The sequence below is a fragment of the Heptranchias perlo genome, chromosome 6 (assembly GCF_035084215.1).
Source record: "Heptranchias perlo isolate sHepPer1 chromosome 6, sHepPer1.hap1, whole genome shotgun sequence".
In the NCBI taxonomy this organism is placed as follows: Eukaryota; Metazoa; Chordata; class Chondrichthyes; order Hexanchiformes; family Hexanchidae; genus Heptranchias; species Heptranchias perlo.
The window spans coordinates 83,671,585-83,815,763 of NC_090330.1; the positions used below are offsets into that span (position 1 = coordinate 83,671,585).

The 144,179-nt window shown below is 45.5% G+C and overlaps 1 pseudogene; it reads left to right on the forward strand.

The window, feature by feature from the left end:
- Positions 1-2,144: 2,144 nt before the first annotated feature.
- LOC137323212 (transcriptional activator protein Pur-alpha-like) lies at positions 2,145-60,015 on the forward strand (annotated as a pseudogene).
- The last annotated feature ends 84,164 nt before the right edge of the window (positions 60,016-144,179 follow it).

Consider the following 144,179-nt stretch of genomic DNA (forward strand, 5'->3'; position numbering starts at 1 on the left):
GGACAAAGCAGTCTGCTTGATTGTCACCCCATCCACAACCCTAAACATTCACACCCTTCACCACCGGCGCACAGTGGCTGCAGTGTGTACCATCCACAGGATGCGCTGCAGCAACTCGCCAAGGCTTCTTCAACAGCACCTCCCAAACCCACCAAGAAGGTTAAGAGCAGCAGGGACATGGGAACAACAGCACCTGCATGTTCCCCTCCATGTCACACACCATCCCGACTTGGAAATATATCACCATTCCTTCATTGTTGCTGGGTCAAAATCCTGGAACTCCCTTCCTAACAGCACTGTGGACTACAGCGGTTCAAGAAGGCAGCTCATCACCACCTTCTCAAGGGCATTTAGGGGTGGGCAATAAATGCTGGCCTTGCTAGCGACGCCCACATCCCATGAACGAATAAAAAACAAATATGCTGTCATACAAGTAACACAGAATGTATTAAATGAAACAACTAATGAATTCCAAACCTTAAATATGATTTGCAAAACATTTTTCAATTGTGGAGCCCGGAAGTTGTGGGCTGTCAAATCAAAGCAGAGGTAAGTGGGTGTGCCTACCTCCCTTGTTATCCAACCAAAGCCGGAGCACCCTGAATGACGAAAGAGATAGAGAGTAAGAATTATGAATTATTTCTTTAAATGTTTGCCATTGCTTATCAATCGTTCTATCTTTTAATTTAATTTCCCAATCTACCTTAGCCAACTCGCCCCTCATACCTACATAATTGGCTTTGTTTAAATTTAAGACCCTAGCTTCAGACTTAACTACATCACTCTCAAACTCAATGTAAAATTCTATCATATTATGTTCACTCTTCACCAGAGGATCTTTATGTATAAGATTACTAATTAACCCTGTCTCATTACACAATACTAGATCTAAAATAGCCTGTTCCCCAGTTGGTTCCTCGACATGTTGTTCTAGAAAACTGTCGCGAATGCATTCCATTAAGATTAAAGTCCCACACCATTATTTTGTTACCCTTGTTAGATGCTCCGCAATTTCCTGAATTATACTCTCTCCAACACTATGACTAGGGGGCGTATAAACCACTCCCACCAGTGTTTTCTGCATTTTGTTATTTCTTAGGTCCACCCATTCTGATTCTACATTCTGATTTTCTGAACTAAGTTCCTTTCTCACTACTGTCTTTATCTTATCCTTTATTATTAGGGTTTGCCCACCTCCACCATCCCCCCCCCACCCCGTTCCATTTTGCCTATCTTTTCTAAAAGTTAAGTACCCTGGAATATTTAGTCCCCAATTTTGGCCACCCTGCAACCACGCCTCAGTAATGGCTACGAGATCAAACCCATTTATCTTTATTTATGCCATTAATTCATCTAAAATAACATAAACACTTAAGGTTCAGATAAAATATAGGAAATAATCACAAAATAACTTATAAAAATACAACAGGAATGATGACAAACAAGGAATGTGATAAGTTAAAAAGTATGAGAAAAACAGCATCAAGACAAATGGGCTGGGTAGGATTCGTTGCCCAAATAAGAATTCTATACACAAATGAACATAGCATACGGAATAAAACAAGTGAATTAGAAGCGCAAATCCAACTTAAATGGTATGATGTAGAGGCCACCACTGAGTCCTGGCTACAAACTGGGCAAGACTAGGAGAAAAATATTCTAAGTTAGAAAGTCTTCAGAAAGGATAAGGAAAATGAAAAAGGAGAAGGTGCAGCAATATCGACAAGGGACACCATTACAGCATTGGAAAGAAGGGATATCAGTAAGGATGAGCAGGAAGTAGAAACTCTTTGGGTAGAATTGAGGAATAGCAAAAAATGTAAGACTTTGGTGGGAGATGTCTATAGACCTCCTGACAGTAGTGATAAAATAGCAGGATGCATAAATACAGAGATCAGAGAAGCTTGTTGCAAAAGCAGAGTGATTATAATGGGTGACTTTAATTTTCACATAGACTGGGAGAAGCAGAACTGCTCAGGGCCCAAAGGCAGCAAATTCTTGAGTGTATCCAAGAGAGTTTTCTGGAACAATATGTTCTTGAACTGACAAGAGAACAGGCCATCTTAAATTTAGTGATGAGTAATCAGCCAGAATTAGTCAACAATCTAATGGTAAGGGAACACCTAGCTAATAGTAACCATAACATGATTGAATTTGATATTAAGTTTGAGAAGGTGAAGGTTGAGTCACGAACCAAGGTTTTAAATTTAGGTAAGGTGATGTGCAGCCAAATATAGAGAAAAAAACAAGTCAGCTTGGAAGACAGGGCAAATATGTGAGGGCAAGGCTGGATGGCATCTGTTTTAATGCAAGGAGTCTTGCGAATAAGGTGGATGAACTGAAGGTGTTGATAAACACATGGGAGTATGATATTGTTGCTGTCACAGAGACATGGTTGAGGGAGGGGCAAGACTGGCAGCTCAATATTCCGGGGTACAGAATCTTCAGGCGAGACAGAGGGGGAGGTATAAGAGGAGGGGGGGTCGCAATATTAATTAAAGAATCAATTACTGCCATAAGGAGGGATGATATATTAGCAGGTTCCTCAAATGAGGCCATATGGGTGGAGCTTAAAAACAAAAAGGGGGCAAGCACTTTGATGGGAGTGTACTATAGGCCCCCAAACAATCAGGGGGAGATAGAGGAACAGATATGTAGGCAAATCTCAGAAAATTGTGCAAATAATAGGGTAATAATAGTGGGGGATTTCAACTTCCCCAATATTAACTGGGATACTCAGAGTGTAAAAGGCTTAGAGGGTACAAAATTCTTAACGTGCATCCAGGAGAGCTTTTTGAGCCAGCATGTAGAAAGTCCTACAAGAGAGGGGGCGGTACTGGACCTAATTCTAGGGAATGTGGCCGGCCAAGTGGAAGAAGTGCTAGTAGGTGAGCACTTTGGTGACAGTGACCATAATTTGGTGAGATTTAAGGTGGTCATGGAAAAGGACAGGGAGGGGCGGGAAATAAAGGTTCTAAATTGGGGGAAGGCCGATTTTAATAGGATAAGGCAGGATCTGGCCAAAATGGACTGGGATCAGCTGCTTGTAGGAAAATCCGCATCGGAGCAATGGGAGTCTTTCAGAAGGGAGATTGAGACCATACAATGGCAACATGTTCCCGTAAAGGTCAAGGGTGGTTCCAAGAACTCCAGGGAACCTTGGATGTCAGGGGATATACGAGAATGGATTAGGAAAAAAAGGAGGGCTTTTGGCAGATACAAAAGGCTAAAGACGGAGGAAGCCCTAGAGGAATACAAAAAGTGCAGGGGGATACTTAAAAAAGAAATTAGGAGATCAAGGAGGGGCCATGAAATAACACTGGCGAGCAAAATAAAGGAAAATCCTAAGATGTTTTATAAGTATATTAAGGGTAAGAGGATGACTAGGGAAAAAATAGGGCCCATTTGGGGACAAAAATGGCAATCTGTGTGTGGAGCCGGCAGATGTAGGAGGGGTTCTAAATGAATTTTTTGCATCTGTTTTCACTATGGAGAAGGACGATGTAGACATAGAAATACGGCAGGGGGACTGTGATATACTCGAACATATTAACATCGAGCGGGAGGAGGTATTGGCGGTTTTAGCAGGCCTAAAAATGGATAAATCCCCAGGCCGGGACGAAATGTATCCCAGGCTACTGTGTGAGGCAAAGGAGGAGATTGCGGGGGCTCTGACACATATATTCAGAACCTCTCTGGCCACAGGGGATGTGCCAGAGGACTGGAGAACCGCTAATGTAATACCATTATTCAAGAAGGGGAGTAGGGAAAAACCGGGGAACTACAGGCCAGTGAGCCTAACATCAGTGGTAGGAAAATTATTGGAAAAAATTCTGAAGGACAAAATTAGTCTCCACTTGGAGAAGCAAGGATTAATCAGGGATAGTCAACATGGCTTTGTCAAGGGAAGATCATGTCTGACTAATTTGATTGAATTTTTTGAGGGGGTGACTAGGCGTGTGGATGAGGGTAACGCAGTGGATGTGGTATACATGGATTTCAGTAAGGCCTTTGATAAAGTCCCCCACAGGAGACTGGTGAAGAAGGTACGAGCCCATGGAATCCAGGGTGCCTTGGCACTTTGGATACAAAACTGGCTTAGTGGCAGAAGGCAGAGGGTGATGGTCGAAGGTTGTTTTTGTGACTGGAAGCCTGTGGCCAGTGGGGTACCACAGGGATCGGTGCTGGGTCCCTTGCTGTTTGTGGTCTACATTAATGACTTGGATATGAATGTAAAAGGTATGATCAGTAAGTTCGCTGATGATACAAAAATTGGTAGGGTGGTAAATAGCGAGGAGGATAGCCTCAGTCTGCAGGACGATATAGATGGGTTGGTCAGATGGGCGGAACAGTGGCAAATGGAATTTAACCCGGAAAAGTGCGAGGTGATGCACTTTGGAGGGACTAACAAGGCAAGCGAATACACAATGAATGGGAGGACCCTAGGCAAGACAGAGGGTCAGAGGGATCTTGGTGTGCAAGTTCACAGATCCCTGAAGGCGGCGGAACAGGTAGATAAGGTGGTAAAGAAGGCATATGGGATACTTGCCTTTATTAGCCGAGGCATAGAATATAAGAGCAAGGAGGTTATGATGGAGCTGTATAAAACACTGGTTAGGCCACAGCTGGAGTACTGTGTGCAGTTCTGGTCGCCACACTACAGGAAGGATGTGATCGCTTTGGAGAGGGTGCAGAGGAGATTCACCAGGATGTTACCAGGGCTGGAGCGCTTCAGCTATGAAGAGAGACTGGGAAGATTGGGTTTGTTTTCCTTGGAGCAGAGGAGGCTGAGGGGGGACATGATTGAGGTGTACAAAATTATGAGGGGCACAGATAGGATGGATACTAAGGAGCTTTTTCCCTTCGTTGAGGGTTCTATAACAAGGGGACATAGATTCAAGGTAAAAGGCGGGAGGTTTAGAGGGGATTTGAGAAAGAACTTTTTCACCCAGAGGGTGGTTGGAGTCTGGAACTCACTGCCTGAAAGGGTTGTGGAGGCAGGAACCCTCACAACATTCAAGAAGCATTTGGATGAGCACTTGAAATGCCATAGCATACAAGGCTACAGACCAAATGCTGGAATATGGGATTAGAGTAGACAGGGCTGATGGCCGGCGTGGACACGATGGGCCGAAGGGCCTCTATCCTTGCTGTATAACTCTATGACTCTATGACTTTGAAGGGATGAGGCAGAAATTGACCACAGTGGACTGGGCAGAACTGTTAATGGGTAAAAATACAGATGAACAGTGGGAGGTGTTCAAGAGCATCTGCGACCAGTTCGAACTGGCCTCGGGGGCCAGGGTAAATCGTACCAGGAGCGAGGCCATGTTCTTTGGGAACTGGACTGACCAATCCTTTGTCCCCTTCACCATCAGGTCGGATTACCTGAAGGTGCTAGGGATCTGGTTCGGGGGGGCAGGGGCGTGCACCAAAAACTGGGAGGAGTGGATTGCTAAGGTGAAGCAGAAACTGGGACTGTGGGATTGACGATCCCTATCGATCATGGGCAAGAACCTGGTCATCAGGTGCGAGGTGCTCTCAGTGTTGCTGTACGTGGCGCAGGTCTGGCCCATACCTCGCTCCTGCGCCGCGACAGTCACCCGAGCCATTTTCCACTTTATCTGGAGATCAAAAATGGACCGTGTCCGCAGGGACACGATGTACAAATCTCCAGAGAAAGGGGGGAAAGGCGTGCCCAACGTGGCCCTCATCCTGATGGCCACCTTTGTGTGCGGCTGCAACAAGCTGTGCATAGACCCTCAGTACGCAAACACAAAGTGCCACTACGTGTTGAGATTCTACCTGTCCCCGGTGTTGAGAAGGATGGGCCTGGCCACGCTGCCACGGAACACTCCATCCAGTTGGACCGTTCCACCCCACCTGTCCTTCGTGGAAAAGTTTGTGCAGACAAACACCTTTGACCACAAGGCGATCAGCAAGTGGTCCGCATGTAACGTCCTCGAGACCCTGTGGGAAAAGGAGATGGTGGATCCAGTTGGTTGGTACCCTGAGCAGACTGTCAATGTCATTTGGCAGAATGCCTCATCACCAGAGCTGTCAAACAAGCACCAAGACCTAGCTTGGCTGGTGGTGAGAAGGGCCCTTCCCGTCAGATCCTTCATGCATTCCCGGAGTCTCAGGGCCCGATTTTAGCACCCGCTATCGGATGCGTTCTCGGCGGGGGGGCCCCGAAAATCCCGAAATCCAGGTGCGGGACCGGATCGCGCCTCGATCCCGCCCACTTCTGGGTTCCACGCCGACGTGCTGTCGTGTGCGCGCAGACCCCGCAGGTGGGTATCCCACAGGCAATTAAAGCCAGTGGGGTTCCACTTGAGAGTATTTATGTAGCTATATCAGGTCATTAAATGACCTGATTGAGCTATTTTTTTAACAAGTGTGGGATTTTACGGTGAAATGAGACTGTTTCCCATACTGGGGGAAACACTCTCACTTCCAACGGACGTGTTGCAGCCAGCAGCCCATGGCAGCTGCCAAGGTGCATTCCACAGGTGGGGGGGGGGAGAGCCTTCACCAACGCAGGAGGACACTCCGTAACATTGGGCAACGCCTGCCCTCCACCACCCTCCTCCAAGCAAGAAGATTCACCGGCGTGGAACTGCAACCCCTGTGCGAGGACACACTTTTCTACCGTGCACAACCCCACAGACCTACACCTGCCAGATGGGTGCTGCGTTGACATCCTCGGAGGACGAACAGCATGACCAGCCTCAGCAGCCTCGCAGTCCACGCCGTCCGCCTCAGAGACGTGCATCCCCACAACACGGTGCTGTGGCACATCCACCTGCACAGGAGCAGGATGGAAGTCAACCGCAGAGAGAGATGCGTCGCAGGAGGCACTACCCTCCCCACAGGGTCTACAGACCGAGGCTCAGCTTCATGGACCTCTCTGAGCAGCAGTGCATACGTAGGCTCAGAGTCACTCGCCAGGTCGTCACCGACATCTGCAGCCTCCTTAATGACGAGCTGCTCCTGGATGGACCAAGCAGCATCTCCTTACCCGTCGCCGTCAAAGTCACCACTGCCCTCAACTTCTTCGCCTCCGGATCCTTCCAGGGTGCCACGGGGAACATCACCGGGGTCTCTCAGTCGTCTGCACACAAGTGCATAAGGCAGGTCACCGATGGGTTGTTCCGCAGGGCCTCGACCTACATCAACTTCGCCATGGATGAGCGCAACCAGACGGAGAGGGCGTTTGGATTCCATGATGTGGCTGGCTTCCCACGGGTGCAGGGTGTAATCGATTGCACCCACATAGCAATACGGGCACCTCCACATGAGCCAGGGCTGTTCATCAACAGGAAAGGGTATCACTCCATGAACGCCCAGCTCATTTGTGACCACCGCCAGAGATTCCTACACGTGTGCGCCAGATACCCTGGCAGCTGCCACGATGCCTTCGTCCTCAGGGAGTCCACCGTCCCGCCCCTCTTCCACGCACCCAACACCAGAAATGGCTGGCTCCTCGGCGACAAGGGATATCCCCTGCACACGTGGCTTATGACACCTCTGAGGAACCCCAATACCGAGCCGCAGCGTCGATATAATGACAGCCACATTGCTACCAGGTCTACAATTGAGCAGGCTATAGGGCTGCTCAAGATGCGCTTCAGGTGCCTTGATCGTTCCGGGGGAGTGCTCCAATACACGCCACTCCGAGTGGGACGAATTATAGTTGTCTGCTGTGCCCTGCAGAACATGGCACTACAGAGAGGGGTGCCGCTGGAGGAGGCCCCATGCACACCCGCCACCCACATTGAGGACGACAATGAGGAGGAGGAGGAGGAAGAGGAGGAGTACGAGCGAGAGGAGGAGGAACGACCCATGGCCCGAACACCGGCTCACTTGCGTGCTCGTCAGGCCAGGGAGGCACTCATATGCCAACGGTTCTCCTAACATCACACTGTGTGAGGCGTTCACATGTCATGACGTGCACAGACGAGGGTCCATACAGGCTCCCTCCACAGAAGAGTGGTGCCTGTACACCTGCACCCACTGTATTATGCCCAATGGGTGGGACGGGGTGGTCGTCGTCATGATGAGGCGCACGGAAGGGACATATTGCACAAGCCGCAGAATTATGGACAAGAGGTGGCAGCATTGGTGAGAAAAAGTGAGTTTATTTTGTGTTGCCATTCAAAGACTGGAAATAAAAAGATAACAAATAGACAAACACCCTGGTGCAATCCCTGTGTGCTCACGGAACTTTGGGTTTTCGTTTCCTGGTACCCCTACGTGGTGCTACCCCTGTGGCTCCAGCAGAGGTGGTGGCAGGTTGCTCCTGTTCGTTCCCTGACCTGGTAGATGCTTTGGGCCGACGCCTCCTGGGTTTCGGTGCCCGTGAGGGCACCTCCACAGACTGCTCCTCCTGCACCTGTGCAGGGGCAGACTCGGCCACCTGGAGTGGATGGACTATTGCGGGCACTGGTTGAGAGGGGGGCAATGGGTGAGACGTGGGGGCGCCTTGAGTAGCGTCCACACTTCCATTTCCCCGTTCACCATCTTCCCTCTCATGGCCAAGGCCCACATCACCCCTTCCACCCTGCTGGACGGCAGTTTGGATGACGTGGGTGAGACCTTGCAAGGCCACCTCCAATGTATCTGTCAACGTGTTGATGGCGGCAGAATGTTGCTCACCCTGAATCCGAACAGCCGTTGTGAGGGCCTGGATGGACTCATTGGTGAGCTGTGCGTGACGCTCGAGGGAGGCTAGCCTGTCCTCCACCGCAGATGTTCCCACACCTACCCGCGACACTATCTCAGAGATGCCTTCACGTCCCTGCGACACTATCTCGGCGATACCCTCCTGCACCTGTGCCACCATTCCCCTCATGCAGGAGTTGGACTCCTCCATCCTCCGTGCGATTGTGGAGAATGCGCGTGGCACCTCTCCCAGTACCTCGGCAATGTGCTGGTGCCCCTTGACGACTCTCCTTTTGACTGGTGGCCCCCTGGGTTCAGCATCTGGGTCCGGCTGAGCAGAGCCTGGAGAAGAGTGCTCCCACCGACGTGGACCCTCCGCGGCTGACCCTGCCACCAGGGTCTGCTCATGCTCACGTGTGCGCGGTGACTCACCATGTGCAATCCCAACTAACTGAGGGGGGGGACCCACCGAGGTGTGTGTATCTGCGCTGGCGGATGCAAGGCTCATGTGTGACGATGCACCCTCAGAGATGGGCATGTCCTCTGAGGAATCGCCCTCAACGGAAACGTCGATCGCAGACGGCCCTGCAAGACAACAGAGGGCAATATCAGGCATGTGACCAAATGTGGCGGTGCGGCATATGCCATGTGATGCTAACATCATTCGCGCTCATGAGTGCTGAGTGCCAGCTTTCCCTTACCGGCCGTTTCGCCAGAACCAGCCTCGCCATCCGCCACGGACAGGCAATTTAGCATGTGGCTGATCTCCAAAGCCTCGACCTCGGCGTCTGTCAGAGCCACCTCGTGTGGCGGGCCCCCTCCGGTGCTTGCCCTTTCACGTGCGTTCTTGCACCTCTTCTCCTGTGAGGGCAAAACACAAAAACGTTATTGAGTGATGATTGCAATGTGAGACGCTTCAAGCATTGGTGTGAGTGGGTTGAGCGTGTGGCAGATGGATGGGAGGATGCGTGTGCCACATGGCCATCCCATTGTATGGGCATTGGGGTGTGTGGTAGTGGGCGAGTGGGGACAGGGACGGTGGGTACGTGCACGCACTGTGAGGATGATAGTTGGGTGGCTGTGTGGATTGGTGCGGGAGTGCTGTGCTGTCAGTGGAGATGGGGTTGTGAGGTGTTTGAGGTGATGTGGAAGACGGAGTGACGCAGAGTGCGTTAGTGTACTCACTTTCCCGGACCTGGTGAGGTCATTGAATCTCTTCCGGCACTGAATCCAAGTCCGGGTGGTGTTGCCCCTGCTTGTGACCTCCGACGCCACCTCCTCCCGTGACCTCCGACGCCACCTCCTCCCATGCCCTCTTGGTGGCGCTGCCAGGGCACCTCCTTCCATTGGTGGGGAACAGCGTCTCCCTCCTCATACGGACCTGGAGGGCGTGGTCCGTGAATCGGGGAGCAGCCTTACCCCTGCGCTCCTCCATCCTGCATGGACTCTAGGTTGTGGCTGGAAGGGCTTTGGTGGACTGCCCCTTTAAATAGAGCTCCACCATCGCTCAGACGTCAATGCGCATGCGCAGGCCGCCGGCACGCAGCTGAGAAGCGGGGAACCCGTACCTGCCGGCTAATTGCCTCAATTATGCCGCGATCGCGCGCGCAACGCACTCAATTCGGACGGCGCGTTTTTCACAAGCCCGACTGACCACCCGCTGAGAACCCGCACCCCTGGTAAAATCGGGCCCTCAGTGTCACCGCGCGCTGTCCCCAAGGAGGCCGCATTGGAGACGAGACCGTCACCCATCTCCTTCTGGAATGTGCCTTTGCAAAGAAGGCCTGGAGAGAGATGCAGTGGTATCTGCCCAGGTTCATCCCGAGCAGTTCCGTAATACAGGACTCTGTGCTCTACAGGCTGTTCCCGGGGACGCACACTGAGACGGACAACAACTGCTGCTGGAAGACCATCAACTCGGTGAAAGACGCCCTTTGGTCTGCCTGAAACTTGCTGGTCTTCCAGTGCAAAGAGCTGTCCTCGACCGAGTGTTGCAGACTGGCACATCCAAGGTCCAGGACTACGTGCTCAGGGACGCAAAGGCTCTGGGGAAAGACAACCGTTTAGAGCCTTCCCACCATTGTATACCGAGGGGCTGCAATCAGGGAAAAAAAACCCTCGGGCAGAATGTAAAATGCAAATTGATGTAATGTACCTGTAATGAATTTGTAACGTACCTGTAATCAATAATCTGTATTGAGTGTAATGCAATGAGGCACCCTAGAGTGTCATGAACTGTAATTATGTACAGTGTGTAACTGTATTGTTGGAATCATTTGAACTGTACTTGATGTAACCTGCAAATTGTATAATCTGTATTGTGTACGTTTGGAATGTGATACAACAACTGTATTGTATGTATTGTTGCAAATTTTATGAATTAAGTATATTTTTTGAAAAAAAAATAAGTAGTTCGATTCAAGACTGGTACATACTCCTAAAGGGCAACAGCTCTATTTGCGTAATTAAACAACCCTGGTCAACAAAAGAAGTGAGAGATAGTATAACAGAAAGGGCATATACAAATGAAAAGAACAGTGGAGATCCCACTGACTGGGAGAGATATCAAAAACAGCAAAGGGATACAAAGAAACTAGTTAGAACTGCAAAAAAGAAAGGCGAAAAATAAACTTGCGAGGGATATCAAGGACAACACTAAAGATTTTTGCCAGTATAGTAAGAGAAAGAGGATGACTAAAAGTAATATGGGTCCCTTAATAGGGTTTTAAATTAATGAGAGTGGGGCGGGTTCGGGTAAGGGTAAATTTGTAAGACCAAAGAGAAAAGTCAAGGCTGTGGATCAGAGTAGTGATTTGGGTAAAAACAAGCAGAGTGTGTCAGGAAGGAACAGAGAGTTTAACAAAGAATATAGGGCATTAATGATTAAGGTCACATCAGGGAAAAATAGCAAAAAGTTAAAATTATGGGCGCTATATCTGAATGCACAAAACACTCATAACAAGATAGATGAATTAATAGCACAAATAAAAATAAATGGGTTTGATCTAATAGCCATTACTGAGACGTGGTTGCAGGGTGACCAAGGTTTGTAACTAAATATTCCAGGGTACTTGATTCTTAGGAAAGAAGGACAAAATGGAAAAGCCGGTAGGGGTGCGGGGTGCGGGGGGGGGGATAGTCCTGATAATAAAGAATGAGACAAAGGCAGTAGAGAAAAAGGATCTTAGCTCAGAAAATCAGGATGTAGAATCAGTATGGGTGGAGTTAAGAAATAACAAGGGGCAGGAAAAACTGGTGGGAGTAGTTTATAGGCCCCCTAACAGTAGTTATAGTGTTGGACAGAGTATAAATCAGGAAATTAGAGGAGTATGTAACAAGGGTAACGCAATACTTGTGGGGAGGCTTTAATCTTCATATAGACTGTGCAAACAAAATTGGCAAAAGTAGTTTGGAGGACGAGTTCATGGAATGCATTCAAGACAGTTTCCCAGAACAATATATTGAGGAACCAACTAGGGAACAGGCTATTATAGATCTAGTACTGTGTAATGAGATAGGGTTAATTAGTAATCTTATAGGTAAGAATCGTCTGTGGATGCGTGATCATAATATCCTATCACTCTCATCCTACGCACTCTCATCCCACGTACTCCCCGCGTGGGAGACTTCTACTGCCTCCCAAAGATACACAAAGCCAACACACCCGGACGTCCTATCGTATCAGGCAACGGAACCCTGTGTGAGAACCTCTCTGGATACATCGAGGGCATCCTGAAACCCATCGTACAGGGAACCCCCAGCTTCTGTCGCGACACTACAGACTTCCTACAAAAACTCAGTACCCACGGACCAGTTGAACCAGGAACACTTCTCACCACGATGGACGTCTCGGCACTATACACCAGTATCCCCCACGATGACGGCATCGCTGCGACAGCATCAATACTCAACACCAACAACAGCCAATCTCCGGAAGCCATCCTACAACTCATCCACTTCATCCTGGATCACAATGTCTTCACCTTCGATAACCAGTTCTTTACCCAAACACACGGAACAGCCATGGGGACCAAATTCGCACCCCAATACGCCAACATTTTCATGCACAAGTTCGAGCAGGACTTCTTCACTGCACAAGACCTCCAACCAACACTATACACCAGATACATCGACGACATTTTCTTTCTATGGACCCACGGCAAGGAATCACTAAAGAGACTACACGATAACATCAACAAGTTCCATCCCACCATCAAGCTCACCATGGACTACTCCTCAGAATCAGTTTCTTTCTTGGACACACGAATCTCCATCAAAGACGGGCACCTCAGCACCTCACTCTACCGCAAGCCCACGGACAACCTCACGATGCTCCACTTTTCCAGCTTCCACCCTAACCACGTCAAAGAGGCCATCCCCTATGGACAGGCCCTGCGAATACACAGGGTCTGCTCAGACGAGGAGGAACGCGATGGACACCTACAGACGCTGAAAGACGCCCTAGTAAGAACGGGATATGACGCTCGACTCATCGATCGACAGTTCCGACGGGCCACAGCAAAAAATCGCATAGACCTCCTCAGGAGACTAACACGGGACGCAACCAACAGAGTACCCTTTGTCGTCCAGTACTTCCCCGGAGCGGAGAAACTACGCCATGTTCTCCGCAGCCTTCAACATGTCATCAATGAGGACAAACACCTCGCTATGGCCATCCCCACACCTCCACTACTCGCCTTTAAACAGCCACCCAACCTCAAACAGACCATCGTTCGCAGCAAATTACCTAGCTTTCAAGAGAACAGCGTCCACGACACCACACAACCCTGCCACGGTAACCTCTGCAAGACATGCCAGATCATCGACACAGATACCACCATCACACGAGAGGACACCACCCACCAGGTGCATGGTTCATACTCCTGTGACTCGGCCAACGTTGTCTACCTCATACGTTGCAGGAAAGGATGCCCCAGAGCATGGTACATTGGCGAGACCATGCAGATGCTGCGACAACGGATGAACGGACACCGCGCAACAATCGCCAAACAGGAGGGTTCCCTCCCAGTCGGGGAACACTTCAGCAGTCATGGACATTCATCCACCGACCTTCGGGTAAGCGGACTCCAAGGCGGCCTTCGAGACACACGACAACGCAAAATCGTCGAGCAGAAATTGATAGCCAAGTTCCGCACCCATGAGGATGGCCTCAACCGGGATCTTGGGTTCATGTCACGCTACACGTTACCCCACCAGCGAACAAATGTTATCTGTTTTTAATATAACGGGTCAGTTGCTGTCTTTTCTATGTTTCTACTTCTCTATCTCTGTTTTTTTTTGTTTGTTGTTTTTTTTGGTGATTTGTATATTCTGTGAGACCTGGCAGGTAACACCTGTCTGTCTGCACACTGATTGCCTTGGCAACGGGCAGTTGAAAAAACTGTCTGTACTCACCAAGCATTGTTCTGTGAATTATAAATGCGATTTCATTTCGAGGATTTCATTTTCACATCGTTCACCTGACGAAGGAGGAAGCCTCCGAAAGCTTGTGAATTTAAAATAAAATTGCTGGACTATAACTTGGTGTTGTAAAATTGTATACAATTGTCAACCCCAGTCCATCACCGGCATCTCCACATCATGATCATAATATGATAGAGTTACATATTGAGTTTGAGAGTGATGTAGTTAAGTCCAAAACTAGGGTCTTACATTTAAACAAAGACAATTACGTAGATATGTGGGGCAAGTTGGCTAAGGTAGATTGGGAAATGAAATTAAAAGATATGATGTTAGATAAGTAATGGTGAACATTTAAAGAAATAATTCATAATTACATTCCCTTGAGGAATAAAAACACCACGGAAAAATGATCCAACCGTGGCTAACTAGAAAAGTTAAGGATTGTATTAGATTAAAAGAAGAGACTTATAATGTTGTCAAAAAGAGTAGTAAGCCTGAGGATTGGGAGGATTTTAGAAATCAGCAAAGGATGACCAAGAAATTGATAAAGAGGGAGAAAATTGAATATGAGTGTAAACTTGCAAGAAATATAAAAACAGATGATAACAGCTTCTACAAGTATTTAAAAAGGAAGAGATTAATGAAAGTAAACATGGATCCCTCAGAGGCAGAGACAGAACAAAAATGCTAGAATCTATTATTAAAATGCTAGGCTCTATTATTAAGGATATAGTATCATGGCACTTAGAAAATCATAATATGATTAGGCAGAGTCAACACGGTCTTATGAAAGGGAAATCATGTTTGACAAATCTATTAAAGTTTTTCTGAGGGTGTAACTAGCAGAGTAGGTAAGGGGGAACCAGTGGATGTAGGAGAATGAGTCAGTATACTCACTTTGGCTGACCTAATTAGGTCATTGAAGTGCTTCCTACACTGGATCCAGGTGCGGGAGATGTTACTGCTGCTGGTGACCTCCTCTGCCACCTCGAGCCAGGCCTTCTTGGTGGTAGAGGCAGGACACTTCCTCCCGTCCGCCGGGTAAAAGACATCCCTCTGCCTCCTCACCCCTTCCAGCAGCACCTGGAGTGAGGCATCACCGAATCCAGGAGCAGCCTTTCCACTGGGCTGCTCCATTGTGTTGTTTGGGTGTTTGCTCTGGGAGCAGCAATTGGAGGACTGCCCCTTTAAATAGGGCTCCTCCAGCTGACAGCCTGTGACGCGGGGGCGCAGTCCGCCCACTGCGTAGGTTTCCGACGGGAAACCCGGACGCCACGTTACGTTGCTCCCATTCACCCGCGATTGCGTGGGGAACAAACGGATTTTACTGAGCGGGTTACCCACGCGCCCAATCGCCCCCCGCTGCCATCCCGCCTCCCTGCTAATATTGGGGCCCATGAGTGGCTAGCACCACTTAAAGGTAGCCTGCGCCTCTTAAACGGGAGTTGCATTGTGGCTGTAGGAAGTGGTGGAAATCAATTGTGAAGCGAATCTGTGTTGCAATATAGTGCAGCATGGTGATGATGGGACCTCTGGAATTTTTAATGAGCAACAAGTTTTTTTTTTATTCGTTCATGGGATGTGGGTGTCGCTGGTGAGGCCGGCATTTATTGTCCATCCCTAATTGCCCTCGAGAAGGTGGTGGTGAGCCGCCTTCTTGAACCGCTGCAGTCCATGTGGTGAAGGTTCTCCCACAGTGCTGTTAGGGAGGGAGTTCCAGGATTTTGACCCAGCGACGATGAAGGAACGGCGATATATTTCCAAGTCGGGATGGTGTGTGACTTGGAGGGGAATGTGCAGGTGGTGTTGTTCCCATGTACCAGCTGCTCTTATCCTTCTAGGTGATAGAGGTCGTGGGTTTGGGAGGTGCTTTTGAAGAAGCCTTGGCGAGTTGCTGCAGTGCATCCTGTGGATGGTACACACTGCAGCCACTGTGCGCCGGTGGTGAAGGGAGTGAATGTTTAGGGTTGTGGATGGGGTGCCAATCAAGCTGGCTGCTTTGTCCTGGATGGTGTCAAGCTTCTTGAGTGTTGTTGGAGCTGCAGTCATCCAGGCAAGTGGAGAGTATTCCATCACAGTCCTGACTTGTGCCTTGTGGATGGTGGAAAGGCTTTGGGGAGTCAGGAGGTGAGTCACTCGCCACAGAATACCCAGCCTCTGTCCTGCTCTTGTAGCCACAGTATTTATATGGCTGGTCCAGTTAAGTTTCTGGTCAATGGTGACCCCCAGGATGTTGATGGTGGGGGATGCGGCGATGGTAATGCCGTTGAATGTCAAGGGGAGGTGGTTAGACTCTCTCTTAGGAACATAGGAACAGGAGTAGTCCATTCAGCCCCTCGTGCCTGCTCCGCCATTTGATAAGATCATGGCTGATCTGTGATCTAACTCCATATACCTGCCTTTGACCCATATCCCTTAATACCTTTGTTTGCCAAAAAGCTATCTATCTCAGATTTAAATTTAGCAATTGAGCTAGTATCAATTGCCGTTTGCGAAAGAGAGTTCCAAACTTCGACAACCCTTTGTGTGTAGAAATGTTTTCTAATCTTGCTCCTGAAAGGTCTGGCTCTAATTTTTAGACTGTGCCCCCTACGCCTAGAATCCCCAAACAGCGGAAATAGTTTCTCTCTATCCAACCTATCTGTTCCCCTGAATATCTTATAAACTTCGATCAGATCACCCCTTAACCTTCGAAACTCGAGAGAATACAACCCCAATTTCTGTAATCTCTACTCGTAACTTAACCCTTGAAGTCAGGGTATCATTCTAGTAAACCTACGCTGCACTCCCTCCAAGGCCAATATGTCCTTCCAAAGGTGCGGTGCCCAGAACTGCTCACAGTACTCCAGGTGCGGCCTAACCAGGGTTTTGTATAGCGGCAGCATAACTTCTGCCCCCTTGTACTCTAGTCCTCTAGATACAAAGGCCAACATTTCATTCGCCTTATTGATTATTTTCTGCACCTGTTCATGACATTTCAATGATCTACGTACCTGAACCCCTAAGTCCCTTTGGACATCCACTGTTTTTAACTTTTTACCATTTAGAAAGTACACTGTTCTATCCTTTTTTGATCCAAAGTGGATGACCTCACATTTGTCTGCATTGAATTCCATTTGCCACAGTTTTGCCCATTCACCGAATCTATCAATATCGCTTTGTAATTTTATGTTTTCATCTACACTGCTTACAATGCCACCAATCTTTGTGTCATCGGCAAACTTAGATATGAGACTTTCTATGCCTTCATCCAAGTCATTAATAAATATTGTGAATAATTGAGGCCCCAAGACAGATCCCTGCGGGACTCCACTAGTCACATCCTGCCAATGTGAGTACCTTCCCATTATCCCTACTCTCTGTCGCCTTTTGCTCAGCCAACTTCCTAACCAAGTCCGTACTTTTCCCTCGATTCCATGGGCTTCTATCGTAGCTAACAGTCTCTTATGTGGGACCTTACCAAATGCCTTCTGGAAGTCCGTATAAATAACATCCATTGACATTCCCCCGTCCACTACTTTACTCACCTCTTCAAAAAATTCAATCAGGTTTGTCAGGCACGACCTACCTTTCACAAATCCATGCTGGCTCTCTCTGATTAACTGAAAATTCTCCAGGTGTTCAGTCACCCTATCCTTAATTATAGACTCCAGCATTTTCCCCACAACAGATGTTAGGCTAACTGGTCTATAATTCCCAGTTTTCCTCTCTCCCCTTTCTTAAAAAGCAGAGTGATATGTGCAATTTTCCAATCTAGAGGGACAGTTCCTGAATCTAGAGAACTTTGAAAGATTATAGTTAGGGCATCCGCAATGTGCTCACCTACTTCCTTTAAAACCCTGGGATGGAAACCATCTGGTCCTGGGAATTTGTCACTCTTTAGTGCTATTATTTTCTTCATTACTGTTGCTTTACTTATTTAATTTTATCGAGTCCCTGTCCCCTGTTCAATATAAGTTTTCTTGGGATATCCGGCATGCTATCCTCTTTTTCGACTGTAAATACTGACGCAAAGTAATTGTTCAACATGTCCGCCATTTCCCCATTGTCAATGACAAAATCACCACTTTCAGTTTTTAAGGGGCCAACACTGTACCTGACCACCCTCTTTTTCCTAATATAACTATAAAAGTTCTTCGTATTGGTTTTGATATCCCTTGCGAGTTTCTTTTCATACTCTCTTTTTGTAGCCCTTACTATCTGTTTTGTGACCCTCTGTTGATCTTTGTATCTTTCCCATTTGCCAGGATCTGTGCCATTTTTTGCCTTTTTGTATGCCCTTTCCTTATGTCTTATACTGTCCCTTACCTCTTTAGTTGTCCATGGCTGTTTTTTTTGGCATGTAGAGTTCTTGCCTCTCAGGGGTATAAACCGATTCTGTATCACGTTAAATGTTTCTTTAAACATTTCCCACTGATCATCAGTTGTTTTACCCATTAACAGATTTGCCCAGTTTACTGTAGACAGTCTCTGTCTCATCCCATTGTAGTCGGCCTTGCCCAAGTCTAGAATCTTAGCAGCTGATTCACTTTTTTCCCTTTCAAACACTACATTGAACTCGATCATGTTATGATCACTATTGGATAGATGTTCACGCACAGTTAAGCCGTTAATTAAATCTGGTTCATTACTCATTACTAAATCTGGTATGGCTTGCCCCCTTTTTGCCTCTGGGACATACTGCTGTAGAAAACTATCCCGGACACACTCAAGAAATTCACTACCTTTCTGACAGTTGCTAGTCTGCTTTTCCCAATCTATGTGAAGGTTAAAGTCCCCCATTAAGACCACTATGCCTTTCTTACATGCTTGTCTAATCTCTGCATTTATACAATCTAGCTCTTCAGAGCTGCTGCCAGGGCTCCTATATACAACTCCCACTATAGTCTTAGATCCTTTCCTATTTCTCAATTCAACCCATAAGGTCTCTGTTGGCTGCTTACCTCTCGTTATATCCCCCTTTATCATTGAAGTGATTTCATCTCTAATCATTAAGGCTACTCCTCCTCCTCTTCCATTTTCCCTATCTCTCCTGTAGACCTTATAACCTGGTTATAATTAGTTCCCAATCCTGACCATCTTGCAGCCAAATCTCAGTAATAGCTATCATGTCATACCCTCCAATTTGAATTTGAACCTGTAGTTCATTTAATTTATTCCTTATACTCCGTGCATTTGTATATAGAACTCTTAGTTGGGCCACACACCCTAGCCTGACCTTCAGCTTTGATGCTGGGTTAATCGCCTTACACCTTCTAGTTTTTATTTCATCTGTCGTGCCTAAAGTACACTTTCTTTCCGCTGCTCTACGCTTTTCCCTTTCACTTGTTCTTGAACAACTGTTTGCACTATTTGTATTGTAAATTTCCCCTGGGTCTTCCCCTCTCTTGCTGCTCTCAACTTTATTCCCTTCTGACTCCCCGCTCAGGTTCCCATCCCCCTGCCACTCTAGTTTAAACCTTCACCAACAGCACTAGCAAACACCCCCGCGAGGACATTGGTCCCGGTCCTGCTCGGGTGTAACCCGTCCCGCATGTACAGGTCCCACCTTCCCCAGAACCGATCCCAATGTCCCAGGAATCTAAATCCCTCCCTTCTACACCATCCCTGCAGCCACGCATTCATCCTGTCTATTCTCCTGTTCCTATACTCACTCGCACGTGGCACCGGTAGTGATCCTGAGATCACTACCTTTGAAGTCCTGCTTTTTAATTTATCTCCTAACTCCTTAAATTCACCTTGCAGGACCTCATCCCTTTTTTCACCTATGTCGTTGGTACCAATATGGACCACGACTCCTGGCTGATCACCCTCCCCCTCCAGAATGCCCTGCAGCCGCTCCGTGACATCCTTGACCCTAGCACCAGGGAGGCAACATACCATCTTGGAGTCACGTTTGCGGCCGCAGAAACGCCTATCTGTTCCCCTTACAATGGAATCCCCTATCGCTATAGCCCTGCCACTCTTCTTCCTCCCCTCCTGTGCAGCAGAGCCACTTGTGGTGCCCCGAACTTGGCTCTTGCTGCTTTCCCCTGATAAGCCATCTCCCCCAACAGTATCCAAAGCAGAATATCTGTTTGAGAGGGAGATGGCCCTAGGGGACTCCTGCTCTACCTGCCTAGTCCTTTTACTCTGCCTGGAGATGGTCATTCCTGGCACTTGTCTGGCGCGAATGTTACTTGCCACTTATCAGCCCAAGCCTGGATGTTGTCCAGGTCTTGCTGCATGCAGGCTCGGACTGCTTCATTATCTGAGGGGTTGCGAACTGGATTGCTCAACATTTGCGGGACTGTGATATTTGCAAAATATAAGAAACGGGTCCGCACGGAGATCAGACATCGCACACGTAAAACACAGATGCAAGTCCCATCCCCATGTTTACAAACTGTTGAGTTATTTTAAAATATTGACTAAAGGTTGCGCATTAGAAAAACCCACATTCTCCAATCTGCACACCAGACCCCACCAATCTGCTGATCTGAGTTTGTACTGGGCCTGTGAGAGAGCGTACACCAAGGTTCTCTGCTGATGCACTAGAGGCCTTAGTACAAGAGGTGAACAGAAGGAGGGACATCTTATATCTGCGGGGGGCCGGGGGGGGGGGGGGGGGGGTGGGGGGAGGCGCTCCAGACATATGCTTCCGAGGCAGTGGGAGGCAGTAAGGGAAGCAGCCAATCAGTCAATGCCAGGCGCATAGCATCACGAACATGGATGCAGTGCAGAAAGAAGTTCAATGCTTTGACAAGAATGATCAAGGTAAGTGAGGTCAACTGTCAAATGGCATCTCCTACCAACTGCACCACTCGCCACATCCACTGCTCCACGTACTATACCGCCCATCACCCACCTACCAACAAACTCTTTCAAACGGTACTCAACTCTTCCAATCAGATGCTTCTTCTCACCCTTACACATTACAACTGTTGCAAGCCTCATACCTACAACTCACAGGTCACACCCACTGGCAGCTATTCAACCATGACAGCTAGATCATCTAAACATCTTGCAGGACACTCAACGACAAACGTCCCACTTTCTTGCAGGGAAGGTGGCACATTACAGGAGGCAGCAAGTGGCAGTGGCTCCATGGAACATGAAGCTGTTGTCCTCTCTCAGGATACCAGCATTTCTGTCCCACCCCTGCTACTCCGCCAGTGCCCTTGCTGTTGCATGTCAACTTGCCAGCCCATTTCCTGTAGAGTATTGAAACTTTATTATAAGAACATAGGAAGATAGGAACAGCAGTAGGCCATTTAGCCCCTTCAGCCTGTTCTGCCATTCAATGAGATCATGTGATCTGTGACTTAACTCCACATACCTGCCTAAGCCCCATATCCGTTTGTTTAACAAAAATCTATCAATCTCAGATTTAAAATTAACAATTGAGCTAGCATCAACTGCCGTTTGCGGAAGAGAGTTCCAAACTTCTACCACCCTTTGCGTGTAGAAGCCTTTCTTAACTTCACTCCTGAAAGTCCTGGCTCTAATTTTTAGGCTATGTCCCCTAGTCCTAGTATTCAAATATAGGAGACCTCCAAAAACAGGTACAAATACATTAGCAGCCGGAAGCAATAATCCAGCAACTAACCTATAAACTCTGCCTGATCCCTTTAAATAGAGCTGGTGGGGGGGTCTTCCATGCTATTAACGACCTGTTCAGCTGTGCAGGGTTAAGAGAGTGCATTGGCTGGAGCATGAGGTTCCAAAATCTCATCCGTCCCTTTAAAACAGCATTGCATACTGATTTACCACTTTACATGCTGCCGGCATTCGTTATCCGCGTGTGTACGATCGCCTTTACCAATATGGCGTCTGGCGCACGTCAAGCTAGAAGTGTGCGCATGCATTCCGGACGCCATTATGGATCCTTAGGAGTCTGCATAGCACCTATACAATGGGCGCTACGCATCCAATTTAACCCTCAATATCTCAAAATAATACATATATGTATACATATATATTAGAAGCTAAGACATTGTATGCTTACAAACACCCAGTTGTCTACAAGTTATCTTTTTCTTTCTTTGGCATGCCTTTGTAGGTAACCGATAAATCGACTGAATATAACTGAGCAAAATGAAAAAGAAATTAAAGATAGAAATATTTGTAACAATTGTAATTTTAACAAAGCTAAGGACGACGAAGGATTAACACTACTGGAACTCTGTAGCTTGTGAAAAACGTGAGCAGCCAGCTGCAGCGCAGCAGCTTCATAAAACGAGCAGTTTCACACAGAAATTTAAGGAGATGGTACAATGGCAGAAAAGTATCATCTTCTCTTCTCCTTTTCCCATCTTAGGTAATCTATCCTTTTTCACTCATCTGAATCTCATCTATCAATCTCTGATATTTACTACTTAACTCATTTTTGTGCTGAATATTTTTTGTCTGTTTGCTGTGCATGCTTCCCCTCTGTAAAACATCCTTCTGATGCGGCAGAGGACCCTTTCCAAGCTTATATTGGTCCACCTGTTTTGCCATCTTATCTACTAGCTTTAGGGATGCGGGTTTTGTACCTGCGCAGTTTGTATCACGTTACCCTGATCATCCGGAGCCCTCGGTGAATTACTCCATTGGTGGAGTGGTGGGTGCCAGGTGAGCTTGTTGGGCCTGGATGAAGCACTCCTGCTCCTCTGGGCCCACAAGCAGTCCAATAAAGGCACTCACTTCATGGATCCGGCCCTTCCCACCTGCTTCCACCTGACGTGAATTGGAATTGATGGGAAATATAAACAGGTAAGGTTAAATTTAGTCTTAATCCCTAAAATTAATCCCTAAATTTATTTCATTATTCCAATACACAAAATATGTATCTCAATGAGGTACGTAAAACAAGTTGGAACTGAACAATTCCAGATATAAGTTAAATTTTATTCTCTAATCAAAAGATTAACATTAACACAGGTAATAAATGTGGGTCAGAAGTAGGCAGTGAGGTCAACACTGCCCCTTTAAGGGTTCCTGGGCATGCGCTTAATGGCTGCGTGCCATTGGCGTATGGAGCAAGCCCAATTCTTGCAAATCACAGGGGCCAGTAAATTGGTGGGTTCTTTGTGTGTGTCCCAATAAGTGCACTTCCAGCTCACAATGCTGCTGTTGCATTCAGTTGTCCCCTCCCCGACAAAATCAGCCCTCGTATTGCGTGAAATTTTGGTCTACCTATTTTTAAAAAGCATATTATGTTATTGAAAGGCTACTGATTACTTCCAGAATTAAAAAGACAGAGCTATGAGGAGAGGTTTGCCACCCAGGGATTTTTCTATCTTGAAGGAACACTGAAGTTCAATTTCAAAAAAGTATTTATGATTATGAAAGGTTTGGGGAATTTAGATCCAGATAAGCTTTTTAGTTTCCCATTTTGGGAGGACGATCAGGCTCTGATGTGCGTTTGCACCCAAGTTGCAACTTTCCGCCCTCAGACACTGCACAGATATCTGCACGTAGAGGATCCTCCCAAATAGTATGCACTGGCAATGTTTTTCTTCTGCCAGATGCATGGCCTGAACTATGACAGGCTGCTCCTTGTCATTAAATTGCATGGGATACATGCATCCCTGTAGGAGCTGCCTATCTTCTATCGAGACCTGATCAGAGTCTGGAACATGGTGACCTCCAGCAGGAGCTCTCCCTCGTCAGAGGTAGTGGCCACCCTAGCAGAGTCACTGCTTCGTAATTAAGATCTACGCGTGGTCAGCATCGGCGACACGTGGCCAGCGGAGAGGAGAGACCTGGCTGCGAAGGTAATCAGAGTCAGGGACATACTGAATGGCGGGGGAGCGGGCTGGATGTCGCCAGCGATGTTGCTAGGATGGATGTCCTGGCGTTACATCCGGCCCGCGACCAAAGCCATTCAGGCATTGAAAGTTGCTCTCGGCTCTAACTGCACCAAGTGTATTGGGAAGGCTCACGCATGAGGATAAACCCGCCTGATCTTACCCCTGATCGGGTGTCATTTCTCATTGAACGAGGCTCCGAAACCGCCCTCAGAAACCTCCGCATCACAACTTGAGCCGTATCTTGGAAATTTCCTCTGTGCTAATCCGCTCTGCACAGAGGTGTTAGATCAACTGAACAGATTAATCCAAATTATATAGGTTCGGATGCCAGAGATAACTCAACTTGTTGGTTTTGTTATTATTGACAGAAAGTACAAGCAAGTTATATGTCTACACACTTAACAGTAGGATATTCCTCAGGGTCTGCAAACTACTAACCAATCCAGGTGAGTTCTCATCACGAAATACCAAAGAATTACTGAAAATGAGCAAAGAGATTCACCCAGATGGGGAATGTCAGATGACTTGCTCTAAACCTATCAATTCTCAGATTATTGTCATATGATCTTTGTGTCATATGCTACTATACCAGTAGATGGCAATGTTGCACCACCTACACTCCATTCTCACTGGAATGTGGGCTTTGTTTATGCAGATGGCAATGATAAGACAATTTTGCATAGTTATAAATATCACACCTTAACACTATGATAACAGCTGAAATGTAAGACATGTTGGCTCCAAACTAGCAATAATTCTTACACAAACCCTTTGATGCTTCTTAAATTGCATTTGTCTGACACCTCCTGCTTAGAATCATAGAAGTTACAACATGGAAACAGGCCCTTCGGCCCAACATGTCCATGTTGCCCAGTTTATACCACTAAGCTAGTTCCAATTGCCTGCACTTGGCCCATATCCCTCTATACCCATCTTACCCATGTAACTGTCCAAATGCTTTTTAAAAGACAAAATTGTACCCGCCTCTACTACTGCCTCTGGCAGCTCGTTCCAGACACTCACCACCCTTTGAGTGAAAAAATTGCCCCTCTGGACCCTTTTGTATCTCTCCCCTCTCACCTTAAATCTATGCCCCCTCGTTATAGACTCCCCTACCTTTGGGAAAAGATTTTGACTATCTACCTTATCTATGCCCCTCATTATTTTATAGACTTCTATAAGATCACCCCTTAACCTCCTACTCTCCAGGGAAAAAAGTACCAGGGAAAAAAAACCTCTCCCTATAAGTCAAACCATCAAGTCCCGGTAGCATCCTAGTAAATCTTTTCTGCACTCTTTCTAGTTTAATAATATCCTTTCTAGAATAGGGTGACCAGAACTGTACACAGTATTCCAAGTGTGGCCTCACCAATGCCCTGTACAACTTCAACAAGACATCCCAACTCCTGCATTCAATGTTCTGACCAATGAAACCAAGCATGCCGAATGCCTTCTTCACCACCCGATCCACCTGTGACTCCACTTTCAAGGAGCTATGAACCTGTACTCCTAGATCTCATTGTTCTATAACTCTCCCCAACGCCCTACCATTAACAGAGTAGGTCCTGGCCCGATTCGATCCACCAAAATGCATCACCTCACATTTATCTAAATTAAACTCCATCTGCCATTCATCAGCCCACTGGCCCAATTTATCAAGATCCCGTTGCAATCCAAGATAACCTTCTTCACTGTCCACAATGCCACCAATCTTGGTGTCATCTGCAAACTTACTAACCATGCCTCCTAAATTCTCATCCAAATCATTAATATAAATAACAAATAACAGTGGACCCAGCACCGATCCCTGAGGCACACCGCTGGACACAGGCATCCAGTTTGAAAAACAACCCTCTACAACCACCCTCTGTCTTCTGTCGTCAAGCCAATTTTGTATCCAATTGGCTATCTCACCTTGGATCCCATGAGATTTAACCTTATGTAACAACCTACCATGCGGTACCTTGTCAAAGGCTTTGCTGAAGTCCATGTAGACCACGTCTACTGCACAGCCCTCATCTATCTTCTTGGTTACCCCTTCAAAAAACTCAATCAAATTCGTGAGACATGATTTTCCTCTCACAAAACCATGCTAACTGTTCCTAATTAGTCCCTGCCTCTCCAAATGCCTGTAGATCCTGTCCCTCAGAATACCCTCTAACAACTTACCCACTACAGATGTCAGGCTCACCGGTCTGTAGTTCCCAGGCTTTTCCCTGCCGCCCTTCTTAAACAAAGGCACAACATTTGCTACCCTCCAATCTTCAGGCACCTCACCTGTAGCGGTGGATGATTCAAATATCTCTGCTAGGGGACCCGCAATTTCCTCCCTAACCTCCCATAACGTCCTGGGATACATTTCATCAGGTCCCGGAGATTTATCTACCTTGATGCGCGTTAAGACTTCCAGCACCTCCCTCTCTGTAATATGTACACTCCTCAAGACATCACTATTTATTTCCCCAAGTTCCCTAACATCCATGCCTTTCTCAACCGTAAATACCGATGTGAAATATTCATTCAGGATCTCACCCATCTCTTGTGGTTCCGCACATAGATGACCTGTTGATCCTTAAGAAGCCCTACTCTCTCCCTAGTTACTCTTTTGCCCTTTATGTATTTGTAGAAGCTCTTTGGATTCTCCTTTGCCTTATCTGCCAAAGCAATCTCATGTCCCCTTTTTGCCCTCCTGATTTCTCTCTTAACTCTACTCCGGCAATCTCGATACTCTTCAAGGGATCCACTTGATCCCAGCTGCCTATGCATGTCATATGCCTCCTTCTTCTTTTTGACTGGGGCCTCAATCTCCCGAGTCATCCAAGGTTCCCTACTTCTACCAGCCTTGCCCTTCACTTTATAAGGAATGTGCTTACCCTGAACCCTGGTTAACACACTTTTGAAAGCCTCCCACTTACCAGACGTCCCTTTGCCTGCCAACAGACTCTCCCAATCAACTTCTGAAAGTTCCTGTCTAATACCATCAAAATTGGCCTTTCCCCAATTTAGAATTTTAACTTTTGGGCCAGATCAATCATTCTCCATAGCTATCTTAAAACTAATGGAATTATGATCACTGGTCCCAAAGTGATCCCTCACTAACACTTCTGTCACCTGCTCTTCCTTATTTCCCAAGAGGAGGTCAAGTTTTGCCCCCTCTCTAGTCGGGCCATCCACATACTGAATGAAAAATTCCTCCTGAATACACTCAACAAATTTCTCTCCATCCAAGCCCCTAATGCTATGGCTGTCCCAGTCAATGTTGGGAAAGTTAAAGTCCCCTACCAATACCACCCTATTTTTCTTGCAGCTGTCTGTAATCTCCTTACATATTTGCTCCTCAATTTCCCGTTGACTATTTGGGGGTCTGTAGTACAATCCTATCAAAGTGATCTCTCCCTTCTTATTTTTCAGTTCTACCCATATAGACTCAGTGGGCGAACCCTCGGATATGTCCCCTCTCACTACTGCCGTGATGTTCTCCCTAATCAAGAACGCAACTCCCCCTCCTCTCTTACCTCCTGCTCTATCTTTCCTATAGCATCTGTACCCTGGAACATTGATCTGCCAGTCCTGCCCCTCCCTTAGCCATGTTTCAGTAATAGCTATAACATCCCAGTCCCATGTACCCATCCATGCCCTGAGTTCATCTGCCTTGCCCATCAGACTTCTTGCATTGAAATAAATGCAGTTTAATCTGGACTTCCCTTGGTCTTTGCCCTGCTTTCTCAGACCATCTGTCCGGTCATGTTCTGTACACTCTCCCTTACTGCCTTTTGTTTCTGTCACCACTTTATTTCCCACTGACTTCCTGCATCGGTTCCCATCCCCCTGCCACATTAGTTTAAACCCTCCCCAACAGCACTGGCAAACACTCCCCCTAGGACATTGGTTCCAGTCCTGCCCAGATGCAGACCGTCCAATTTGTACTGGTCCCACCTCCCCCAGAACCGGTTCCAATGGCCCAGGAATTTGAATCCCTCCCTCTTGCACCATCTCTCAAGCCACGTATTCATCTTAGCTATCCTGTCATTCCTACTCTGACTAGCCCGTGGCACTGGTAGCAATCCTGAGATTACTACCTTTGAGGTCCTACTCTTTAGTATAACTCCTAACTCCCTAAATTCAGCTTGTAGGACCTCATCCTGTTTTTTACCTATATCGTTGGTGCCTATATGCACCACGACAACTGGCTGTTCACCCTCCCCCTCCAGAATATCCTGCAGCCGCTCCGAGACATCCCTGACCCTTGCACCAGGGAGGCAACATACCATCCTGGAGTCTCGGTTGCGTCCGCAGAAACGCCTGTCTATTCCCCTTACAATCGAGTCCCCTATTACTATAGCTCTGCCACTCTTTTTCCTGCCCTCCTGTGCAGCAGAGCCAGCCACGGTGCCATGAACCTGGCCACTGCCACCTTCCCCTGGTGAGCCATCTCCCCCAACAGTATCCAAAACGGTATACCTGTTTTGGAGGGAGATGACCGCAGGGGACCCCTGCACTGCCTTCCTACTCTTCCTCTGTCTGTTGGTCACCCATTCACTATCTCCCTCAGTAATTTTTATCTGCGGTGTGACCAACTCACTGAACATGCTATCCACGACTTTCTCAGCATCGCGGATGCTCCAAAGTGAGTCCATCCGCAGCTCCAGAGCCGTCAAGCGGTCAAACAGTAGCTGCAGCTGGATACACTTCCCGCAGGTGAAGGAATCAGGGATACAGGAAGGATCCCTGAATTCCCACATCCCACAAGAGGAACATGACACGGGTCTGGGATCTCCTGCCATGACTTAACCCTTAAGTTAGCTTAACAACAACTACAATGTCAAGAGAAAAAAAAGGAAAGAAAAACTACTTACCACTCCCTTTAAGGAGTTTACTCCTTTAAATTGTTCTTAATTTCGAGAATGTTAACTACACTAGGGACCTTGATTTACTAAAAAAAAACGCTACTTCCTATAAGACCTGCAGACCTTCCCTTTCTTTTTACTTTAGTTACTGTATATAAGTAGAAATACTCACCTGAACCTACTCACCAATCAGGTACCTCCCCTGTGTCGCGTCCCGATCTGATTCCTGACGTCACTTCGAACTCGGTCGCAGCTCCGCTCCGCTCCGCTCGGCTCCTCTCAGCTGTTCTCAGCGCTCTGAAATCCCGCCTTTTATCGGACGCTCCCTCTGCTCCGCTCGGCTCCTCTCAGCTGTTCTCAGCGCTCTGAAATCCCGCCTTTTATCGGATGCTCCCTCTGCTCCGCTCGGCTCCTCTCAGCTGTTCTCAGCGCTCTGAAATCCCGCCTTTTATCGGACGCTCCCTCTGCTCCGCTCGGCTCCTCTCAGCTGTTCTCAGCGCTCTGAAATCCCGCCTTTTATCGGACGCTCCCTCTGCTCGGCTCGGCTCGGCTCCTCTCAGCTGTCTCAGCTTACTTAGTATTCCCCTGCGGAATCCTAATCACCTAAACTATTCTGTATTAGTCTGTATCACACAAAATATATTCTCATAATACAAAGCTATTAATAATGAGTTCTGTATTGTTAAGCTATTTTTCCCATTATATTATTATACACTAACCTACAGGAGGGATTTCCTGTACACAGGAAAAGGAATAGGCTATTTAGCCCCTCGAGCCTGTTCCACCATTCAATGAGATCATGGCTGATCTGTGACCTAACTGCAGATACCCGCCTTAGACCCATACCCCATAATACCTTTGGTTAACAAAAATCTATCAATCTCAGATTTAAAGTTAGCAATAGAGCTAGCATCAACTGCGGTTTGCGGAAGAGACTTCCAAACTTCTACCACCCTTTGTGTGTAGAAGCTTTTCCTATCTTCACTTCTGAAAGTCCTGGCTCTAATTTTTAGGCTATGTCCGCTCGTCCAACCACCATAAATAGTTTCTCTCTATCAACCCTATCGGTTTCCCTTAATATCTTGAAAACTTCGATCAAATCACCCCCTAATCTTCTAAATTTCAGGGAATACGACCCTAGTTTGTGTAATCTCGACTCGTAACTTAACCCTTGGAGTCAGGTATCATTCTAGTAAATCTACGCTGCACTCCCTCCAAGGCCAATATATCATTCCTAAGGTGCGGTGCCCAGAATTGAACACAGTATTCAAGGTGTGATCTAACCAGGGCTTTGTAGAGCTGTAGCATAACTTCTACCCCCTTGTATTGTAGCCCTCTAGATATAAAGGCTAGCATTCCATTAGCCTTTTTGATTATCTTCTGTACCTGTCCATGACATTTTAATGATCTATGTACATGGACCCCTCAGTCTTTTTGGACCTCCACTGTTTCAAGCTTTTCACCATTTAGAAAGCACTCTGATCTATTCTTTTTAGGTCCAAAGTGGATGACCTCACACTTGCCTACATTCAGATCCATTTGCCACAGTTTTGCCCATCCACTTAATCTATTAATATCTTTCTGTAATTTTATGCTTCCATCTGCATTGCTTACAATGCTGCCTATCTTTGTGTCATTGGCAAACTTGGATATGTGGCTCTCTATCCTGTCATCTCAGTCGTTAATAAATACAGTGAATAATTGAGACCCTGATTTTCCTCTCTTACCATTCTTAAAAGCGGAGTAACATGTGCAATTTTCCAATCTAAAGGAACAGTTCCTGAATTGAGAGAACTTTGGAAAATTATAGTTAGTGTCTGCAATGTTCTCCCCTACTTCCTTTAAAACCTGGGATGGAAACCATCTTGTCCTGGGTACTTGGCACACTTTAGTGCCATTATTTTCTTCATTACTGTTAATTTGCTCATGTTAATTATTGGTAATGGTGAGTCCCCATCCCTGATTCACAATTAGTTTCCTTGAGGTATATAATCGGCTGAAAATTTTCAAGGTGTTTAGTCACCCTATCCTTAATTATAGACTCTAGTAATTCCCCAACAACGGATGTTAGGCTAACTTGTCTAAAATTCCATGGTTTTCCTCTCTTACCTTTCTTAAATAGCGGAGTGACATGTGCAATTTTCCAATCTGAATGAAAGGTTCCTGAATTAAGAGAACTTTGGAAGATTATAGTTAGGGCTTCTGCAATGTTCTCACCTATTTCCTTTAAAACCCTGGGATGGAAACCATCTAGTCCTGGGTATTTGGCACTCTTTAGTGCCATTATTTTCTTCATTACTGTTAATTTGCTTATGTTAATTATTGGTAATGGTGAGTCCCCATCCCTGATTCACAATTAGTTTCCTTGGGGTGTCTGGCATGCTATCCTCTTCCTCTACTGTAAATACTGACCCAAAGTAATTATTTAACATGTCTGCCATTTCCTTATTTTCATTTACAATATCATCATTATCTGTTTTTAAGGGGCCCAAATTGCTCTTGACCATCCTATTTTTCCTAATATATTTGTAAAAAATGTTTCTGTTGATTTTGTTATCCCTTGCAAATTTCTTTTCATTTTCTCTTTTTGTAGCTCTTACTTTTTTGTTTTGTTTTGTCATCCTTTTCTGTTCTTTTTATCCCAGTCACCAGGATCTGTGCTATTTTTTGCATTTTGTATGCTTTTTCTTTTAGTTTTATGTTGTCCTTACCTCTTTTGTCATCCACGGCTGTTTTTTTTTGGCAAGTAGAGCTCTTGCCTCTTAGGGCTATAAACTGGTTCTGTATCACGTTAAATTCTTTTTTAAACATCTCCCATTAATCTTCTGTCTTTTTACCCATTAGGGTAACAAAGGGTGACAAAACAAATAGTAAGAGCTACAAAAAGGGAGTATGAAAAGAAGCTTGCAAGGGATATCAAAATCAACACAAAAAACTTTTGAAATTATATTAGGAAAAAGAGGGTGGTCAAGAGCAATGTGGGCCCCTTAAAAATGGATAATGGTGATATTGTAAATGAAAATAAGGAAATGGTGGACATGTTAAATAATTACTTTGCACCAGTATTTACAGTAGAGACTGTCAAGCAGGCCTGGATAGAGGTAGCTGATAGGGAGAGTACCAGAGTGCTAACAGCATCACTCCCAGGACCCGGGTTCAATGCAGAATGAAGTTTAATGACCTCACAAGGGCAACAACAGAGAGTACAGCTCTTAATCTCTCCACCTCTCTTAATAACACCTCACAACACCCTTTCCCCCACCACTCTCAAATATTACCTCCCCTCCATCGCATCTTTCAACATATAATCGCAAGGCACACTAAAACACCTCTCTTGCTCATTCCAAACAAACTCACCTCTCCCTTTCCCCTCTTCACACTGCACATTAACACCCTCATTTCACATACTTGCACAACCACCAACTACACTCACCACTTCATCCTCATTTCACATAGGAATATAGGAACATAGGAACAGGTGTGGGCCACTTAGCCTCTCGTGCCTGATCCGCCATTCAATTAGATCATGGCTGATCTGTATCTTAACTCCATTGACCTGCCTTGGTTCAATTTCCCTTAATACCCTTGCCTAACAAAAATCTATCAATCTCAGTTTTGACATTTTCAATTGACCTAGCCTCAACAGCAGAGAGTTCCAGATTTTTACTACCCTTTGTGAAGAAGTGCTTCCTGAGATCACCCCTAATAGCCTAGCTCTAATTTTAAAGTTATGCCCCCTTGTTCTGGACTCCCCCACCAGAGGAAATAGTTTCTCTCGATCTACCCTATCAACTCCTTTAATCATCTTAAACACCGCAATTAGATCACCTCTTAATCTTCCATACTCGATGAAATACAAGCCTTGTCCATGCAGCCTGTCTTCATAATTTAACCCTTTTTGCCCCAGTATCATTCTGGTGAATCTGTGTTGCACCCTATCGAAGGTCAATATATCCTTCCTGAGGTATGGTGCCCAGAACTGAATACAGTACTCTGAATGGGGTCTAACTAGATCTTTATATAACTGTAACATAACTTCACCCCTATCTGTTCACAGTAGAAGACACTAATAACATACCAATAATAGTAGGAAATCAAGGGGCACAGGGGAGGGAGGAACTAAAAACAATCACTATCACTAAAGTAAAAGTATTAGGTAAACTAATGGGTCTAAAGGCTGACAAGTCCCCTGGATCTGATGGCTTGCATTTGAGGGTCTTATAGTAAGTGGCTACAGAGATAGTGGATGCATTGGTTGTAATCTTCCAGAGTTCACTAGATTCTGGAAAGGTCCCAACGGATTGGAAAACCGCAAACGTAACACCCCTATTCAAGAAGGGAGTGAGACAGAAAGCAGGTAACAATAGACCAGTTAGCCTAACATCTGTCATTGGGAAAATGCTAGAATCCATTATTAAGGAAGTAGTAGCAGGACATTTGGAGACTCATAATACAATCAAGGAGAGTCAACATGGTTTTATGAAGGGGAAATCATGTCTGACAAATTTATTAGAATTCTTTGAGGAAGTAACGGGCAGGGTGGATAAAGGGGAACCAATGGATGCTGTATATTTGGATTCCCAAAAGACATTCGATAAGGTGCCACATAAAAGATTACTGCACAAGATAAGAGCTCATGGTGTTGGGGGTAATATACTAGCATGGATAGAGGATTGGCTAGCTAACAGAAAACAAAGAGTCGGGATAAAAGGGTCATTTTCAAAATGACAATCTGTAACTAGTGGGATGCCGCAGGGCTCAGTGCTGGGGCCTCAACTATTTACAATATATATCAATGACTTGGATGAAGGAACAGAGTGTCTTGTGGCAAAATTTGCTGATGATACAAAGATAGGTGGAAAAGCAAGTTGCGATGAGGACACAAAGTGTCTGCAAAGGGATATTGACAGGTTAAGCGAATGGGCAAAAATTTGGCAGATGGAATATAATGTGGGAAAATGTGAAGTCATCCACTTTGGGAGGAAAAATAAAAAAGCAAAATATTATTTGAATGGAGGAATACTACAAAATGCTGTGGTACAGAGGGATCTGGGTGTCCTCGTACATGAAACACAAAAAGTCAACATACAGGTGCAGCAGGTAATCCAGAAGGCAAACAGAATATTGGCCTTTATTTCTCGGGGGATGGAGTATAAAAGCAAGGAAGTCATGCTACAACTGTACAGGGTGCTGGTGAGACCACACCTGGAGTACTGCGTACAGTTCTGGTGCCCTTATATAAGGAAGGACATACTTGCATTGGAGGCAGTTCAGAGAAGGTTCACTCGGTTGATTCCAGGAATGGAAGGGTTGTCTTATGAGGAAAGATTGAACAGGTTGGGTCTATACTCATTGGAGTTTAGAAGAATGAGAGGAGATCTTATTGAAACATACAAGATTCTGAGGGGACTCAAAAGGGAGATGCTGAGAGGATGTTAGCCCTCATGGGGGAATCTAAAACTAGGGGGCATAGTCTTAGAATAAGGGGTTGCCCGTTTAAGACGGAAATGAGGGGGAATTTCTTCTCCCAGAGGGTCGTGAATCTTTGGAATTCTTTACCCCAAAAAATTGTGGAGGCTGAGTCATTGAATACATTCAAGGCTGAGTTAGACAAATTTTTGATCAGCAAGGGAGTCAAAGGGTATGGGGAAAGGGCGGGAAAGTGGAGTTGAGGTAAAAATCAGATCAGCCATGATCTCATTAAATGGCGGAGCAGGGTCGAGGGGCCAAATGGCCTACTCCTGCTCCTATCTCTTATGGTCTCTTATGGCCTATGTATTCCTGCCCCTTTGAGATAAAGGCCAACATTCCATTCACCTTTTAAATTATTTTTTGTACCTGTCCACTAGCTTTTAGTGATTTCTGTAATTGCTCCCCTAGATCTCTCTGCTTCTCCACAGTTCCTAGCTTCTCACCATTTAGAAAATACTCTGAACTATCTTTCTTAGGTCCAAAGTGGATGACCTCACATTTGCCCGTATTGAATTCCAGCTGCCACAGTTTTACCACCCACTTAATCTATCAATGTCCCTTTGCAACTTTCTGCTCCCATCTACACTGTTTACTGTGCACCTAACTTGGTGTTGTCTGCAAACTTGGATATATGGCTCTCTATTCTTTCATCTAAGTCATTTATAAATATAGTGAAAAGCTGAGGATCCAGTACAGATCCCTGGGGGACACCACTAGTTAAATCCTGCCAATTGGAGTACACACCCATTATCCCTACTCTCTATCTGCTACCTCCTAACCAATTCCCTTCACATCACACACATTTTCTTTACATTCATTGCTTCCCCATCCTCATTCCATCTTGCTCCTTGTACATCTCTCTTCACATCCACTATATGCACAAGCCCCACACATCTCCACTCACCTTCTCAAACACTCCACTCACTAACTCTCACCGTCTCTTTCTGCAGGACAAGACTGCACATAATGCCAGGGTGAGGAACGAGACTGACAGAGGAGTCCGCAACATCATCCCTCTTACACAGGCACAGCAAGAAGCCCAGGAGATCACTGTCAGGCAAGGTCATGAGCATCAAGGAAGGAGAGGTTGGTAGCGTACCTAAGCAGAGTGTTTGTATTTTACTTGTATCCCTTCATTCAACTCAGCACAAATGCTGCAAGCTTAGCAACTTCAACCTGCATTGTCAAGACTGTTACCAGCTCATGTACAGCTTATGTCTCCCATACTAACTCTTCTCACTTTTCTCTTTCTTCTAGGGCATTCTCAACACCAAGAGACTCCTGCAGAAGAACACACCTTGGAGGAGGACAGTTCCTCTGAGGATGCAACATGAGGCTCTCCACCCCTCCCATGCACCAAATCAGATATTGGCACTGCGCAGGGGTTAGATAGTGAGCTAGAGAGATCTGCACATGGTGAAATAATTAGCACCAGTGGGCAGCAACAGCTACTGATGGCAGGGTCAACCCAGGAAAAGACCATGCCAGAGGTCAAAGCCTTCTCACAGCTCTGCTGAGGAAGACAGAGATGAAGACTTTGAGGGTCTACCAAGCTGGGGCGGGAGGAAGGGGGTGGAGGGACGTGACGGGGGATTGGAGGGGGAAGGGCGCAAGGACCCTCCTGATGTGGTTTTAATCCCTTCCTGCCTCGTTCCCACTGGGCAGGCTGGGTTAAAATCGACCCTTTGGCTTTTCACTTCCTTAGCTCTGCTTCATCTCTTACCTTCGATGAGTTTTCAACAATACTCCAATTCAGCCTGTGGTTCATATGAGAATCTTGCTTCCTTTTCCCATTTATATTTATTTCTTCTGTTCAGGGCAGTATTTTGATCATCGCCGCGTGTCGTTTTTGCTACACGTATTTGTTTTTCTTCTTTTAAACAAATGGAAACCATACTTCAGAACTCACATGCTGGTTGAGAATAATAATTGTTCTGTGAGGCCAGTTTTGCTAAATATTTTAGGAATATTGAACAAGAGTAGGCCAACTTGACCCAAATGTATCCTTTCCTTACTTTGATATGGAACTCTCAAAATTTCCAAACAATGCATATCTGCATAGAATTATATGTTTTGGCTAATATTATCTGTTAGGGTTGCCAACTCTGGTTGAACGTACTCCGGGAAGTTTCATCACACGCTGTAACAGTAGTGTCATAAGTCGCAGCATTAGTACACCAATAAGATGGTTAAGAAAAGGGCATGTGCGCATTGCCTTTACATTTCAAACACTGGCTGCACTACAGAGTCTCCAGTAATGTTTGAAACTAAGGAGAAGCTGATAACAAGATAAATCTGATTCACCATTCAATATTCATTTTGAGAATTTCCTATGATTTTTCTCCTGGATTGTTCGCAGCAGTGTCCTGGGTTGCTCGCAGGAGATTCCAGGACAATTTGAATCAACCAGGACACTGCCCATTTCTGATACAGAGAACTTACAATGGTGTCATTGTTGTTTGTAAAATACCTTCAGATTACAATCCTCTGCCCCAATTATCCAACCATTTTGACTCATTTTCAACAGGATTGGTTATCTTACCCTGATTGTCAATATTTTCCATATTGGAAAAGCATGAAAAACCACTAGGTTGTCTCCTATGGGCTTTGTAAACAAGGCTTCTTCAGTGGATATGGGAAAATGTGTACCCTGTCCGATTGACAGACAACAGTTGCAACTCTCCTGGATAGGTTCCCCCACATTATTTTAGTAGCAACCACATAGGCAGAGGAAACACCTGAACAATAGGTAATTCTGCCAAATCTAGAATGGAATCCATATTGGTGCCAAGATTATCTGGGATGTATAATCCCAACTAGAAGACTATGTAGAAGTTATAGCCATCAAAACAAATGTGACAAGATTTCTGAGCTTGAGCACAGAGGTTGAGAAAGACAGAGAGCGAACCTCTAATGGAGCGAAGAGCTAACAGAGTGAGGACATTCAACTGGGAATTTGGTGAGTGCGGGAATTCATTGGTAAGTAGTATGTGTGTTTTACTTTAAATTGAATTTTAACTTAGTTTAAACTTAGTTAAATATCTTTACAAGCTACAAGTCAGTGCTGCAAACAGTGGCGGTTAGTAGTTAACAGAAAATCAGCTGTAAGTAGGTTCCTGACTAATTATTGTGGCTGGAAGTTGACTAACTAATAGTAACTAGGGTGTGTCAGAAAGGTATATAGCACAAGGATCTTTGCAGAAGCACAGAGCTTGAGCAAGACACAGAGTGAAGCACTAACAAAAGTGAGGACATTCAACTGGGAATTTGGTGAGTGTGGGAATTAGGTGCAGAGGAGGAAGGAGGTGCTATGTGATTTAAACTAAAGAACTATAGAACTGAGCAGAGCATAAAGGGAGCTGCAGGAGGAGTCAAAAAGTGATGTCACAAGACAAGGAGGAGCTGTAGGGTAAGTCAGTAAGTATTTAGTTCATTGGTTAGTGTTTTTAGTGGTTATTGGGGATAAAAGGAGTGGGAGTGGGAGTGGAGGCGGAGGCCTGAGAGCAGGACCAGCACCGTCACCGTCGAATGACAGCAGAGCACATATGGAGTGATATCGGAGGACAACATGTTGATGACTGGTTGGTGAGTAATACATTTTTTTGCTCTCTAAGGTAGAGGAGTGGTTTAAACTAGAAATCTATAACTTGCTAATACTTTATCAAATGAACAACTTAAACTAGATAGATTAATTTAAAAAATAACTAAAAATAAACCAAGTAAATTAATTAAATAAAAACTTTAAGTAAATAAATAAACAAGATTAGATAGAGATGGCAATGCAGGTGGTATGCTGTAACTGCTGCATGTGGGAGCTTATGGAGAGCAGTGTGATCCTAGGCAACCACATCTGCAGTAAGTGTCTGCAACTTGAGGAACTTTGGCTCAGAGTTGTTGAGCTGGAATCTGAGGTGCAGACATTGCAATACATCAGGGAGGGGGAGAGTTACATGGACACTTTGAGCCAGGAGGCAGTCACACTCCTTAGGTTAGGTAGTGGTTTAGATTTGGTTAATGGCCAGGGACAGGAGAATGTGACTGTGAGTCAGGCAGGTAAGGGGACCCCAGATGCAGTTGTGGAGGAGCCTCAGCCTTTAGCCTTGTCCAACAGGTATGAGGTACTTGCTACCTGTATGGAGAACAAAGACTGCAGGAAGGATGGGCAAATTGACCAGGGCACTGTGGTACAGGAGGCCATTAAAGTGGGGGGAGCAAAACGGAATCTGGAAGTTTTAGGGGATAGTATTGTCAGGAGGAATAGATACTGTTCTCTGCAGTCATGACTGGGAATCCCAAAGGCTGTGTTGCCTGCCCGGTGCTAGAGTTAAGGACATCTCCTCGTGATTGGAGAAGAACTCGAAGCAGGAGGGGAAGGATCCAGTTGTCATGGTCCACGTAGGAACCAATGACATAGGTAGAACTAGGAATGAGGTTCTGCTGAGGGAGTTTGAGGAGCTAGGGTCCAAATTAAAAAATAGAACTTTAAAGGTAATAATCTCTGGATTACTACCTAAGCCACATATAAATTGGCAGAGGGACAAACAGATTAGATGGTTAAATGTATGGCTGAAAGATTGGTGTGGGAAGCAGGGGTTTCAATTCATAGGGCACGGCACTAGCACTGTTCCGTTGGGACGGCTCCGCCTAAACCAGGCTGCGACCAGTGTTCTGGTGAATCGAGTAACTAGGGTGGTGGATAGGGCTTTAAACTAAAAAAGGGGGCAGAGAAGGGTTCAGGTAAGGGGAAATTTATAAATCTAAAGAGAAGAGTCAAGGCTGTACAGAGTATAAATCAGGAAAATGTACAGATTTATACTCTGTCCAACAATAACTACTGTTAGGGGATCTATAAACTACTCCCCTAACAATGGTTAGTGTTGGACAGTGTATAAATCAGGAAATTAGAGGAGCATGTAACAAAGATAATGCAATAATTGTGGGGGACTTTAATCTTCTTATAGACTGTACAAACCAAATTGGCAAAAGTAGATTGGAGGACGAGTTCATGGAATGCATTTGAGATAGTTTTCTAGAACAATATGTTGAGGATCCAACAAGGGAACTATAGATCTAGTATTGTGTAATGAGACAGGGTTAATTAGTAATCTTATAGTTAAGGATCATCTGGTGACGAGTGATCATAATATGCTAGAATTTCATATTGAGTTTGAGAGTGATGTAGTTAAGTCTGAAACTAGGGTCTTAAATTTAAACAAAGCTAATTATTTTGGTATAAGGGGCGAGCTGGTTAAGGTAAATAGGGAAATTAGATTAAAAGATACGATGGTAGATAAGCAATGGCAAACATTTACAGAAATAATTCATAATTCTCAATGAATATACATTCCTTTGAGGAATTAAAAACTCCATGGGGAAAAATGATCCAACCATGGCTAACTAGAGAAGTTGAGGATAGTATTAGATTAAAAGAAGAGGCCTACAATGTTGCCAAAAAATAGTAAGCCTGAGGGTTTTAGAAATCAGCAAAGGATGATCAAGAAATTGACAGATGGAGAAAATTGAATGAGAGTAAACTAGGAAGAAATATAAAAGCAGTTTGTAAGAGCTTCTACAAGTATGTTAAAAAGGAAGAGATTAGCAAAAGTAAACGTGGATCCCTTAGAGGCAGAGACAGGAGACATTATAATGGGGACTAAGGAAATGGCAAACATGTTAAACAAATATTTTGTATCTGTCTTCACAGTAGAAGACACAAAAAACATATTGGAAATAGTGGGGCGCCAAGGATCTAATGAGAGTGAGGAACTTAAAGTAATTTAATATTAGTAAAGAAGAAGTACTGGAGAAATTAATGGGACTAAAAGCTGACACATCCCTTGGACCTGATGGCCTACATCCTAGGGTTTTAAAAGAGGTGGCTGCAGGGCCAGTGGATGCATTGGTTTTGATCTTCCAGAATTCCCCAGATTCTAAAACGGTCCCAGTGGATTAGAAGGTAGCAAATGTAACCCTGCTTTTCAAGAAAGGGGGGTGAGAGAAAATAGGGAACTATAGGTCAGTTAGCCTGACATGAATAATAGGCAAAATGCTAGAATCTCTTTTTTTAAAATATTCGTTCATGGGATCTGGGCATCGCTGGCAAGGCTAGCATTTATTGCCCATCCTTAATTGCCCTTGAGAAGGTGGTGGTGAGCCATCTTCTTGAACCGCTACAGTCTGTGTGATGAAGGTTCTCCCACAGTGCTGTTGGTCGGGAGTTCTAGGATTTTGATCCAGCAACGATGAAGGAATGGCAATATATTTCCAAGTCGGGATGGTGTGTGACTTGGAGGGGAACATGCAGGTGGTGGTGTTCCAATTCGCCTACTGCCCTTGTCCTTCTAGATGGTAGAGGCTGAGGGTTGGGAGGTGCTGTCGAAGAAGCCTTGGCATGTTGCTGTATTGCGTCTTGCTGCATGCGGGCACGGGGCTACGAATGGAACTGAACACTGTGCAATCATCAGCAAACCCAGTTCTGACCTTATGATGGAGGGAAGGTCATTGATGAAGCAGCTGAAGATGGTTGGACCTAGGACACTACCCTGAGGAACTCCTGCAGCAATGTCCTGGGGCTGAGACGATTGGCCTCCAACAACCACTACCATCTTCCTTTGTGCTAGGTATTACTCCAGCCACTGGAGAGTTTCCCCCTGATTCCCACTGACTTGAATTTTACTAGGGCTCCGTCAAATGTTCGGTCAAATGTTGCCTTGATGTCAAGGGCAGTCACTCTCACCTCACCTCTGGAATTCAGCTCTTTTGTCCATGTTTGGACCAAGGCTGTAATGAGGTCTGGAGCCGAATAGTCCTGGCGGAAACCAAACTGAGCATCGGTGAGCAGGTTATTGGTGAGTAAATGCCGCTTGATAGCACTGTCGACGACACCTTCCATCACTTTGCTGATGATTGAGAGTAGACTAATGGGGTGGTAATTGACTGGATTGGATTTGTCCTGTTTTTTGTGGACAGGACATACTTGGGCAATTTTCCACATTGTCGGGTAAATGCCAGTGTTGTAGCTGTACTGGAACAGTTTGGCTAGAGGCGCGGCTAGTTCTGGAGGACAAGTCTTCAGCACTTGGTCTCCTTACCTAAGGAAGAGTATACTCGCCTTAGAGGCGGTGCAACAAAGGTTTACTAGATTGATTCTGGGGATGAGAGGGTTGTCCTAGAAGAGATTGACTAGAATGGGCCTCTACTCTCTGGAGTTTAGAAGAACGAGAGGTGATCTCATTGAAATTTATAAAATTCTTAGAGGGCTTGACAGGGTAGATGCTGAGGCTGTTTCCTCTGGCTGTAGAGTCTAGAACTGGAGGTCATAATTTCAAGATAAGGGATCGGCCCCTTAGGACCGAGATGAGGAAAAATTTCTTCATTCAGAGGATTGTGAATCTTTGGTATTCTTTACCTCAGAGGGCTGTGTATTCTCAGTCGTTGAATATATTCAAGACTGAGGATCGTTGGACACTAAGGGAATCAAGGGATATGGGGATAGGGCGGGAAAGTGGAGTTGAGGTAGAAGATCAGCCATGATCTTATTGAATGGTGGAGCAGGATCGAGGGCTCGTATGGCCTACTCCTATTCCTATTTCTTATGTCCTTGTTCTGAGTGAAGAAATATTGAATAGTTTATTTTTCCTGCTGATGATTTTTAAGTGCATTTAATTCTTCCCCTCCATCTTTCTTTTGCTCCCCATAGTCATCCTACTTAGAGAATATCAGATGTCCTCTTACCACTATTTGATCACTGTCTTTTACTATGTGTGCATGTTTGTAAAAATTAAGGTTTATTGATACTACTTAATAATTTCTCCAAACAATCGAAGAGATAAAAATATTTTACCGTTATAAATAAAACTGGTCTTAAATCTTTGTTCTGCTTAATCAATTATAATCTATTTTGAGGTTCTCGCCTTAAAAACTTCCACATTTTCAGTTGACTTTTACTCTCTTATTTTTCTATTATCTTTAACATTGGCTAATTAACTATACTGGGCTACTCATTGAGACTGTGAACCAACTGTTGCCTTGCAAGACTCTGTTTCAACCTTCATTAATATCTAATCTTGTCTTCTCTTTCCTGTGCCATCCAATGTAGATTCTCCTAATCTTGGTCATGTTGCAAGTACCAATATGGATACCGTGTTTTTGAAGTTTTCCAGTGGCCGTCTGAAATATGACCACTAGTTAGATGAGCTCAGATCATTTGGTGGATGGCTCAAACCTCAAAGTGGGCACAAAATTTTGAAAGCCATTCTACTGGCCAATCATAGGGACTGATTGATCAATAGAATGATTTTGAATATTTGTCCAAATTTATTGAATAAAAGTCCTGCAAACAACATTATATACAGCTGAGAGAAGCTGAGTGTATTGTTCACTACAAACATGTGGCTGAAGGAATATAAAAGCAGGGTGTCTGAAACAAAGACAGAGAAAAATATATTTTAAAAAAATTATGTACTAGTCTGTACTTGAGAGGGTAATCTCTCCTTGCGCAACTTCCTGATCCAGAGTGTCAATGTCTTTTCAGAATATATTAGAAATGAAAAACAACCTGGCTTTATATATAAATGAGAATATTTACACCCATCATCCACAACAGATTTCTGTACAAAACTGTTACAATTTCCTGTTACATTGCAAACAGGGAGCACTTTTCAGGCCATGCAAGATTAGAGGGTAGGCAGATAACTAAACCATGGTAGGGTACAAAGGGAAGGCAGATGGGAGGGAAAAAGGATGGAGAGAAATAAGATAAGCAGGGGTAGGGGACTGGTTGAGGGGGGAGGGAAGAGGAGAAAGGAGGGAGAAAGAAGAGAGGATGGGGGGGAAAAGGCAGGGGAGAGGAAAGGGAGAGCAGGGGGAATGGAGAAGGTAGGAGGGGAGGAAAGGAGATTGAAAACTAAATGTAAAGACCAATTGAAAGCTCATAATTTAAAAATGAGCTTGCAGTACATACTACTCACTAAGCTTATACGTGTTAAACATAGATGGGGCTCTGCTATAGGTAAGCTCATTATCAGCCCCCAAAGCCTGACAACACCGATGAATAAACTCATCGGTGATGTTGGAAGGGTTAATTTCTTGAAAGTTACTCTGGACAATTTTTCAGTATGTGTGTTGATAGACATGAGAAAAATTCTTCCGACAAGCTCCCCCAAAGGCTTAAGAAATTTACACGTTGAGTAGGTCAGCCATACAGATCGGAAGGTCCCAGGTTCAATACCCAGTCTGTGCTGTTAGTTGATCTCAGCAAAGTTTTAGGGGTGCTACAGCACCCCTTTGTTAGGAAAGAGAGAAAATCACCCTGGGCTTCCATATCATTGCTATCTAGCAACCCCTGGTGAAAAGTGGATGTCTGGTAAGAATTAGATTGGCTTTGACTGCAATGTCAACTTCGTTTGATTAGCTTACCATATTCACTGTAAAAACGAACACATGAATAATGGGCATTTGGGTGAGGTACTGGATGGTGCACAGTAACCTACGGAACTGTACCCCAGTAAGGAATAAGCACCTTCAAGGAAAGATGCGAGGGGAGAAAATAGGCTAGAGAAAATTTTAAAGTTATTTAAGCAATAATTTGTAGTGACTAAAAATAATAACATACTTGGGCCCATAAACTCAAGTCTGCCCATTCCCTCAAGATGCATTTCCTGCTCCTGAATGGTGAGGCCCAAGGCTTCCAAATATATGGCCTCAGAGCCCGCTGGCAAAGAGTAGTGGGAAATCTGGCCACTGCTTGTGCAAGGTAAGTGGGTCCAGGGATCGGGCGTCTTGGCCGGGAACGGGGTAGATTGGGGGGGTGAGTGGCAGCAATGAGGGTGACTGGTTCCTTTTAATGTGGGGTCGGGAGGAGCAGTCCTGTTCCTCCCAGCTCCACAATCAGGTAAATTACTTACCTTTGTTGCTGGCGATCCCTAGGCTTGGTTTCCCTGAGTGTAGCCCACGATGGCGCTGGCTGCCTCAGGGCAAACTAGTCTTGGAGAAGGGATCTCAAACAGGTGTTAGGCCCCTTATTTTCATAGGCAAAGTGTCTAATGCCTGATTCAGGCATGGCTAAAAGACACCTCTTGTTTGTTTTTACCCAATATCGCGGGACACGCATTTACGGCCAGAACTGTGCACATGCTTCATGCCCGCCATATTTGGAACTTCGTAATCCGAGTAGCGGTCAAGAAACTGGCTCTTTACAGACCAATTTTTAGGCCTTAGCGTTTGCTTTAGACGTTTACAGCAGGTTGTGTCTATGCCGTCTCTTGGCTAGTGCAATTCCACCGCCCTGCTCTTTCCCTGTAGCCCTCTTCCTCTGCTTCAAATAGTCTTCCAATTTTCCCTTGAAAGATACAAAGGTCTCTACCTCAACCACTCCCTGTGACATGCTTCCATGCTTCAATAACCTCCTGTGTAAAGAATTTCTCCCAATCTCTCCTCACTCTCTGTGATCATTTTAAAATGATGGCACCTTGTCACTGATTCCCCAAATAGAGGAAATAGTCTTCCCCTAATCACACTATCAAAACCCTTCATGATTTTAAAAACCTCTGTTAAATCTCATCTTAGCCTTCTCTGCTCCAGACTTTTCTCATAGTTTCCTATACCTGGCAGCATCTTGGTGAATCTATGCTGTATACTCTCTTTGGCTTAATGACATTTCTATAGTGGAGCAACCAAAATTGTACAAAATATGCGAACTATGGCTTAATTAATATTTTGTACAAGTGTATCATTACTTCTTTATTCTTGTATTCTTGTATTCAAGAGATGCAGACTTGAGCATACCTGGTGCTCAACTGGTTTAGCCATCCATCACTAGATCTGGCTGAATGACATCAAGCAATATGGAGTCTCATGCTCCTCACCTAAAACTGCCCGCTACTCCAGGATAATCCTGGAGAGCAAAGATAACACCCAGCTTCTTTTCTCCACTACCAAACATCACCGTACATTCCTATTCCTTGCCCCCTCCACCCTCACCTCCAACAAGAAATGCGAGTAGCTCATGGAGTTCTTTAGCGCTAAGATTGAGACCATCTATTCAGCTGCCTCTCCTGTTTACCCCCTTCCCTTTGTCCACCAAGGCAAAGTGACTGAACATTTAGAGAAATTTGAGCTGGTTAGAGAGAGCCAACGTGGATTTGTAAAGGGTAGGTCATGTCTAATGAACCTAATTGAATTTTTTGAGGAAATAACTAAAGTAATAGACAGGCGAATGTCTATGGATGTAGTTTATATGGATTTCCACAAGGTTCCACGTAAAAAATTGTTAGCTAAAATTAAAGCTCATGGAACTGAACGCAAATTATTGACCTCGTTAGGAGATTGGTTAGGCAGTAGAAGACAGAGTAGGGATAATGGGTATGTATTCCAATTGGAAGGAAGTGACCAGTGGTGTCCCACAAGGATTTGTGCTTGGGCCTCAACTATTTACTATATTTATTAATGACTTAGATAACATAATAGAGAGCCATATATCCAGGTTTGCCAATGGCACAAAGATAGGTGGCATAGTAAGTAGTGTAGACAGGAGCATAAAATTACAAAGAGACATTGATAGATTGAGTAGGTAAAACTGTGGCAGATGAATTTCAATGTAGGTGAGTGTGAAGTCATCCATTTTGGACCAAGAAAGGATAGATCCGAGTATCCAGAGATTCAGAGGTCCATGTACACAGATCACTAAAATATAGTGGTCAGGTACAAAAATAATCGAAAAAGCTAATGAAATGTTAGCCTTTACATCTAGAGAGCTAGAATATAAAGGGGAGGAAGTTTTGCTACAGCTATACAAAGCCGAGCTTAGACCACATCTAGAGTACTGTGTACAGTTCTGGACACCACACCTTAGGAAGGATATATTGGCCTTTCAAGGATTGCAAATTCACCAGAATGTTATCAGGGCTCCAAGGGTTAAATTATGAGGCGAGATTACATAAACTAGGCTTGTATTCCCTGGAATATAGACGGTTAAGGGGTGATTTGATTGAGGATTTTAGGATTTTGAAAGGAATTGATAGGGTATATAGAGAAACAATTTCCAATGGTGGGGAGTCTAGGACAAGGGGACATAACCCTAAAATCAAACCCAGGCCATTCAGGAGAGAAGTTAGGAAACACTTCTCACAAAAGGTAGCAGTGGGGAACTCTCTCCCACAAAAAGAAGTAGATGCTAGCTCAATTTACAATTTTAAATCTGAGATCGATAGATTTTTGCTCGCCAATGGTATTAAGGGATATGGAGCCAAGGTGGGTGGATACAGATCAGTCATGATCTCACTGGATGGTGGATCAAGTTTGAGGGGCTGAATAGCCTACTCCTGTTCCTATGTTCCTAAACCTCCTCCCTGTCCTAACCCTGAACCTGCATCTTTTTCTATTTTCTCTCCGATTTACCCTCATGCTCCTTCCAAGCTCATCTTATCCATGAGACCCAACTCCTGCTCCGTTGACCTCATTCAGGCTAAACTGCTGACCACCCAACTTCCTTTCATGGTCCACATGCGAATAGGACATTCTCCGGTACTTGTCCCCCTTACTTAAAACAACCCACCTTCGACTCCTCTGACCATGCAACTACTGCTCCAATCTCCCTTTTATCTCCCAAGTTCTTGAACATGTTGTTGCTCCCAAATCCATGCCCATCTTTCCCGCAACACTATGTTTGAATCTCTGATCAGATTTCTGTTCCTGCCACACCAGTCACAAATGACATTCTTTGTGATTGTGGCCATGGTGCATTTCTCTCCTCATCTTTTCTGCAGCCTTTGTTAGCAGATTTCTCCCGTTACTGTTGCAACTATGGGTTGTTAATCCAACAATAACCTCTGCTTGATTCTAACCCGAGTGGTTATAAAATAGCAAGTTTAATAGATTGTCTGACAGATAGCATTGTACTACAGTTGTCTTCGACATTACATTGAACAGTATTATAATACAATGGTCTACAGATTACATTAATGATAAACAATCAATACAACCTGATCTATCCACCGAACCCGAGTTGATCAGACTTAGCCTTCACGAACTGCAATGAACTTCCGAATGTCCCCTCTTGAGAGCTCTAACTTTTTGGAGGGAGCGTACCTTATCTTTATACTATTCAGCTGTGTTCTGTATGTAAGCATAGCTGGTCTCATCTCCAGTCCATATACTGTGCTGATGCTCCAAAAACCACCAAGGATTGTTTAATGCCTTAGTTTTTACGTAGCCTTTTATTGTTATCAGGCCTTAGTATGTTTATGCTAGGTTAGGACTCGTGAGTCTTACTGTTTTTCACTATTCAATACGTCAGCACTGTTCTTTCAATGACCTCTTGGGTTTCTCTAAGTTATTTTCCTCAGAGATGCGGACCTTTGCCATCCTATTTTCTATTCATGTTTTAAACCATATTCTTACAGCCTTTGACATGGCCGACCACACCATCCTCCTCCAATGCCTTTCCTCCGCTGTCCACTCTGTGGATTGTTCTTGCTTGGTTCCAGTCTTAACGATCCGATTGTAGCCAGAGTATCTCCAGCAATGGCTTCTCTTCCCACCCCCGCACATTTACCCCTGGAGTCCCCCAAGGATCTGTCTTTGACCACCTCCTCTTTCTCATTTACATGCGGCCCCTTGTTGACATTATCCACAGACATGGGGCCAGGTTCCACATGTACGCTGATGCCACCCAGCTCCATCTCTCTCGACCACTCTATATTGCATCTGGGTTGTCAAACGATATTCAGACTTGGATGAGCCATAATTTCCTCCAGTTAAACATTGAGTAGACTAATGCATCATCTTCAGATCCCGACATAAACTCCTTACCCTTGCCTGAAACATATAAATAAAAGAAATACATCTGGATCAACGACTCAGAACACATTACAAAATAAACATTAAAGAACTGAAAAATTTGAAGTGCAAAGTTTCATATCCTTTACATAAGAAATAGTAGCAGGAGTAGGCCATACGGCCCCTTGAGCCTGCTCTGCCATTCAATAAGATCATGGCTGATCTTCAACCTCAACTCCACTTTCCCACCTGATCCCCATATCCCTTGATTCCTTTAGTGTCCAAAAATCTATCAATCTCAGCCTTGAATATGCTCCACAGTCCTCTGGGGTAAAGAATTCTAAAGATTCACAACCCCCTGAGTGAAGACATTTTTCCTCATCTCAGTGCTAAATGGCCAACCCCTTATCCTGAGATATGTCCCCTAGTTCTAGACTCTCCAACCAGGGGAAACAGCCTCTCAGCATCTACCCTGTCAAGCCCTCTCAGAATTTTATGTTTCAATGAGATCACCTGTTATTCTTCTAAACACCAAAGGATATAGGACCATTCTACTCAATCTCTCCTCATAGGACAACCCTCTCATCCCAGGAATCAATCTAGTGAACCTTTGTTGTACTGCATCTAAGGCAGGTATAACCTTATTTAGGTAAGGAGACCAAAACTGTACACAGTACTCCAGGTGTGGTCTCACCGAAGCCCTGTATAATTGCAGCAAGACTTCCTTACACCTGTACTCCAACCCCCTTGCAATAAATGCCAACATACTATTTGCCTTCCTAATTGCTTGCTGTACCTGAATGTTAACTTTGTGTTTCGTGTACAAGGACACCCAAATCCCTCTGAACACCAACATTTACTAATTTCTCACCATTTAAAAAATATTCTGTTTCTCTATTCTTCCTACTAAAGTGAATATTCTCACATTTCCCCATATTATACACTATCGGCCATCTTCTTGTCCATTCAGTTAACCTGTCGATATCCCTTTGCAGACTCTTTGTATTCCCCTCACAGCTTGCTTTCCCACCTAGCTTTGTATTGTCAGCAAACTTGGATACATTACACATACACTCGGTCCCTTCATCTATATCATTAATATAGATTGTAAATAGCTGAGGCCCAAGCACTGATCCTTGCGGCACCCCACTAGTTACAGCCTGCCAACCTGAAAATGACCCGTTTATTTCTACTCTGTTTTCTGTCTGTTAACCAATCCTCTATCCATGCTAATATATTACCCCCAACCCCATGAGCCCTTATCTTGTGTAACAATCTTGTATTTGGCCCTTATCGAGTGCCTTTTGAAAATCCAAATATACTACATCCACTGGTTCCTCTCCATCTACCCTGATAGTGACATCCTCAAAAAACTCTAATAAATTTATCAAACATGATTTCCGTTTCATAAAACCATGTTGATTCTGCTTAATCATATTATGATTTTCTAAGTGCCCTGTTACCACTTCCTTAATAACGGATTCTAGCATTTTCCTGAAAGTCAGGCTAACTGGCCTGTAGTTCCCTGTCTTCTCTCCTTCCTTCCTTTCTTGAATAGCGGTGTTACATTTGCTACCTTCCAATCCACTGGGACCATTCTAGAATCCAGGAAATTTTGGAAGATCACAACCAATGCATCCACTATCTCTGCAGCCACCTCTTTTAGAACCCTAGGATGTAGGCCATCAGGTCCAGGGGATTTGTCGGCTTTTAGTCCCATTAGTTTCTCCAGTATTTTTTCTTTACTAATATTAATTACTTTAAGTTCTTCACTCTCATTAGACCCTTAATTCCCCACTACTTCTGGTATGTTTTTGTGTCTTCCATTGTGAAGACAGATACAAAATATTTGTTCAATGTCCCTGCCATTTCTTATTCCCCATTATAATTTCTCCTATCTCAGCCTCTGAGTGACCCTGTTTACTTTCGCTACTCTCTTCCTTTTTACATGCTTTTATAATCTGTTTGTATACTTCTTGCTAGTTTACTCTCATTCTATTTTCTCCCTCTTTATCAATTTTTAGGTCATCCTTTGCTGATTTCTAAAACTCTCTGTCTTCAGGCTTGGCAACACTATAAACCTCTTCTTTTAATCTAAGACTATCCTTAATTTCTTTTGTTAGCCACAGGTGGATCACTTATCCCATGGAGTTGTTATTTCTCAACAGAATGTGTATTTGTTGAGAATTATGAAATATTTCTTTAAATGTTTGGCATTGCTAGTCTGCCGTCATACCTTTGAATCTAATTTCCCAATCAACCTTAGCCAACTCACCCCTCATACCTGTGTAATTGGCTTTGTTTAAGTTTATGACTCTAGTTTCGGACTCTAGTACGTCACTCTCGAACTCAATGTGAAATTCATCATATTATGGTCACTGATCCCCAGAGGATCCCTTACTATGAGATTACTAATTAACCCTGTCTCATTACACAAGACAAGATCTAAAATAGCCTGTTCCCCAGTTGGTTCCAAGATGTATTTACTTAGGTCTGTCAAATCACTCCTACTAATCCCTTGATGTTTGAGATCTTGCCTATCTCTTATTTTCTTTTATTTATTAACCTCCACAGTGAAATAAGTCTTCAGCTAGTCATGATCCACCAAGAAAAGTCTAAGTTCATGCAACTCATGTAATGGTCACTTCTTGGGTCAATAAGGAAAATGGAACAAATTATATTTTTTTTACATTTAAGCATTTTGGGACTCATTGGGCCCGATTTTAGCACCCGGTTCCGGGTGCGTTCTCGGCGGGGGGGCCTCTAAAATCCCGGTTTCGAGGAGCGGGACCGGATCGCGCCTCGATCCCGCCCACTTCCGGGTTGCGCGCTGACGTGCGGGGGTGCGTGCGTTGGCCCCGCTGGTGGGAATCCCGCAGGCAATTAAAGCCAGCGGGGTTCCACTTGAGTGTATTTATCTTGGTATTTCAGGTCATTAAATGACCTGATTGAGCTGTTTATTTAACAGGTGTCGGATTTTACAGTGAAATGAGACTGTTTCCCATACTGGGGGAAACACTCACACTCTCAACGGACGTGTTGCAGCCAGCAGCCTGTGGCAGCTGCCAAGGTGCATTCCACAGGTGGGGGGGGGGAGAGCCTTCACCAACGCAGGAGGACACTCCGTAACATTGGGCAACGCCTGCCCTCCACCACCCTCCTCCAAGCAAGAAGATTCACCGGCGTGGAAGTCCAACCCCTGTGCGAGGACACACTTTTCTAGCGTGCACAACCCCGCAAACCTAAACCTGCCAGATGGGTGCTGCGTTGACATCCTCGGAGGACGAACAGGATGACCAGCCTCAGCAGCCTCGCAGTCCACGCCGTCCGCCTCAGAGACATGCATCCCCACAACACGGTGCTGCGGCACATCCACCTGCACAGCAGGATGGAGGGCATCCGCAGAGAGAGATGCGTCGCAGGAGGCACTACCCTCCGCACAGGGTCTACAGACCGAGGCTCAGCTTCATGGACCTCTCTGAGCAGCAGTGCATACGGAGGCTCAGAGTCACTCGCCAGGTAGTCGCCGACATCTGCAGCCTCCTCAATGACGAGCTGCTCCCGGATGGACCAAGCAGCATCTTCTTACCCGTCGCCGTCAAAGTCACCACTGCCCTCAACTTCTTCGCCTCCGGATCCTTCCAGGGTGCCACGGGGGACATCACCGGGGTCTGTCAGTCGTCTGCACACAAGTGCATAAGGCAGGTCACCGATGGGTTGTTCCGCAGGGCCTCGACCTACATCAACTTCGCCATGGATGAGCGCAGCCAGACGGAGAGGGCGGTTGGATTCCATGCTGTGGCTGGCTTCCCACGGGTGCAGGGTGTAATCGATTGCACCCACATAGCAATACGGGCACCTCCACATGAGCCAGGGCTGTTTATCAACAGGAAAGGGTATCACTCCATGAACGCCCAGCTCATTTGTGACCACTGCCAGAGATTCCTACACGTGTGCGCCAGATACCCTGGCAGCTGCCACGATGCCTTCGTCCTCAGGGAGTCCACCGTCCCGCCCCTCTTCCACGCACCCAACGCCGGCAACGGCTGGCTCCTCGGCGACAAGGGATATCCCCTGCACACGTGGCTTATGACACCTCTGAGGAACCCCATTACCGAGCCACAGCGTCGGTATAATGACAGCCACATTGCTACCAGGTCTACAATTGAGCAGGCTATAGGGCTGCTCAAGATGCGCTTCAGGTGCCTTGATCGTTCCGGGGGAGCGCTCCAATACACGCCATTCAGAGTGGGACGAATTATAGTTGTCTGCTGTGCCCTGCATAACATGGCACTACAGAGAGGGGTGCCGCTGGAGGAGGCCCCATGCACACCCGCCACCCACATTGAGGACGACAATGAGGAGGAGGTGGAGGAGGAAGAGGAGGAGGAGGAAGAGGGAGAGGAGGAGGAACGACCCATGCGCCGAACACCGGCTCACCTGCGTGCTCGTCAGGCCAGGGAGGCACTCATATGCCAACGGTTCTCCTAACATCACACTGTGTGAGGCGTTCACATGTCATAACGTGCACAGACGAGGGTCCATACAGGCTCCCTCCACAGAAGAGTGGTGCCTGTACACCTGCACCCACTGGATTATGCTCAATGGGTGGGACGGGGTGGTCGTCGTCATGATGAGGCGCAGGGAAGGGACATATTGCACAAGCCGCAGAATTATGGACAAGAGGTGGCAGCATTGGTGAGAAAAAGTGAGTTTATTTTGTGGTGACATTCAAAGAGTAGAAAATTAAAAAAAAACGACAAACACCCTGTTGCAATCCCTGTGTGCTCACGGAACTTTAGGCGTTCGTTTTCGGGACCCCCTACGTGGTGCTACCCCTGTGGCTCCAGCAGAGGTGGTGGCAGGTTGCTCCTGTTCGTGCCCTGACCGGGTAGATGCTTTGGGCCGACGCCCCCTGGGTTTCGGTGCCCGTGAGGGCACCTCCACAGACTGCTCCTCCTGCACCTGTGCAGGGGCAGACTCGGCCACCTGGAGAGGATGGACTATTGCGGGCACTGGTTGAGAGGGGGGCAACGGGTGAGACTTGGGGGCGCCTTGAGTAGCGTCCACACTTCCATTTCCCCGTTCACCATCTTCCCTCTCATGGCCAAGGCCCACATCACCCCTTCCACCCTGCTGGACGGCAGTTTGGATGACGTGGGTGAGACCTTGCAAGGCCACCTCCAATGTATCTGTCAACCTGTTGATGGCGGCAGAATGTTGTTCACCCTGAATCCGAACAGCCGTTGTGAGGGCCTGGATGGACTCATTGGTGAGCTGTGCGTGACGCTCGAGGGAGGCTAGCCTGTCCTCCACCGCAGACGTTCCCACACCTACCCGCGACACTATCTCAGAGATGCCTTCACGTCCCTGCGACACTATCTCGGCGATACCCTCCTGCACCTGTGCCACCATTCCCCTCATGCAGGAGTTGGACTCCTCCATCCTCCGTGCGATTGTGGAGAGTGCGCGTGGCACCTCTCCCAGTACCTCAGCAATGTTCTGGTGCCCCTCGACGACTCTCCTTTTGACAGGTGGCCCCCTGGGTTCAGCATCTGGGTCCGGCTGAGCAAAGCCTGGAGAAGAGTGCTCCCACCGACGCGGACCCTCCGCGGCTGACCCTGCCACCAGGGTCTGCTCATGCTCATGTGTGCGCGGTGACTCACCATGTGCAATCCCAACTAGCTGAGGGGGGGGACCCACCGAGGTGTGTGTATCTGCGCTGGTGGATGCAAGGCTCATGTGTGACGATGCACCCTCAGAGACGGGCATGTCCTCTGAGGAATCGCCCTCAACCGAGACGTCGATCGCAGACGGTCCTGGAAGAGAACAGAGGGAAATATCAGGCATGTGACCAAATGTGGCGGTGCGGCATATGCCATGTGATGCTACGATCATTCACGATCATGAGTGATGAGTGCCAGCTTTCCCTTACCGGCCGTTTCGCCAGAACCAGACTCGCCATCCGCCATCGACAGGCAATGCAGCGTGCGGCTGATCTCCAGTGCCTCGACCTCGGCGTCTGTCAGGGCCATCTCGTGTGGCGGGCCCCCTCCGGTGCATGCCCTATCGCGTGCGTTCCTGGCCCTCTTCTCCTGTGAGGGCAAAACACAAAAACGTTATTGAGTGATGATTACAATGTGAGACGCTTCAAGCATTGGTGTGATTGGGTTGAACGTGTGCCAGATGGATGGGAGGATGCGTGTGCCACATGGCCATCCCATTGTATGGGCATTGGGGTGTGTGGTAGTGGTCGAGTGGGGACAGGGACGGTGGGTACGTGCAGGCACTGTGAGGATGATAGTTGGGTGGCTGTGAGGATTGGTGCGGGAGCGCAGTACTGTCAGTGGAGATGGGGTTGTGAGGTGTTTGAGGTGATGTGGAAGACGGAGTGATGCAGAATGCGTTAGTGTACTCACTTTTCCGGACCTGGTGAGGTCATTGAATCTCTTGCGGCACTGAATCCAAGTGCGGGTGGTGTTTCCCCTGCTTGTGACCTCCGCGGCCACCTCCTCCCATGCCCTCTTGGTGGCGCTGGCAGGGCACCTCCTTCCATCCGTGGGGAACAGCGTCTCCCTCCTCATGCGGACCCCGTCCAGCAGCACCTGGAGGGCGTGGTCCGTGAAACGGGGAGCAGCCTTACCCCTGTGCTCCTCCATCCTTGATGGAGTGTAGTTTGTGGCTGGAGGGGCTTTGGTGGACTGCCCCTTTAAATAGAGCGCAACCATCGCTCAGACGTCAATGCGCATGCGCAGGCCGCCGGCACGCAGCTGAGAAGCGCGGAACCCGTAACTGCCGGCTAATCACATCAATCATCCCGCGATCGCGTGCGCAACGCACTCAATTTGGCCGGCGCGTTTTCCTCGAGCCCGCCCGACCACCCGCTGCCAACCCGCACCCCTGGTAAAATCGGGCCCATTAAATCTAGAGTTCCCCAGCCTAGTTTTCTGTACTGATTCGGCATAGTTGATTTTGCATGTGGAGATTAAAGAAATAAAAGAATGCTAGATTTTAACTACAAAGCTCCCTCCATTGGTTTGCTAGCAGTTTTCTGCTTGACTGGTGGGCACTGCAGGATATCAACTGTTTCGTTGATCCAAATTTCAAAATTGTAATTTAAAAATGAGTGCCAGTAAAACTTTTAGTTTGGTAAGGTCATTTGTTATTAGTAGTGCCTTCCTTCTGGGGGTGGGGTGGTGTTTGTAGTTGTCCTTGTAGCGTTGGCCCTGTACAAAATAGGACCTATAATGCAGTTCCGATTTGGCCCTCAATTTTCTCTCTTACCTGATGCACCTGAAGATTTCTGTTTTTTTTGTGCCATCTAATTCCTTTGGGGCATCTTTTCACTTGTCATTCCAATATTGCAAGGCAGAATCATAGAATGTTATAGCACTGAAACAGGCCATTAAGCCCATCTATGAAGTCTGTGCCAATATTTTTGTCCACAAGAGGCACTTAGTACAATCGCATTCACTTAGATGATTCTCATACCCTTCAACATTTCAGTTGAAAAATAATTTGAGTCTGGGATCAACAATGGTTTGTAACAAAGTACTCCACATTCTAACCACTCTCTGTGTAAAGAATTTTATTCTAACCTTTGCTTTAATTCTTTTTGTTATTTTAAATGTGTGATCTCTCATTACTATCTGCCTGACCAACAGAAACAATCTACCACAACTAAACTTATCATAACCCGTCATCATTTTGACAACCTTCAACTGTCTAAGCTTTAGTGAAAAAGTCACTAACTTCTCGAGTCTCTGCTCATAACTATAAACCTCTTATCCCTGGTAACATGCCAGCAAATCAACATTACACCTTTCTCATTGCTTTATATCAACGGATATGGGAATTGGGCGGGAAAGTGGAGTTGATGTAGAAGATCAGCCATGATCTTATTGAATGGCGGAGCAGGCTCGAGGGGCCACGCAGCCGACTCTTGCTCCTTTTTTTTATATTCTTACGTTTATATCCTTCTTATATCAGGGTGCACAAAATTGCATACAATAGCTTAACTGTAGCCTAATTAAGGTCTTGTACAAGTTCAACATTACCTCCTACCTTTTGTGTTCTAAAACTCGAGCTAAAAGACCAATGATTTCATCGAGCACTAGGCGCAGCTGGGCCTCTCGGACTCGGATGCCGGCCTGAGCTCCGACGAGCCCCGCCGTGTGCTGAAGAGCGAGTTCCTGGCGCGGGAGAACCGCAAGTACTACATGGACCTGAAGGAGAACAAGCGAGGTCGCTTCCTGCGCATCCACCAGACCTTAAATCGAGGCCCCGGCTTGGGGGGGGCGCAAGCCCAGACCATCGCCCTGCCGGCCCAAGGGCTCATCGAGTTCAGGGACGCGCTGGCGAAGCTGATCGACGACTACGGCGTGGACGACGAGCCATGTGGCCAGTCTGAGTTGCCCAAGGGCACGTCCATCACCGTGGACAGAAAGCACTTCTTCTTCGACGTGGGCTCCAACAATTACGGCGTGTTCATGCGAGTGAGTGAGGTGAAGCCCTCTTACAGGAACTCCATCACCATCCTCTATAAAGCCTGGTCCAAGTTCGGCAGCACCTTCAGCAAGTATGCAGAGAAGATGAAGGAGATCCAGGACAAACATCGGGACAAGAAGGAAAAAGCAGGAACTAAGTGTCACAAAACATATTTGAAAGTTCTTTATCTGAATGCACGTAGCATTCGTAACAAAATGGATGAGTTAGCAGCACAAATAACTACGTATGGGTATGATCTTGTGGCCATTCCAGAAACATGGCTGCAGGGTGACGACTGGGAATTAAATATGCCAGGGTATTTAACAATCAGGAAGGACAGGCAGAAGGGAAAGGGAGGTAGGATGGCTATGTTAATAAAGGAAGGAATCACTGTAATACAGAGAAATGATATTGGGACAAAGGATCAGGATAATGAAACAGTTTGGGTAGAGATAAGGAATAATAAGGGGAAAAAAACACTAGTGGGCGTAGTATATAGGCCTCCTAATAGTTGCAACTCTGCTGGAAGAAGTATTAATCAGGAAATAGTCGGGGCATGTAATAAGGGAACAGCTATAATTATGGGGGATTTTAACTATCATATTAACTGGACAAATCAAATTGGGCAGGGCAGCCTTGAGGAAGAGTTTATTGAGTGTATTAGGGATGGATTTCTTGAGCAGTATGTAACTGATCCTACAAGGGGGCAAGCAACCTTGGACCTGGTCCTGTGTAATGAGCCAGGATTAATTAATAATGTCCTAGTTAAGGATCCCCTTGGAATGAGTGACCATAACATGGTTACATTCCATATCCAATGAGAGGGTGAGAAGGTTGCTTCTCAAACAAGCGTACTGAGCTTGAATAAAGGAGACTATGATGGTATGAGGGCAGAATTGATTAAAGTGGACTGGGAAAATAGATTAAGGGGGAAGACGGTACATGAGCAGTAGTGTTCATTTAAGGAGTTATTTTACAACTTTCAAAAAATATATATTCCACTGAGGAAAAAAGGGTGTAAAAGAAATGACAGCCATCCATGGCTAAGTAAAGAAATTAAGGATAGTATCCGACTAAAAACTAGGACATATATGGTAGCCAAACTTAGTGGGAGGATAGAAGATTGGGAAGTCTTCAAAAGACAGCAAAAAGTAACGAAAGGATTGATTAAGAAAGGGAAGATAGATTATGAAATAAATTGGCAAAAAATATAAAAACAGATAGCAAGAGTTTCTATCGTTATATAAAAAAAGGGTGGCTAAGGCAAACGTAGGTCCTTTAGAGGATGAGACCGGGAAATTAATGGTGGGAAACATGGAGATGGCAAAAATGCTGAACAAATATTTTGTTTGTCTTTATGGTAGAGGACAATAAGAATATCCCAACACTGGACAAACAGGGGGCTCTGGGGGGGGAGGAGCTAAATGCGATTAAAATCACTAAGGAATTGGTACTTAGTAAATTAATGGGACTCAAGGTGGATAAATCCCCTGGACCTGATGGCTTACATCCGAGGGTCTTGAGGGAAGTGGCAGTGGGGATTGTGGATGCTTTGGTAATAATTTTCCAAAATTCTCTGGACTCGGCAAAGGTCCCAGCAGATTGGAAAACTGCTAATGTAACACCCTTATTTAAAAAGGGTAGTAGGCAGAAGGCTGGAAATTATAGACCAGTTAGCCTAACATCTGTGGTGGGTAAAATTTTGGAGTCTATTATTAAGGAGACAGTAGCAGAACATTTGGACAAACATAATTTAATAGGACAAAGTCAGCATGGCTTTACGAGGGGAAAGTCATGTTTGACAAATTTGCTTGAGTTCTTTGAGGACATAATGTACAGGGTGGATAAAGGGGATCCAGTGGACGTAGTGTATTTAGACTTCCAGAAGGCATTCGACAAGGTGCCACATAAAAGATTATTGCTCAAGATAAAGAATCACTGGATTGGGGGTAATATTCTCGCATGGGTGGAGGATTGGTTATCTAACAGGAAGCAGAGAGTTGGGATAAATGGTTCATTCTTGGACTGGCAACCAGTGGCCAGTGGTGTTCCGCAGGGGTCGGTGCTGGGTCCCCAATTCTTTACGATCTATATTAACGATTTGGAGGAGGGGACTGAGTGCAACATATCGAAGTTTGCAGATGATACAAAGATGGGAGGGAAAGTAGAGAGTGAGAAGGACATAAAAAACCTGCAGGGGGATATAGACAGGCTGGTTGAGTGGGCGGAGATTTGGCAGATGAAATACAACATTGGAAAATGTGAGGTTATGCACTTTGGCAGGAAAAACCAGAGAGCAAGTTATTTTCTTGATGGCAAGAGACTGGAAAGTACTGCAGTACAAAGGGATCTGGGGGTCCTAGTGCAAGAAAATCAAAAAGTTAGTATGCAGGTGCAGCAGGTGATCAAGAAGGCCAACGGAATGTTGGCGTTTATCGCTAGGGGGATAGAATATAAAAACAGGGAGGTATTGCTGCAGTTATATAAGGTATTGGTGAGACCGCGCCTAGAATACTGCATACAGTTTTGGTGTCCATACTTAAGAAAAGACATACTTGCTCTCGAGGCAGTACAAAGAAGGTTCACTCGGTTAATCCCGGGGATGAGGGGGCGGACATATGAGGAGAGGTTGAGTAGATTGGGACTCTACTCATTGGAGTTCAGAAGAATGAGAGGCGATCTTATTGAAACATATAAGATTGTGAAGGGGCTTGATCGGGTGGATGCGGTAAGGATGTTCCCAAGGTTGGGTGAAACTAGAACTAGGGGGCATAATCTTAGAATAAGGGGCTGCTCCTTCAAAACTGAGATGAGGGGAAACTTCTTCACTCAGAGGGTGGTAGGTCTGTGGAATTTGCTGCCCCAGGAAGCTACATCATTGAATAAATTCAAAGCAGAAATAGACAGTTTCCTAGAAGTGAAGGGAATTAGGGGTTACGGGGAGCGGGCAGGAAATTGGACATGAATTTAGACTTGAGGTTAGGATCAGATCAGCCATGATCTTATTAAATGGCGGAGCAGGCTCAAAGGGCCGATTGGCCTACTCCTGTTCCTATTTCTTATGTTCTTATGATTCTGTTTATCCTTTTTATGACTTTATCTACTTGTGCTGCTTCCTATAATACCCTGTGCATCAGCATACAAATGCCTTTCTGCTCCTCTACACCATTTAAAATCTGACCTCTTAAGAATGGGGAAAGGAAGAACATCTTATCTCCAAAAAAATTATTTTTTCTAATTTCTCTTTCACCTGCCCATCCTGCTAGTTTATCCCGGTCCCCCTGTTTTCTTTCACAGTTCTGGTTCCAATTTTCCATCAATACATCAAGATTCCAATACAAACATTTATCTGACACAAGCGAAAGATCTAATTCTGATATGCCATGCATTTCTCCAAATGTTATCAAAGAGCTGATCAACATCTGCTGAGAGTGGAGGAACGTGATCTGCATTCGTTTGCATCGCGGGGTTAGAAATACGCACTTTTTGAACTTCTCTGCCGGAACAGCTCCGTTGCCAAGCAACGGAAAAAATCCGGTGGCGATGACCGATTGAAGGGCGGTTGTTGACCCGAAGGTGAAGAAGTGTTATCGGGGGAGTTGGCTGCTGCGTTGAAGGATGGCAACGGTTATGATGTGATGCTGCGGAGTAGCTTTGCCCGTACAGTATGTTCTATTAAAGCTGTGTTTATATATTAAGATTTAACTTTTTATTCTCTGCCAAGTGTGCGTTAAATGTTACTTGGATGCAGGATTCCGTTATTTTTTATGATTACGCTCTGAACTCGGGTGAATGGAATGGAATGGAATGCGCGTGCGAAGGAGTGGATGGAACGCGGTGAGTAACGGTTGCGGCGCGCGCCCCCCGGCCGCGGGGAGCTTTTCACGGAGTCCTCCAACGACTGGAACGCGCGGCTTCGTTGTTGAGGGACAACAAAAAAATGTGGAAGATTCTGCCGACGAAGATATTAAAAATGGTGAACTAAGCACTTGTTTCTGGCAGAGGACAGATTATTACTCGTGCCTGTATCTAACTGCGTTAACACCTGTGGGTTGCTGGGCTCCAAGGTAAAAGTAAATTTTAAGCAAAATAAATCTTCCAGCATGCCTTTTGTAAGCTCCATTTTAAAAATGTAAAATCAGAACATCACCCGAATTCGGAGCCTTTTCCAATGCCCGATATTATTTAAAACTATATGAATTTGCCTTCAAGGTATAATTTCTACTTTGCCTGCATTTAATTTGTAATAGATGTATGGTGTGGCTATTAACTTGTAATCACTGATTATGCATGTACTTGACAGTGGATAGTGAATAAAATCTTTGTAATAGTATCATAGTATGGTACAGCACAGAAGGAGACCATTTGATTCATCATGCCTGTACTAGTTCTTTGAAAGAGCTATCCAATTAGTCCCACTCCCCTGCTCTTTCCAATTAGTCCTGTAATTTTTTATCCTTCAAGTATTTATCCAATTTCCTTTTGAAAGTTAATATTGAATCTGTATCCCCCCACCCTTTCAGACAGTGCATTCCAGATCATCATAACTCCCTGCATTTAAAAAAAAATATTTCCTCATGTCGCCTCTGGTTCTTTTACCAATCACCTTCCATCTGTGTCCTCTGGTTATCGACCCTTCTGCCACTGGAAACAGTTTCTCCTTATTTACCCTGTCAAAACCCTTCATGATTTTGAACACCTCTATCAAATCTCCTCTTAATGTTCTCTGCTGTAAGAACATAAACTCGAGCTCCTCCATTCTCTCCACATATCCCTGGTACCATTCTAGTAAATCTCTTCTGCACTCTCTCTATAAGGCCATGACATCCTTCCTAAAATGTGGTGCCCAGAATTAACACCATACTCCAACTGAGGCCTAACCAGTGTTTTGTAAGGGTTTAGCATGCTTTCCTTGCTTTTGTACTCTATGCCTCTATTTATATGCTTCTTTAACTGCCTTCTCAACTTCTCCTGCCACCTTCAAAGATTTGTGTGCATATACTCCCAGGTCTCTCTGTTCCTGTAGTTTATATTGTCTCTCCTTGTACTTCCTACCAAAATGTATCACTTCATACTTCTCTGCGTTAAATTAGAGTCATAGAGTTATACAGCACGGATAGAGGCCCTTCGGCCCATCGTGTCCGCGCCGGCCATCAAGCCCTGTCTACTCTAATCCCATATTCCAGCATTTGGTCCGTAGCCTTGTATGCTATGGCATTTCAAGTGCTCATCCAAATGCTTCTTGAATGTTGTGAGGGTTCCTACCTCCACAACCCTTTCAGGCAGTGAGTTCCAGACTCCAACCACCCTCTGGGTGAAAAAGTTCTTTCTCAAATCCCCTCTAAACCTCCCGCCTTTTACCTTGAATCTATGTCCCCTTGTTATAGAACCCTCAACGAAGGGAAAAAGCTCCTTAGTATCCATCCTATCTGTGCCCCTCATAATTTTGTACACCTCAATCATGTCCCCCCTCAGCCTCCTCTGCTCCAAGGAAAACAAACCCAATCTTCCCAGTCTCACTTCATAGCTGAAGCGCTCCAGCCCTGGTAACATCCTGGTGAATCTCCTCTGCACCCTCTCCAAAGCGATCACATCCTTCCTGTAGTGTGGCGACCAGAACTGCACACAGTACTCCAGTTGTGGCCTGACCAGTGTTTTATACAGCTCCATCATAACCTCCTTGCTCTTATATTCTATGCCTCGGCTAATAAAGGCAAGTATCCCATATGCCTTCTTTACCACCTTATCTACCTGTTCCGCCGCCTTCAGGGATCTGTGAACTTGCACACCAAGATCCCTCTGACCCTCTGTCTTGCCTAGGGTCCTCCCATTCATTGTGTATTCCCTTGCCTTGTTAGTCCCTCCAAAGTGCATCACCTCGCACTTTTCCGGGTTAAATTCCATTTGCCACTGTTCCGCCCATCTGACCAACCCATCTATATCGTCCTGCAGACTGAGGCTATCCTCCTCGCTATTTACCACCCTACCAATCTTTGTATCATCAGCGAACTTACTGATCATACCTTTTACATTCATATCCAAGTCATTAATGTAGACCACAAACAGCAAGGGACCCAGCACCGATCCCTGTGGTACCCCACTGGCCACAGGCTTCCAGTCACAAAAACAACCTTCGACCATCACCCTCTGCCTTCTGCCACTAAGCCAGTTTTGTATCCAAAGTGCCAAGGCACCCTGGATTCCATGGGCTCGTACCTTCTTGACCAGTCTCCTGTGCGGGACTTTATCGAAGGCCTTACTGAAATCCATGTATACCACATCCACTGCGTTACCCTCATCCACACGCCTAGTCACCCCCTCAAAAAAATTCAATCAAATTAGTCAGACATGATCTTCCCTTGACAAAGCCATGTTGACGATCCCTGATTAATCCTTGCTTCTCCAAGTGGAGACTAATTTTGTCCTTCAGAATTTTTTCCAATAATTTTCCTACCACTGATGTTAGGCTCACTGGCCTGTAGTTCCCTGGTTTTTCCCTACTCCCCAGTCTGTTACTATCCTCCACGTTGTTTACTACATTTCTGCGTTTCGTGTCAACTGCAAAATTAATGAAATTTACATTATATGTATGGTGCATATTTAAATTTTTTCACATTTATACTGATTATTATATCACTAGCAGTGTTGAGGCATACAAGGATCTATTAGTGTTTTCGAAGCTAAAAGTTATTAGTGAATGCAGCTTTATTTAACTTATAAGTTTTACCATCCAGATTTTCTTTCGAAGGTACTGTAATCATTTTATATGTTTGAGGCAAATTCCATCACTCGTCTTATTTTTGGCAGTGACATTTTTACTTACTGTTTCATAGAAGTTACAATTGAGTTTCAACTTGGCAGGTCAACTTGATAAGGGGTATTGGAGTTTCTGCAATTATTTGTTCACGTGACTTTCTTTTATCCTGTAGGTCTTGCCATCATTTGCAAAAATAACAGCACGATTTAAATTAATCATTTCACAAATACACAATTTATTTTTCATAAGCATAAATTTTCACACATAATTTGAAGATTAGTAGTTTTTTTAAATTCGTTCGTGGGATGTGGGCGTCGCTGGCGAGGCCGGCATTTATTGCCCATCCCTAATTGCCCTCGAGAAGGTGGTGGTGAGTCGCCTTCCTGAACCGCTGCAGTCCGTGTGGTGAAGGTTCTCCCACAGTGCTGTTAGGGAGGGAGTTCCAGGATTTTGACCCACGACGATGAAGGAACGGCGATATATTTCCAAGTCGGGATGCTGTGTGACTTGGAGAGGAACGTGCAGTTGGTGTTGTTCCCATGTGCCTGCTGCTCTTGTCCTTCCAGGTGGTAGAGGTCGCGGGTTTGGGAGGTGCTGTCGAAGAAGCCTTGGCGAGTTGCTGCAGTGCATCCTGTGGATGGTACTGCAGCCACAGTGCGCCAGTGGTGAAGGGAGTGAATATTTAGGGTGGTGGATGGGGTGCAAATCAAGCGGGCTGCTTTGTCCTGGATGGTGTCGAGCTTCTTGAGTGTTGTTGGAGCTGCACTCGTCCAGGCAAGTGGAGAGTATTCCATCACACTCCTGACTTGTGCCTTGTACATGGTGGAAAGGTTTTGGGGAGTCAGGAGGTGAGTCACTCGCCACAGAATACCCAGTCTCTGACCTGCTCTTGTAGCCACAGTATTTATATGGCTGGTCCAGTTAAGTTTCTGGTCAATGGTGACCCCCAGGATGTTGATGGTGGGGGATTCGGTTATATTGTTATATTGTAAAATGTTACCCCACTGGTTTACTACAATAAGTATCTATAATGGAAACAAATAAGTCATACAGTGCATTATAACATAAGTGTAATGTTATATTTTAGGGGAAAAAAGTGTTCTTCCTATCTTAGAGTATAATAGGGGAGGCCTAGAGCGGGAAGAGAGTCTAGGAGTCTAAGGCAAGTCATGGCAGCACAGCTCGCACCCGTGATATGCTCCTCCTGCACTATGTGGGAAGTCATGGACACTACCAGTGTCCCTGGCGACCATGTGTGCAGGAAGTGTGTCCAGCTGCAGCTACTGGCTAACCGTCTTTCGGAGCTGGAGCTGCGGGTGGATTCACTGTGGAGCATCCGCGATGCTGAGACTATCGTGGATAGCACGTTCAGTGAGGTGGTCACGCCGCAGGTAAAGATTACGCAGGCAGAAAGGAAATGGGTGACCGCCAGGCAGAGTAAAAGGACGAGGCAGGTAGAGCAGGAGTCCCCTGGGGCCATCTCCCTCTCAAACAGATATTCTGCTTTGGATGCTGTTGGGGGAGATGACTTATCAGGTTCGGGGCACCACGGGTGGCTCTGCTGCACAGGAGGGGAGGAAGAAGAGTGGCAGGGCTATAGTGATAGGGGATTCCATTGTAAGGGGAACAGATAGGTGTTTCTGCGGCCGCAAACGTGACTCCAGGATGGTATGTTGACTCCCTGGTGCTAGGGTCAAGGATGTCACGGAGCGGCTGCAGGGCATTCTGGAGGGGGAGGGTGATCAGCCAGTAGTCGTGGTCCATATTGGTACCAACGACATAGGTAAAAAAAGGGATGAGGTCCTGCAAGGTGAATTTAAGGAGTTAGGAGATAAATTAAAAAGCAGGACTTCAAAGGTAGTGATCTCAGGATTACTACCGGTGCCACGTGTTAGTGAGTATAGGAACAGGAGAACAGACAGGATGAATGCGTGGCTGCAGGGATGGTGTAGGAGGGAGGGATTTAGATTCCTGGGACATTGGGACCGGTTCTGGGGAAGGTGGGACCTGTACAAGCGTGACTGGTTACACCCGAGCAGGACCGGGACAAATGTCCTCGTGGGGGTGTTTGCTCGTGCTGTTGGGGAAAGTTTAAACTAGAGTGGCAGGGGGATGGGAACCTGAGCGGGGAGTCAGAAGGGAATAAAGTTGAGAGCAGCAAGAGAGGGGAAGACCCAGGGGAAATCTACAATACAAATAGTACAAACAGTTGTTCAAGAACAAGTGAAAGGGAAAAGCATAGAGCAGTGGAAAGAAAGTGTACTTTAGGTACTTTACACACTACAGATAAAATAAAAACTAGAAGGCTTAAGGCGATTAACCCAGCATCAAAGCTGTGGCAGGGGGTTGGGAACCTGAGCAGGGAGTCAGAGGAAAGCATATCAGGAAGGGACAGAAGGTATGGAGTAAAAGGTAAAGTGTTAAAAAAGGAAAAAGCTGGAACTAAGTGTCACAAAACATATTTGAAAGTTCTTTATCTGAATGCACGTAGCATTCGTAACAAAATGGACGAGTTAACGGCACAAATAACGACGTATGGGTATGATCTTGTGGCCATTACAGAAACATGGCTGCAGGGTGACAACGACTGGGAATTAAATATGCCAGGGTATTTAACAATCAGGAAGGAAGGGGAGGTGGGGTGGCTATGTTAATAAGGGAAGGAATCACTGTAATACAGAGAAAAGCTATTGGGACAAAGGATCAGGATAATGAAACAGTTTGGGTAGAGATAAGGAATAATAAGGGGCAAAAAACACTCGTGGGCGTAGTATTTAGGCCTCCTAATAGTTGCAACTCTGCTGGAAGAAGTATTAATCAGGAAATAGTCGGGGCATGTAATAAGGGAACAGCTATAATTATGGGGGATTTTAACTATCATATTAACTGGACAAATCAAATTGGGCAGGGCAGCCTTGAGGAAGAGTTTATTGAGTGTATTAGGGATGGATTTCTTGAGCAGTATGTAACTGAACCTATAAGGGGGAAAGCAACCTTGGACCTGGTCCTGTGTAATGAGCCAGGATTAATAATGTCCCAGTTAAGGATCCCCTTGGAATGAGTGACCATAACATGGTTACATTCCATATCCAATTAGAGGGTGAGAAGGTTGGTTGTCAAACAAGCGTACTGAGCTTGAATAAAGGAGACTATGATGGTATGAGAGCGGAATTGATTAAAGTGGACTGGGAAAATAGATTAAGGGGTAAGACGGTACGGGAGCAGTGGTGTTCATTTAAGGAGTTATTTTACAACTTTCAAAAAATATATATTCCACTGAGGAAAAAAGGGTGTAAAAGAAATGACAGCCATCCGTGGCTAAGTAAAGAAATTAAGGATAGTATCCGACTAAAAACAAGGACATATAAGGTAGCCAAACTTAGTGGGAGGATAGAAGATTGGGAAGTCTTCAAAAGACAGCAAAAAGTAACTGAAGGATTGATTAAGAAAGGGAAGATAGATTATGAAAATAAATTGGCAAAAAATATAAAAACAGATAGCAAGAGTTTCTACAGTTATATAAAAGAAAAAGGGTGGCTAAGGCAAACATAGGTCCCTTAGAGGATGAGACCGGGAAATTAATGGTGGGAAACATGGAGATGGCAAAAATGCTGAACAAATATTTTGTTTCAGTCTTTACGGTAGAGGACACTAAGAATATCCCAACACTGGCCAAACAGGGGGCTCTGGGGTGGGGGAGGAGCTAAATACGATTAAAATCACTAAGGAATTGGTACTCAGTAAGTTAATGGGACTCAAGGCGGATAAATCCCCTGGACCTGATGGTCTTGAGGGAAGTGGCATGGCTTTAAAAAAGGAAAAGTCATGTCTGACAAATTTGCTTGAGTTCTTTGAGGATATAACGTACAGGGTGGATAAAGGGGAACCAGTGGACGTAGTGTATTTGGACTTCCACAAGGTGCCGCATAAAAGATTATTGCTCAAGATAAAGAATCACTGGATTGGGGGTAATATTCTGGCATGGGTGGAGGATTGGTTATCTAACAGGAAGCAGAGAGTTGGGATAAATGGTACATTCTTGGACTGGCAACCTGTAGCCAGTGGTGTTCCGCAGGGGCCGGTGCTGGGTCCCCAACTCTTTACAATCTATATTAACGCTTTGGAGGAGGGGACCGAGTGTAACGTATCAAAGTTTGCAGATGATACAAAGATGGGAGGGAAAGTCGAGAGTGAGGAGGACATAAAAAACCTACAAGGGGATATGGACAGGCTGGGTGAGTGGGCGGAGATTTGGCAGATGCAATACAATATTGGAAAATGTGAGGTTATGCACTATGGCAGGAAAAATCGGAGAGCAAGTTATTATCTTAATGGCGAGCAACTGGAAAGTACTGCAGTACAAAGGGATCTGGGGGTCCTATTGCAAGAAAATCAAAAAGTTAGTATGCAGGTGCAGCAGGTGATCGAGAAGGCCAACGGAATGTTGGCTTTTATTGCGAGAGGGTTTGAATATAAAAACATGGAGGTATTGCTGCAGTTATATAAGGTATTGGTGAGACCGCACCTGGAATACTGCATACAGTTTTGGTGTCCATACTTAAGAAAAGACAAACTTGCTCTCGAGGCAGTACAAAGAAGGTTCACTCGGTTAATCCCGGGGATGAGGGGGTGGACATATGAGGAGAGGTTGAGTAGATTGGGACTCTCCTCATTGGAGTTCAGAAGAATGAGAGGCGATCTTATTGAAACATATAAGATTGTGAAGGGGCTTGATCGGGTGGATGCGGTAAGGATGTTCCCAAAGATGGGTGAAACTAGAACTAGGGGGCATAATCTTAGAATAAGGGGCTGCTCTTTCAAAACTGAGATGAGGAGAAACTTCTTCACTCAGAGGGTAGTAGGTCTGTGGAATTTGCTGCCCCAGGAAGCTGTGGAAGCTACATCATTAAATAAATTTAAAACAGAAATCGACAGTTTCCTAGAAGTGAAGGGAATTAGGGGTTACGGGGAGCGGGCAGGAAATTGGACATGAATTTAGATTTGAGGTTAGGATCAGATCAGCCATGATCTTATTGAATGGCGCAGCAGGCTCGAGGGGCCGATTGGCCTACTCCTGCTCCTATTTCTTATGTTCTTATGTTTACAAAAATCTATGCAGTTTTTAAACCTGATCTCAGTGGGTCTAAATTGTGACTTGGGAATTACATAGAATTTACAGCACAGAAAACAGGCCATTCGGCCCAACAGGTCTGTGCCAGTGTTTATGCTCCATCTGCACCTCCTCCCACCTTCATCTCACCCTGTCAACATATCCATCTATCTCTTTGTACTTATCTCGCCTCCCCTTAAATGCATCTGTGGTCGAGGGATTCGTATCTGAACTCCCAAGACAACGTTATAGCTTTGAGATGCCACTTATCACATGAAGACTCGGTGTTTTTTGCAGCTTGAATTTTCTTAAAGCATACAATTTTGGTTTTACCAGTACCCACATGTTTGAAGAATAAAGAGAATATATCAATAGCAACGAAAAGTTCCAAGCATTCTTTACCCATCCAAAAAACTTTTATGTGTCATTCATACCTGCAGCAGACTTGCACATGTTTATAAGAATCCATCATAACCAGAGATATTTGGTCAACATTTGTACAATATTTACTTCTGGTAACTGGATTTTGCTGGCAACGTTGTGTTGTAAAGATGATGTCTCCTTGATGGTGAGCAGTTTTGGTACACAGCTGTTTGGAGATCCAAGGGCTTTATTTACACGGCCTGATCTAAAATTGTGCACCCACAGTTATTATCCATCAATTATAAAAGCACAATAATTAGATTTAATTACAAAATGCTTTAAATTAGATTGGACAATTGGATGTAGTTGTCCACATTGCATCCTGCAGATTGTATTTCTTAAATGTTCCACAAAATATAACAGCAAATTCATTGGTATTTTCCTTCATGCATTTTCATTGTGTATGCACAGGAAAAGTGATCAAAAATTTACATGAAAAACAGGTCCATGATCCATGAGCACTTTTTTCTACAATGATTATCAACTTGAATGGTCTTGACATTGTATGGAAAAAAAAAGTTCTCTCATTGATTTGTCTGTTAACATTTTTGATATTACTAAAAACGGGTGGATGTTTTTCAAATTCCTTGCTTTCGGCACCTAACTTTTCAGTATTCGGATTACCAATCCAGATAATCCCTCTCAGTGGATGAACTGAGAACCTTTTCAGAATTGCTGGCAATCTTTTAAAATTCACTTTTCTAAGATGTTTAATTGAAAAATAGAGTTACCGATCTTCAAAAGGAGAATTATCAGACATTAAATGTTACAATGGAAATTATCTCTACATAATTGGGTAAATGTTTTTGAGCCTGCTGCCAGTGCGTATCAGAAAAATGCAAGTGAATTGCCCATGAGATTTTGATACACGCTGGTGTTGAATAAGGTATTTGTTGCCAGATTAAAATTAGAAAATCTTATTGCCGTCTCCCAGTTGTTGTGTTTTATATTTGAAAATTCCTAATTAGTCAGCTGGGAAAGAAATACATTGGGAAGAACTCTTTTATGATCTGGAAGTTCGATTCCATTGATATCCTGATTGCAAATGGTGGGCTGTACATTATGCACCCTATTCACATTGTCGTTGGAAGGAAATTTCACGATGTCACATTGACAGAGTTCTGTAGAAAATGTCTGTTCCAGGGTGTAGAAGCTTGTTTCCCTTTTCTATTTTTCTTCTGAAGGCACTGACTCATCCTGGGGTATGGTTCCTCTTTCCCACATTGAATGAAGCCAAACACTACCTTCTCTTTTTTTTTTCCCCCCCACCCCCGCCAACACCCACGCGCGCTCCCTTCCCCCCAGTAGGTTGCAAAGCACAAATGATGGTGTTAAGTTGTTCTAAATGGTGTTTCATCTCAAGTCTTTCCTGTTTGCCGTTTTGCATTTGGGAACTTGAGACATCCTCCTGGAGGATGCCATACAGATCATTCCTGCCATGTGATTGGTAATCTTCTGAGTTATACTGCTACTTTTGCATTGATACATTCCCCAAAATGGTTCACATTGGTGTTAAAGTGGCAGAATAACTGGACCTTCATTTTAAAAAAATCTTTCCTGTCCTAATGTCCCATGACATGGGGTTTTTGACACCATATTAAATGTTCAAAGGCTCTCAATTGAGCACAGCTGATTGTTCTGTTTCCCTTTGAAATATGACTAACCAGATTTGGTCAAGAGTTTCTAGGTACACTGAGGATTCTACAGTATAAATTGATTTTCTGGCTTACTCCGATCTTCAGTGCTGAAGGAAAGAAAATAGTTGTGGCTTTAAGATATTTCTAATTTTTTATCATGACTTTCAAATTTTATCTTTTTGTTAAAATCAGGAGCAAACTATAATTTCCAGATTTTAAAGATCAGAAATGTTTAGATTTTTTTTGTTGCAGACATTTGACACCACATTTTGTGCCTTTGGCAAATATAAAGAGAAACAAAATGGTTAACACAAAAACCATTGGCAAGGGAAAGAACATGGTACAGCTGACTGAAGCCACAAACTTTGCTCAGTGTGAGCATAATGGTAGCTTCTGTGACAGTAGCCTATTGCTGGCTGTCCCAGGAACTGAGCTTCCCCATGTTAGTTCAGGTGAATGACTGTTCCATTTTTATTTTCACTCCCCTTCCCCTCTTCCTCTGCAGGCAGTGACTTTTGCTGAGTTATGGTTGCACAGGTGACGGCAGTCCCTGATGGCTTGGCCAAGTGGGAATTTTTCATTAACAGTTCATTTCCTACGGTGTTGCTCAGAGAAATTGTCTTTTTGCTTTTTTATAATTCATTTTTTTTTAATCGTTCATGGGATGTGGGCATCGCTGGCAAGGCCAGCATTTATTGCCCATCCCTAATTGCCCTTGAGAAGGTGGCGGTGAGCCGCCTTCTTGAACCGCTGCAGTCCGTGTGGTGAAGGTTCTCACACAGTGCTGTTAGGAAGGGAGTCCAGGATTTTGACCCAGCGACAATGAAGGAACGGTGATATATTTCCAAGTCGGGATGCTGTATGACTTGGAGGGGAACATGCAGGTGGTGGTGGTGTTCCCATGTGACTACTGCTTTTGTCCTTCTAGGTGGTAGAGGTCGCGGGTTTGGGAGGTGCTGTCGAAGAAGCCTTGCCGAGTTGCTGCAGTGCATCCTGTGGATGGTACACACTGCAGCCACAGTGCGCCGGTGGTGAAGGGAGTGAATGTTTAGGGTGGTGGATGGGGTGCCAGTCAAGCGGGCTGCTTCATCCTGGATGGTGTCGAGCATCATTGATTGTTGGCATTGTGGACAGTGAAGAAGGTTATCTAGGATTGCAACGGGATCTTGATAAATTGGGCCAGTGGGCCGATGAATGGCAGATGGGGTTTAATTTAGATAAATGTGAGGTGATGCATTTTGGTAGATCGAATCGGGCCAGGACCTACTCCGTTAGTGGTAGGGCGTTGGGGAGAGTTATAGAACAAAGAGATCTAGGAGTACAGGTTCATAGCTCCTTGAAAGTGGAGTCACAGGTGGATAGGGTGGTGAAGAAGGCATTTAGCATGCTTGGTTTCATTGGTCAGAACATTGAATACAGGAGTTGGGATGTCTTGTTGAAGTTGTACAAGACATTAGTAAGGCCACACTTGGAATACTGTGTACAGTTCTGGTCACCCTATTATAGAAAGGATATTATTAAACTAGAAAGAGTGCAGAAAAGATTTACTAGGATGCTACCGGGACTTGATGGTTTGACTTTATAGGGAGAGGTTAGATAGACTGGGACTTTTTTCCCTGGAGAGTAGGAGGTTAAGGGGTGATCTTATAGAAGTCTATAAAATAATGAGGGGCATAGATAAGGTAGATAGTCAAAATCTTTTCCCAAAGGTAGGGGAGTCTATAACGAGGGGGCATAGATTTAAGGTGAGAGGGGAGAGATACAAAAGGGTCCAGAGGGGCAATTTTTTCACTCAAAGGGTGGTGAGTGTCTGGAACGAGCTGCCAGAGGCAGTAGTAGAGGCGGGTACAATTTTGTCTTTTAAAAAGCATGTAGACAGTTACATGGGTAAGATGGGTATAGAGGGATATGGGCCAAGTGCAGGCAATTGGGACTAGCTTAGTGGTATAAACTGGGCGACATGGACATGTTGGGCCGAAGGGCCTGTTTCCATGTTGTAAACTTCTATGATTCTATCATGAGTAGTGTTGGAGCTGTACTCATCCAGGCAAATGGAGAATATTCCATCACATTTCTGCGTGTGTGTGTGTGTGTGTGTGTGTGTGTCTCTCTCTCGCTTTTACTGTGTGTTTGCGTTTCTCCCTTTTTCTTTCTTTTTCCCCCCACCCCAGGGTCTCCTTGTTCTCATCTCCTTCCATAGCACGAATTGGAGAAGAGTTGGGGAAAGTCGGTGCATTTTATATTCATAGTATCCCTGAGAGGAGGCATGCCCTAAGGTAATGTTGACGTTGGGACGGGGCATACTGCTCATACTGGAACAATTGACTGATGAAAGGCAAAGCTCAGAATGGACAATCAATGCTTGTCGAAAGTAGCTAGGATTTGCCTCTAATAATTGACTAAATTGATGGATTTTGATGCTGTGTCATCCAAACAGACATGAAAATACATAATTTAATATATTCCGCCCTTAATGTTGGAAAACGTCCCAAGGCACTTCATAGGAGCGTAATAGGACTAAAATTGACAGAGTCAAAGAAAAAGATTAGAAGCTGGTGTTGTTAGAGTAGAGAATGTTGAGAGGAGATTTGATAGAAGTGTTCAAAATCATGAAGGGTGTAGATAAAGTGAATATAGAACCTGTACCCGTTGGCGGAAGGGTTGAGAACCGGAGGACACAGATTTAAGTTAATTGACAAAAGAACCAAAGGCGACATGAGGAAAAACTTCTGTGTGCAGCGAGTAGTTATGATCTGGAATGTGCTGCCTGAAAGGATGGTGGAAGCAGATTCAATTGTGGTTATCAAAAAGGAATTGGATAAATACTTGAAGGGAAAAACTTTTCAGGGCTACGGGGAAAGAGCGGGGGAATGGGACTAACTGGATTGTTCTCACAAAGATCCGGCATGGGCTTGATGGGCTGAATGGGGCCCCTTCTGTGATGTAACCATTCTATGATTCGTGACTAAAATACTGGTCAGAGATAAGTTTTAAGCAGGGTCTTAAAGGGAGAGAGAGAGAGAGATGGAGAAATTTAGGGAGAGAAATAGAGCTTAGGGCCTAGATGACTGAAGGCACGACCGCCAGTGGTGAGGCCAAGGGAGTGGGGGATGCACAAGAGTCCAGAGTTGGAGGAATGTAGAGTTCTTGGAGGGTTGTAAGGCTGGAGGAGGTTACAGAGATAGGGAGGGGTGAGTCAATGGCTGTATTTGAACATGACTATGTGAATTTTAAAATTAAGGTATTGGTGGACCGGAAATCAATGTAGGTCAGCAAGCACAGGGGTGATGGGTGTGTGGAACTTGATGTGAGTTAAAATTTGGGTAGCAGAGTTTTGGATACTCTTAAGTTTATGGAGGGTGGCAGATGGGAGGCCAGCCAGGAGAGCATTAGAATAATCGAGTTTGTAGGTAACAAAAACATGGACAAGGTTTTCGGCAGCAGGTGGGCTGAGGCAGGGGTGGAGACAGGTGATGTTACGGTGGTGGAAGTAGGCGGCCTGTGTGATGGAGAATATATAGGGTCAGAAGCTGAACTCGGGGTCAAATAGGAAGTTGAGGTTGCGAACAGTCTGGTAGTCTGGTTCAACCTGAGAGTGGCCACTGACTGGGATGGAATCGGTGAGGAGGGAACTGTGGCGGTGACCGTAAACAATGGCTTCAGTCTTCCCAATGTTTAATTGCAGGAAATTTCAGCTCATCCAGGACTGGATGTTGGACAAGCAGTCTGACAATACAGAGGCAGTAAACTAGAACTGGGTGTCGTTAACATACGTGTGGATCCTGACGTCATGATTTCGGATGATGTTGCCAAGGCGCAGCATGTAGATAAAAAATAGGAGGGGACCAAAGATAGATCCTTGAGGGACTCCAGAGATAATGGTGTGGGGGCAAGAAGAGAAGCTATTTCAGGAGATTCTCTGGCTACGACTGGATAAGAAAGAATGGAACCATGCGCGGGCAGTCCCACTCAGCTGGGCAACGGAGGAGAGGTGTTCAAGGAGGATGGTGTCATCAACCGTATCAAAAGGATGAGGTGGGATAGTGATGAAGAAGGATAGTGCATCATGGTCACAGTCACAGGATGTCATTTGTGACTTTGATTAGGGCTGTTTCAGTGTTGTGGCGGGGCGGAAACCTGATTGGAGGGGTTCAAATATGCAGTTGTGGGAAGGATAAGCAAAGATTTGAGGCAACGAGGAAAGAGAAGTTGGAGATGGGACAGTAATTTGCAAGGACAGGTGATGATGGCAAATTTGAAAAGGAGGGGAACAGTACCCCAGAAGAGAGGACCATTCATAATATCCACTAGCGGGGGCCAGAAAGGGAAGTTGGGTGGCCAGCTGTTTAGTGGAGTAGCGGCAAAAGACCAGGAGGTGGGCCTCATGGACAAGATGGGCTCGGAGAGGGCATAAGGGAGATGGGTGAGCAACTAGAGAAAGATGTTAGTTCAGGATTAGGGCAGCAGGGGACCTTGGCTTGGTGGGCAAGAGGAAGGAAGGGATGCAGCAGCTGAATGGATCTTAGTGACAAAGAAGTCCATGAGTTCTTTGCACTTCTTGAAAGGGGACAGGGAAGAAGGGTTTAAGGAGATGGCTGGTAGTGGAGAATAGAAGCTATGGGTTATCTTTGCATTCCAGGCTGATCCTGGAGCGATGAGCAGTTTAGGCAGAGGAGAGCAGGGCCCGATAGTGCTTGATGTGGTCCAGCCATATCTGGTGATTAATGGCTAAACCACTTGTGCACCATATAGGTTCATGACTGCACCCCTTGGATGTAATGGAGGCTGTACCAGGGGAAACGACCAGGATGGGAGAGAGTACGGGCTTTGCTGGGGACAAGGGCATCAGTGGCGGAGGTGAAGGTGTGATTGAGCACATCGATAGCTGCAGAAGTATTGGGGTGAACAGAGGGCCAAAAGCTGGACAATTGGGAGTTTGAAGGTGCTGTTGTAACTAAATTGAGGGGAGTTTTTTTCCAGAGGTGGATGCAGAAGGTGGGGGTTGGGGGGTGGGGTTTGGAAGGTGGATATGAGGGATACAAGGAAGTGATCAGCGATGGCCTTCTCTGTGATTGAGATGATGGGAATAGAGAAACTATTTAAGATGGCAAGGTCAATGGGATGGTCATGAATATAGGACTATGTAATACTTTGCGTCTGTCTTCACAAAAGAGAGGGACGATGCAGAGATTGTAGTTGAGGAGTATGAAATATTGGATGGGATAAACAGTGAGAGAGGAAGCATTAAGGGGTTTAGCATCTTTGAAAGTAGATAAATCGTCAGGCTCGAATGAAATCTATCTCAGGCTGTTAAAAGAAGCGAGGGAGGAAGTAGCAGTGCCGGAGGATTGGAGAACTGCTGAAGTTGTACCGTGTTTAAAAAGGGAGAAAAGGATAGACCTAGTAATTCAGTCATTCTAACCTTGGTGATGGACAAGTTATTGGAATCAATTCTGAGGGACAGCATATACCATCATTTAGAAAGGCACAGATTAATTAATCCAGACAGTCAACATGGAATTGTTACGGGAAGGTTGTGTCTGACTAACTTGATTGAATTTCTTGATGAGGTAACAAGGAGAGTCGATGAGGGTAATGCATTTGTAGTGTATGTGGATTTTAGCAAGGCTTTTGACATGGTCCCACATGGCAGACTGGTCAAAAAAGTAAAAGCCCATGGGATCCAAGGGAAAGTGGCAAATTGGATTCAAAATTGGCTCAGTGGCAGGAAGCAAAGGGTAATGGTTGACGGGTGTTTTTATGACTGGAAGGCAGTTTCCAGTGGGTTCCACAGGATTCAGTACTAGGTCTCTTGCTTTTTGTATGTATTAATGATTTAGACTTAAAAGTAGAGGGCATGAATAAGAAGTTTGCAAATGATAGAAAAATTGGCCATGTGGTTGATAGTGAGGAGGCAAGCTGTAGACTGCAGGAAGATATCAATGGACTGGTCAGGTGGGCAGAAAAGTGGCAAATGGAATTCAATACAGAGAAGTGTGAGGTAATGCATTTGGGGAGGTCAAACAAGGCAAGGGAATACACAATAAATGGGAGGATACTGAGGTGTAGAGGGACAGAGGGACCTTGGAGTGCATGTTCACAGATCCCTGATGGTAGCAGGACAGGTAGATAAGATGGTTAAAAAGGCATATGGGATACTTTCCTTTATCAGCTGAGCCACAGAATATAAGAGCAGGGAGGTTATGCTAGAACTGTATAAAACACTAGTTAGGCCACAGCTTGACTCTCCTACCATTGAGATAGGATAGCTAGTTTCTTTCTATCAATTCCTTTCAAAATCCTAAAAACCTCAATCAACCCCCCCCCCCCCCCCCCACTTTAACTTTCTACATTCCTGGGAATACAAGCCTAGTTTATATAATCTCTCCTCATAATTTAACCCTTGGAGCCCTGGTAACATTCTGGTGAATCTGCGCTACACTCCTTCCATAGGCAATAAATCCTTTCTAAGGTGCGGTGCCAAGAATTGTACATTATACTCCAGATATGGTCTAACCAGGGCTTTGTATAGCTGTAGCAAAACTTCCACCCTTTTATATTCTAGCCCTCGAGATATAAAGGCTAACATTCCATTGGCACTAACAACCTAGGTTGTTCCAGGGGTCTAGTGACGTCAGTGATTGGTACTGCACACCAATGGATCCAGTATATTAGTGGAGGGATGAATGGAGTCAGCCACACTGGGAAGGAGGCAGAAAGCAGCAGAGCAAAGGTCATTTGGTAGCAGTGGAGCAGAATCTAGAGCAGAATGGGAACCAGCAGAAACAGATCAGAGCTAGCTCAGCGTAGAGTGAAAAATTCCTGGTTGAGGAGCAGAAAGCTGAAAACGGGAGCGACGTTGGAGGTCACTGAGGACCAGAAGCAGTGGAGAAATGAACTTTGCCCCAGGGGAAAGTAGATTTCTGTCCAGCACCCACACAGCAGCAAAATAAAGCTGAGAAGCCAGCAATGCATTAAAGTACAGTCAGAAGCTCAGCAGGTATCAGCAGCAGCTGAGGGATGGGCTGTAGGCTAGAAAAAGTTACAATAAAACTTGAAGCGACAGAGAAGTAGAACGGAGTCATGGCAGCTGAGTTTTGCAGAGTAGAGCAGTGAAGTCCAAATGGCAGAGGGTTGAAGTCAAATCAGAATTCCAGCCGTTGAAAATAGCTCAGTGAAAAAAACAAACTGGGTCGTGGATGGGCAGCGGACTCGGCCCAGGTAGCTTTAAACTTGTAGTTTAGGCTAAAATGCACCCACTATTAGAGCCAGCGGATCTTAAACAGTGGAAGCGAGGCGATTGGGGGAGAAAGGGCAAAGGGTGCCAATGGATGACCAAAGATAGGGTTGGAGAAGAGCCCAGTGAGGAGCTGCCGGCCTGAGCTGTACATATCTAGATAGATTTCCAGACACAAAAGGCATCAAGAGGTATGGGGAGAGAGTGGGAATATGGTATTGAGATAGAAGATCAGCCATGATCATATTGAATGGATGAGCAGGCTCAATGGGCTGGATGGCCTACTCCTGCTCCTATTTTCTATGTTTAATGTCAAAAAATGTCCCAAGGTAATTCACAGAGGCACATTAGACACCAAGCCAAAGAAGGAGCTATTAGGAGAGGTGACCGAAAGCTCGGACAAAAAGGTGGGTTTTAAGGATGGCTTTAAAGGAGGGATGGAAGTGAGAGATGGAGGGGTTTCGGGAGGGAATTCCAGAGGTGAAGCCTAGGTAACTGAAGGCACTTCCGCAATAGTGAGGTGAAGGAAGGGAGCATGCACAAGAGGCCACATTCAGAAAATGAGAGTTTGGGAAGGGGGCTTGTACAGCTGGAGAAGGTTATAGAGATAACCTTAGAGAGGGTGAGGCCATGAAAGGATGAGAATGAAAATTGGGGGAGCGGGAGCCAATGTCAGGGAGGACATGTTTAGCTGGAGGATATTGTGTCTCATCCAAGATTAAGTATCAAATGAGCAGTTTCAGAACACAGATGGTAGGTGGTGGAGAGGTAGAACTGAGTGTTATCAGTGTGAATGTGGAAGCTGACCCCATGTCTTCGGATAATGTTGACAAGTGGCAGCATGTAGATGAGAAAAAGGAGGCGGGCCAAGGATAGATCTCTGAGGGATCGCCGAAGGTAAAGGTACAGGGGCAGGAAGCCAAGCCATTGCTGGAGATGAACTGGCTATGATTGGATAGATGAGAGGGAAACCAAGTGAGAGCAGTTCCACTGAGCTGGACAACAGAGGAGAGGCATTGAAGGAGGGTAGTGTGGTCATAAGAACATAAGAAATAGGAGCAGGAGTAGGCCAATCGGCCCCTCGAGCCTGCTCCGCCATTCAATAAGATCATGGCTGATCTGATCCTAACCTCAAATCTAAATTCACGTACAATTTCCTGCCCGCTCCCCGTAACCCCTAATTCCCTTTACTTCTAGGAAACTGTCTCTTTCTGTTTTAAATTTATTTAATGATGTAGCTTCCACAGCTTCCTGGGGCAGCAAATTCCACAGGCCTACTACCCTCTGAGTGAAGAAGTTTCTCCTCATCTCAGTTTTGAAGGAGCAGCCCCTTATTCTAAGATTATGCCCCCTAGTTCTAGTTTCACCCATCCTTGGAAACATCATTACCGCATCCACCCGATCAAGCCCCTTCACAATCTTATATGTTTCAATAAGATCGCCTCTCATTCTTCTGAACTCCAATCTACTCAACCTCTCCTCATGTGTCCACCCCCTCATCCCTGAGATTAACCGAGTGAACCTTCTTTGTACTGCCTCGAGAGCAAGTATGTCTTTTCTTAAGTATGGACACCAAAACTGCTCCTTCTCCAACTCCTGCTCGTTCTCCAACTCCTGCTCAACCATGTCAAAGGCTGCAGAGAGGACGAGGAGGCAGAATGCACCGTGGTCACAATTACAGAGGATGTCATTTGTGACTTTAGTTAGGGTTATTTTGGTGCTGTGGCACGGATGCAAACCTGATTGGAGAGATTCAAACATGGAGTTGCGGGGAAATATGAGCATGCATTGTTAGGCGACAACACACTCAAGGACTTTATAGAAGAAAAAGGTTGGAGATGGGGAGGTTGTTTGCAAGGACAGAGGGACCGAGGGTGGTTTTTTGAGGGAGGGTGATGACGGCAGTTTTGAAAAGGGGTGAGAGAGTACCTGAGGAGAGCGAACCATTAAAAAAGTCAGCTAACATGGGGGCCGGGGAAGGAGGTTGGGTGGTTAGTTTAGTGGTAACGATGTTAAGGGACCAGGAGTTGGGTTTCATGACTAAGATGAGCTTGGAGACCGCAGAAAGAAAGATGGGAGAGATACTAGAGAAAGTTTAGGACTTGGGCAGGAAGGAGGTTTGGTTTGGTGTGGAAGGCGAAGGGGAGGGGGAGCAGTAAAGACAACTGAATAGATCACCTCATGGTTAGAAGTAGTCTCTGAGCTCCTTGCACTTATTGTTGTAGGTGAGGGTAAAGGAGGGGGTTTAAGGAGATGGTTGGTAGAGAAGAAAAGAAGCGGGGTTATCACGGTAGTATTATAGTAGTTACAGCACAGGAATGGCCATTCGGACCGTTGTGCCTGTTCCAGCTCTTTGAAAGCTATCCATTTAGTTCCATTCCCCTGTTCTTTACCCATAGCTCTGTAAATCTTTTCCCTTCATGTATTTATCCAATTCCCTTTTGAAAGTTACTACTAAATCTGCTTCCACCACCCTTTCAGGCAGTGGATTCCAGATCATCACAACTCGCTGCATAAAAGAAATGTTTCCTCATGTCGTCTCTGGTTCTTTTGCCGATCACCTCAAATCTGTGTACTCTGGTTACCGATCCTTCTACCATTGGAAACCGTTTCTTCTTATTTACTCTATCAAAACTGTTCATGATTTTGCACACCTCTATCAAATCTCCCCTGAACCTTCTCAGTTCTAAGGAGAACAACCCCAGCTTTTCCAGTCTCTCCACATAACTGAAGTCCCTCATCCCTGGCACCATTCTAGTAAATCTCTTCTGCACCCTCTCTAAGGCCTTGACATCCTTTCTAAAGTGTGGTGCCCAGAATTGAACACAACACAGCTGAGGCCTAACTCGTGTTTTATAAAGATTTAGCATAACTTCCTTGCTTTTGTACTCGATGCCTTTAATAGTAAAGCCCAGGATCCCGTATGCATTTTTAACAGCCTTTTCAACTTGTTCTGCCATCTTCAAAGATTTGTTTCTGTTCCTGCACTCCCTTTAAAATTGTACCATTTAGTTAATGTTGCCTCTCTCATTCTTCCTAACACAATGCATCACTTCACACTTCTTTGAAATTTCATCTGCCATGTGTCTGCCCATTTCACCAGTCTGTATGTCCTCCTGAAGTCTGTTACTATCCTCCACATTGTTTACTACATTTCCGAGTTTCGTGTCATCTGCAAAACTTTGAAAATATACCCTCTATATCGAAGTCCAGGTCATCAAATGTTTACACCCTTGTTCAAAACAGGGTGTAAGGATAAACCCAGCAACTATAGGCCAGTCAGTTTAACCTCAGTGGTGGGGAAACTTTTAGAAATGATAACCCGGGACAGAATTAACAGTCACTTGGATATGTGTAGATTGATTAGGGAAAGCCAGCATGGATTTGTTAAAGGCAAATCGTGTTTAACTAACCTGATAGTTTTTTGATGAGGTAATAGAGGGTCGATGAGGGCATTGCAATTGATGTGGTGTATATGGACTTTCAAAAGGCGTTTGATAAAGTGCTGCACATTAGGCTTATCAAGATTGCGGCCCATGGAATAAAGGGGGCAGTAGCAACATGGATACAGAATTGGCTAAGGGACAGGAAACAGAGAGTAGTGGTGAATGGTTGTTTTTCAGACTGAAGGGAGGTGTACAGTGATGTTCCCCAGGGGTCGGTGCTGGGACCACTGCTTTTCTTGATATATTAATGACTTGGAATTGGGTGTACAGGGCACAATTTCAAAAGTTGCAGATGACACAAAACTTGGAAGGGCAGTGAACAGTGAGGAGGATATTGATAGACTTCAAGAGGATATAGACAGGCTGGTGGCATGGGCGGGCCATAGCAGATGAAATTTAACGCAGTAAAATGACAAGTGATACATTTCAGTAGGAAGAACGAGGAGAGGCAATATAAACTAGAGGGCACTAAAAGAGGTACTGGAACAGAGAGATCTGGGGGTGTATGTGCACAAATTGAAGGTGGCAGGGCAGGTTGAGAAAGCGGTTAAAAAAGCTTTATAAATAGAGGCATAGAGGTCGATTTTAGCACCCACTATCGGGTGCGTTCCTGGCGGTGGGGGGGGCTCCGAAAATCGGGGATTCCCGGGGCGGGTCAGGAGCCCGGCTCCAACCCGCCCACTTCCGGGTTTCCCACAGACGTGCTGACGTGCGCGCGCAGCCCCCGCGTGTGGGACTCCCGCAGGCAATTAAAGCCAGCGGGATCCCACTTAAGGCAATTAATGTGATAGTTCAGGTCGTTTAGAGACCTGATAAAGTAGATATTTTACATGGGGTAGGATTTTGCAAACAACTGGGACTGTTTCCTGTACTGGGAGAAACACTCCAAGTTCAAATGGACGTGTTGCAGCCATCAGCCTGTGGCAGCTGCAAAGGTCCATTTGACAGGTGGTGGGGGGGCGGGGAGACCCTCACTCATTGCAGGAGGCCACTCTGTCGCTTTGGACAAAGTTTGGCCTCCACCATCCTCCTCCTAACAATCAAATTCACCAACTTGCACACTTACCCCGGTGTCCAGACACATGTACCTACCTTGCGGACCCCATCAGATGTACATCTTCCGGATGGGGACCGCCGTAGCTGCAGTCATGACCTCCTCGGAGGGCGAACAGCATCACCGGCCACGCCGTCCACCTCTGACACGTGGAGCTGCACAACACAGTGCTGTGACACATCCACCTGCACAGCAGGAGAGAGGGCAACCGCAGAGAGAGATGCGTCACAGAGGGCACTACCCTCGCCACAGGGTCCACAGACCGAGGCTCAGCTTCATGGACCTCTCTAAGCAGCAGTGCATACGGAGGCTCAGAGTCACTTGACATGTAGTCGTGGACATCTGCAGCCTCCTTCATGCCAAGCTGCTGCCGGCTGGCCCGAGCACCATCTTCTTACCTGTCGCTGTCAAAGTCACCACTGCCCTCAACAACTTCTCCGCATCCTTCCAGGGTGCCACTGGGGACATCGCCGACGTCTCTCAGTTGTCTGCACAAAAGAGCCCTGCAAATACACCTACACCTACACCCACTCTGCAGTGACACAATGGGTGGCATCAGGTGTGGGTCTTCATTGTGATCCTCAGGAAAGGGCATTATTGCACAAACCAGACAAGATTCGCAAAGACGTGGCAGTAGTGGTGTGAGTTGCTCAGAAATTAAATATAAGTTTAAAAACCATGACAAACCCTCAAACACCCTTGTGCATCCCCTTCATGCTCATGACACGTTTGCCTTACGCTTCCTACTGCACATATGTGATGCATGCCCTGTGGTTGCAGCACAGGTAATGGCAGGTTGAGTGAGGCTGACCGTGAAAGAGATGCATGAGAGGGTGAGTATGAGATAGATCCATGAGATTGTATGAGGATTGGGTTGAGTGGTAGTGGCGGGATGAGTACTGGCGAGGTGAGTAAGTGCAGGTAAGATGTGGGTGAGGTTTGAGTGGGTGTGAGGGGTGATGTGACAGAATAGTGTTGGCAGTGCAGAAGGAGATGTGGGGTGGGGGTGGTGATGTGGCAGACGGAGTGTAGGGGAATGAGTAAGTGTACTCACTTTGGCTGACCTACTTGGGTCATTGCAGCGCCTCCTGCACTGTATGCAGGTGGGCGATATGTTGGTGGTGCAGGTGTCGTCCTCTGCTACCTTGAGCCAGGCCTTGGTGGCAGAGGCAGGCCGCTTCCTCCCGCCCACCGGGGAGGGGGGAGATCTCCGTCCTCCCCCTCCTTCTCACCCGATCCAATGATACCTGGAGGGAGGCATCATTAAACCTGGGAGCAGCCTCCCTGCTGGGCTGCTCCATGCTGTAATTTTTCCTATTTGTTGCAGCATCAGTCAGTGGAGGACTGCCCCTTTACATAGAGGTTCTCCAGCTGACAGACCTTACTGCGCATGCGCAGTCCGCCCGACGTGCAGCTCAGCAGTGGGGAACCCGGAAGACCAGGTAAGTAGATCCAATTAGCCTGCGATTGCGTGCGGGGCAGACTGATTTCACTGGGCGCGTTACCCACGTGCCCAATAGACCCGCCGCCCTGGTAATATCGAGCCCGTAGAGTTCAAAAGTATGGAAGTCATGATGAACCTTAACAAAACATTGGCTCGGCCACAAATGGAGCATTGTGTCCAGTTCTGGGCACCACTCTTTAGGAAAGATGCGAAGGCCTTGGAGAGGGTGCATAAGAGATTTACGAGAATGATTCCAAGGATGAGGGACTTTAGTTACGTGGATAAACTGGAAAAGCTGGGGTTGTTCTTCTTGGAACAGAGACAACTGCAAGGAGATTTGATAGAGCTATTCAAAATCATGAAGGATCTAGACAGAGTAGATAGAGAGAAACTGTTCCCACTGGCAGAAGTGTCAAAAACCAGAGGACATAGATATAAGGTGATTGGTAAAAGAACCAAAGGTGACATGAGGAAAAGCTTTTTTACACAGCTAGCGGTTAGGATCTGGAATGCACTGCCCGAGGGGGTGGTGGTGGCAGATTCAATCATGGCTTTCAAAAGGGAATTGGATAAGTACTTTTAAAGGAAAAAACGTGCAGGGCTACGAGGATAGGGCAGGAGAGTGAGACAAGTTGGATTACTCTTGCATAGAGCTGGCACAAACTCGATGGGCCAAATGGCCTCCTTCTGTGCTGTAACCTTTCTATGATTCTGTGATCAAAAATAGCAGTAGTCCTGATACTGACCCCTGGGGAACACCAATGTGTACTTCCCTGCAGTCTGAAAAACAATCGTTCACCACTGCTCTTTGCTTTCTGTCCTCTGGCCAATTTTGTATCCATGCTGCCACTCTCCCTTTAATCCCACGGGCTTTAATTTTGCTATCAAGTCTATTATGCAGTACTTTATCAAATGCCTTTTGAATTATACACATCAACTGCAGTACCCTTATCAACCCTCTCCATTACTTCATCAAAGAACTCAATCAAGTTAGTCAAACATGATCTTCCTTTAACATGTCCATGCTGACTTTCATTTATTAGCTCATACTTTTCCAAGTGCCAATTCATTTTGTCCCCACCACTGACGTTAGGCTGACTGACCTGTAATTGTCGGGTTTATCCCTCTCCCCTTTTTTGAACAGGGATGTAACATTTGCAAATCTCCAGTCCTCTGGCACCATCCCGATATCTAATGAGGATTGAAAGATTTGGCCAGAGCGTCTGCAATTTCCACCCTTCCCTCAGTAACCTAGGTTGCACCCAGCTGGACCGGATGACTTGTCTACTTTGGGTACTGCCAATCTTTTAAGTACTTCCTCTTTATCTTTTTTTAATCCTATCCAATATTGCTACTACCTCCTCCTTAACTGCTGCATTGCCAGCATCCTCTTCTCTAGTTATCTTTGGTCTCTATGATCATCTTGGAGTAGTGGGTGGTTTTGGTAGTAGAGACTGAGCCCTAATAGTGTTTGATGTAGTCCAGCCAGATTTGGTGATGGACAGCTAATCTGGTTGTGTGCCAGATACCCTCAACTCTATATCCCTTCCACTGAGGGAGCGAAGGTAGGGTCATTACAGGGGGAACAATTGGGATGGGAGGGAGTAAAGGTTTTGCTGGGGACAAGGGCATCAAAATTGAGGGTATCGTTAGCAAATCGATGGCGGCGAATGGGAAGGTCCACTGTTAGGCAGTTGAGAGTTTGAAAGTGCATTTGTAAGTGACTTCAAGGAGAGTTTTTGTTCCCCAGAAACAGACGCAGAAGGAGGTGGCATTGAAAAGGACTTGGATGTGTGTAGTGAGGGATAGTCTTATTCATGATCAAGGCATTGGGAGTAGAGAGACCACGGGAGATGGCGAGATTCAAGGGGTGACATTAGTATGGGTAGGAGAGTTTATATGGAGGAAGAGGTTTAGGGAGGACAGCTGTGCAGCGAATTCAGAGGCGAGAAGGCAAGGAGAGCTGAGACGTAGATTGAACTCACCGAGGATAAGTAGCTGCTCAGTGGTAGAGGCTGACGGAGGATATCTTGGAGTTGGGGGCAGTAGACAATGGGGATTTTAAGAGAAGTGAGAGGGGTGGAAGAAGGTGAGGCGTTTAAAGGAAAAGAAGATGCTGGAGGAGTAGGTGGAGGGACAAAGGGTGTGATGTGATGATAAGGACCACACCAACACCATGGCAGTTTGGGCTGGGCAGGTGGTGGGGATAATAGGCAGATGGGGTGCCGCCACCCATGAGTCAAGTTTCAGTCCAAGGCAGAATGTCAATGCAATCATCTACAATACGATCGTGGATTGCAAGGGCTTTGTTCGCTGGTGAACGGACATTCTAGAAGGAATTGCAGAGAAGGGCAGTGATTGATCTGCTGGTAGAATCCAAGGGGCCTGTGGTGGGTGGTATGAGCAGGATGGGAAGAAGGTAGGTGAGGTTAGCCTCAGGTGGTAAGAGAAAAAGACTTGCATTTATACATTGCCTTTCGTGACCTCAGAACATCCCAAAGCGCTTTACAGCCAATAAAGTATTTTTGAACTGTAGTTAGTCACTGTTGTAATGTAGGAATCGCGGCAGCCAATTTGTGCGTAGCAAGGTCCAATAACAGCAATGTGATAATGACCAGATAATCTGTGATGTTGGTTGAGGGATAAATATTGGCCAGGACACCAGGAAGAACTCCCCTGCTCTTCTTTGAAATAATGGCATGGGATCTTTTACGTCCACCTGAGAGGACAGATGGGGCCTCAGTTTAACGTATCATCCGAAAGATGGTACCTCCGACAGTGCAGCACTCCCTCAGTACTGCACTGGAGTGTTAGCCTGGATTTTGTGCTGAAGTCTATGGAGTGCGACTTGTATCTACACCTTCTTGACTCAGAGGTGAGAGTGCTACCTAGGATAGGATGGGGCAGCTCTTGTAAGGCGGCAGTGACGGGCCCTTGATGGACCCTTCAGGAAATGCCAAGAGAGGCACAGACAGTTGTGGTGAGCTTAATCAAGGGGGAAGTCACCCCTGAGATAATGGCAGGAGAGTAGGAAGACAGAGGAGTAGTGATCAATTGGGGTAGGGGATAGGAGGGAAGAAGTATCCATGAGGGAAGAAATGAAAAGTGGCATGACTGGGTGACAGGAAGGGGAGGAGACAGAAGAAAAGTCCACGAGAGGAACCAAGAGGAAAAAAAAAGGGAAAGAGAAGATATGCTAACACTAATGGACACAGAGGGAGTTCATGTTACAAAGACATGGCAGAAATTAGAAGAAACATATCCTGGTCATAAACAGAGGACATTCCCCCTTACCTTGCGTGCTTTGTATCAGATGGATCAAAAATTGTTACACTTAGTGCACTCAATGTTACAGTAAATGTTACAATATCTGATTAACCAATTGTCAACCCATGGATGCAAAATGCTTGTAAGAGCAAGGCATTTTCACAGAAACTAGAGAAGTTGGTAAGGTAAACGCTAATATCCAAACTGACTGTTCAGTGAGCCAAATCTAGACATCATTCACTCCTAGGCATAGGCTGGGTATTAAACCCCAGGGAGTTCCTTAACCAGGACATATGGTGATGGGGTTAACAATTTAACTGATGCCTTGATAAATAATTGTCGGGTACCTATCCCAGTGTTCTTAGTGTGCTGTTGTGGTCCTCATATAATGAGAAAGACATCTAGGTATTGAAGAGGGTGCAATGATAGGTCTAGAACATAGAAACTATGTTTCTATAGCTGGGATAAAGCACCTGAGTAATGGAGAGGCTGCAGAATCTGGGATTCTTTACACCGGAAAAGAGAAATTTCAGGGATAATCTTATGCAAGTATTCAAGATCCTAAAGAGTATAGACAAAAAAATTTTCAACGAAGCCAGGTCTCCATACCCTTTTGTATAGCTTCCCTGCAGATTGGAGCTGGGCTTGTAATAGGTGCAGGCCCATCGCATTGCTGCAAAAGAGAACAGGGAGGTTGTTGGTGGCCTTTCTGCCTCAATTTCCTGTTCCTGTGGCCATGCGGCACCCAGATGCAGGGGTTCCCACCAAGTTGGCCTTAAGGCTTGTGCTGAGACCCTCCTCCGAGCTAAGTGCATGTTAACACAATAATGCTTATTTATTGAGCTCTTCCTTCATCTTTGTCTATATAGTGTTTTGAATCCAAAGATTTTATATTGGCGCCCGTGCATATTTTGTTGACTGTGCTGTACCTTACAGGCAGCTCACAATTATTACAGAGCTATTATTACTTCGGCAGTGTGCTGGTATCATTTTGTGCTATGCAGTGGTTCTGCCTTTGTTGAGCTGGTTTGATTCTAGCACTCTTAAATTTTTATGTGCTTGAATTTTGTCTCTACTAGCTCCTTCTTCAGAGTGATGATTAATATTGGATGCCTATTTTCTCCCTTGCTGTGCTTAGGTACTTGTTTGTTTTTGTGTTTGTTTGGATTGTAATTGTATTCTATTTAATCGGTACTGTTCCTTTACTATTGCAGTGGTTTTTAGCTGATAGTGCCCTTTTTGGTTACCATGACAATGGGAGGAACATCCTGCCAGATTGTAGAACTGCACAAAGGAGAGAGAGTGGTACCAGATGGAGATAGCTGCAGCAGCAACAGATCTCTGTAGTCTTGGCAGTCTCATCAGTAATCACCACAAAAGAGGATTTTCATAACAGCATGGTGAGGAAATTCAGATCGGTAAACCACCAGGAAGTGTGCCATTAACTAGGTTTTGTGTGATATGAGTGATAATTAGCATATTTCAGTTATTTATATTATATTTAATGTTATGGGTCTTATTTTTAGCAATAATCTTAACAGTACCTAACTGAATTTATATTCATTGCAGGATCAAAATGTAATTGATATTTTTATTTTTAATCTATTAATAATTTTGCCATTTCCTATCTCTAAACCTTTTCTTATTTCAAGTTCTAGGATGTGGTTGAATGGGATATCGGCAGTACATTTTTCTCACAATCCACTTTCAGACCGCACCCCATTGCAGTCAGTATTAACAGCAGGTGTGTACAGAGGTCAGCTTCCTCTCTTTAAATTCAAAAATCGTCATGAAAATGTCGACTGGAGGCGAATTAGTGCCATTGATGTGGACAGAGTGGCCAATGAACTGGATTTTGTCACTTTGCAGGAAAATATAATGAATATCACCTTCTGCAACATGGATGCTGAAAAATGCCCTTATTGCCAAAACCCACTGGATCCTGGCCTGCTGAAAATGTTCAGATTAGCACAGCTCATCATAGAATATCTTCTTCATTCTCAGGAATACCTTACATCTAATTTGCAGATGTATGAAGAAAAATTGCAGGCATCAGAATTTGAAAAAGAACAAATTAAAAAGGAACTTTGCAAATTAGCTGATGAGATGAAGTCTCGGAAAGTGGAATGTAAACGCAGAAAACAGATAATTTCTACCCAACAGATGATGATCCAGTCTGGTGCTAATAATTACTATAAGGTATGCAATGTGTAAGAAACTGAATTCAGTTAATTTAAAATGGTAGAGATTTTTATAGTTACAAGCTAGGAACATTGCTTATATTAACGATGTTCTGACATTTAAAGTGTGATGCACAAAAATAGCTTACGATGTGATGGTTTAGTCTTCAGTTTGAAAAATAATAATCTTTTAATATATCTCAGCAATTGTAACTGCTGCTTAAGTACAATAGCATCTATTGAGTGAGGGTATGATGACCAGATGGTGTCTGGCTATCTTTTCTCCCCGCACCCCCCCCCCAGGAACCAATGTAGGTCAGCAAGGTCAGGTTTTTTTTAATCCATTCTTCAGATGTGGGCGTCGCTGGCAAGGCTAGAATTTATTGCCCATCCCTAGTTGCCCTCGAGAAGGTTGTGGTCAGCCTTCTTGAACCGTTGCAATCCATTTGATGAAGGTGCTCCCACAATGCTATTTGGTAGGGAGTTCCAGGATTTTGACCAAGCGACCATGAAGGAAGGGCGATAAATGTCCAAGTCGGGATGGTGTGTGACTTGGAGGGGAATTTGGAGGTGATGGTGTTCCCATGCACCTGCTGCCCTTGTCCTTCTAGGTGATGGAGGTTGTGGATTTGTGAGGCGTTACCGAAAAAGCCTTGGCGAGTTGCTGCAGTGCATCCTGTAGATAGTACACACTGCAGTTACTGTGCGCTAGTGTGGAGAGAGTGGATATTTAAGGTGGTGGATGGGCTGCTAATCAAGTGGACTGCTTTGTTGTGGATGGTGTTCTTGTGTGTTGTTGCAGCTGCACCCATCCAGGCAATTGGAGAGTATTCTAGGCAATTCTGATTTGTGCCTTGCAGGTGGTGGAGAGGCTCTTGGGAGAAAAGAGGTGAGCCACTCACCACAGAATACCCACCTTCTGACCTGCTCTAGTAGCTACAGCATTTATGTGGCTGGTCCAGTTGAGTTTCTGGTCAATGGTGATCCCCAGATGTTGATGGTGAGGGACTCGGCGATGGTAATGCTATCAAACGTCAAGGGCAGGTGGATAGACATTCTATTGTTGGAGATGGCCATTGCCTGGCACTTGTGTGGCGCGAATGTTACTTGTCACTTATCAGCCCAAGCCTGGATATTATCCAGATCTTGCTTCATTACCTGAGGAATTTAAAATAGAACTGAACACTGTGCAATCATCAGCAAACAGCCCCACTTCGGACCTTATGATGGAGGGAAGGTCATTGATGAAGCAGCTGAAGATAGTTGGGCCTAGGACGCTGCCCTGAGGAACTCCTGCAGCGATGTCCTGGGGCTGAGATAGAATCATAGAAGTTACAACATGGAAACAGGCCCTTCGGCCCAACATGTCCATGTCGCCCAGTTTATACCACTCAGCTAGTACCAATTGCGTGCACTTGGCCCATATCCCTCTATACCCATCTTACCCATGTAACTGTCCAAATGCTTTTTAAAAGACAAAATTGTACCCGCCTCTACTACTGCCTCTGGCAGCTCGTTCCAGACACTCACCACCCTTTGAGTGAAAAAATTGCCCCTCTGGACCCTTTTGTATCTCTCCCCTCTCACCTTAAATCTATGCCCCCTCGTTATAGACTCCCCTACCTTTGGGAAAAGATTTTGACTATCGACCTTATCTATGCCCCTCATTATTTTATAGACTTCGATAAGATCACCCCTTAACCTCCTGCTCTCCAGGGAAAAAAGTCCCAGTCTGTCTAACCTCTCCCTATAAGTCAAACCATCAAGTCCCGGTAGCATCCTAGTAAATCTTTTCTGCACTCTTTCTAGTTTAATAATATCCTTTCTATAATAGGGTGACCAGAACTGTACACAGTACTCCAAGTGTGGCCTCACCAATGCCCTGTACAACTTCAACAAGACATCCCAACTCCTGCATTCAATGTTCTGACCAAGACATCCCAACTCCTGCATTCAATGTTCTGACCAATGAAACCAAGCATGCTGAATGCCTTCTTCACCACCCTATGTTTGGTAACTGTTAAATTACAGAAAAAAGGTTTCTTTGTCGACAATAATGTTTGCGACACTTTGAACAGCACAGTTTAATGACATGACATGTATCCTTAACCAATGATTGGTCCCTAACAACCACAACCATCTTCCTTTGTGCTAGATATGACTCCAGCCACTAGCGAGTTTTTTGTTTGATCCCCGTTGACATCAGTTTTACTAGGGCTCCTTGATGCCACACTCTGTTGAATGCTGACTTGATGTCAAGGGCAGTCACACTCTCCTCACCTCAGGAATTCAGTTCTTTTGTCCATATTTGGACAAAGGCTTTAATGAGGTCTGGAGCCGAATGGTCCTGGCAGAACCCAGACTGAGCAAGTGCCGTTTGACAGCATTGTTGACGACTCCTTCCATCACTTTGTTGATTGAGAGTAGGCTGGTAGCACAGTAATTGGCCAGGTTGGATTTGTCCTGCTTTTTGTGGACAGGACATACCTAGGCAATTTTCCACATTGTCAGGTAGATGCCAGTGTTGCAGCTGTACTGGAACAGCTTGGCTAGAGGTGCAGCTAGTTCTGGAGCACAAGCCTTCAGCACTACAGCCAGGATGATGTCAGGACCCATTGCCTTTGCTGTGTCCAGTCCACTCAGCCATTTCTTGATTAGCACGTGGAGTGAATCGAATTGGCTGAACATTGGCATCTGAGATGATGGGGCTATCAGGAAGAGGCCAAGAAGGATCATCCACTCAACACTTCTGGCTGAAGATCGTTGCGAAAACTTCAGCCTTGTCTTTTGCACTGACATGCTGGGTTCTGCTATCATTGACAATGGGGATGTTCATGGAGCTTCCTTCTCCCGTTAGTTGCTTAATTGTCCACCACCATTCACAACTGGATGTGGCAGGACTACAGAGCTTTGACCTGATCCATTGGTTTTGGGATCACTTAGCTCTGTCTATAGCATGCTGCTTCCACTGTTTAGCATGCATGTACACCTGTGTTGTAGCTTTACCATATTGGCACCTCATTTTCAGGTACGCCTGTTGCTGTTCTTAGCATGCCCTTCTACACTCATTGAACCAGGGTTGGTCATCTCCTACCAATGCTGTCATGGACAGATGCATCTGCGACAGGTAGATTGGTGAGGACGAGGTTAAGTAGGTTATTCCCTCGTGTTGGTTCACTCACCACCTGCTGCAAGCCCAGTATGCCAGCTATGTCCTTCAGGACTTGGCCAGCTCTGTCAGTGGTGGTACTAACGAGCCACTCTAGGTGATGGATATAGAAGTCTCCCACCCAGAATATATTCTGTGCCCTTGCTATCCTCAGTGCTTCCTTCAAGTTGTCTTCAACATGGAGGTGATGAGAAAGCAGGGTTTAATGTAGGATAGGATATGAATGGTAAAGTTTTAGATCAGCTGAAGTTTAGAGGGTGAAAGATGGGAGGCCAGCTAAGTGAAAATTGGAGCAAGCAGGTATGGAGGTGACAAAGGCATGAGTGAAGGTTTCAGTAGAAGGTGGACTGAGATAGGGGCAGAGGCAAGCAAAATTACAGATGTGGAGATGGTTGGTTGTGATGGAAAGGATATGGGGTCGGATAATTTAGCTCTGGGTCAAACAGGATGCCAGTCTGGTTCAGCATTAAGACAGTGGCCAGGGAAGGGGTAGGATTGGTGGCTTGGGTACAGAATTTGTGGCAGTGGCCTGTAAGAAAATAGATATGTTTTTACATTATTCTAATACCAAACAAAGAAAAAAAAAGCTAATGTAGACATAATTGGTTTAAATTGTGTGCTCGCAAATTCTATCCTTTGATCACAATGTCGCTGATAACATTGGGAAGGATGGATTTCAGGGCTAACGACATTATTCCATAAGGATAAGCACATATAGATTATAAAATAAACAATATTGTTAGCATTAATGATACAATATGGAATTAAAAGGGTTGTTAGGTTAGAAACATAGAATGGTTACAGCACAGAAGGAGGCCATTCAGCCCATTGAGCCTCTGCTGTTAAGAACAGGCTTTTAAAACACAGGCTTTTTATCACAGCAGGGGGGCGTGTAAAAGAAGGAAATTACTGCAGTATACATAAGGCAATAGATTCCTTTTACTATAGAGGTTGGGTTGCGTCTATTTACACCACTGTGGTGCAAATATCCGAATTTCTTATTCTCACTTCGAGATAGTGGGAGGAGAATGTCTGGAATGTGTATTTTGATGCCGTCTCCAGTGGAATAATTCAAGTTCTCTGCAATGTGTAATTTGATCCAGTCATTGTCAGGCAGGCTACAGTGTTCAGACAAGGCACAGCGCTGATGCCACCTCGTTCAGAGAACGGGCGGCGCTGATGCCACCTCGTTCAGAGAACGGGCGGCGCTGACGCCACCTCGTTCAGAGAACGGGCGGCGCTGACGCCACCTCGTTCAGAGAACGGGCGGCGCTGACGCCACCTCGTTCAGAGAACGGGCGGCGCTGACGCCACCTCGTTCAGAGAACGGGCGGCGCTGACGCCACCTCGTTCAGAGAACGGGCGGCGCTGACGCCACCTCGTTCAGAGAACGGGCGGCGCTGACGCCACCTCGTTCAGAGAACGGGCGGCGCTGACGCCACCTCGTTCAGAGAACGGGCGGCGCTGACGCCACCTCAACATGAGGATGAGAATTTTAAAATGGGACTGGGAGCCAATTTAGGTCAGCGAGCACAGGGGTGATGGGTAAACGGGATTTTCTGTGAGTTAGAATACGAACAGCAGAGTTTTTGATGAGCTCAAGCTCATTGAGGATGGAAGATGGGAGGCCAGCTAGGAGAGCGTTGGAATAGTCGAGCCTGGAGATAACAAAGGCATGGAACATAGGAGCAAGATTAGGCCATTCAGCCCCTCAAGATCCCTGTTCTGCCATTTAATGAGATCTAAGCTAATCTGTATCCTAACTCCATTTACCTGCCTTGGCTCCATTTCCTTTAATACCATTGGCTAGCAAAAATCTATCAATCTCAGATTTTAAATTATTAATTGAGCTAGCATCTACTGCTTTTTGTGGGAGAGAGTTCCACACTTCTACCACCCTTTGCGTGAAGAAGCGTTTCCTAACTTCTCTCCTGAATGGCCTGGGTCTGATTTTAAGGTTATCCACTTGTCCTAGACTCCCCCACCAGCAGAAAATGTTTCGATTTCAGCAGCAGATGGCTGAGGAAGGGGCTGAGACGGACAGTGTTGTGGGGGTGGAAATAGGTGGTCTTCATGATGGAGAGGATATAGTTTCATAGTAGGTACAGCACAGGAGGAAGCCATTCAGCCCATCATATCTGTGCCGGCTCTTTCCTTCGTTGTCCAGCTGAGAGGGAATGCCCTTGCTTTGTACCACTATAACCTATCCAGTCATATGGGGTCGGAAGCTCAGCTCAGGGTCAAATAAGATGCCAGGGTTGCAAATAGTTTGTTTCAGTCTGAAACGCTGGCCAGGAAGGGGGATGGAATCAGTAGCAAGGGAACGGAATTTGTGGCAGGGACCGAAGACCATGTCTTTGGTCTTCCCAATGTTTAATTGGAGAAATTTGCAGCTCATCCAAGACTGGATGTTGGACAAGCAGTTTGACAACACAGAGGCAGTGGAGGATTTGAGAGGTAGTGTTGGTGTGGTGGAGCTGGGTGTCGTCAGTATACATGTGGAACCTGATGCCATGTCTTTGGATGATGTCACCAAGGGGTATCATGTAGATGAGAAATAGGATGGGGCCAAGGATGGACCCATGGGGGACTCCAGATGTAATGGTGCGGGGACGAGAAGAGAAGCTATTGCAGGAGATTCTCTGGCTTCACTGGATAGGTAATAATGGAACAGAGCAAGGGCATTCCCAGGCAGCTGGAAGAGGAGCTTTGGAGAAGGATGAAGTGATTAACAGTATTTAAAACCTACTAAAATAAAGATGAAGAGGGATAGTGCACCACGGTCACAGTCACAGAGGATGTCACTTTTGATTAGGGCCAAAACCTGATTGGAGAGGTTCAAACCTCCGGTTTGCAGGAAAGATGGCAGACAGGTATGGGCACAAAGGACAGGGGCATTGCCTTCTACTCCACAGGTGCAGATAACGCACTGACTTTTAGAATACAGGAAATAGCTGTTGGGAACTGCGGGAAACACAATCTACACAGTGCCTCCTCTTCACTCCTACAGCTGCTCTGCCAATTGGGTTATAATGTGGAGATGCCGGTGATGGACTGGGGTTGACAATTGTAAACAATTTTACAACACCAAGTTATAGTCCAGCAATTTTATTTTAAATTCACAAGCTTTCGGAGATTTTCTCCTTCCTCAGGCAAACGTTTGCCTGAGGAAGGAGAAAATCTCCGAAAGCTTGTGAATTTAAAATAAAATTGCTGGACTATAACTTGGTGTTGTAAAATTGTTTACAATTGGGTTATATGTATTTATGAATGCTGCTCATCCTCCTGTCATTGCTCCTTCTCTTCTTCATTCAAAAAAAAAAGAGATCGCAAGATAACTATGGATGAGCAAGGCCATTTGGCTCGCCTTGAATCAAGTGTTGATCCCTCTTTGTGTGGAGAACGATTTCTTGATATCATTCCTACATTTGAATCTATGTTGCTTTCTCCTATACTAGCGATCCTCCTTGTGGCTTTTCTCTGCACTGGCCACAGCGCATCAGTAGCTCCCTTGTGCCTCAGAGACCAGCTCTGCACAAGGGAGTCAAGATGTGGTCTGGCAGCAGACTGTTCACAAAGGCTTAAAGTTTCATAGAATCATAGAATCATAGAAGTTACAACATGGAAACAGGCCCTTCGGCCAAACATGTCCATGTCGCCCAGTTTATACCACTAAGCTAGTCCCAATTGCCTGCACTTGGCCCATATCCCTCTATACCCATCTTACCCATGTAACTGTCCAAATGCTTTTTAAAAGACAAAATTGTACCCGCCTCTACTACTGCCTCTGGCAGCTCGTTCCAGACACTCACCACCCTTTGAGTGAAAAAATTGCCCCTCTGGATCCTTTTGTATCTCTCCCCTCTCACTTTAAATCTGTGCCCCCTCGTTATAGACTCCCCTACCTTTGGGAAAAGATTTTGACTATCGACCTTATCTATGCCCCTCATTATTTTATAGACTTCTATAAGATCACCCCTTAACCTCCTACTCTCCAGGGAATAAAGTCCCAGTCTGTCTAACCTCTCCCTGTAAGTCAAACCATCAAGTCCCGGTAGCATCCTAGTAAATCTTTTCTGCACTCTTTCTAGTTTAATAATATCCTTTCTATAATAGGGTGACCAGAACTGTGCACAGTACTCCAAGTGTGGCCTCACCAATGCCCTGTACAACTTCAACAAGACATCCCAACTCCTGCATTCAATGTTCTGACCAATGAAACCAAGCATGCTGAATGCCTTCTTCACCACCCTATCCACCTGTGACTCCACTTTCAAGGAGCTATGAATCTGTACTCCTAGATCTCTTTGTTCTATAACTCTCCCCAACGCCCTACCATTAACGGAGTAGGTCCTGGCCCGATTTGATCTACCAAAATGCATCACCTCACATTTATCTAAATTAAACTCCATCTGCCATTCATCGGCCCACTGGCCCAATTTATCAAGATCCCGTTGCAATCCTAGATAACCTTCTTCACTGTCCACAATGCCACCAATCTTGGTGTCATCTGCAAACTTACTAACCATGCCTCCTAAATTCTCATCCAAATCATTAATATAAATAACAAATAACAGCGGACCCAGCACCGATCCCTGAGGCACACCGCTGGACACAGGCATCCAGTTTGAAAAACAACCCTCGACAACCACCCTCTGTCTTCTGTCGTCAAGCCAATTTTGTATCCAATTGGCTACCTCACCTTGGATCCCATGAGATTTAACCTTATGTAACAACCTACCATGCGGTACCTTGTCAAATGCTTTGCTGAAGTCCATGTAGACCACGTCTACTGCACAGCCCTCATCTATCTTCTTGGTTACCCCTTCAAAAAACTCAATCAAATTCGTGAGACATGATTTTCCTCTCACAAAACCATGCTGACTGTTCCTAATTAGTCCCTGCCTCTCCAAATGCCTGTAGATTCTGTTTCCTTGTGAAAACCACCTACTTCTGGGTGGCGGTCTGGCAAGTGGAGTGGGGCAGGTCACCTCAGCCAAAACTCTGCACAGAACTGGCCACCTCGATTTCTGCCATGATTTCCTTCCCGTGACCCCTCTGTGGCCCTGATCATTCTGCTGGCTGGCTGGCAGTGCACCCATCGGAATCAAATAAACTGGAGGGGGTGCGATTCTGGAACATGGATTTGACCAGGAGTCACGTTTACTATGTTGGAACTGCAGTTTCTGAGCAGTCAAGGCTATTTTGTAAGACTGCCATCTATGGAAGCAGTACCTGTTGCCAGTACAGAACCGACGACAGCTCTTATCCCCTCCTCCTAATGTATGGCTGGCGACGACATTGATCGCCTGGACTGCCAGACACCAGGATTTTCCTCACTTCATGTCCTGATTCCCTCATTGCGTTGCAGACGCGGGTTCTGGACTCCACCAATTGGCCAGTCATCAGCACCACGAGAGAAGAGACTGTCTCCATTGCCAACATGTGAGATCAGTGCTCCTGAATCATTGATCTCTAACAATCTAGACCCCTGAGACCTTGGTCTTAGAATCCTCAGCTGAGGGCTCTTGCTTGTCACCTCTGGGGAGAGACAGATGTCTCCTCAAATTTGCCTACCACCTCCTCCTGCTCATTGCTGCTCTGGTATCCACCCAGCAATATCTGCTCTTTGTCAGTAATACCACCCCCCAAATGGATTTATCTGAGTTGTTGCTTGAGTAAACAAGATGCCACGACAGAATGGATCAGGTCCTTGAGGCATCAGGCTGCTCAGATGATGCTTCTTTTAAGCATTCAGCACCTTACCAGAACCTGTAACATATAAAATTCTAACTGGACTAGACAGACTAGATGTAGGGAGGATGTTCCCGATGGCTGGGGAGTCCAGAACCAGGGGTCACAGTCTCAGGATACGGGGTATGCCATTTAGAACCGAGATGAGGAGAAATTTCTTCACTGAGAGGGTGGTGAACCTGTGGAATTCTCTACCACAGAAGGCAGTGGAGGCCAAGTCATTAGATGTATTCAAGAAGGAGATAGATATATTTCTTAATGCTAAAGGGATCAAGGGATATGGGGAAAAAGCAGGAACAGGGTACTGAGTTAGACGATCAGCCATGATCATTTTGAATGGCGGAGCAGGCCCGAAGGGCAGAATGGCCTACTCTTGTTCCTATTTTCTATGTTTCTAACTTCACTCCTGCAAATCTTGGCTCTAATTTTTAGGCTATGTCCCCTAGTCCCAGTATTCGAGTATAGGAGACCTTGAAAAACTTATGTGAAGGGCACAGATTTATTAATCTATCTGCAGTGGGTAAGGAAAATACAATTCTATTTATTTATTCCTGGAAATAATCTGAAAAATAGTTACTGCACTATCTCTGAGGATATACCCACAAACTTCTTTCAAAATTCTTTCACTGGTGACCTGCCGTCTTATCCCCAACTCAGTTTGAGCAACATCATGGGAGATCTGCTAGTTTGTTACATGTTTTTACCCGAACTAAAAGTTATCTTAAAACAACTTAGAAGCCACAAGAGGGCACACTTCACCAACAATGTTTGCTGCATATTTACATTGAGTTTCATCAAAACTACAGCACAGAAACAGGCCATTTGGCCCAACTGGTCTATGCCAACATTTTATGCTCCACATGAGCCTCCTCCCTCCCTACTTCATCTAACCCTATCAGGATATCCTTCTATTCCATTCCCCTTAAATGCATCTGTGCTAGTCACCTCAACTACTCCTTGTGTTCCACATTCTTACCACTCTTTGGGTAAAGAAGTTTCTCCTGAATTCCCTGTTGGATTTATTAGCAACTATTTTATATTTATGATCTCTAGTTTTGGACTACCCCACAAGTCGTAACATTTTCTCCCTATCGTTAACTTAAAGACCTCCATCAGGTCACCCCTCAGCCTTCTCTTTTCTAGAGAAGAGAGTCCCAGCCTGTTCAGCTATTCCTGATACGTATATCCTCTCAATTCTGGTATCATCCTTGTGAATCTTTTTTGGACCCTCTCCAATGCCTCTATACCCTCTTTATAATATGGAAACCAGAACTGTGCACAATACTCCCTTTTTTAAAATTCATTCATGGGATATGGGCGTCACTGGCAAGGCCAGCATTTATGGCCCATCCCTAATGGTAATCCCTGAGGGTAGCACAATTGATGTAGTCTACATGGATTTTAGCAAGGCTTTTGACAAGGTCCCACATGGCAGATTGGTCAAAAAAGTGAAGGCCCATGGGATTCAAAGGAATGTGGCAAATTGGAATGTGGCAAATAGTATGGGTATGATCTTGTGGCCATTACAGAAACATGGCTGCAGGGTGACAACGACTGGGAATTAAATATGCCAGGGTATTTAACAATCAGGAAGGACAGGCAGGAGGGAAGGGGAGGTGGGGTGACTATGTTAATAAAGGAAGGAATCACTGTAATACAGAGAAATGTTATTGGGACAAAGGATCAGGATAATGAAACAGTTTGGGTAGAGATAAGGAATAATAAGGGGAAAAAAACACTAGTGGGCGTAGTATATAGGCCTCCTAATAGTTGCAACTCTGCTGGAAGAAGTATTAATCAGGAAATAGTCGGGGCATGTAATAAGGGAACAGCTATAATTATGGGGGATTTTAACTATCATATTAACTGGACAAATCAAATTGGGCAGGGCAGCCTTGAGGAAGAGTTTATTGAGTGTATTAGGGATGGATTTCTTGAGCAGTATGTAACTGATCCTACAAGGGGGCAAGCAACCTTGGACCTGGTCCTGTGTAATGAGCCAGGATTAATTAATAATGTCCTAGTTAAGGATCCCCTTGGAATGAGTGACCATAACATGGTTACATTCCATATCCAATTAGAGGGTGAGAAGGTTGGTTGTCAAACAAGCGTACTGAGCTTGAATAAAGGAGACTATGATGGTATGAGAGCGGAATTGATTAAAGTGGACTGGGAAAATAGATTAAAGGGTAAGATGGTACATGAGCAGTAGTGTTCATTCAAGGAGTTATTTTACAACTTTCAAAAAATATATATTCCACTGAGGAAAAAAGGGTGTAAAAGAAATGACAGCCATCCGTGGCTAAGTAAAGAAAGTAAGGATAGTATCCGACTAAAAACAAGGACATATAAGGTAGCCAAACTTAGTGGGAGGATAGAAGATTGGGAAGTCTTCAAAGACAGCAAAAAGTAACTAAAGGATTGATTAAGAAAGGGAAGATAGATTATGAAAATAAATTGGCCAAAAATATAAAAATCGATAGCAAGAGTTTCTACAGTTATATAAAAGAAAAAGGGTGGCTAAGGCAAACGTAGGTCCCTTTAGAGGATGAGACCGGGAAATTAATGGTGGGAAACATGGAGATGGCAAAAATGCTGAACAAATATTTTGTTTCAGTCTTTATGGTAGAGGACACTAAGAATATCCCAACACTGGACAAAAAGGGGGCTCTGGGGGGGAGGAGCCAAATGCGATTAAAATCACTAAGGAATTGGTACTCAGTAAAATAATAGGACTCAAGGCGAATAAATCCCCTGGACCTGATGGCTTACAACCTAGGGTCTTGAGGGATTGTGGATGCTTTGGTAATAATTTTCCAAAATTCTCTGGACTCAGCAAAGGCCCTGGCAGATTGGAAAACTGCTAATGTAACACCCTTATTTAAAAAGGGTCGTAGGCAGAAGGCTGGAAATTATAGACCAGTTAGCTTAACATCTGTGGTGGGTAAAATTTTGGAGTCTATTATTAAGGAGACAGTAGCGGAACATTTGGATAAACATAATTTAATAGGACAAAGTCAGCATGGCTTTATGAAGGGAAAGTCATGTCTGACAAATTTGCTTGAGTTCTTTGAGGGCACAACGTACAGGGTGGATAAAGGGGAACCAGTGGACGTAGTGTATTTAGACTTCCAGAAGGCATTCGACAAGGTGCCACATAAAAGATTATTGCTCAAGATAAAGAATCACTGGATTGGGGGTAATATTCTCGCATGGGTGGAAGATTGGTTATCTAACAGGAAGCAGAGAGTTGGGATAAATGGTTCATTCTCGGACTGGCAACCAGTAACCAGTGGTGTTCCGCAGGGGTCGGTGCTGGGTCCCCAACTCTTTACGATCTATATTAACGATTTGGAGGAGGGGACCGAGTGTAACATATCAAAGTTTGCAGATGATACAAAGATGGGAGGGAAAGTAGAGAATGAGGAGGACATAAAAAACCTACAAGGGGATATGGACAGGCTGGGTGAGTGGGCGGAGATTTGGCAGATACAATACAATATTGGAAAATGTGAGGTTATGCACTTTGGCAGGAAAAATCAGAGAGCAAGTTATTATCTTAATGGCGAGAAACTGGAAAGTACTGCAGTACAAAGGGATCTGAGGGATCTAGTGCAAGAAAATCAAAAAGTTAGTATGCAGGTGCAGCAGGTGATCAAGAAGGCCAACGGAATGTTGGCGTTTATCGCTAGGGGGATAGAATATAAAAACAGGGAGGTATTGCTGCAGTTATATAAGGTATTGGTGAGACCGCACCTGGAATACTGCATAAAGTTTTGGTCTCCATACTTAAGAAAAGACATACTTGCTCTCGAGGCAGTACAAAGAAGGTTCACTCGGTTAATCCCGGGGATGAGAGGTTGAGTAGATTGGGACTCTACTCATTGGAGTTCAGAAGAATGCGAGGCGATCTTATTGAAACATATAAGATTGTGAAGGGGCTGGATCGGGGGATGCGGTAAGGATGTTCCCAAGGATGGGTGAAACTAGAACTAGGGGGCATAATCTTAGAATAAGGGGCTGCTCTTTCAAAGCTGAGATGAGGAGAAACTTCTTCACTCAGAGGGTAGTAGGTTTGTGGAATTTGCTGCCCCAGGAAGCTGTGGAAGCTACATCATTAAATAAATTTAAAACAGAAATCGACAGTTTCCTAGAAGTAAAGGGAATTTGGGGTTACGGGGAGCGGGCAGGAAATTGGACATGAAGCTGAGTTCGGATCGGTCAAGGCCCTGTGGGTGGCGGAGCGGGCCCAGGGGCTGAGTGGCTGGGTTCTTTAGATTTAAGGTTAGGATCAGATCAGCCATGATCTTATTGAATGGCGGAGCAGGCTTGAGGGGCCGATTGGCCTACTCCTGCTCCTATTTCTTATGTTCTTATGTTAAATTGGCTCAGTGGCAGGAAGCAAAGGGTAATAGTCGACCGGTGTTTTTGCAACTGGAAGGCTGTTTCCAGTGGTGTGCTGCAGGGCTCGGTACTAGGTCCTTTGCTTTTTGGGTATACATTAACGATTTGGACTTAAACGTAGGGGACATGATTAAGTAATTTGCAGATGACACAAAGATGGGCCATGTGGTTGTTAGTGAGGAGGAAAGCTGTAGACTGCAAGAAGATATCAATGGACTGGTCAGATGGGCAGAAAAATGGCAAATGGAGTTCAATCCGGAGAAGTGTGAGGTGATGCACTTGGGGAGAGCAAACAAGGCAAGGGAATACACAATAAATGGGAGGATACTGAAAGGTGCAGAGGAAGTGAGGAACCTTGGAGTCCATGTCCACAGATCCCTGAAGGTCGCAGGACATGTAGATAAGGTGGTTAAGAAGGCATATGGAAAGCTTTCCTTTATTAGCCGAGGCATAGAATATAAAATGAGGGATGTTATGCTGGAACTGTATAAAACACTAGTTATGCCATGGCTTGAGTACTGCGCACAGTTCTGGTCACCACGTTACAGAAAGGATGTAATTGCACTGAACAGCGTGCAGAGGAGATTTACGAGGATGTTGCTGGGGCTGGAGAATTTTAGCTATGATGACCGATTGGATAGGCTGGGGTTGTTTTCCTTGGAACAGAGGAGGCTGAGGGGTGATTTGATTGAGGTGTACAAAATTGAGGGGCCTAGATAGAGTGGATAGGAAGGACCCATTTCCCTTAGCGGAGGGGTCAATAACCAGGGGGCATAGATTTAAAGTGATTGGTAGAAGGATTAGAGCGGAAATGAGGAAAGAAATTTTCACCGAGGGTGGTGGGGGTCTGAAATTCACTGCCTGAGAGGGTGGTAGAGGCAGAAACCCTCAACTTACTTAAAAACCTGGATGTGCACCTGAAGAGCCATGACCTGCAGGGCTACGGACCAAATGCGGGAAAGTGGGATTAGGCTGGGTGGCTCGTTTTTCTGCCGACACGGACACAATGCGCCGAATGGCCTCCTACTGTGCCGTAAATTTTCTATTATGATATGATTCAAATTGTCACTGAGAAGGCGGTGGTGAGCTGCGTTCTTGACCGCTGCAGTCTGTTTGGTGAAGGTACTCCCACAGTGCTGTTAGGTAGGGAGTTCCAGGATTTTGACCCAGCAATGATGAAGGAATGGCAATATATTTCCAAGTCCGGATGGTGTGTGACTTGGAGGGGAACGTGCAGGTGGTGGTGTTCCCATGCGCTTGCTGCCCTTGTCCTTTTAGGTGGTAGTGGTTGCGGGTTTGGGAGGTGCTGTTGAAAAAGCCTTGGCGAGTTGCTGCGGTGCATCCTGTAGATGGTACACACTGCAGCCAGGGTGCGCGATGGAGGGAGTGAACGTTTAGGGTGCCAATCAAGCGGGCTGCTTTCTCCTGGATAGTGTTGAGCATCTTGAGTGTTGGAGCTGCACTCATCCAGGCAAGTGGAGAGTATTCCATCACACTCCTGACTTGTGCCTTATGGCGGAAAGGCTTTGGGGAGTCAGGAGGTGAGTCACTCGCCGCAAAATACCAAACCTCTGACCTGCTCTTGTAGCCACAGTGTTTATGTGGCTGATTCAGTTAAGTTTCTGGTCAATGGTGACCCCCAGGTTGTTGATGGTGGAGGATTCAGCAATGGTAATGCCATTGAATGTCAAGGGGAGGTGGTTAGATTCTCTTGTTGGAGATGGTCATTGCCTGGCACTTGTCTGGCGTGAATGTTACTTACCACTTATCAGCCCAAGCCTGAATGTTGTCCAGGCCTTGCTGCATGCGGGCACGGACTGCTTCATTATCTGAGGGGTTACGAATGGAACTGAACACTTTGCAATCATCAGCGAACATCCCCACTTCTGACCTTATGATGGAGGGAAGGTCATTGATGAAGCAGCTGAAGATGGTTGGGCCTACGACACTGCCCTCAGGAACTCCTGCAACAATATCCTGGTTCTGAGATGATTGGCCTCCAACAACCACGACCACCTTCTTTTGTGCTCGGTATGACTCCAGTCACAGAGTTTTCCCCCTGATTCCCATTGACTTCAATTTTATTGGGGCTCCTTGATGCCACACTCTGTCAAATGCTGCCTTGGTGTCAAGGGCAGTCATTCTCATCTCACCTCTGGAATTCAGCTCTTTTGTCCATGTTTGGACCAAGGCTGTGTTGAGGTCTGGAGCCGAGTGGTCCTGGCAGAACCCAAACTGAGTGTCGGTGAGCAGGTTGTTGGTGAGTAAGTGCCGCTTGATAGCACTGTCGACGACACCTTCCATCACTTTGCTGATGATTGAGAGTAGACTGATGGGGCGGTAATTGGCCGGATTGGATTTGTCCTGCTGTTTGTGGACAGGACATACCTGGGCAATTTTCCACATTGTCGGGTGGATGCCAGTGTTGTAGCTGTACTGGAACAGCTTGGCTAGAGGCGCGGCTAGTTTTGGAGCACAAGTCTTTAACACTACAGCCGGGATATTGTCGGGGTCCCTAGACTTTACTATATCCAGTGCACTCAGCCGTTTCTTGATATCACTTGAAGTGAACCAAATTGGCTGAAGACTGGCTTCTGTGATGGTGGGGATCTCGGGAGGAGAATGAGATGGATCATCCACTTGGCACTTCTGGTTGAAGATGGTTGCAAATGCTTCAGCCGTGTCTTTTGCACTCACATGCCAGGCTCTGCCGTTATTGAGTATGGGGATATTCATGGACCCTCCTCCTCCTGTTAGTTGTTTAATTGTCCACCACCATTCACGACTGGATGTGGCAGGGCTGTAGAGCTTTGATCTGATCCATTGGTTGTGGGATCGCTTAGCTCTTAGCATGCTGCTTCCGCTGTTTAGCATGCATATAGTCCTGCGTTGTAGCTTCACCAGGTTTGCACCTCATTTTTAGGTGCGCCTGGTGCAGCTCTTGGCATGCTCTTCTACGCTCCTCATTGAACCAGGGTTGGTCCCCTGGCTTGATGGTAGAGTGAGGGATACGCCGGGCCATGAGGTGGAATACGATTCTGCTGCTGCTGATGGCCCACAGCACCTCATGGATGCCCAGTTTTGAGCTGCTGGATCTGTTCTGAATCTATCCCATTTAGCACGATGGTAGTGCCACACAACACGATGGACGGTGTCCTCATAATGAAGACGGGACTTGGTCTCCTCAAGGACTGTGTGGTGGTGGCTTCTACCAATACTGTCATGGACAGATGCATCTGTGACAGGTAGATTGGTGAGGACGAGGTCAAGTAGGTTTTCCCTCGTGCTGGTTCTCTCACCACCTGCCGCAGGCCCAGTCTAGCAGTGGTGCTACTGAGCCATTCGTGGTGATGGACATTGAAGTCTCCCACCCAGAGTGCATTCTGTGCTCTTGCTACCCTCAGTGCTTCCTTCAAGTGGTGCTCAACGTGGAGGAGTACTGAGGGAGGGCAGTAGGTGGTAATCAGCAGGAGGTTTCCTTACCCATGTTTGACCTGCTGCCATGATTTAGTAGAATTATTCCACAGATGAGGGACTTCAGTTACGTGGATAGACTGGAGAAGCTGGGGTTGTTCTCCTTGGAACAGGGACGGTTGCGAGGAGATTTGTTAGAGGCATTCAAAATCATGAAGGGTCCAGACAGAGTAGAGAAACTTTTCCCAGTGGCAGAAGGGTCAAGGACCAGAGGACATAGATTTAAGGTGATTGGCAAAAGAACCAAAGGTGACATGAGGAAAAACTTTTTTACACAGCGAGTGGTTAGGATCTGGAATGCACTGCCCGAGGGGTTGGTGGAGGTAGATTTAATCATGGCCTTCAAAAGGGAACTGGATAAGTACTTGAAAGAAAAAAATTTGCAGGGCCATAGGGAAGGGACTAACTGGATTGCTCTTGCATAAAGCAGGCGTGGACTCGATGGGCCTCCTTCCATGCTGTAACCTTTATGATTTTGTGAGACTTCATGGGGTCTGGAGTCAATGTTGAGCAGTCCCTTCTGACTATACACCACTATGCCACTACCTCTGATGGGTCTGTCCTGCCAGTGGGACAGGACATACCCAGGGATGGTTATGGTCTAGGACTTTGGCTGAAAGGTATGATTCTGTGAGTATGGCTATGTCAGGCTGTTGTCTGACTAGTCTCTGGGACCGCTCCCAATTTTGGCATAAGTCCCCAGATGTTTGTGAGGAGGACTTTGCAGGGTTGACTGGACTTAGGTTTGTCTTTGTCATGTCTGGTGCCTAGTGGTCCGTCCGGTTTTATCCTTATTATGTCTTTTTGTAGCGGGATTGTATAACTGAGTGGCTTGCTAGGCCATTTCACAATTCAGTTAAGATTCAGCCACTTTGCTGTGGGTCTGGAGTCACATATAGGCCAGACTGGGTAAGGACGGCAGGTTTCCTTCCCTAAAGGGCATTAGTGAACCAGATCGATTTTTACGACAATCCGGTAGTTTCATGGTCACCATTACTGATACTAACTTTTTATTCCATATTTTATTTAATTAACTAAATTTAAATTCACCAGCTGCTGTAGTGGGATTTGAATTCATAGCTCCAGATTACTAATCCAGTAACATAACCACTATGCTACCGTGCCCAGTCTAACCAAGGTTCTATTCATGTTTAACATAACTTCTTTGCTTTTCAATTCTATCTCTCTAGAAATGAACCCCAATGCTCGATTTGCCATTTTTATGGCCTTATTAACCTGCATCTCTACTCTTCGTGATTTGTGTATCTGTACCCCTAGATCCCTTTGCTTCTCTATCCCGTTTAGACTCTTGTTATCCAAACAGTATGTGTCCTCCTTTATTCTTCCCACCAAAATGCACCACCTCACTCTTATCTATATTGAAATTCATTTGCCAATTACATGTCCATTCTGCAAGTTTATTAATGTCTTCTTGTATTTTGACACATTCCTCCTTTGTATTAACTATATCCTCCAATTTGGTGTCGTTCGCAAGTTTTGAAATTGTACTTCTGATTCCCGCATCCAAATCGTTAATGTAAATTGTGAACAACAGTTGTGCTAGCACCGATCCCTGTGGAACACCACTTCCCACCTTTTGCCAGTCTGAGTAGCTACCCTTAACCCCTGCTCTCTCTTTTCTGTTTTGTAGCCAACTTGCTGTCCATTCTGCTAACTGTCCTCGACTCCATATGCTCTGACCTTAGCCATGAGTCTACAATGGGGTACCTTATCGAAGGCCTTTTGAAAATCCAAATATATTACATCTACTGTATTACCCTTGTTTAATCTTTCTATTACTTCTTCAAAGAATTCAATAAGGTTGCTAATTAGTCTTTGAATACGACTTTTCTGTAATTTTTCCTTCAATCATTTCGTTGTGTTTTGCTGTTAAATGATTTGTACAATATTTTAAAAAGTAACTATAGTTTGCTTGAATAAAAATTGCTGCTCCCTAATGAGGAAAGAAATTCATTGTGTTTTCAATCTGTTTATTGCTGGATGGAGGTATATCTTTTTTCTGTTTTATTTGCAGTGCCAACATTGTGACAAAACTTTTATGAATTATTTTTTTATGCAAAGTCACATTCAGCGTCGGCACCCAGAGCAAATTGATGTTGGTGAGTGATGAACATCTTCAATAACATAATCCAATTTAACTAATTCTCCAGCTACAAAATTAATATGCCCAAAGCAGAAGCATATGTTCTGAGGTTGGTACTGCATTAAATGTTTGAACTCTCTTCTACTTTAAATGTTTAAAATAGAGATTTGTATATCTCAGCATCTGCTTTTCAAGCAAATGCAAAAGAAATAATCAAAATTTAATGAAAGTTGCTTATCATGACCTCTGATGGTAGATTGAGTTCTCGATGACTCATTGGTTAAAATGAATTTTGTTAAGGTGCTGCATAATTTCGACCGTACCCATGCAATTTTTGACTCTATCCTAATCACCTTGTACAATTTTGTCCCTTTTTATTCCTGCTTCTTGTAGTTTTATTAAAATGTATTTTTCAGTCTATTTTGTAAGTATTTAGTCATGTCTACATTAGAAAATGACATTTACTTCATGTGGTTTAATAATGTAGTATAAAAGTGATAGTAAACAGGATCAAAGGTACTGATTGGTACTCCAATATTTAATACATCTGACAAACATGGTATGACTAATATGACCCAGTAAATACTTGCTAAAAATTTAATGCATTGCTATATATTGGAGTGGAATTCGCTGCAACGGTGATATTGGTGATGAACGTCATAAGTTAGACCTTGTGCTCCATGGTCCTCCAGTGTTGAATTAATACCAGTATTTGCTGGAGAATTGATTAGAATATGTTGCAATGAGCATAGCTGCATATCAGTTACTGGTGCAGCCAATGGAAAGTCCCAGTATTTGAATTACGGTTTAAAAAAATTAACAGCAGGGTTATTTGAGAACTTTAAGTAAACATGAAAGTGACCTCAGTTATTGGGCAAAGTAAAATCTAGCAGCATAAATTCCCGCTCCCCTTTAGTTAAGAATTCATTTTACTGCAAGAATTGATTTCAGTGGTAATTTCAAGCTAATGCATTTGATTTTTTTTTATTAATATCTGGCAGTAAATTACTAAAAGATGGGCAGACACATGGCAGATGAAATTTAATGCAGAAATGTGTGAAGTGTTGCATTTTGCAAGTAAAAATGAGAGGCAATATAAATTAAATGATACAATTTTAAAAGGGATTCAGGAACGGAGAGACCTGGGGGTTCACATACACAAAACTTTGTAGGTGGCAAGACAAGTTGAGAAGGCTGTTTTTTTAAAAAAAAAGCAGGGAGGCAATTCATCCCTACTAACTCCTAATCTCATTGATGAAGGACCAGGCAGAGGTTCAGCTAAAGGGAGAGGGGAAACAAGGGAATGTCATGGTGGCTGTATAACACAGTAAAACTTTTTTTTTGTAGAATATGATTGGTTTAGACCATCAGCATAGGCATTACAGATATGGTTCTATGATCTGAATTTTTCCTTGTTTACATGGTTTAGTGATTGGCTGAAAGGATAATTTGGTCTAATTCTGGGATCTGGGCGAAGTGACACTACAGTAATACATTTTACTGTTATACATTTCTACATTCTTAGACCACAAAACTTTAAAATATATTGATAAAATTATTACAATTTCAAAGACATATTTGTGAGACTGTAAAGAAAATAGCATTTTGTTTCCACATCTGATGGATATGTCTTATAACCAGCCCAATTGTATCTTGTCCTATTGTACTGAGCAGATTCTTTCTATTTATCAATATTTTTATAGATTAGCTATCTCCTAGATGTTTACTTATCGTTCCAGAAATGATTTTTTTGTTCTTATGCTATGTTCTCTATTCTGTGACCATCTGGAATTTTTAGATTTCAAATTTTGGATTAAAAACGTGCTTCAAATATTAAGATTATGTATGTATTCAAAAAAATTTGACCTTTGTGGCTTATTTTATATCATTTTTATGTTAACAGAAAAGCAGAAGAAGAACCAACCTGATAAAATCCAAGAAGAAATAGATCAACTAAAAAAACAATTACAACATACTCAGTCCCAGTTAGAAGTTGAGAAACAGATATACTATAAAAAACATTCTCAGGTATGGTTAATAAAATACAAATGTTCAAACTAGGACTGCCTCATTTCAATCAAAAATGGATTTTGTAATTGTAAAGCAAAAATGCTTGGTTTAAAATTTGGAATTTAATTTGACATTCCTAGGCCAGATGTGACACACTCTAGATTTTTCAGGGAAATGAAGTGAGGGAGTTGATAAAGCTTTGGATGATGTTTTTAGGATCTCCATATATGCAGGAACTGTATTTAAGGAGCCCCTAAAAGTAGAGAATAGCAAATGTTACCACAATGTTCAAAAAAGGAATAGGATATAAACTTTAAATTCTGGACTAGTTAGTCCAACACCCCTGATGGGCAAAATTGTTAAGGGTATTATATGGGGATACTTATCTAAAGAGCAGAAGCTACAAGAAGTCAGGCCATACAGATCTTCTCAAAATCTTTGAAGAAGTAATTAAATCAGCAGATGAATGCTATCGAGGGGTTACCTAGATTTTCAGAATACTGTTGTTGCAGTTCCACCCAAGAGGTTTTTAAAGAAAGTTAAAACTCATTGGGGATAATTTTAACTTCAACTTTTGTTCATAGTGCAAAACGTGTGATATCAGATTGGCCGCCAAAATACACCTCTCCCGATTTTAATTTCTGTTGAAGTCAATCAAAATGAAAATCGGGAGAGGTGTATAATGGGCGGCTGATCCATTATCACCCGTTTTATACTATTGCCCAAAGTTAAAATTTCCCCCTTTTAATTAATAGCAAATTGTCAGGCAATGGCCATGTCCAACAAGAGAGCATAGCTATCTCCTCTTGACAGTCAATGGCAATGCTATCTGCCAAGTCCCCCACCATCAACATCCTGCGTGTCACCATTGACCGGAAACTGAACTTTACCAGCCACATAAATGCAGAGGCTACTAGAGGAGGTCAGAGGTTCGGTATTCTGCAGCGAGTGGCTCACCTCCAGACTCCCCAAAGCCTCTCTATCACCTACAAGGCACAAGTCAGAAGTGTGATGGAATATTCTCCACTTGCTTGGATGAGTGCAGCTGCAACAACACTCAAGATGCTTGACACCATCCAGGACAAACCAGTCCACTTAATTGGCACCCATCCACTTAAACATCCACTCCCTCCACCATCTGTGTGCCGTGGCTGCAGTGTGCACCATCTACAGGATGCACTGCAGCAAGTCACCGAGGCTCCTTCGGCAGCATCTTGCAAATTTGTGACCTCCTCCACCACCAAGAAGGACAAGGGAAGCAGGACATATATCGTCAATCCTTCAATGTCATGTGGTCAAAATTGTGGAATTCCTTACCTAAGAGCATTGTGGGAACACTGACTAGAAGAAGACCCACCACCACCTTCTCGAGGGCAATTAGGGATGAGCAATAAATGCTGGCTTTGCCAGCAACACCCACATCCTGAGAATAAATTTAAAAATTTGCTAGCTGAGCCTCATACTGCTTCATATTATAAAATTTCTGTATAGTATCTTTGTCATATAATTTTAAGCCAACACATTGTTAATTTAAAATGTGATATGGTAGCTGACTTTTATTTTTGTGTGGGAGAAGTGAGACATTTTTTTTAATAAAGTGGCTTAGAAATTCGAGTGCGTCTAAAAGAGGGGAACAATCCCTGCGCCTGAATGGATAGACCCGAGGCGCACGTAATATTGGGCCTCAGGCCTAATTAGTATCGAGCCAGCGAACTTCAGGCACCTAATGGGCGTCCCCAACAGCTCACTGGAGAAGGGTAACTGTGATTGGGAGGAAGGGTGTGTAGAGGTTGGTGACGATCAGGGAGGGCAGCGGCTGGGATCAGGGTAATGGCCAGCATTGAAGGGGGTGGTGGTGCATTTGTTCTTGAACTGGTCTAATAAACAGTTCTCCAGTCAGCAAAGAAAACAAAATACTCAATGTGCATATTGCATCCTCTTGAGTAATAGAAATAATTAATATTCTAATTACCTGTCCATAAAGAAAGAATCTGGGTGGTCTTCAAAGAAACGCGTCTAATATGAAAAGACTCAGGTGGCCCAGTTGCAAGCTGCAACACTTGGATGTCTGTGGGGTATCCTGGCCCTGCATGAATTCTGTGCAGGCTTTGGATAAGGGATAAACAAAAGTGCAGAGATGTTGTCATCCAGCAACAACTACATCATGCATGCCTGCCCTTGCTACTGAACTTTTTCTCAACATGCCCACAGATCTTGGCTGGCCTTCCACCTTGCACCATTCGTAAACTTGAGCTCATCCAAAACTCCGCTGCCCGTATCCTAACTCGCACCAAGTCCCACTCACCCATCACTCCTGTGCTTGCTGACCTACATCGGCTCCCGATCTGGCAATGCCTTGATTTTAAAATTCTCATCCTTGGGTTTAAATCCCTCCATGACCTTGCCCTTCCTTATCTCTGTAACCTCCTCCAGCCCTACAACCCTCTGAGATTGCTGTGATTCTCCAATTCTGACCTCTTGTGCATCCCCGATTTCCTTCACTCCACCGTTGCCATTTGTATCTTCAGCTGCCTAGCCCCTAAGCTCTGGAATTCCCTCATTAAATATCTCCACCTCTCTATCTCTCTCTCTCCTTTAACTGGTGCCTGAAAGCCTTCCTCTTTGACCAAGCTTTTGGTCACCTGTCCTAATATCTCTGTGGCTTGGTGTCAAATTTTATCTGATACCGTTCCTGTGAAGCAATTTGGGACGTTTTAAAGGCGCTATATATATGCAAGTTGTTGTTGTTGCATGAGTAGAGTTAAGGAGAACACGTCGATAACTGAAGCACCTATGGTTACAATCTCCTAGACTGTCCAAAGATTATGAAGTAATGGAGACCAGAGCCTGCATGGCAACAGTATGAGAGTTCATTGGTGCACTATAGAAATCTGATTCCGTGCAGCAGAAGCCCACATATTCAGATTGTGGACTCTACCACACTAGTCACCATGTGCTGAAAGTTCTGAGGCACTGGCCTAGAAATTGCTTCACGCTGGCTTGTTGGTGTGAACTGGATGTAGAGAACAGGTTCGGTTTGAGACCCACCTGTTATTAGGCCTCGGGCCTCATTTACTTGAGATAGGCGAGCTTCAGACTCTTGCTGGACGTCCCCAGATAGCTTTCAGGCAAAGAGGATTTCAATTTCAGGCAGCTGTGTCGCCGACACGGCCCTCAGGCAGATTCTGAAGGGAGGGGTGGGGGATAGTAAGAGATCGGGAGGGGTGCAGCGTTCGGCAGAGATAGGGGGAAGTGATCGGGAGAGGGAGGGGGTGATTGGGTGGGGGCCCAGCAGGAATTGGCAACAGTCTTTGGAGCTGGGAGGAGCATAAGTAGGTATATGTTACAAAACCAACCTTTTTGGTGGCGCGTTAGATCGTATTTTACTGAATGCAGCCAGTCCGGCGCCAGTTATGTTCGGGGCAAACTAATCTTACACAGCGGCCGTCATGGGCATATGCAAAGGGCCTAACGCCTATTTCAGGCACTGACCCTGGACGCCTCTTTTGATGACTGTACCAATATGATGGGCAGCACACTTCTGCGCAGAATTTGTGTGCGCACGGGTCTGTCATATGGGACCCTTTCACTTTTATGCCCATTTTACGCCTGTAAAATGGTGCCGCGTCATTGACTTTCTAGGCCACTGTGTCCAATGCCTGCTACAATCCAGCATACTCAGAAAATATCCTTCTTAGAACCTGGACCCTGAGGAATGCATCCATGTCCTCTTCATCAGAGAATGTGAGTTTGCTCTGTGAACAGATGATTTTCTTTCCTCCTGTGCCATTGCCATTTGCTCCCCTTCATTTTTATGCTGTGTATTACCCATTGCACTCCCTTAAAAGTCACCACCTAATCCTTTCAAAATCATTAAGGGTTTTGATAGAGTAAATAGGGAGAAACTGTTTCCAGTGGCAGAAAGGTCAGTAACCAGAGGACACAGATTTAAGGTAATTGGCAAAAGAGCCAGAGGTGACATGAGGAAATGTTTTTTAGGCAGCAAGTTGTTACGATCCGGAATGCATTGCCTGAAAGGATGGTGGAAGCAGATTCAATTGTAACTTTCAAAAGGGAATTGGATAAATACTTGAAGTGAAAAAAATTACAGGGCTATGGGGAAAGAGCAGAGGAGTGGGTCTAATTGGATAGAGCTGGCACAGGCACAATGAGCCGAATAGCTGCCTTCTGTGCTATATGATTCTATGCATATTGCTGAACTATTGCTTGGCAGGGTAAGAATGAGTTAAAATGCATTTTTTAGTAGGTTCCTGTTGCCTTATTGCTGGACCCCACCTCAGAGTCATTTGGCTGACCTAGAGAAGGAATAAAGGGATAAGGGCTAGGGTGTTGTTTTTATGATAACAGCATCTCAGTTCACTTTCTGCACAGTGACAGGGAAGGAATTGATGGTCACTTTCTGATTTGATTGCAGTGTGTGAAGAATTGAGTAAAGAAGGAAGGATATTGAGAAGTTGGCCCCAAGTCCTCAGTTGGGGCCAGGCCTGTGGCCTCGCCCTATCCTGCGTTCTCTATATTGACCCTGCCTTGGACCTCTGGGCTTCTTGAAAAGGATGAGAGGATTCAGTTTGAGAGTGCCATTTCTCTTCCACTTGTTATGGGCATTCATTTCCTGCAAGAAGAGTAGAAGGAATCAAATAATTGACATTAGCAAAAGGGTGGTCGTCCTTAACCATTTATCAGCCTGCTGACCAAAGTGTATATGATAACCAGAACAAGCATCAGGCTATTGTGTGGATGGAAAGAGGTTGTCAGGGACCAATATTTCAGGCTGTGAGGAAAAGCACAGGGGAGGTGCAGCAAAGTCTATCCTGCTACATAATGGGCAGATATGGCAAGCTTCCAAGGTACTGTCAGACTATGTCGAAATGAGGGCATGGATCCTGCCCTTTACAGCTGAAACAGTGAGATATGAATGCAGTGTCTTGCCTTTGCACATTTGATGAAGTAATTTCTTCTTGTGACACTGCAGCTAGATCCTTAGAACAATGCTGCTGGCATTCACATTGTTGGCTACCTCCTGCCAAACATCTTGCCCAACTTGCTATGGGACACAATGCCCATCCACAGAAAAGATGTGCCTTCTCAGCTGCACTTGCTCCAATGATTTCCACAGCGTCTACAGAAATGTTAGATGGCCCTGCTGCTTCCTTGACTGCTGTACGACATGTTAGCAAAGCTCCAGACATTTACTGTTCCTTTTTGGCCAGAAACAAATTTAATGCCTGTTTAAGCTGCTGTAGGTTCACAGCTCACCCACATTATATTAATTATGCTGAACCCGGAAACTTGGACAGGTTCATTCCTTGTAGTCACGGATCCGTATGATTCCCACTGCACCTGCTGCTTCCAGGACCAGGCACAAAGATTTTCTTCCAGTTTAGAAACACGCTATTCCTCAGGCACCAAGATGTGTGTTTTTCCTAGTTTAAAAAATTGCTGTTCCACTTGGTATACTCTCCACTTTTCAATCACAGAAAATTCAATGGACCCTTGTGTCTAAGTTACAGTTGTTTAATAACTTCATATCGACTGTGGAAATATTGTGGCTTTGTTATTAAAAGTTGTTTTTGGTATCCTTTAGCTGATAAACAGGAAGTGATCATGGGAGATAGATTACAACAGTAAGATTAATTATTCCAATTTCAAATTAAATCTTTGATTGTTTATGAAATTGCAATAATCATTAGTTCTGTTTTTACTGTACTTCAGCCTGTCGAGTGTGCTGCAGAATGTTGCACATCATCAGTTGACATTTTGCTAACGTATATAAAAGGATATAATGTATTTAAAAATGTTCTCAATATGGGAATATTAAATTAATGTGTGAAATCAACACTGAAAATTTAGAACTATACCAAGTTGCTATAAAAGTGATACCAAATTGATGATAATAAATAATATAATCGTGTTTCTACATTTAAAAATATTTTTCCGTACTTTACTTCTACATCAATTTGCCTTATTTAACTATTTAGTGTTCCAGATATACAGTGCAATAATTTAAAAAAAGAAACCTGTTTCAAATAAGTCATTGTTCCATGTAGAGCATAATTTTACTTTAATGTAAATGTATACTATGCATATTTGGCCTGCATTTTTCAAGGGAACAAAAACATAGGTTGAAGTCATTGAATGATGTTTTCACTTCTGGGCCCCGACATTACCAGGGAGGCGGGATGGCAGGGGGGGGGGGCGGGCGACTGGGCACATGGGTAACCTGCCTATCGAAATCGGTCCTTTCCCCATGCGATTGCGGGTAAATTGAAGGCACTTACCGTGGCTTCCGGGTTTCCCGACGTCCACCTGCGCAGCGGGCAGACTGCGCACCCACATCACAGACTGTCAGCTGGAGGAGCCCTATTTAAAGGGGCAGTCCTCCAATGCTGCTCCTGCAGCAACCAACCAAAAGTACAGCATGGAGCAGACCAGGGGAAAAGCTGCTCCCAGATTTAACAATGTCTCACTCCAGGTCCTACTGGATGGGGTGAGGAGGAGGAGGAGAGAGATTTTCTACCCAGCGGACGGGAGGAAGTAGCCTGCCTCTGCCACCAAGAAGGCCTGGCTCGAGGTGGCAGAGGAGGTCATCAGCAGAAGCAACGTCTCCTGCACCTGGATCCAGTGCAGAAAACGCTTCAATGACCTAACTAGGTCAGCCAAAGTGAGTACACTTACTCATTCTCCTACACTTCATCTTCTACATCACAGCCCCCATCCCCCAACTCATTCTGCACTGCCAACACTACTCTACCACATCACTCCTCAAACCCACTCAAAGCTCAGTCTCAACTTACCTGCACTTCCTCACCTCCCCAGTACTCATCCCACCACTACCACTCAACCCAATCCTCATTCAATGTCATGACTCTGTCTCATACTCACCCTCTGATGCATCTCTTTCATCCCTCACTCACGCCTCTCTACTTTCTCCCCTTATAGGAGAAGAGAGCCCAGAACGCCACGGAGAGGGCGAAGACCGGAGGGGGGGCCGCAATATCAGGTCGTCCTCACGGACGCGGAGCAGAAGGCTCTTGAAGTGAGCTGCACCCTCGAGTGCCTGTCCGTCGGGGACGCCGAGACTGCCCCCGACAAACTGCAGGTGATGGAACTTTAACATTCAGCACTCACAATAGCAAATGATGTAAACAAGCCTTGCCATCTTCAGCACCTCAACATCTGTCATATTGCCTTCTGTTCTCTTACAGGGCCTTCAGCGACTGCTGTGAAGGCGGAGGGCGATTCCTCAGAGGACCTGCCGGCCTCTGAGGGGGCACCGTCACATCTGAGCGAGCCATCCACCGGTGCAGATACACACACCTCAGTGGGTCCTCATCCTCAGTTAGTTGGGGTTGCACATGGTGAGTCACCACACACGTGAGCACGAGCAGACACTGGTGGCAGGGGCAGCTGTGGAGAGTCCGTGTGGTGGGAGCACTCTTCTCCAGGCTCGGCTCAGCTGAACACAGATGCTGAACCCTTGGGGCCATCCTTTTAAAAGGAGAATGATCGAGGGGCAGAAGCACATTTGCGAGGTGCTGGAACAGGTGCCACGCACACTCTCCACAGTCGCACAGAGGATGGAGGAGTCCAACTCCTGCATGAGTGGAATGGTTGCACAGATACAGGAGGGAATCTCTGAGATACAATCACAGGGACGTGAGGGCATCTCTGAGATAGTGTCGCGGGTGAGTGCGGGAATGTCTACAATGGAGGGAAGGCTAGCCTCCATCGAGCTTTAAGCACGGCTCACCAATGATTCCACTGAGGCCCTGACAATGGCCCTTCGGACTTAGGGTGAGCAACTTTCTGCCGCCTTAAACAGGCAGGCAGATACTCTGGCACTGGCCTTACAAGGCTTTACACATGTCCTCCAAACTGTTGTCCAGCCGGGTGGTAGGAGTGATGTGGGCCTGGCCCAGGAGAAGGATGATGGCAAAAGGGGACATGGAAGTGGGAACACCACTCAAAGCAGTCCCACGTCTCACCCGTTGCCCCCCTCTCTACCAGTACGTGCAATGCTGCCTCCTCTCCAGGTGGTCGAGTCTGCCCCTGCACAGGTGCAGATGGAGCAGTGTTTGGAAGAGCCCTCATGGGCTCTGAAACCCAGAGGGCGTAGGCCCAAAGCATCTAATTGGTCAGGGCATGAACAAGAGCAACCTGCCACTACCTCTGCTGCAGCCACAAGGGAAGCACCATGTAGGAGTAGTCGGAAGCATAAGGTAAAGGTTTTGTGAGCACAAATGGGATGCACAAGGGTGTTTGACGGATGGTCATGTTTTTTATTTATATTTGATTTTTGTTAATGGCACATTAAATATTATTATTGTCATCAATACTGCCACATCTTGGCCATTCTTGACTGGCTTGTGTAATAAGTCCCTTTCATGAGGTTCACCATGAACACCCACTCTTGATGCCACCCATTGGATTACTCTACAGTGGGTGTATGTGCAGTTGCACGACTATTTTGTGCAGGGGCAGGGGAGAGGGCTGGTGTGGCTGCTCCACTGTCCAGGTGGTGAGGACTGGACTCTTCACACTGTCTGATGTTAGGAGAACCGTTCACTTATCAGTGACTCCCTGGCCTCACGAGCAGCCAGGTGAGCCCCTATTCTGCCGATGGGTTGCTCCTTCTACTCGCCCTCCTCAATATGGGTGGCAGATGTGGATGGGGCCTCCTCCAGCGGCACCCCTCTATGTTGTGCCATGTTGTGCAGGGCACAACAGACGACTATAATGCGTCCCACTTTGGTGCGTATTGAAACGCTCCCCCAGAACGATCAAGGCACCTAAAGCGCATCTTGAGCAGCCCTACAGCATGCTCAATTGTAGATCTGGTAGCAATGTGGCTGTCATTATATCGACGCTGTTGCTCGGTGGTGGGGTTCCTCAGAGGTGTCATGAGCCATCTATGCAGGGGTATCTCTTGTCCCCGAGGAGCCAGCCCTTGCGGATGTTCGGTGCGTGGAAGAGGGGCGGGATGTTGGACTCCCAGAGGATGAGGGAATCGTGGCAGCTGCCAGGGTATCTGGCGCACACGTGAAGAAATCTCTTGCAGTGGTCACAGATGAGCTGAGTGTTGATGGAGTGATATCCCTTCCTGGCTCGTGTGTAGGTGCTCGTATTGCTATATGGATACAATTGATTACACCCTGCACCCGTGAGAAACCAGCCACAGCGTGGAATCCCACTGCCCTCTCCATCTGGCTGAGGTCATCCATGGGAAAGTTAATATAGTGCGAGGCCCTGCCTTATGCACTTGTGTGCGGACGACTGAGAGACCCCAGTGGCACCCTGGAACAATCCGGAGGCGAAGAAGTTGAGAGCAGTGGTGACTTTGACAGCAACAGGTAAGGAGATGCTGCTCGAGCCAGCCGTGAGCAGCTCAGCATGAAGGAGGCTGCAGATGTTCGCGACTACCTGGCGACTGACTCTGAGCATCCGTATACACCGCTCCTCAGAGAGGTCCAGGAAGCTGAGCCTCGGTCTGTAGACCCTGTGGCGAGGGTAGTGCCCCCTGCAACACCACTCTCTGTTGTTGCCCTCCCTGCTGTTGTGCAGGTGCCTGTGGCACAGCACTGTGTTGTGGAGCTCTACATGGCAGAGGTGGACGGCATGCCTGGCGAGGCTGGTGGTGATGCTTGTCCTCGGATGAAGTGATGAATGCAGCTATGGCGCCCCACCCCCCCACATCCTGACTGTGTCAGTTGAGGGGGTCTGCAAAGTAGGTAAATGTGTTTGCACAGCAGAGTTTAGTGTATAAATTAATAATTTTGAGTGGAAAGACAAAGGTGTTGCAACCAAAACTTTGTCTGAAGTGACAGAGTGCCCTGCTGCAATAAATGAGGTATTCTCCCCCCAACTGTCAAATAATCCTTTGCATCTCCCACTAGCTGCTTGCTGAAACAAGTCTGCTCCAACAGGGAGTGTTTCCCACAGCACGGGAAACATGCTGAGGATCCTTCAAAATTGCACTCCTGCCAAAATCTCTAATGAGGTCTGACAAGTACCTCAACTAGCTAAATAACTATCTAAATTATCATCCCGCCGGCTTTAATTGCCGATGGGAGTCCCATATTCGGGAGCTGCGCCCACACCTGAACGCGTCATTGGGGAACCCGGAAGTGAGCGGGTTGGAGCTGGGCTCCGAACCCGCTCCAGGATTCCGCCATTTTCGGAGCCCCAACGCACCCGCTCGGCCATCCAAAAATTGGCCCCCTGATATGCAGTTGTACCAAATTTGGGAAATTTTTAATCAATTTTTTGTGCACTTATGATTATACTCCCTGGCGCAGTTGCCCTTTTACAAGTAATGTTGATCTGAGTGGAAGGAGGGGGACTGAACTACACAGTGTGCTGCCTCTGGGAGGGCCACTATTTGCAAAAAATAGTGGTAACCACATGGCAAAGGACAATTAACCTTTAGTACATTGGACCTGTTACTCAAATAGTAAGATAATATCTTCCATTAGCTGTATGGGGACTGACCCCATGGTATCAATTTTGCAATTACATTTCATCCTATTACATTGTTTCAACGGGGGTGAAATTGGGCCGTGTAGCACGTTTTGTAGATGCTACACAGACACCTAAGCCCTTAAAATGGCGTCCGAGATACACACGCACACACTTGCGACGTGAAGTGCACAGGACGCCTTGGAAAAGGTGGTTGCAGTGAACATCGGCAGCATGTAGAGAAGGGAGAATATGACGTGAATCAGTGTGCAACAATGATTCGAAGCAGCCGGCAACATTTTGGAACTCTACACTCCAGACACTGTCTTAAACTCACACAGCTGAATAGGACTTAAATGGCATGAAGGACCCCCACCCCCTAACCCCCACCAGCACTATTTAAAGGGATCATGCAGAAGTTACATGTTAGTTGCTGGATTATTTACTCTGGTTGCTGGTGCAATTGAAAGTGTTTTTGGAAGTTTCCAATACTTGGCTAAAGTTGCAATATTCAATACAGAGTGGTCTGGCTGGTCGTGCAGTACTGTTAGTGGCATTTAAAATAGAGTGCTGGAAAAAGTTCCCTCCAGATATGGGTGGCCTGCTACGGCTTCCTCTGGGAATTGAACGTGATTGGGAGAATGAAGAGAGGCCACACAGAGCAGAACAAGCTGCTAGAAGAGGGGGGGGGGGGGGGGAGGAGGAGGAGGAGGAGGAACAGGGCACTCAGCAGGAGGCCATATCCAAGGGGGGGGGTCTTCAGGGACCAATTCTCTTACCTCAACTTCAGTGATGACCAGTGCATCAGATGGCTATGGTTCACTAAACAGGTCGTGACTGAAATTTGTCAGCTGCTGCAGCTACAACTGCACCCTCAGAGCAGGGTGACTGTCAAGGTAATTGTGATGCTTAATTTTTATGGCTCTGGCTCCTTGCAGGCTGCTGCTGGAGATATAAGCAACAACTCGCAGTTTGCAGTTCACTGCTGTGTAAGGGAGGTCACTGAAGTTTTGTACGCACTCAGAAACAGATTCATCTCATTCCCTCTTGCCAGAGACAAGCAGCAGGAGCGAGCACGAGGCTTTGCTCGCATTGCAGGCAACCTTGTGGTGCAGCATTGCATTGACTTCACAGCCCTTCCCACCACCTATGAGACGATAACCTGAGCAACAGGCAGAGGAAGATGTGGAGGAGGAGGAGGAAGAAGAGACAGAGGAGGAGGAGGAAGTGTAGCAGGAAGTGGAAGAAGAGGCAGTGAGGTTACAAGATAGGCAGACCCTGTCTGCCAGGGCTCTGCAAGATCAGATTATTAATGAGTGATACCAGTAACCTCAGCAACACCTCCCCATTCACCAACAGTCCCACATTCCTTACCTGTCCTCTCTGACTGGGCAGGTTACAGTTCTTGGGTATCTGAAATGACAAAGGGACATGGGTTGAGTTGTGGTGCGGGGAGAGGAGAAAGTAAGATGTGCGTGCTTACACCATCTGCAGCACGTGAGTCAGAAAAGATTGTGGGAATGAGGGAGAAGTGGGAAGCGAGAAGGAGGATTCAGTATTCAGGGAACCTCATCATCAATACCTCCAGCACCGCCAGTGGCCACCGCCTCAGCGATGGCCCTTCCAATGGTGGCCAGCACTGTTTCCTCCATGGGAGTTAGGACGTGTAGGCACGCCTGTCCTCCTCTAGTTCTTTCTTGCTGCCTACTGTTATGCGCCACCTTCTCCTGCAAGAAAGTGGGAAGTGTAGCAGTGAGTGTCCTGCAAGATGTTTGGGTGATGTGGCTATAATGGTTGAATAGCTGCTAGTGTAAGTGACCTGTGAGTTGTGGATGTACGGCTTGCAACAGTGGTAATGTGTGAGGGTGAGATGAAGCATCTGATTGGAAGGAGTTGAGTACTGGTTGAAAAAATTTGTTGGTAGGTGGGGGATGGTGGGTGTAGTGTGTGGAGCAGTGGATGAAGCTAGTGGTGCAGTTGATAGGATACGCCACTTGACGGTTGACCTTACTCACCTTGACCATTCGTGTCAAATCATTGCGCCGCTTCTTGCACTGCATCCAAGTTCTTGGTACTACGCTCCTGGCATTGTCCTCGTCCGCTACTTCCTCCCACTGCCTCTTGAGCGTATGTCTGGGAAGGCCTCCTGTCCCATGCAGATATAGGATGTCCCTCCTTCTGGCCAGCTATTGCACCAAGGTCTCTAGCGCATCATCCGAGAACCTTGGTGCACGCTCTCTCGCAGGCGTTGCCATTCTTCCAACTATCAGAGCCCAGGAATTACTTCTCACACCACTTCCTGCAGCCACAGGGCACCACCCCTTTAAGAGGTGCAGGCTACCTTTAAGTAGTGCTAGCCGCTCCTGATATCGGGGCCTCCTGCTGATTCGTGCAACCAATCAATGGCACAGGTAGCGCTGGCTACACACAACGATCATTTAAGACATCAGGCAGCACAAATGTTACATGTTGCCTGCATCGCAGCGAATGGGCCCGGGTTAATCGTGCATTCCGATCCCAACGCCTGTATTCGGGGGTTATCCAATATAACCCCCAACATGTCCTGATGTATACTGACCGTATATCACAGAACACTGAAGCTCGAACACGAGACAGTCAATCTTTGTACTTGTTCCATACAGTGGATTTCAGATAAACATTTATTTGCCTCATTGCTGGTCATACATCACAGTTGTTAATATTCTGTTAAAATTCTTAATTTAAATGAGCATACATGCAAAACTAGAAAATCAGCAAAAACTGACCAGCAACTTAACAAAAAATTATGCTTTTAAAAGAGCTGTCAAAACAGCCCTGAGTATAGGGCCAACCTGTTAAAACAAATAGTTATATGGGCTGATTTTTAACAGCAAATGCTGACAAGTGGACACAACCTGTTAAAACGTAGTGCTAAAAAGGAGAGGAGGAGACTGTAACTAACTGCCATTCTGAAATTGAATTCAGGTCTAATTTTTCACATGCATGTACACACAAACATTCAGTTTCGTGCATTTTTCTTACTGAAGATCTTAAACAAATGCTTAACGTGTCACAGCGCTCAATAAGCCCTTAATGAGTACATTTCTTTTTTCAGTAATTTCCCTACACAAATTTAGGCTGTGGGCAAGACTCAGTAGAGGTAATCATGCACAAAAATGTGTTGCTGCTTTTTACCAATTTTGCTTTGCTATTAACTCAGATCTACATTCTCATTCAAATTAGCATCTAGGAGAAAATATATTCCTGTATCTTTAACAAAATGGTAAATAGTATACACTTTTGAAACAAGATTCCTGGCAGAAATTCAGGATGAGTTTGAAATATTATAGGTGTTCAAATGCTTACATTTTATTCCACTCCTGATATGTGATGATTTGGACATGGCTAGTAGAGAAGAGTACAAATGCAGTGGTGGTGTTTCTGTAAAGCATTTCTTCTGAGAATTGTGCTATTACCATGGCCGTGGGTGGGTTCTGCCGTCTCTGAAGCTGACAAAATACCTTTATTTATCCATTTGCATTTTACAGATTTAACGTTGCCTGATTTATTTTAGGAACTTGAAAATAGAACAATGAAAGAAGAAGAAGCAACAAAAAGCTTTGAGAGATGGAAGGAGGAAGAAAAAAAGAAGCTGAACAGTGAGATGGAGAAAATGAAAGAAATGTTTGTTGACGAGTTTAAAGAAATGACCGAAAAGAATGCTGCATTGGAAACAGTAAGTAAACTTGTAGGCCCATAATAGGCCCATTTTGTGTCAATACAAGAAAACCTGCAAGAATTCTATTTTTCCAAGCATAACTGCCCAGAGCGCTCTCTTTTGCCTCCTGCATGGAATGTGATACTAAGCTGCAGTATGTTTCAAGTCTGCTGGCTTAATGATACCTGCTTAAAGCAGCATGATCAAATGGTTACCCTTTGTATAACTGCGTCCAGAGTTGTACGTTGACAAAAGATTTATTTTTGATTGATCAGTTTATTGTACTGAAATAGAACTAGTGAATTGATAGAATTGAATCCCACATATCCCTGGCTAATGGCAGAGCATGATTCTTGTTTTTACTTTGTTTTACTTGGCTACCTAATTAGTCTTGGCTATTATTGTCCCTCAACTAACACTATCAAAAACAGTTTAAGTAATCATTAATCTCATTCCTATTTGTGGGATCTTGTTTTGTGCCAAATGGCTATGTTGCTTGCCTATATAACGGCCACTGCATTCCAAAGTAAGTTATTGGCCTAGAAAATGTTTCTTGCTGGCCTATCGGTGCAAACTGGGCACAGGGAGCAATCCCTGTGCAGGAACAGGTAAGCCTGAGGCACGCCCGATATTTGGCATCGGGCCTCACTTAAATGAGACCGGTACCCTGCAGGCACATGCTGGCCATCCTCAGACAGCTCGCCGGCAAATTGGCATTGGATTTCGGGCAGCTGTGTCACCACTAGTGGCCGTTAAATAGATCCTGAGAGGGACGAGGGGAAGTGATTGGGAGGGGGTAACAATCGGGAAGGAAGGGGGACGATCGGGAGTGAGAGTGGCGATTGGGATGGGGGAGGTGATCTGGAGAGGGGAAGCGATTGGGAGGTGGCCCAGTGGATGCCGGCAATGATCTTCGGAACTGCAGTGGAGCCAGTATGACCACTCCTGCTCCTCCCAGCTCCACATTCGGGTAAGTGTATTTAAACAAACTTACCTTTTCACTGGTGGCCTCCAGTGGTCCCTTTAAGAATGGTTGGTTTGGCCCCATGTCTATCATGTTTTCCTGAATGCTGCTGGCAATTTTGCAGAGGGGGCCTGGAACAGACTTTAGGCTCCTTATTTGCATATGTAAAGGGCCTAATGCCTGTTTCAGACAGGGGCCCTGGATTCCTCTTTATCTGCTTTTCTCAATATAGCGGGCAGCGCATTTCTGGTGCGGAATGTGCGCGCGGGTGCCACCCGCCATATTGGAGTTTTACTATACTTAATAGGGATTCTCTTTCTTTTCACATTACCCAGACTGAAAACCATGCTTTATACAAACATACGAAAATGATGGGCAGGAAAAGACCAACTGGTTCATCAAGCCTGCCCCACACTTTTGGGCCTGGATTTTCATTCCCAATCGTGGAGAGTGGGGGGAGGGGAGCATTTCCAGATGGGAAACCCAGAAATATGGGTTTCCCAGACGTCCTTACAATTTTGACGTAAGGATATCGTTTAAATTTTTTCAACAGGATTTCCGCCCGAATGCCAGCCAGATTGACCGGGGTCATTGGCTGTGGGGGGTTGGAAGACTAGCTCTACTTAAAACAGATAAGTCACCCGGTCCAGATGGGACGCATCCTAGGTTGCTGAGGCAAGTAAGGGTGGAAATTGCAGAGCTATTGGCCATAATCTTCCAAACATCCGTAGATATGTAGGTGGTGCCAGTTCCCTTTTGAAGGCCATGATTGAATCTGCCTCTACCACCCCATCGGGCAGTGCATTCCAGATCCTAACCACTCGCTGTGTAAAAATGTTTTTCCTCATGTCACCTTTGGTTGTTTTGCCAATCACCTTAAATCTATGTCCTCTGGTTCTTGACCTTTCCGCCAATGGGATCAGTTTCTCTCTATCTACTCTGTCTAGACCCTTCATGATTTTTGAATACCTCCATCAAATCTCCTCGCAACCGTCTCTGTTCCAAGGAGACCAACCCCAGCTTCTCCAGTCTGTTCATGTAAATAAAGTCCCTCATCCCTGGAATCATTCTAATAAATCTCTTCTGCACTGTCTTTAAGGCTTTCACATCTTTTCTAAAATGCGGTGCCCAGAACTGGACACAATACTCCAGTTGTGGCCGAACCAGTGTTTTATAAAGGTTCATCATGACTTCCATACTTTTGTACTCTATGCCTCTATTTATAAAGCCCAGGATCCCGTATGCTTTTTTAACTGCTTTCTCAACCTACCCTGCCACCTTCAACAATTTGTGCATATATACCCCCAGATCTCTCTGTTCCTGTATCCCTTTTTAGAGTTGTACCCTCTAGTTTATATTGTCTCTCCTCATTCTTCCTACCAAAAAGTATCACTTCACATTTTTCTGTGTTAAATTTCATCTGTCATGTGTCCGCCCATGCCACCAGTCTGTCTATATCCTCTTGACGTCTATCACTATTCTCCTCACTGTTTACTACCCTTCCAAGTTTTGTTTCATCTGCAAATTTTAAAATTGTACCATGTACACCCAAGTCCAAGTCATTAATATATATCAAGAAAAGCAGTGGTCCCAGCACTGACCCCTGGGGAACACCACTGTACACTTTCCTCTAGTCCAAAAAACAACCGTTCACCACTACTCTCTGTTTCCTGTCCCTTAGCCAATTCTGTATCCATGTTGCTACTGCCCCCTTTATTCCATGGGCCGCAATCTTGATGATAAGCCTACCGTGCCGCACTTTATCAAACTCCTATTGAAAGTCCATATACACCACATCAACTGCATAGCCCTCATCTACACTCTCTGTTATCTCATCAAAAAATTCTATCAGGTTAGTTAAACACAATTTTCCTTTAACAAATCGGTGCTGGATTTCCCTAATCAATCCACACTCGTCCAAGTGACAGTTAATTCTGTCCCGGATTATAGTTTCTAAAAGTTTCCCCACCTGTGAGGTTAAACTTTTTTTTTATTCGTTCATGGGATGTGGGCGTCGCTGGCGAGGCCGGCATTTATTGCCCATCCCAAATTGTCCTTGAGAAGGTGGTGGTGAGCCGCCGCCTTGAACCGCTGCAGTCCGTGTAGTGACTGTTCTCCCACATTGCTGTTAGGAAGGGAGTTCCAGGATTTTGACCCAGCGACGATGAAGGAACGGCGATATATTTCCAAGTCGGGTTGGTGTGTGACTTGGGGAACGTGCAGGTGTTGTTCCCATGTGCCTGCTGCTCTTGTCCTTCTAGGTGGTCGCGGGTTTGGGAGGTGCTGTCGAAGAAGCCTTGGCGAGTTGCTGCAGTGCATCCTGTGGATGACAACTGACTGGCTTATAATTGCTGGGTTTATCCCTGCACCCTTTTTTGAACAAAGGTGTAACATTTGCAATTCTCCAGTCCTCTGGCACCACCTACATATCTACGGATGTTTGGAAGATTATGGCCAATACCTCTGCAATTTCCACCCTTACTTGCCTCAGCAACCTAGGATGCATCCCATCTGGACCGGGTGACTTATCTATTTTAAGTACAGCTAGTCTTTCAAGTACCTCTTCTCTATCAATTTTTAGCCCATCCAGTATCTCAGCTATATCTTCCTTTACTGAGACTCTGGCAGTATCTTCTTCCTTGATAAAGACAGATGTGTGGTATTCATTTAGTACCTCGGTCATCCCCTCTATCTCCATGAGTAGATCTCCTTTTTGATCCCTAATCGGCCCCACCCCCCTCCTCTTACTACTCGTTTACTGTTTACATGCCTGTAGAAGACTTCTGGATTCCCTTTTATGTTGGCCGCCAGTCTATTCTCATACTCTCTCTTTACCCCTCTTATTTCCTTTTTCACTTCACCTCTGAACTTTCTATATTCTGCCTGGTTCTCACTTGTGTTATCAACCTGATATGTGTCATAAGCCCCTTTTTTCCATTTCATCTTACTCACTATCTCTTTTGTCATCCAAGAAACTCTGGTTTTAGATGCCCTACCATTCTGCCTCATGGGAATGTGCCTAGGCTGTACCCGAACCATCTCCTCCTCAAAGGCTGCCCACTGTTTAATTACATATTTGCCTGCCAATCTTTGATTCCAATTTACCCAGGTCAGATCTGTTCTCACCCCATTGAAATTGGTCCTCCATTTGTGAAGACGGATGCAAAGTACTCATTTAGTACCTCAGCCATGCGCTCTGCCTCCACAAGATGATCTCCTTTTTGGTCCCTAATCGGTTCACCCCTTCCTTTGACTATCCTTTTACTATTGTATGTTTATAAAATAATTTTGTGTTCCCTTTTATGTTACCAGCTAATCTTTTCCTCATACACTCTTTGCCCTCATATTTCCTTTTTCAGTTCTCCTCTGCACTTGCTATATTCTGATTGATTCTCCACTGTATTATGAATCTGACATTTATCATAAGCCTCTCTTTTTTTTCTGTTTCATTTTAATGGCAGATGTGAGACAGTTACAACATTAGCAGAGTAGGAGGTTTCTGTACTTGGTCTATTAAAAGGTTGTACTCATTTGTGAATTATTGCTCCCAATTATTTGTCCTAAAGGAAATTTAGTATTAATAAACCAAAATGACTGTCAGAATAATCTGTAGGTAACAATTTAGCTGTAAATTGCTAAGATATTATACAGTTTAATTTGAAGTTAAGTGTATTTATTTTTATTAAATATCAATTTTATGTTTATTGTGCTTCCTAAGGAGCTTCTACAGATAAAGAGTACAAGTTTGCAACTTAAATCCAGCCTTGGCGCTTTGAAAAATGAGCACGATCATGACATTCAGGAGGAAAGCCGACGATACCAGCAAGAAGTGAAAGATCTTAAGAATTTTTTAGAAAAGCAGGTATGATTATTTATTTATTCTCTCTGGTACGGTAGCATAGTGGTTATGTTACTGGGCTAGTAATCCAGAGGCCTGGACTAAAATCCAGAGTCATGAGTTCAAATCCCGCCACGGCAGCTGGCGAATTTAAATTCAAGTAATTAATTAAATTCAATTAATTAAATAAAAATCTGGAATTAAAATACTAGTATCAGTAATGATGGCCATGAAACTACCGGATTGTCGTAAAAACCCATCTGGTTCACTAATGTCCTTTAGGGAAGGAAGCCTGCCGCCCTTACCCGGTCTGGCCTATATGTGACTCCAGACCCACAGCAATGTGGTTGATTCTTAATTGCCCTCTGAAATGGCCTAGCAAGCCACTCAGTTGTAAAATCTCGCTACGAAAAGTCATAATAAGAATAAAACCGGATGGACCACCCGGCATCGGACCACTAGGCACCGGACACGACAACGGCAAAACACCAAGCCCAGTCGACCCTGCAAGGTCTTCCTTACTAACATCTGGGGACTTGTGCCAAAATTGGGAGAGCTGTCCCACAGACTAGTCAAGCAACAGCCTGACATAGCCATACTCACAGAATCATACCTTTCAGCCAACGTCCCAGACTCTTCCATCACCATCCCTGGGTATGTCCTGTCCCACCGGCAGGACCGACCCACCAGAGGTGGCGGTACAGTGATATACAGTCAGGAGGGAGTGGCCCTGGGAGTCCTCAACATTGACTCTGGACCCCATGAAATCTCATGGCATCAGGTCAAACATGGGCAAGGAAACCTCCTGCTGATTACCACCGACCGTCCTCCCTCAGCTGATGAATCAGTCCTCCTCCATGTTGAACACCACTTGGAGGAAGCACTGAGGGTAGCAAGGGCACAGAATGTACTCTGGGTGGGGGACTTCAATATCCATCACCAAGAGTGGCTTGGTAGCACCACTACTGACCGAGCTGGCCGAGTCCTGAAGGACGTAGCTGCTAGACTGGGCCTGCGGCAGGTGGTGAGCGAACCAACACGAGGGAAAAACTTACTTGACCTCGTCCTCACCAATCTACCTGTCGCAAATGCATCTATCCATGACAGTATTGGTCGGAGTGACCACCGCACAGTCCTCGTGGAGATGAAATCCCGTCTTCGCACTGAGGACACCATCCAACGTGTTGTGTGGCACTACCACCATGCTAAATGAGATAGATTCAGAACGGATCTAGCAGCTCAAAATTGGGCATCCATGAGGCGCTGTGGGCCATCAGCAGCAGCAGAATTGTATTCCAGCACAATCTGTAACCTCATGGCCCGGCATATTCCTCACTCTACCATTACCAACAAGCCAGGGGATCAACCCTGGTTCAATGAGGAGTGTAGAAGAGCATGCCAGGAGCAGCACCAGGCGTACCTAAAAATGAGGTGCCAACCTGGTGAAGCTACAACTCAGGACTACATGCATGCTAAACAGCGGAAGCAACATGCTATAGACAGAGCTAAGCGATTCCACAACCAACGGATCAGATCAAAGCTCTGCAGTCCTGCCACATCCAGTCGTGAATGGTGGTGGACAATTAAACAACTAACGGGAGGAGGAGGCTCTGCAAACATCCCCATTCTCAATGATGGCGGAGTCCAGCACGTGAGTGCAAAAGACAAGGCTGAAGCGTTTGCAACCATCTTCAGCCAGAAGTGCCGAGTGGATAATCCATCTCAGCATCCTCCCGATATCCCCACCATCACGGAAGCCAGTCTTCGGCCAATTCGATTCACTCCACGTGATATCAAGAAACGGCTGAGTGCACTGGATACAGCAAAGGCTATGGGCCCCGACAACATCCCAGCTGTAGTGCTGAAGACTTGTGCTCCAGAACTAGCTGCGCCTCTAGCCAAGCTGTTCCAGTACAGCTACAACACTGGCATCCACCCGACAATGTGGAAAATTGCCCAGGTATGTCCTGTCCACAAAAAGCAGGACAAATCCAATCCGGCCAATTACCGCCCCATCAGTCTACTCTCAATCATCAGCAAAGTGATGGAAGGTGTCGTCGACAGTGCTATCAAGCGGCACTTACTCACCAATAACCTGCTCACCGATGCTCAGTTTGGGTTCCGCCGGGACCACTCGGCTCCAGACCTCATTACAGCCTTGGTCCAAACATGGACAAAAGAGCTGAATTCCAGAGGTGAGGTGAGAGTGACTGCCCTTGACATCAAGGCAGCATTTGACCGAGTGTGGCACCAAGGAGCCCGAGTAAAATTGAAGTCAATGGGAATCAGGGGGAAAACTCTCCAGTGGCTGGAGTCATACCGAGCACAAAGGAAGATGGTAGTGGTTGTTGGAGGCCAAGCATCTCAGCCCCAGGGCATTGCTGCAGGAGTTCCTCAGGGCAGTGTCCTTGGCCCAACCATCTTCAGCTGCTTCATCAATGACCTTCCCTCCATCATAAGGTCAGAAATGGGGATGTTCGCTGATGACTGCACAGTGTTCAGTTCCATTCGCAACCCCTCAGATAATGAAGCAGTCCGAGCCCGCATGCAGCAAGACCTGGACAACATCCAGGCTTGGGCTGATAAGTGGCAAGTAACATTCGCGCCAGATAAGTGCCAGGCAATGACCATCTCCAACAAGAGAGTGTCTAACCACCTCCCCTTGACATTCAACGGCATTACCATCGCCGAATCCCCCACCATCAACATCCTGGGGGTCACCATTGACCAGAAACTTAACTGGACCAGCCATATAAATACTGTGGCTACGAGAGCAGGTCAGAGGCTGGGTATTCTGCGGCGAGTGACTCACCTCCTGACTCCCCAAAGCCTTTCCACTATCTACAAGGCACAAGTCAGGAGTGTGATGGAATACTCTCCACTTGCCTGGATGAGTGCAGCTCCAACAACACTCAAGAAGCTCGACACCATCCAAGATAAAGCAGCCCGCTTGATTGGCACCCCATCCACCACCCTAAACGTTCACTCCCTTCACCACCGGCGCACTGTGGCTGCAGTGTGCACCATCCACAGGATGCACTGCAGCAACTCGCCAAGGCTTCTTCGACAGCACCTCCCAAACCCGCGACCTCTACCACCTAGAAGGACAAGGGCAGCAGGCGCATGGGAACAACACCACCTGCACGTTCCCCTCCAAGTCACACACCATCCCGACTTGGAAATATATCGCCGTTCCTTCATTGTCGCTGGGTCAAAATCCTGGAACTCCCTTCCTAACAGCACTGTGGGAGAACCGTCACCACACGGACTGCAGCGGTTCAAGAAGGCGGCTCACCACCACCTTCTCGAGGGCAATTCGGGAAGGGCAATAAATGCCGGCCTTGCCAGCGACGCCCACATCCCGTGAACGAATTAAAAAAAAAAAAAATCTTATGGATTGCCATTTTAATGATTCTGTTTTGGAGAGTGTGATAATATAAAATGCTGTGCCATCAATCACTAAAATTCAATTTCATGTTAAGGAATTTTTTGACCAATTTTCCACAGAAAGGAGTAATTTGTTTAAATGTTGTGTTTCAAAGCTTAGTGTATTCATGCAAGTTTTTAAAAAGGGGCATTGAGATGATAGGTAGTTAATATACTATTAGAAGTTATTTTCCCTACAGACTGTAAACTAGAAGCAATCCATTAGTTTTTCTTAATAATTGATAGAAACACCTGGCATCTTTTGGTTGGGAAGTCTGTGGTCCGAACCCAACAGAGGGTGTTGGGACCACATCAGGGGGTATCTGGCAGACCTTTTTTGGCCATGAACAGAGGCAGAGACACAAGCAATGGCGTGAAGACATTCAGGTTTTTTTTCAATAGATAGCTGTGAGAAGAATGTTTTGCCAGGCTGAGGAGGAGAATGCAGGAGTGTCGTCAGAAATTAGTTTGTTTACATCAAGTAAGATAGCCCACTGATGTGGGGAAACAACACCGCCTGTTTTTTGGGTGCTGAGCCTTCAATATGGCGGGCTGGAAGTGGATGCTCATTATGAGCTGGAATTATGCTATTGGTGTTGGCAAAAAAAAGCGTCCAGGGTCCCATACCTAAAACAGGCAGTCGGCCCTTTACATATTCAAATAAGTCCCCATCTGTAATATTGGGTTGCCCTGAATGCAGCCGGTGTTGGGCCAGCTGTGTTTAGGAAAACCAGGTCGACATACGACCTAATAGGTGACCTTTAAAGAGACCGCTGAAGGTCCCAACCTGCAAGGTAAGTGTTTAAAATATACTTATCAGGAGTGCTCATCTCCGCTCCATATTCAAACCACACGGGCCGCTGCTGCTGGCCATCGCTCCGCCAACCGCCCCCCCCGCCCCCCCGGATCACGGCCTTGATCCCGTGGATTGTAACCTCGATCCGCTGATCGCCACCACAACCCTCTCTGATCACCGCTGTCATCATCCCCAATCCTGGCTGCCACTCTCTTCGATCCCAGTCGCTATCCTCCCCAATCCTGGCCGCCATCCGTTCCATTCCGGCCGCTACCCTCAATCGCCGCTGAACGTTACCCACCCTTCCCGATCCTGGCTACTGCTACCCTCCTTCCTGGTTGCCCCACTTTTCGGTCCCCTTTAAGAACGTACTTGAGGACCGCATCTGGTATCGCAGTAGCCCGATCTTTGAATCCTCTTCTTCGGCGAGCTGCCTGTGAATGCCCATTAGGTGTCTGCAGCTCACCACCTCGATGATAATGAGGCCCGAGGCTTAATATTACCTGCACCTCGGGACTATTCATTCAGGCGTCAGTTTGAAATGGGCACTCTCAAATTTCTAGGCTAGTGTGTTTATTATTTTGTATTATTACACAAAGACAAGTTGCAATAAATCTGATAAAAGCTGTTGATTTGTATGTTCACTCACTGTGGAATAAAACAGCTTATGTATTTGTGTCTGATCTCATCTGATCAAGCGTTTGTCAGTTTGCCTTTAGAAAGATTGAAGGAATGTGTGTGAGGGCACATGTTTAAAGCCACAATTTCCACTTCATGGGGTGGAAATTGAACTTCATTTCGCCCATTTTTCAGGTATAAAGTGGGCATTAAATCGATCAGTTTTGTACCCCATGCCAGAAGTGCTCCTTAGGCGTTCCTGGCTGCTGCATGATATGAACCCTGGGCTGATTATAATATGTAAATAGGGTTCCTGCGCTTGAATTAGGATCCTTTTGAGAAATTGGTGCCTGGAACATCTGATTCGCTCATTCTTAAGGCCATCCTTCAAAACATGGTGATAAAACTAAGGAATCAGGCTGCAGCGGTGGTATTCAAAGCGATCCTCACCTCCATTAAGGTGAGTCTCTGGATAGACATTTTAGGCTGCTGTGGATTTTTTTGGCTGTTTTGAATGAGTTTTGGCAGTTTTTGAGAGTGGAGAGCTGACTTTTGACCATAGCTGCATTATTTTACTATATTGGTTGCAGTAGTATTTCGAAAAATGGGAATGTAGCTGGGATTACAATTGAGGCTGCCATACCACGTGGAATATCAGCAGCAGCAAGCAAGGCTGCAGAGGCTCAAAGATGAGGGTGAAGGAGGGAAGGGCACAGGAGGACTTGCAGGATGTGGATCTGGCGGAACAGAATGTCATACGTGAACATGACAGAGGAGCAATGAGTGAAGGCAGGTTGCATAAACTTGTTTTGTATTCCCCTAAGTATAGAAGATTGAGGAGTGATCTGATTGAGATGTTTAAAATGTTAAAATGATTTGATAGGGTAGCTACAGAGAAACTATCTCCTCTGATGGGGGAATCAAAAATGAGGGAACAATCTTAAAATTAGAGTTAGACCATTTAGGAGGGAAATCAGGAAGCACTTGTTCACCCAAAGGGTACTAGAAATCTGGAATTCTCTACCCCAAAGACCTGTGGATGCTGGGACAATTGGAGCTTTCAAGACTAAGTTTGATAGGTTTTTTTGTTGGGTAACGGCATCACTGGGTATGGAGCTAAAGTGGGCAAATGGAGTTGCAGTACAAATTAGCCATGATCTAATTGAATGAGCTCAAGAGGCTGATTGACCTACTCCTGTTCCTATGTTCCTATGAGGATTCTCCGCTTCAGCTGGCAGACAGTCACTGTCCTAGCTCAACTGTTGCAGCTGGAATTGGAGCTAAACATCAGGGCCTCCACAGCAGTAAAGGTAATTGTGGCCCTTAACTTCCATACCAGAGGCTCATTCCATACTGCAACATTTGACATCAGCAACATCAGTCAGTTTGCTGTCCATACGACCATCAGGCAGGTGACAGATGCCCTCTTTGCAAGAAGACAGCAATACATCACCTTCCCTATAGAGGCTGACGATCGGGTGAAGAAAGCTCTTGAATTTGCCCGCATCATTGGATTTCCCCAGGTGCAGAGCATAATTGACTGCACACGCATTGCCTTGCATTCTCCCCGTTATGAACCAACCATGTTTTATAACAGGAAGAGTTTTACTCCCTACATGTGCAGCTGGTGTGTGACCACAGGAAGCTGATAATGTAGGTCTATGCCAGGTTTCCTGGCAGTTGTTATGATGTCGTCCTCAATTCTCAATACTTGAGTGAATCTCCAGATTTGTTGTGGTTTGCTGCATGCTCCACAATTATGCCATTCTGATAGGCCAAACCTTCGTGCAGCCACAGGACGAAAGTATAGGAGGAAGACGAATGACGGGATGAGGGAGCAGAGGATGATAATGAAGACCAAGGTTGAGCAGTGTTGCCAGCTGCAAGAACTGTAAGACAACAAATTATTGTAAAGGGGTTCTCTTGAGCAATCCCCTCCCCAATGCACCAACAGCCCCTCTTACCATCTGACCCAGTCCTTACACCCGCCACCTGAACGCAAACACGACTGCCACATGGATATTTCCGTAGTGGGCAGTCTCGAGCAACTCTGGCCATTGAAGGCCCTACTGCAGATTGCTGTGTCTCACTGTTGGCCAGGGCAGCTGGCTGTGTTGAACTAACAAGGCACTGGGTCAGAGGCTGGCAAGGGAGCAGGCTTGCTGTCACCCTGAGCGAGGACAGCATGAACTTCTTCCATGGAGCCAATGTAACTGTGCATAATCACTTCCTATCCTCCTGAACTAATGCACACCGTCTAGCCTACCTTTTAAATAGCCAGTCTTGGAGCTGCTGTTGATGCACAAGAACAGAGTGAAGGAGTGCAGTGATGCTCTGGAAGCCCCTATCCATGCTCTCCATACTCCTATCCATGTTTTCCTTCATAGATTGAAAGTCTGAGGAGATGTTAGATCCCCAAGTGATAATGGCAGCAGTCTCAGCTCCCAGCAAAGCTGTCAGAGCTGCCACCAGACGTTCAGTCATTGAGGGCCCCACTGTGTTCATAGAGTTGACCACTCGCTCCATGGTTGATTGCATGGTCTCCATACTTCACAAGGGTGAGCTGGACACCTCCATGTTCTGTGCCGCTGTGCGCAAGCTGCAGGCAGGCAGGCAGGCAGGCCAGTGCACTTAGAAGGTCCTGGTGTTTAGCCATCTGTAGGCTGTGCTCTTGAGGTCTTCATCTGTGCAATCTGACGCAGGATTAAGATATGCGCTCTCCTTCCAGCGAACTGCTTCCTGGGCTGTCCTATCCCCCTGCACTACCTTACCATCTAACCTACCTTTTAAGTAGCCTGTCTCCGAGCTGGTGCTTGCTAGGTTACGGTCAAATGGCGGCGTGTTTTCATAAATGCTACCCTCTTCCAGCTCCTTGACTACTGGGGGCTCTATATGTCTTGCACCTGAAAAGAGACGAGGGGTAACATTTCAGGTCAAGGGTAAGCAGAAACAGATGAGTGGCTGCTGATAGCAACTGCATTTTGTCAGGCATAATGTGTCAGTGTGAGATTTCAGTAAGAAGGGACAGAGTGTAAGATAGCAAGGACCCTGCAGGACGCGCCCTCCAGATTTGCCACTCGCCATGCCCCTGACACGACCCATCCCTACGATCTCCATGTCTCCTCCTCGACTGGGGAGAGGATATTAATGGAGTCTCTCCCTCCTACATTCCTCCCCAGTTCCTGTTATCGCTTGCGAGCTTCTCTTGGAAGAAAGAAGGGAGAGTTAGTGGTAGCCCAGTGAGATGCTTTGAAGATGTGCATGTTAAGGTAGAATAGTGGTCTAGTGAATGAAGGATGGCAGAGGTGTGAGGAGGTGAGGGAAGTAATAGTGAGGAGAGTAGCAAATGAAGAATGTGGCATTTGGAGCAGAAGGGGTGGAGTGAAGTATGCTATAGTGATTGGAGGAGATTGCTGATCGGGGAGGTAAAGGTTGTGAGGTCTGATGCTACAGGTAGTGTAGGGTTAAGCAGAGAGCAATGCGATATCTGAGTTAGGAGTCTTACCTTAGCAACCCTGGTCAGGTCATTAAATTTCTTGCAGCATTGCGGCCAGGTGTGGGGACTGATACTTCTGGCACTGAGCTGCATTGCCACCTCTTCCCACTGCTGCCGAGCAGCTTGTCTCAAAACCTTTCTGCCATCTGATGGTAAGAGGACATCCAACACCTCCAATGCAGCATTTGAAAACTGGGGTAGGGGTCGTTCCAGCTTCTCCTCCACCTTCCATTTTTGCAAGATCATTTGAATGTAAGTTTATTTGAATGCAAGTTGTCTGCAGCCACAGTGCACCTCCCCTTTAAGATGTGCAGGCTGCCTTTAAATGGTGTCAGGGACCTCCAATTTTCTTGCCCCTCATTAGGTGAGCTGCTAATGAATAGCGCTAATAGTGCTCACAACCCTTCTATTTTACGATAATAAGGGTTCCTCGCCAGTTTTGCTTTCTAGTTGCACCTGTGTGATTGGGTGTGTGCTGGCTGTGCAGCACCGATTCTGGGCATGAAAATAGGCCAGATAAATTTCTACCCCCTTATGTCAAGAAGGACACGTTGTTACACTCCTGATGCCATGAACCTGAAAAGGTACCCAAGGCAAGACCATCAATTGTAACAATCAGATAGCACTTAAGATAAGTTCCCAGTCTCTACCATGCCACCAGCTGCTGATTGGATTTAAGGTGGAAGGAAAGAACATTTTAGCATGTCCACCTTGGATTGCCCATGTACTGCTGGTTGGTTGCAGAATAGCATTGACATTGGCAATTTGGTATGCAAATGTTGCATGACATAGGGAAAACTAAAGAGAGGATAAAAATAGGGCAAATAAAAATTCTAGTTTTCACTTTTGTCATTTTTGTACAATTTCTTAAACTTGTAGAGATGGGACAATATTTTTAAACAAAAAATTAGGGGAAATTGATTGAGATTTGTGATGCTTTAAGTGGTCTGAAAGTTATCCCTGCTTAAAAAGACCCAGCCATAGCCTGGAAATCAACATAAATGAAATAGAGCACCAGTAAGAACACCATTTAACACATAGCTCACCTCAGAGATATAGGCATCATCCTTGGCTCAGTGGTAACATTTTCATCTGAATCAGAATATTATGGGTCAAAGTTCCATGTAGAGACTTGAGCACATAAACTAAGCTGAGAGTTCAGTGCAGTACCGAAGGAATGATGTACTGTTCATCTTTCGGAAGAAACGTTAAACCGAGGTCCTGTCTGCTTTCTCAGGTGGACATTAAAGATCCCATAAAGCTTCAAAGAAGAGCAGGGAGATCTCCTGATGTTCTGGCCAACATTTATCCTTCAACCAACATCACTAAAAAAAGATTGTCTGGTCATTTATCTCATTATTGTTTGTGGCACCTTGCTGTGTGCAAATTGACAGCTGTGTTTCCCTACATTACAATCGTAATTGGTCTTCAAAGAAGTATTTCCTTGGCTGTGAAGTACTTTGGGACGTCTTGAGGTCATGAATATATAAATGAAATGAAAGCCTTCCTTCATTTTCTTCCTTAGTTCCTTCCTCCTTTCTTTCCTTCCTTCATTCATTCCTCTTTTCCTGCCTTCATACCTTCTTTTTCTTCCTCTTCTCTTTTCCTTTTGTTTGAGGACAAAATTTATCCAGACCTATGATTCTCTGAGCTGAATTTAAATTAAGGACAAGCAGCAGGCGCAAGGGAACAACACCACCTGCACATTCCCCTCCAAGTCACACACCATCCCCGCTTGGAAATATATCGCCATTCCTTCATCATCACTGGATCAAAATCCTGGAACTTCCTTCCGAACAGCAATGTGGGAGAACCTTCACCACACGGACTGCAGCGGTTCAAGAAGGCGGCTCACCACCGCAATTAGGGATGGGCAATAAATGCTGGCCTTGCCAGCGGCGCCCACATCCCATGAACTAATATAAAAAAAATTGTGCAGTCTGAGCATGTGTAATGTGCCTAATTTCTCAGGATGCATCAGTACTGTTCAGTTAGCTGCACAGATGGAATATTTTTCTTTAGCTTCCACAATTTTCTAATCAGTAGCTTTTCTTCAATTAATTTTGAAAGACAAGGGACCAAATTTCAGAAGCTTTACTGAAGTACAACTTGAGTGTTTTAACAAAAACAGAGACTGGGATGAAATTTAACTTCAGCAGCTGCCCATTTTATACCCCCACCAAAGTTCAATTTCAACCTCGCTGCATGTGTGTGATTGTGTGTATTTGTGGGATAAAAAGATTGTGTTCTGATAACACCAATGGTAGCATCTGTTTTGTGTTCTATAAGCTTTAGAAAGTGTATTAAAATGGAAGAGAGAAAGGGGCAAAAGGGGAGAGAAAGAAAGTCTTCATGTTAATGTTAGTTCAGTTTTCAGAAAAGCACACCAGTTGAATTTTGAAGCTAACTAATGGGGGGTAATTTTAACCCCTAAGAATGGATGGGCTGGGGGCAGGGGTGTAATCAAAATTGTAGATTTCATCAGTGGGACCGCAACCCGGCTCCAACGCGCCCACTTCCAGGTTGAACCCAGGCATGTACGCATCCGAAACCCGCAAGTCACGTCCCCTATTAATGCTGGCGGGCGGATTGTTAATGGGGCAAATTACCTACTTTAAATATTTAAGGTAGGTAATTTTTTATGGATTCTGAACCTCAAGCTAACTTAACCTTGCCTAAATGGATTTCCCATGGGTTCTCAAACTTGCCAGTGAAACGGAGGCGAGATTCATGCAGAAGTTGATTTGGCCCTTTAAACCATCTCAATAAAAGCTCAAGCATTGCAGCTGGCCTTTCATCTCTCTCAAGCATACATTTAGCTGAGAGTTCTTCTAGTGTTGAGACTGAGAGTTCTTTGTTGAGACAGCTTTAGGAAGAGTTTGGAGCCTCTCAAACTGACAAGATCAGGATGGGGGGCACAATGGATGTATACGAGAGGACATCTGAGGAGGAGGAGGAAAATGAACATCCAAGTCAATCACACCTTGCTGTGTTGGGATCTTCTGGTGCATAAGACAGAGGTATGCAACAAGGATCTGCAGATCAGCAGAGAGGGGAGCAACAGAGGGGCTGACATTGGAGGAGGCACTACCCACGTGAAAGGATATACAGTAGGAGGCTGATCATCCTGGACCTCTCTGAGGAGCAGTGCCTACGCAGGCTCAGATTGAGACGCAGCTGATGGTACACATCTGCAGCCTCTTTAAGGAAGGGCTGCTCCCAGCTGGACCTGGTGGCCACGCATTGCCCACCACAGTTAAAGTCACCACTGCCCTCAATTTCATCGCCTCTGGATCCTTCCAGGGCCCCAATGGTGACACCTCCTGGGTGTGTCAATCGTCTGCACATAAGTGTATAAGACAGTTGACTGTTTGCCAGGGCATCTGACTACGTGAACTTTGCCCACGATGACTTCAGCCAGAACGAGCAGGCAATGGGTTTCACCTGTCTGGCTGGCTTCCTATAAGTGCAGGTCGCAATCGAGTGCACACACTTGGCAAACCAAGGACCACTACATGAGCCAGGAGTCTTCATAAACCAAAAGGGCTATCACTCCATCAATGCACAGTTGGCGTCCGACCACCAGAAGAGATTTCTGCACGTGTGCCTCAGATTCCCTGGTAGCTGTCATGATTCATTCATTTTGCACCAGTCCAATAGTCCACACCTCTTCCAGACAGGAGACGCTTAAGGGCTGGCTAGTTGGAGACAAGGGATACCCCCTGCAAACATGGCTCATGACACCTGTGGGGAACCCCAACAACGAGGCACAACAGCGGTACAGTCAGAGCCACATGACCACCAGGTGTGTCACTGAGCAAGTAATAGGCATATTGAAGATGCGTTTCAGGTGCCTGGATAGATCTGTGGAAGCCCTTCAGTACTCGGCAGCGAGGGTGTCCAGAATAATCGTGGTGTGCTGCATCCTGCACAACATAGTACAGTAGAGAGGCTTACAGGTGGAGGACGGCGACAGCGTTCGCCAAGCATCCTATGTTGGCGGCAACATTGAAGAAGAGGAAGAGAATGAGGAGGAGGAGGAAAATGAAGATGGGCACCCATCGTCAGACCAGCCACGCACATTGCTGACTGTGTCATAGAGTCATAGAGTTATACAGCACGGATAGAGGCCCTTCGGCCCATCGTGTCCGCGCCGGCCATCAAGCCCAGTCTAATCTAATCCCATATTCCAGCATTTGGTCTGTAGCCTTGTATGCTATGGCATTTCAAGTGTTCATCCAAATGCTTCTTGAATGTTGTGAGGGTTCCTGCCTCCACAACCCTCTCAGGCAGTGAGTTCCAGACTCCAACCACCCTCTGGGTGAAAAAGTTCTTTCTCAAATCCCCTCTAAACCTCCTGCCTTTTACCTTGAATCTATGCCCCCTTGTTATAGAACCCTCAACGAAGGGAAAAAGCTCCTGAGTATCCATCCTATCTATGCCCCTCATAATTTTGTGTTGCCAGGGATGCTCTCATCTCCAATAGGTTCTCTTAGTGAGAGTTGCAAAATAAAGAATTTGAAATACTGGGCCACCTGGAACAACCACCACCACTACCAGTTCCCCCCGACTACCCCCATCCCTTTGCACAAAACAGTCTTTCAACCATGCATACACTCATCATGAATTGTCTTGGCATTCATGATGAACTAATGAAAAGGTGACTTCATATTTAGGACGCAAGAATGGCCAAGACATGGAAATGGTGATACTCAATAAATTTAATATGCCAATACAAAAAAAAGATAAATTAACAACATAACATTTCTTCAAACACCCTTGTGCATACCCTTGGTGAATTACAATTGCTTAACCTTATGCTTTCCACTGCTTCTACGTGATGCCCTGTGGCCTCAGCAGAGGTAGTGGAAGGTTGCTAAGATACCCGCCCTGACTGCAGAGATGCTCTTGGTGACTACGTGTGTGTTTTGGAGCCAGTGAGGGTCCCCCCAAAGACTGCTTCACTTGCACCTGTGCAGGGGCAGACTCGGCTATCGGGGAATGAGGCAGCATTTTGGGTACTGGTTGGGGTGGGGGGGCAACAGGTGAGACATGGGTCGCTTTGAGTGAAGCTCCCACTTCCATGTCCCCTTTCGCCATCCCTCTCCCGGGCCAGTGCCACATCACTCCCACCACTCTGCTGGACAGCAGCTTAGTGAACAATTGTGCCACGTTGAAAGGGTACAGATAAGGTATCTTTCAGTCTGTTTAAGGCAGCAGACATGTTGGTATCCAAGGTTTGCATCCAAAGTCTCCATTGCAGACATTCTTGCACTTACCTGCGACACCAATCCACTAATGTTGGAGTTGGAGTTCTCCATCCTCTCCGGTATTGTGGATAGTGTGAGTGATACTTTTTCAATTATATCACAAAGCTGAATCTGTACCTCAATCATTCTCCTTCTCAACGATGCCTCCCAGGGTTCAGCATCTGTGTCCAGTCGAGCAGAGCTTGGAGAGAAGTGCGCCCTCCAACAAAGACTCTCCACAGCTGTTCCTGCCACCAGTTTCTGCTCGTGCTTACTTGTGAGTGGTGAATCACCAGGTGACAACCCAACTTACTGGATACCAGGACCCACCAAAGTGCCAGTATCTGTCTGGTGCATGGCAGGATGTCCTGTGACAGTGTACCCTCAGAAGGAATGAGGTCCTCTGATGAATTGATGTCTTCCACATTCTTCTTGAAGACAACAGAAAGCGACATTAATTATCCATCGACAAAGTGACAATCTTTCCAGGCACCATACTGAGGTCTGTCACAGTTCAGTGATTGATGAAATAAGTTCATCATGTTTGTGAAAGATGTTAAAGTTCTGTCATCAGCCATCTGCGGGTTCCCAGTCCCTCTATCTCCGATGGATAGGGATGCAACTGTCCTGCTTATTTCCATAGTCTCCTCCTCCACATCTGTTAGCTGCACTATCTGTGCTGGTCCACCTCCAGTCCTCATCCTCTCCCTTGTGTTTTACACTCTCTTCTCCTACAAGGGGAGAAAGAACAGACCTGTGAGTGACTAAGATGCCGTATTCACCCAATGGATGCATTGCTTTGGGTGAGGCTGACTATGAAATAGATGCATAAGTGGGTGACTATCAGATAGATGCATCACATTGCAGCAGGATTGGGGTGAGTGGCAGTGGTGGGTGCATAAATGAAGAGGTGAGGAAGTACACAGAAAGTGAAGGATAGTTGATGCTGAAACTTAACTGGGTGTAAGGGGTGATATGATGGAGTGGGAGTGCCAACACTGAGTGAGATTGGGTGGCGGGGGGGTGTTGCACAACACATGACATGGTTGAATCAGCAAATATGCTCACTTTTCCTGACCTGGTTAGGTCATTAAACGCTTCCTGCACTGCAGCCAAGACCTGGGCACCATGCTCCTGCTGCTCACTTCTTCTGCCACCTCCAACCACGCCTTCTTGATGGCAGAATCCGGTTTCTTCCTCCGATTACTTGGGTGGAAGACCTCCCTCCTGCTTCTCACAGCACCCAAAGCACTTCAGATGATGTATCCGAGAACCTGGGTGCTGCCTTTCCTCTATGTGCCTCCATACCTTTATTTCCTCCTTTCTCCTCCAAAATCCACTTTTGCATTGGCCCTTTAAATAGTGGAGTTCAGATCGTGTCATGCGGGTATACAGGATGCCTGCCGCGCAGCTTGGCAACTTAAAACCTGGAAGTAAAATTAAGTGCCATCAATTGAGGAGTGATCATAGATTTCGACGCGCTCAAATTACTTCTGGATTTCCCACACGATTATCTACCCATCTGCAGAATTCCTGGCTCCATGTAAAAATCATGCCCATTATCTCAACTATGTTTGTTGAGCGTTAGAAAAGATAACTGCTAATTATTGCTTACACCTGTGTGAGAATGAGAGCAAGAGAGAGAGGGGAAGAGAAAGGGAGGACAGAGAGGGATAGATCTTGACGCTGCCGTTTCCTGTCCA